Source organism: Thamnophis elegans, chromosome 6 (assembly GCF_009769535.1).
Source record: "Thamnophis elegans isolate rThaEle1 chromosome 6, rThaEle1.pri, whole genome shotgun sequence".
Lineage (NCBI taxonomy): Eukaryota > Metazoa > Chordata > Lepidosauria > Squamata > Colubridae > Thamnophis > Thamnophis elegans.
In genome coordinates this window covers 45,796,348-45,940,526 of record NC_045546.1, presented here as the reverse complement: position 1 = coordinate 45,940,526, position 144,179 = coordinate 45,796,348, and the positions used below count along the sequence as shown (strand labels likewise).

Genomic DNA, 144,179 nt, shown 5'->3' with positions numbered 1-144,179 from the left:
CATTTTTATTTTGCAAGATTGGCATGATCATTAAATAATTAAAATCTGAATACAAATACAACATTTAAAACATGCATATTCAAAAATTCAAATTGATTATGAGCCTTGTGTATGTGTTGTATTTACAATATTTTGTTGAAAGCTAATATATTGTTGTAGTTAAGGTGTTTAAGCAGAACTAGTGAGATCCAAGTTCTAGACCAGACTCAACTGCAGAAATTCATTGGGTGATTTTGGCCCAGGTCATTCTCTCTCAATTTTGTAAGTTTATTACTATGGGGTAAAATAAGAGGAAATTGCACCTTGAGCTTCTGAATGAAAGGCAAGATAATAAATAAAGCTAATAATGGAGACCAAATGTGAATAAAATAGTCTAGTTAGCAGAGTCAAGACCTTGCTATTATACTAACATTTCAGCCAATGTTATTCTATGCTTCTAAAATTTCACTGATTTAGAGAAATAGGTGCTTTAGTATTCCAGAGTGTACAATAGTAAATCAAACCCCTAAACAGTGAAAAAGAAGATAACTGATTGTGTTGCACCATTTTATATGTCCTGGGGAAAAGAGTACATTAAGCTATATTTCCATTAATTATTATAAAATGATGTGTACCTTTTCCAATAGTCTAAGACATTTTCAACAGAAATGAGCCACTAAATGGGTATTGCCTGGAAGATAACACTATTTTCAGTTTACCTATAGCATCTCCAAAAAGTTTATAAAAACTTTAATTAAAATAATGCAAGTTAAAGAGGGTAGAGTACCATCTATAAATTACTTTCATAATCAATGCTTAATGCTTGCCAAAATAGATTTCAAAGGAATATTCTATTATAAAGAGTTTCAAATTCAAAACTGAAGCCTTTTTCCTATACTTTTTAATGTTCAAGAAAACCAGGTAAATTTAATTTAATTTAATTTAATTTTTTTGTTTTTAAATGAAATACGCATACACTTTCAAATATTGCTTAGGTTTTTAATTGATGAAATCTCAAGGATATTTTTCCTTCCTTCCTTCCTTCCTTCCTTCCTTCCTTCCTTCCTTCCTTCCTTCCTTCCTTCCTTCCTTCCTTATTCTTCCTTCCCCTCTTTAGCTATTTTTCATTCCTTGCTCTCTTCCCATCTTGGCCATCGAAAGTACACGGTTATGGATGAAACATGTAACACTGATACCCACTGTCATCGGGGCAATTGGTACCATGTCCAAGAATTTTACAAAACATATCAAGAAATTGCAGTTTCTTGCAAACACCAGCAGAACTACAAAATGCGCTGCTCGGAACATCATATATTTTAAGAAGGTACTTGGTTTATACCTAGGACATGGCAGCAACCCGTATCAACCATTATCATCAGTCAATGGTATTTGTGACACATTTTTAAATGTTCAGTTGACTGAGTTTCATGTTTAATGAATAAAAGAGATGCTGCTGCTGCTGCTGCTACTACTACTACTACTACAACTACTCATCATCATCATCATCATCATCATCATCATCATCATCATCATCATCTGGAGGTACTGTTACTACATAATCCTATACTCTAATAGGACTATATCTTCTTAATATGCGAGTGTTGTTGAGAGTCAGAGTTTTTCTATACTTTATAATTTCCATTCTAGTGATCACCTAGACTTTTGCAATTCAGATCTAGCAGTCTTTATTTTTATGATGGGAGCTTGTATCTTTCATGTTTCTTATTCAACCTGTCCAATGGTGAAAAATGTGAAAGTTGGATTACAGCAAGGTCTAGTTTACAAATATATTAAAGAAAAAATATGTAGACTTATGTAGAACTTAAAACAGTTCTGGTGTTAAGGTCTCTAGTTTTTAAGTATTTAGATCATATTTTATTCAATAGTAATTATTATGAGTATATTTTCATGCACTGTATATATTCTCCAGTATAGGATGAAGGACTGCAAATGGCAAGTTATAACAGGAAAAGCAAACTTAGAGCTAGTAGTATAAAAGTAATGAAGTATTAAAGGACAAGTCCAAATTATTAAAAACTACCCCATGCCCTAACTACCTGGCAACTGAGAGCCTGTTAGCAATAAATAACAACAATGACAATCACAAGATGAGTCAATTGCCTGATCCACCATCTATCATGTCTTGGTCAGTTGGGATATTGAGCAATTTACCATTTTAGAAGATAAATTTCAGTTGGAGATACAGAACATGTTACAACATGAACTAGAAAATTCAGTCAGATTCCTAACTCAGATATAGATTTTGGAAGTAAGAACTGTCTCTTGACTATTCAAACAGTAATATGTTGACTAGTATACAGGTAATGCCCAAGTCATTCCATTTTCATATCTAATAAATATTCTACCAAAGTGCATACATTTAATTAACAACAGATGTTGTTAATATTAGCATAAGTAATGCCTTTCTGATTCTTTTACTTCTCTCTTTGACACTACCTACTTGTCAGAGCTTTATCCCATTTATTGTATTTATACCTGGTAATAAATATTTTCTTAGAGATTCAAAGCTGCATTTAGGAGCTAACTAGAGAGGCTTTGAATCATGTTTCTTTCTCCCATCCTTACATAGATTTCTTCTCAACATTTCATATAGAGGATACTCGCATCATGTTTTCATAACAATTCTGTTTGGTCTCAGACTCTTAGTCTTCGTGGCAGACTGGAAGAAGTTTTATTTCTTTATGTGCCTGGTGGCCTTTATATGCCTTTATAAATAGCTATATATGGTATTTCACTTTTTAAAAAAATATACTACACAAGAAGCTGGATGATCAGAAATTAATGAAATATAGATTGAAAAAGGATATGCTATAAATGAACTATCAAATAGAGAAAGCAATAATTGCACCTCAGAGTATAGCAGTCCATGGATTGAGTATATAGGTAGAACGCTGAATGTACTGAATATATAGGGTAGAACTGAGTGTGAAAGTGAAAATTGGTTTTCAAAGTTTGTGGGTTGCTTTTGGAACATTTCAACCAATCCAGAAGCTTGGAGAATGAACTTTCACCTTCATCCTACACCCAAGCTACAGATATTCCTCACTATTACAAAGAACTGAGTATATAGGATAGAATATTGGAGGTCTCAAATCTCAGAATCCTTTTTATTTTCACACTATGATCTTGTTCTGGGAAGATTTTTTTTTCCTGCTGCTATCACTTGTCTTTCAGGGGGCACATCAGTTGACATCTTTCCCACTTTCTGGTATTAAAATGTAAATTTTTAAAAGAATAAATGGAACCAACTTTCATGAGAAAGAAATGGAGAACAATTATTTTCGTAATCATGTTAGGTATAAGTTGATATGATAAAATTGCTTCCATAAACTTTACTAACAATAGAGTTCATTCCAGAAATCCTGATAGGTCTTGTTTCCTTAATTTGACATATGTGCAATCTCATCAGAAATAAACAATATAAAACTTTGCTTCTGAAACAAAATATAAAACTCTGAAAATTACAGAAAAAATGCTGTTACAGGGAGACCACAAGTTGGTGCTGGTCTACTAGAAATGGTGATGCATTTTAACATACAGATTTTTAGATTATAACTAAAGTACTTTTCTGCTCAACCTGAAGAATGGGTTAAGGCCAAAACTACAGGGAATGTATTAGTAGGTATCAAGAATTAATATATATTAATGTATAAGTCTTTTTTCAAAAATAGCATTTTTTCTTAGAGCAAAGTTTCTGCTTTCTACTGCGTGAACTTTTCTTTAGTATGAGGGTCTTATGTCAATCTTGGTTAACCACATTCCATTTGCTCCAGTTCTACTTAAAGATATTAAACAATCATCTTTCCTTTTCTACTTTTTGGGTCATTCTTCTATAAAATTGACAGAAAGAGCCCCTCTGCCTTGCAAAGAGATGTAGTCTATTTCTGAAATTTGTGAATACCTGACATGAAGGGTTACTTTCACAGCAAGCAAATACAAGAATATAAAACAATATCCATAGGCTGTACAACACTATGTGATATGTCAAATAAAACAAATACTATGAAGTTAATCCCTAAAACTGTTTGCAGACAAAAAGGAGGATCAAAATTAATGAAGAAATCCAGATTTTTATTTGGTAGCTATTCAATCCAATTTGTTAATGAATTAACTACAGTTAAGAGTAGCAGATATTGCAATCTTAATTTATATTGGTCTTAAAGTTCTTCCTAAAATGTTTACATGAAGGGGAAGGATTTCAAACAACCCAGACTTATCTATTTGAAAGACACAATCCTTCCCACATTACATCATTACTTCATTTCTTGCTCTCTACAAAGACTAATAGTCCTTTTACCAGAATATTGCTCTTTGGAGTACATAAGGGCACTGACTGTTCAAATTAAAGGAAATCTGGAATGATTTAAATGATTCGTTTAATATCAGCTATTGCTCAAAAAATGTACCCAGACAGCAAAGGGAAGGGTTTTCCCTCTATAACAGCTCTAATGCATGTTTCCAGTGATATATTAGTAATATTTCTGTTTATTATTAATTTATTAGCGTGGTTTCGGAGCCAACATACACAGACTTCATCTCTCAAATTAGGCTATCACACACTCAATGGGGATGTCTTCCCATGCTTCATACAAATGTATGATTCAGAAAATTAGAGCTGGGTTTTGGCAGAGAACAAAGCACAGTAAAAGAAAAAGAACAGAAAGAGAAAGATACCAAGAAAGAGACTCAGAGGGTTTTTCTTGATGTGGAAGATTTTCACCAAATTGTAATGAGATGACTTTAAAACACAAATTTAGAAACCAGATAAATAAATGTATCCATAGTCAGCTATCTGGCTATATTTCTATCAAACCACAAATTCGAACTAAAATTGTTTATATGTTTTCATACATTTGTTTTATTATTATTTCTAATTTTGTTATTTTCATATCTCTATAGCTATTAATATTTCTTTTGTTAGTTCATGGCTAATAGCCCAAACCCAACTTGGCAAAACATAGGCTTTTATATAAAATCCTCCTCAATTCTTTTGTTAAGAAAACTTGCTGACATCCCATTTGTGGTACAGATATAAAAAGATTAAAGTTTATTACTGTGTCACCTTTCTTAAGTTAATAAGAGCTTCTCCTCAAATTATTATGGTTATAATAAAGAGGGTAAAAGGGGTCTCTTAAAGTGCTATTTTTAATATGAAAGGAAGGGAAACCATTCAAAATATAGAGCAATCATGGTAATAGTACTTAACTGATGTACTTAATATTTCTAAAATCTAAATATAAATCTAAAATAATGTTTGTTTTTCTTTTACTGTAACCCAGTACCTGACGTGATAAATATACTTTAAGGCAAAATTCAGTCACTGTCCTTTCCCCCAGCCCGTTGGGCACATCTCAACTTGTATGATTAAATCAAGGCTTCTTTCCTTGATTTTTTTATTATTAAACCAGAATTCCCTGGATTAAGAATTAATGTAAACTTTGATTTGATGTAAGCCAGGATCTCAACACCACCACTTGTACCCAACTATTGAAAAATTAATAGTAATGCTGTCAGAGTGTGCACAGCATGAGTACCATTTTGAGACAACCCAGGAGCAAAATACAGTACACACAGATTTTATCTTTCAAACAGTGGTATATATACAAGACTTATATATACATACATACATACATACACATGTTAGGCAAATACCAAGCAAGCAAGTAATCTTCAACTCTACACGCAGAATTACAATGGAGAGACATACATGAGGAGAGAGATAGAAGAGGAGAGAATGATGCCCTCACATGGCCTCCCTTATATATACAGCTTCTTAAAGTGACAGTAACCTTGCTGACTCATCCTCATGTCATCATCTCGGCTTACAGCCTTACAGCAGCTGGTCAGCTATTAAATTGTCATTACCCTGACAAATGCAAAATACAATTCAGGAGCAAAATTTAGTCCATTTAGTCCAATTGTCTATATAACAATTGAATCTATAGATGGCTTTATAAATCACTGCAATAATTGACACGGAATTGAATCACTCTTTTCTAAATAAGAAAATGTATGTTCACATGTTTCATTCGTCAAATGAATATTCTGACCCCATTGAGCAATTTAACATTGCTGTTTCTACTGTATGATATTACATTGTCTCACGTTTTCCCCTTCTTTCCCTTTTCAGAGAATTCAGCCATTCTTACTAGAAAGTGCTTTCTTTTTTTATACATTTACTTCTCTCACACTAGACAGATTCAAAAGAACATTCCATCATCCTACACTAAATGAAATGAAAATGTTCATAGAAGAGAATATACCTAATTTATCAAGCAGCAGTTTGACTAATTATTGGGGAATATATCTAAGAAGGATCATTTGGCATACAGAATTTGTTTAGTATAGAACATAAAATACTTAGAACAGATTTAACTTCCATCACTGAAATAAGAGGACAAGCATACCTTTAAGAACTAATCTCTACCTGCTTTGAAAAGTAAATAAGCATAGTGTCTGTTTCTAGATAATATCTTTCAGCTGATGAAACATTGCAATTAATATGAGAGAGTCACAAATATATTCCGAAGATTCAAAAACACTTGATTGGAATCAGAAGAAATTGTCGGCTAAATCTAAAATTACTAAAATGATTATAAACATTGTGAATGAAAGAAATTTTTTATAGAATAAATTCTGCAAAAGTAAGTATGTGCCCAATGTAAGTAGGGGAAAATTGAATAAATGAATGAATGAATAAAGAAGCACTATGAGTACTTAGGGGGGGGGGAGTCCTGCCAAATAATATTTTATTCTTATTAACAGCCATTTGTAAGTATATTGCAGATATAATCAACTGTATCATGAAAACATTTATATTCAGTATTTGATGATGGCATGGCTGTTATATGCTACATAATAGTACTGACTCGGTGCCAATGAAAAAAATGAGATATATTTATTTCACATTTTAACATAAATTTGCAAACTAAAATTAAAACAAGAAGGAAATTTTTCTTCAATTGCTGCAATTATCTGAATTTTTAAATAGTTATTCTATTAAAATGTGCCAATTAGGAAAATCATATAAGAAAAAAATGTATACAAGAAGGCATCTATGTCAGGCATGAAAAATCAGGTTCATACATGAAGATTTAAATACCTGGTTAGAGTTAGATAAGGGTCAACAGCATTCAAGGGAATTGGACTTGGTTTGCGTGTCTATATAACAATTTTATATAATTCTTCCCCTTGGTTCCTCCAGTCTTTCTCCTATATCTATCAGGTGAAATTTCTTAAGAAAATATTCTGGACTGTAGGGTGGATTTAGTTTGAATTAGCTGCTTGGATGCTAAGGAGAAAGGATTAACACAAGTACGCATGATTGCCATTTTCTGGACAGTCTGCTGTCTCATACCAATTTATTTATTTGTAAAGAAAATTTAAAAAATGCTTTATATTGAAATGAGCTTTTCTTCAAAAAGGAAGCTAAAGCTGGATACCCACTGTTCCACATAAAATCTCTCATTTGTTTGGAACAAGTTTTCTGTGATCCAATGACATTGGTTGTGCTTGATAAATAGGCTGATTTATTTTTTGTTCAGCTGCAATGTATTTTTTGCAGAAAAACTAGGTTTTCTTTTAAATGCTCTGAGTCCATGAATGCTTACTTAATTAGAAGAACTCAAACTTTATGCCATTTCCACCTCCTGAGCTTTGGCTGCCCTAACAATCCTTTCAAGGGAAAAGGTGGCTTCAAGCTTCCAACAATTAAAAAAAAACTTTTTTATTCATTTATTTTGCATTAAGTAGACAATATTTACAACATGAAGTAAGGACAAGGCTGGTGTGCACATGTGCATGTTATATTTTATTTTATTTCCATTTTGCTGGAAGGAAGGGAATTTGTTCATTCTGGAACTGCAGTAGTTCAGGGCATGGAAATGATTCTTTGGTTCTCCTTCTCAGTGTTGTAAGGTTGGCAGAAAAGTTGATAATGGATTCAATTCCAACTGTTTTTAGTAGGAAATATAATAGGGAGAGGATGAGAAAGAGCCATAAATAGTTTGTAAATTAGATCTAATTGAATATCTAAAGTTGCAATTTTAAACATAGGTAATGTGAGTTTCATACTCTTTAAATGTCACACAAAAATGTTAAACCTTCATTTGCAAACAGAAAAGCAGTGCTTTACATTGAAATCAGATTTGATTTTCTAAGTAGCATTAATCAAGATATTAATGTATTTGCCACTATCAGTGTTCACTGTAAAGAAAAATCACATTTGCTACAGACAATCTCTAGAAAATTCTCAACACCACTACCTTATCTGAGTGCATATATGGGCATATGGTTCTACCTTCTTTGCTGCTAATTATGAATTATGAGCTACCAACACTATAGTTTATATATGCTTTCCAGCAGTCAAATTGCTTTTATAAATTGGTTGTTTTTATTGATTTAAAGGAAGGCATACCCCCTTTTCCCTGCTACCTTTTCTTCCCTTAATTTCCTATTATTTTTTCTCTTGTTTGTATTGTATATAATAAAATAAAACCTTAATAATTTTTTTTGGGGGGGGAATCTACTTCTCTTTTGCTATCTACCAGTTGTCCGTGTATTTGCAGTCCTGATCTAGTTCTGTAGCCTTAGCAGAATTTATATAGAATTTAAGCTTTGCAATGTTTGTAAAAGCTTTCTTGTATAAATTTTTATGTGTGGCTCGAAGTCCACAGCTTACCAATCAATTAGGTGAATATGAAAAAAAAACAGATATTGATATCAAGAAACATGTTACTTTATTGTTGCCATCAAAAATTTTAAAAAGTCTTTGTCAGTTCCAAAATACTGATCATTACATTAGCTTCTTTTCCAGATGTTTAGTTCATTTATTAAACTTTTTTGATGGACTGAATGTAGATAAATTATGTAGCATATAAATTATTGTATCTGTTTTATAATATATCTAGCCTATGTAAAATTTCATGAAAATCTATGTACTTGTCTTATGTTCTTGATAGTAGGTAAGTGCTCATCTTACAAGTACCTTCAAACCTGAAATGTAGAATCACTATGGGTTTATATTCTGACATAAATTATATTCTCTGCACTTTGCAATATTTTCAATCCATATAGTAACTTTACATTTATAGGAGCCCTCAAAAACTACTAAAATAAATGGGAATAATTTACTTGGCTCTGAAAAAAAGTGCCCTAGTGAAGTCTATTTATTTAACTAGATGGCGTATTGGAATGTCGCAGAGTTTGATAGATAGACTAGAGATGGAACAGCTTAGCTGAATTTGATTTTTATTAGCTAGCTTGTGACAAGTGTTAGAATAATATTTGCATTATTTCTGAAGGTAATCCAGAAACAAAATAAAACTGCTGAAACTAACAAATGTTAGGCATAGACATTGCCTTGAATGAAAACATGCTTGAGAAGTTATTTGAATTAAAGTAATCCATGAAAAGAAAGGTAAGATGTATTTATAGGTGTATTAATAGCAACAAGATATTGGTTTTGCTTTTCCATACCCAGATTAGGGCTGACTGTTGAAAGGATTGTCCACCTTGTTCTAATCTTACCCTTTTGAAGTTGCTTGCTCTTAACTATGTTACATATCAAGAACATGGGAAAACAATAAAACATCCTGTGTTGTTCCCAAACTTTATTTAGAGTTGTAATTGGCACCTGTTCTGTCTCCTTACATAAAGGCCACTATAAAATGGAGTGATTTTGTGTTTTGGGTCTCTAGGGCCAAATAATATTCCTTTATTGAATCTGGACTGAGCTGGTGCACAATTTGTGAGTCCCCCTAGACCAATGATGGCTAACCTTTTTGGTGCCAAGTGCCCAAAGCACGTGGGCACACACCCAAAATGCAACGCACCCCTCCCACACACCCCAGGCATGTACAACCCCCTGTGCATGTGCATGCAGCTCCTGCATGTGCCCCGCCCCCGCGCATGCAGGCAGAACTGAGCTGGGGCAATGGCTTGCATACCCGCATGCCTGCCGAGAGGGCTCTGCGTGCCACCTGTGGCACGTGTGCCATAGGTTCACCATCATGGCCCTAGACTCATGGTTCCTGTTCCAGTAATTGAGGGGTAATGAGTCTCTTGCACAGATTTGACTGGTGTGCCAATTGCACCTTCCAGAACTGGGAGGCCTTGCTCACAGTCAGTCATGCCTTGATTATTCCTCATTTGGATTACTGTAATATTTTCTAAGACGTTGCCTTTAAAGACCACCTGAAAGCTTCCATTTTGTTAGAATGTGGCGCTACATTCAGTGTCTCTAGGTTTAAACATATATCACCTCTTTTGCACAAGATGCACTAACTTCCCATTTCCTTCTGTGTCCAATTCAAAGTTAGCATCCTCTCTAGTTCTTCCTTCAGGCTCTGGTATAAATATTCCCTCTCATTCAGTGTCATGAAGAGAAGCAGGTTCTGACCAATCAACCAATCATCATAGTACTAGACAAGGGCCAGAAAACAGTGATAGTAATAGATTAGCAGTGTCAATTGACAGCAATATTAAGAAGGAGAATGAAAATCTGGAGAAATACAAAGTCCTGAAGAAGGATGTGAAAAGTAAAGGCAAAGGTGGTCCCTACTATGGTAGGAATAAGCTGGAGTATGGCTCCAATAGATCCTGAGGACAACATCAGTGCTCTTTGTCTAGAAAACTGCAGTGCTAGGAACAGCTAAGTCTCAAAGTCCAGGCCTTTCCCAATTCTGATCTCCCAATTTGTAAAGTTAGCAACAATATTTTTTAATATTGTGCCAAATATATTATTGCTGCTGTCACCATATATTTTAGCAATTGATGATGTTTTCCTTTATGGTATGTAGAATTATTTTTAATAAGAATATTATGATTTCTGTTCAAGTTTTATTTTTAAAACTTTCTAAATGTTTTGATGTATTTCCAGTATATTGAATTTTATTTTGCAAAACCACCCTGTGATAAAATATTCTTTGCTCTTTATTATGACATCTCCAACATGTATTATTATATTATTTATCCATACTAGTGATTATTTATTTACAGAGATATGTACTATCCATAAATCATTTTGTACCAGTTTTTAAATTGGAGATTTCTATGTCTCTGATTACTACAAATAATTTATTTCTTTATTACCCCATTTTAAATAATTTTAGCAAATTTTATTTTTTTAAAATATACATTGTTAATGGTTTATATTGCAATTATAATTTTATTATATGAATTGTAAGACAGAAGAGAATATTTAAAAATATGTGGCATTGATCTAGAAAGATAAATAAATGCCAAAGAGGTGGTTTGTGGTAGCTAAGAATGGAATATGCCTGCAAAAAAATAATTCCATAAAAGTTAGTTACACTGAATCTTCTAATTGCTAGTTGTTGCCAAAAGTTATATATGCATATTTTGTGCTTTCTAAAGAAAAGTGAAAGCTGATTACTACCAAATAAAATGACTGAGCTAAACAAATCTAGTAGCCTTTACTGTCAAGTTTTATACAGTAATTAGTAACCAGGAGGAGGTTATGCTAAACTTCTGTCAATTTCCACTGATCTGGAGAAACCATTAAATAGCAGCGAGAGGGGAATCTGAAGTACAGCACGTTGATAAAAGTCAGGTTCTGACTGTATGCTGTGTGGCTCAAACAGTTTTAATTGGACTAATCTGTGTAGTGCTAAGAGTCTGATTTAAGCAATTATGTGGCACAACTGCTCCATCTAAAGACTTAGAGATGAAAGAAAGGTGCCAGCTTTTTCACACCCACTCATATAATGTTAGATTAAGACTGTGTTATACTGCTTGTTTTAACATTGTAGGGCTACCTTAATGGTTTTACTGTGAATATTTCATTGTCTATTTATGTTTTGTTATTTACCATGGATGTTTTATGTCTGTTCAATCCTGTTAACTGCTGAAAATCCAATATCTAATTGCAATAAGCAGAATGAATGCATTTTTTAAGAACTATATCAGAGCTAATGAAACTGAAACTTTAAAAATATGAGTAATCCTATAATTTCAGTTCATATTCTGAAGCTAGGCTCATAGGCTGTGAGCCATTTTTTTTTCTAAGTCAACAATACATTTCATTAATTAGCAGTGATTGTAAACTACCTAATTTATTTGCAAGTGTTTATATACATGGAAATTTAAGGCAACATTAACATATCATGAAAAGGAAACATCGTGAAACTTTAAATACTTGTATTAAAAAATGTATTATGAGCCAAAAGTCTGGATGAAGACTTTTGATCACTTCATATTCCTGGACATCCTTCAAGCTGACAACATAAAGCACACTAAAGTCAGAAAGAAGATTAGAAGTGAATACATCATGAAACTGAAGAAGAACTTAAAAGTCCAAATTCAATGGATGAAATACCATGAAAGTGATTAGATTAAATTAGATACACAACCAGAATGATAGACTGGACTGACGAAGAACTGAAAGTCTAGATGGGAAGACCAGAAAAATAATGACAATGCATCATGTATTTCAACCATGCAACAGTGTTGACAGATTACATACCAAGAAAAAAAGTAGGTGTGGTATGTTGCAAGTATACCATATAACTGAAGATGAAAAAGGGCATTGGAAAAATATCTGAAGGAAAGTAACAGAAGAAGCACTGAAGTTAGTATACCCTGAAGACTTACTTAGTACCAGAGAGACCAAAGCAGACTACAATAAATATCTAATGAAGAACAGAAGAAACATGGCAAGACAAAGTATTAAATAGCCAGTACATTTTTAAAAAAAAGCAGATTAAGCAGATAACAACAACAACAACTGGCAATGACCTAGAGCAGGGGACCTCAAACTACGGCCTGTCTGCCAGATATGGCCCACTAAAACGATTAATCTGGCCCATGTGGGACCATAAGGCTGCCCTGCCCACATCACCCCACTTACCCGCCGGCCCCCACTCACCTTCTGGAGGCCAAGAAGGCCAAAAATGGGCCATGCAGAGGCCTCCAGAGGCCAAAAATGGCTCCATTTTTGGGTGGCAGAGTAGTTCTAGAGGCTGAAGAGGCCAAAAACAGGATGCACGGAGGCCTCGGGAAGTTTTTGGCCTCCCCAGCCTCCAGAGAGAGAGGGAGGAAGGGGGAGGGAGGGACACACACACACAAACACACACAGAAGTCCCTCCCACACACCCCAAGGCAGCCACATCCCTTCACTAACCTGTTTTCCACCCCCAGGAGCATAACAAATTAAAATTTAAATTGTGTGTATTGTTTAATGGACTGCTAAATTGGCCATGCCCACCCAGTCACATGACCACATTCCTATGCCCACCCAGTCACATGACCACTTAGCCACACCAACCCAGCCGGTCAGGCCCCCCAACAGTCTGAGGGACCGTGAATTGGACCCCTTTGAGGAGCCCTGGCCTGGAGCAGGAAAGTTGAAGAAAGAGACAAAGGGCCTATTTATGACCATATAAAACCAAGCTTTAGGAACAAAGAGCACACAAAGCCAGAATTAAAAAGACAGAAAATGCCACCTCTGCAAAGAAACTGAAAAAAAAACAGGCCACCTAGTTAATTTCTTCAAGAAGATCACATAGTCTGACTATAAGCAATAGCATGATGAAGTAGGAACAACGGTGCATTGCAAAATCTGCAAGAAATACCATCCCCCTGCAAACAAAAACTAGTGGAACCACAAAACAGACAAAACAACAGAAAATGAAGAAGTTAAAGTCTGGGACTTTTTTAAATGCATCTGACACACAACATCCAGAGTTAACAATTATTAATAAGAAAAAAATGAAGGGAAAAGAGAAGCTTTTTTATGACACAATGAAAATATTTTAAGGGATTGCATTTCAGCATATTAATACTTCAGCTGAGGTTTCTGTCCTAACTTTCACATTATTTTTGTTCTGGAGAATACATTGCATAACAAAAAGTAAAATGCAATCAGACTGAAACCAAAAATTAACTTACATCTTAGAAAACCTCCCTTTCAGAAGGTTGCACTTCTCATAAAAAGCAGATGAAGCTTGGGTCATGGTTGGTGATTCAGATAGAGATGTCTGTAGGATGACCAAATGACAGTTGGGCATATTGTGGTGTAGCAATGCAATTACCCCTTCTTTTCCTCATGGATTATAGCACAAACTTCCCAAATGAAAAGAGCTTCTGCTGTCATGTAATGAAATTGCTTTCATAATTCTAACAACACAAGTTTTATACAGCTATTATGTATTGTATGACATTATTTCTTATAGACATAATTACTCAATTAAGCCAATCTTTTTCAGGTAATTCCCCCCCCCCCAATAAATTTGGTTACGTTTGACTTTTCTCAATCACTGAAACCATAAATATATGTACTAAGTTTCTTCCCCCCCCCTTTATATGTTAACCAAAATGCCAAATAGGAAGATAAAAACCATGCTTAATATTCACTCAAGCTATACTAATTTTCTCGGTGGTCTGCTTTAACTGTAACATCAGAAGTGGTCCTTTCTCTGCTGTATACAAGTATTCAATACAAATAAAAAGAACAATACTCAGACATAACAGTGAAACATCATGTCCTATCCACAAATCTCAGTATGTGGAATGAGACAATCTACAGTCTTGCACATTCACATTGAATGGATCTAAAAATAGGTAAGCTACTAGAGTCAAAAGGCTCTTAAACTGAATTTTTCAGGAGTATATGAACTGGCTCAATGTTGACCACAACATATGCATGGATAACCATATCCAATAATTACAAAATAGCACTTTTAGCAGTAGTTGTAAGAATAATTGGATATATGTCCTTAAAGGCCAAGTATTGCAGAGCACTTCCCTATCTAAGAGCTTTGGAAAGAACCAAGCTGAAATTTTGCGGATACGTAGAACAAACTAAACTCTGGAGAATACATTGCATAACGAAAAGTAAAATGCAATCAGACTGAAACCAAAAATTAACTTACATCTTAGAAAACCTCCCTTTCAGAAGGTTGCACTTCTCATAAAAAGCAGATGAAGCTTGGGTCATGGTTGGTGATTCAGATAGAGATGTCTGTAGGATGACCAAATGACAGTTGGGCATATTGTGGTATAGCAATGCAATTACCCCTTCTTTTCCTCATGGATTATAGCACAAACTTCCCAAATGAAAAGAGCTTCTGCTGTCATGTAATGCTTCAGATTTAATTATAAAAAGGTTTCTGAAAACATGTGAAGGTATGAATCTGGCGTGGCACGACAAAACCGTGAAGCCCTTATCCGCGGAGACATAAGCGCGTCGCTAAAGCCACGATGTCATCACCGCGCGTCATAATCGCCGCAACAACAGCGCGGCAACAGAAGGGCACTTTAAAATGGCGCTGCGGCAGAAAGCCGATTTCAATTAAGGTAAGGGTTAGGATTAGGTTTAGGGGTTTGTTTTAGGGTTTGTTTTAGGGTTAGGTTTAGGGTTAGGTTTAGAGTTAGGTTTAGGTTTAGGGTTAGGTTTAGGGTTAGGTTTAGGGTACTGAGTGCTTGGGAATGCACGGATTTGCCCTCCGCGATTATGTCATCGCGGTAGGGTCGCGTTTTTCCTTAGCGCTTCGAACGGCGCGAATTAGTCTTCGTGCTTATGTCTCCGCGGATAAGGGCTTCGCAGATTTGTGGTGGAACCTGAATCTGGTATCATGTGGAACAAAGAGCAATCAGGTGACACAGCTGGTTAATTGTAGATAGAGAATATATTTTTATTCTCAAAGGGAAACACCTTTCCCAAATGACTTCTGAAGTACTGTACAATCCGGCATTATGGGCTTTATGATATCCTGGTACATCCAAACTGGCATTAAATTAGCCCTCATCCCTATTAAGCTTGAGAAAAGCCATAGAAACCTGAATTCTAAGAAAGATCTGGGAGGAATCTGATATAATTTGGGACCCTTCACCTTCTTGTTTTGGGCATTTTTGCAATGTTCTTGTTACTGCTTTTTAATGTACTGTTAAGTATACTTTTTGTTATATTGTTTTATATTTTAATCTTCTTACTGAAAAATCAAAGTTAGGGTTCTCGGAATCCTGGATAATTAAGAGTAACATATAAACTTTAATAAATAAAACTTTTTTTCTTTCTGCCTTTCAGTCAGTTTAAACTTACACTTTGCCTGGACTAGCCCTGCAGTTTTCTTGGCAAGATTTTCAGTAGTTTGGGATTGCCTTCTTCCTACAGCCATGAAAGTGTGACAGGCCCAAAGTCACTCTGTTGAGTTGACCCTTTATTGTTTAGCCAGAATAAGGTTATGGTTTTATTTTGAACTAATAAAGATTTCTTATTTTCAACATCGCTCCACTTCTCACTCAGCCTTCCCCCAGAGGCGATCTGAGACTTCCAGCGGCGGAGCTTGGAGAAGCAGTGGCCTCAGGCCGGGTCAGCGGGTGGGCGTCGGGGCACTTTGCATCGTGGGAGCTGCCAAGCGCCCAGGTCTGCAGTAAAGGCGCTTGGCAGCTCCTGTGATGCAAATGCCCGTCTCCACAAGAAAGAAGCGAGGGCTTCTCTCACCTGGCTCTTGTAAGGAAACCCCCGGCTAAGCATTTTGTGGCTGGCTGAAATGCGCGGACATTTCCAGCCACCCACAGGGGGACTAGGAGGGAAGGAGTTGCTCCTCAGGAGTCTATCTAGCTAGCAGCCCCAGGAGACACCCCCCGCCCCCCAGAGAAGAATTGGGGCCACCAAAGCTCCCACATCCACCCACCTTTGGGATGCAAGAGACAGCAAGGCTTGCAGCGAAGGGAATCTGGACCCTGGGAAGGTTGGGGAGGGGTGAAGAGCGAGCCTCCTCCTTCTCCCCCACTCCTCTCTCCTCTGAAGCGCTCCCTCCGAAATAACCCGCCCAACGTAAGCGTGCTCAAGAAGACATGATTGGCTGCTTCCAGATCAGGAGGCGGGAGAATTAGTGCCTCTTTTCCATCTGAACTTCTTTGCCTTTTAACTCTTTCTTAACTTTTAGAAGGCGAAAAATTCCTTATGGAAAAGAGGCCCCGAGTTCTCTTGCCTCCTGCTTTGGTTAACACTAAGCAGACACCAAGCCACTGTGACCTGGAATCTGGTAGCAACTATCTTGGCTTTAATTATTTTTAAAAAAATATTTAAATTTCTTTTCTTTTCCTGAGGAGAGTGGTGAGGCTCCGCCTCCCTTGCCTCTAGTGACTGCACGTCCCTGTGTACATGATAGCTTCTATGGTTGTGCTATATGATATGCTTTTGATCTTTATCTTCTACCTTAACTTTTTATATATATTCTCTTCAAATGGTTTTCATACACATTGGGCAAGCTTTAAGAATGCATTAATAAAGCAAAGGTTATTTGAGGATATATGCAAAAAGAAAAGGCTTATGTGCAAAAATTTTAGGTAATTTCCACAGGATCAGATTTCAATTTCAACAATTACAAGATCTAAGATCTGAGGAAGATAAACATCTAATCACACTGGAACTGGGGAGGAAACTACACTAGAAGGATTAGAGCTAGAAGGCCAGTTATAAAATACTAAGCTAGCATAAACTAACACAATTGCATTGTAATATGTGCTGACATAACAGTAATCCACTTCATCAGATTCATGACTGGCACTAGGCTGGAGGAAAATGTAGATAGTAAAATTACTGGCTGGAGAAGATCCAAGCACTGATAGTTGGAATGGCTGTGCACAAAGCAATTGTTGAATGTGTAACTGACTTGTATTACTAAAGGGTTTAAAACCTGTAGTAAACAAAAATGTCCTTTCTGTACCTTCTGCAATTCATTTCTTTTAATTTCTCTTCCATATGCAAGTTGAACAACCAGGATTTCTAACACCTATTTCAGTATAACACTTGATTGAGCACTTATTAAAAGTTGATATAGTCTAGTGCCATAATGAATCTGTTGTTTGCTGAAACCTGTAGTAATTACCAATTGATCAGTATGTGATAATATTATATATTTCAGTGGTGGGTTTCAAAAATTGTTTGAACCTACTCTGTGGGTATGGCCTCCTTTGTGGGAGTGGCTTGCCACCCATGTGACTGGATGGGAGTGGCTTGCTGCCCATGTGACTGGATATGAAGATGCTGACGACATTTGTCAGAACCACTTTAAATCACCTCACACACAGCACTGGCATGCATAAGAATATGATGTAAACTTGTTTTTTTTAAAAAGCATCTTTGGTTTGCATTAAAACAACTTCAACACATGCAATGTTCTGATTGCACCACAAACGCAGTAGTCATCCTTACCTTTCACAGAGGCACTGAGTTTTATAAATATGAGCATGAAAGTGTAGAATAATCATATTCAAGGACCAGTGGTGGGTTTCAAAAATTTTGGAACCTCTTCTGTAGGTGTAGCCTGCTTTCCAGGTCCACTGGTGGAACCTCTTCTAACCGGTTCGGTAGATTTGATGAACCGGTTCTACCAAATAGGTGCGAACTGGTAGGAATCCACCTCTGATATACTTGCAATTTATTTATGCTCATTATTCCTTCACTTCTTAATGAAAAGCAAAGAGTTCTCTAGGAAACCATATGCAAACAATTGTTTAGTCAACTACTATTTATTGAACAAACTAAGATTAAATATGGTTTATTATAATAGTTTCATTGAGTTATAATTTAAATATATAATAGTAAATTGTGTTTAATATAAAATCAAGAAATGGATACTTCCAACATGAGTGGAGTGGAGTGGAATGGAATGGAACAGAACAGAACAGAACAGAATAGAATGGCTTTTTTGACCAAATGTGATTAGACACAAAAGGAATTTGTCTCTGGTGCAGAACTGTCAGATTGTAAATTATCACATTGTGAATCTATCAGCATTATGTCAATGATGTGCCTAAATCAAATAATAGGTGAAAATTATAACTCTTTAATATGATAAATCAATGTATAAATCAAAGAACATAGACAAATTAATGCAGATTAAAGAGCTAAATTTTCTTTTAATGAAATAACATACATTATCTATTTCCTTATTAGACTATAAAGTCAGGTTGGAAATAAAGACCTTAAGGATTATAGATGTCAAATATAATTGGATTCAATAAGATCCTTTATAGAAGGGGCTAGACCACTGATTCAAGGCTACTGGCATCACCTCCTCATGCAAAGGGACAATGACTATCTCTTGGATTCAACACACCATGCCAACCCCTATACCTGAGATTAGACAAGCAATAGTTAGACTTATATACCGCTCCATAGGGCTTTCAGCCCTCTGAAAGACAATGGTTTAATATACAAACTCTCTTATCTACTTCATCGAAGTCCAAATGCTAAAGAGAATCCCAGATGATAATATATCAAGATGTTGTCTCTGCCACCCTTTACAACCCATCCATGAGAACTATGATAAACAAACTGCTGAGCAAAATGGTCCTAATGGTAGATGAAAGATCTCCATATTCAATTTCCTTAAGACAGAAAGATAGTACACTAAACAAAGTTGCTGGCTGATGGCCCAACAATAAAGGACAGATCCACTTTAATTTACTGCCACAGTGTATAACCATAGCTTTTTAAAATTGGATTTTCATTTTGTCCTCCCCTGACAGTGTGCTAGATAGCTCTTCTGTTTTATCTCTTATCCTGAAGAGCATCAACAAACCAAGGAACAACTGGAATAGGTGAAAGAAGACATGCTACTCAGCCACAGTTTCAACAAGAGTGTGAGTCTTCTCTCATTACTAGTGACAAAACAGAGAATCAATCAACCAAATTTCCAAGAAAAGTTTCAAGTGCCTGGTGGAAGACATCTGCAGAACTAAATTCTACACACCTATATTAAATTAAAACCCAAACTTTCTGCCTATTCACCGATACCCTGAGGTAAGGAAAAAAAAATCCAGAACAAATATACTCTGGAAACTATCACGACTAACAATACTAAAAACAAAATCTTCTTGGCTATTGTTTTTGTGTGAACCACAAACGTATTGTCAGAAGAAATGTTACAAATCAGAATACAATTAGAAAAGCAAGTGGATTTTTACTCAGGATCATTTGGGGTATTTCCTGTATTAATTTCATAACAGATAAAGTGCCAGGAGAATCATTTGGGATAATAGTACAAGGAAGGGCAGTTAATTTTTATCATGCATACTTTTTCCAAATTACACCTACCAGTCAGAAATATAGTTATTGGTTGGGTGAAAATATACAAATATTTCAACCCATAAATTGTAGTTTTGAGAATCTTAATTACTCTTTTGCAGTCTCTATAGAGTTTGCTGGCTTTCATAAGCAGAGCAACATGACACTAACTGGGGAAAATTGAAGACATTTCTAAACTCCCATTTTAGAATCAATATAAAAATATTAGACTATTTTATTGACTGATGCTGAATCCAGTTATTTAGGCAAGTTGGCAATTGGGAAATAAGTCTTTGCAATGAATCTGGGCAGTTCAATTATCTGCTTATTATTGGGTTATTTTATTTTCTGATGCTACAAATGCAAAACTGAATATAAATATTTACAGTGATTCTGCTCCTGAAAACAGTATTCTTCCTGCAGGATCAAGAAGTTTTTTTCTGCTCATAAAAATGGACTATTTTGACAGTTACACTTCTTCCAAACACTGGAATATTTACCATCTCGTATGATTTCTAATTAGCTTTTTTATTTAGTGCACCACCCAAATTAATCTGCAGCTTAGTTCCTGAAAAAATGTACACTTTTGTTTCCCTATTTTCGATGTGTTTTCTTTAGAGCTAGGGGCAGATACAGTAAGATTGGTTTTATATTTCTAAAAAATGTAAGATTGGACACTGCATCAATCCTCCATCAATCCTAGTTATAATATGAAAACTGTATAACATCTAGAAGGACCTAATCCAATTAAGCTTTCAGTCTTCTATTTTCCATTTTAATGATGTGGCTACATGCAGACTTTGTGACTACATTAAATCTGCTTTCTTGCTTTCCCCTTCCTTTCCTCCTCCAATTTTCTCCCTATCTGCTGCTATCTTTACCATCCAGGCTGGTAAAGAGATTTCCAGAGACCTCTAAAGCTTGATTATAATTTTGTAAGAAGTTTGGACTACATCAAGGTATTACCTACTGAAAATTGGTTGTTGTTTTTTACTTCATTAGTGATAACTTTATGCTGTCTTTCCATTACAAATGTATCAAATGGCTTACATTAATATTTATGTTGAATAAAAATGCAATAAAATGCACAAATATATTAATAGTGAAAATGGTGACACCTATAATGTAATAAACAAGTAATATAGCACTTCTTTATAACCAGAAGTTATTTTGCTTTTTTTGTATGTGCAAAAAGGAAAGTGTAAATGATTTGACAGGTGAGAATTATATTGACAGAACAATGATTTCATGTAATGGTCACTGCATTTGGAGCAAATCACCACATAAGAATTAACAGAAATAAAGATTGGAATATCTATTTTTTTTTTTGTTTTGGAATACCTAAATCCACAGATCTTTAGATTTAAAGATTGTTAGATCATGTCTAAAACAAAATTAGGGAATTTATGGCTAACATTTCAGCAAGGTGACATCATCATCTTCAGGCTGGTGCCTTTGGCTTCGTGCTTGTGAGAGCAAAGCGTGATCGGAGCTGCCGTTTTTCTAATATATATTATATATCGTATATGTGAATGAATGATGGATTTCCTATTTGAAAAATAACCCATGCTTTTTTTCCCAGGTATGTGTTTGTTGCCATAAATAAAATCATTACATGAAACTGGAACCATTTCCTTGGTTTCACTTCTACAAAACATACAACAAAATAAAAGAACTTGTATATTTATTTGATTTATTAACAACATTTGCGTGCTACATATGCTTATGATTCCATATGGCTTACATATATATAATAAAATATCAATAGAATGCTCCTAAAGTCAAACCATTAAAAGGAATAAATAATATGACCACTTCATAACAATATGAACAAAACGTTGCTTCTGTCCAGCAAATCAAAATATTGTCCTGAAGAGATATTTTTTTCACCATTGTGTGAAACACCATGAAAGAAGAAAAGGGAAAGGTTTCCAGGGAGAAGGTCCTACTTCTTAGAATGCTATTCTCTGGGTCCTATCTTCCTAGTATCTTTCAAGGCAAGCGCCCGAAAGATACTAGGAAGGAAACCCCTACATATGAAATATGAGTTGTGAAATAGCTATGCCTCAGTTAAAAAATAAATATCCTACAAGATTCTTAGAAACCGATATCCACCCATATGAGTGATGTGGAGCCACAATTTTGCACCTATTAGCTACTTTCAACTGGTCAATCAAGTTTCTTTTCATATTATTAATTACATAAAAGGTGGGTTTAGATGTTTTAATATCTAAAATATCTTATGTGTAAGAGTTTAAACTGATATGCTGGCTCAACTGATTTTATTTATTTGTTTATTGTTTGTTTATTATTTATTTATTTATTTATTTATTTATTTATTTATTTATTTATTTATTTATTTATTTATTTATTTATAGCCATGGTGGCTCAATGGTTAGAATGCAGTACTGCAGGCTAATTCACTGCTCATTCCAGGAGTCAATTCTGAGTGGATCAATGTTCTTTGTAAGGTCAGTAAAATGAGGATCCAGATTTCTGGGGCAATATGTTGACTCTGTAAACCACTTAGAGACTGCTGTAAAGCACCGTGAAGCAGTATATAAGTAAGTGCTATTGCTATTTTCATATTTATATGGCTGACCATTTCATAAAAAGTGATTGGTTGGCATACAACAATTTTAACAGCGACGAATCTATATAAATTATGTATGCTCATTCTCTCTTCCTCCATTTCTCTCTCTCTCTCTCTCTCTCTCTCTCTCTCTCTCTCTCTCTCTCCCTCTCTCTCCCTCCCTCCCTCCCTCCCTCTCTCAAATAAAGCTTAATTACCAAAAGAACTTCACTAGAAAAGGGAATGTTAATAAGTAATGAAACAAAGAGCTCTGTCACAGAGATTAAATGCCCCTGTATCCAGGAACAAAGTTCACATAGCAAAGTGCAGCTGTTACTCTGCTTACAGCCTTACAGCAGCCTTGTAACCTCTGTGCAAAAATCTGTCTGCTGGCTTTCCTGTTACTGTGCTGACTGGTTCAAGGTCCACCCAAGGTTCAAAGTTGACTATCTGAAGGCTTGCTGGCTGTGTCCTTTGTGCAGGCCTGACAATTTGCAGATAAGCCACCAACTGCTTATTTAGAGATTATTACTGTGAGCAACTGAACAGCTCACATCTGAGGTTCTCACATTTAACCTTTGAATACAGGAAGCAGAGTTAAATGAAACTGCTCTTTATTAATCCTTTGAGAAACATTCTTGAGATTATAAAATACTTTATTAAGGCCTATAAAATAATGATGGCTGGCCTAAGCAGTAGAAACCAGATATGTGCACCTTAAAGACACTCTTTATTAGAGCATGAAGAGATAAACTTAAATGGAAACAACTCTGTTGTATATAAATAATCAATATACAATGAAATCTTATATTTATTTTCTTTACCAATAGATACTGCTATTATGTTCAAAGATCTACACATGTAACAACTCTGGCCATCTGTCTTTTATTTCAGAGCGCCATAAAAATATAATAATAAATAAAAAAGCCATAAGGATTTTAAACAAAATAAAACAAAAAAGCTGCCTAAAGTCCTTTAAAAATTGAATAGACTCCTCTTGGAAATAAATGTTACAGCTACAAGTACTCCATAGCCAATGAAGAAGACTTAGAACTAGCCAATTATATTAAAGGTTAAATAATTCAGGATTCCTTAGAGATGTTTATTCTTTGTTTGTTCAAATTATAGGAAAAAAAACCTTGAGTTCCCCCGCCCCCACACACAAACTTTTTAATGTTAGAAAAGATGGAGTTAGTAATGTTATGCTGATCAAAAGCTTACAAGTCAGATGGTTTCGACGAATTTCATATACAGTCACATTTTGAACAAATTTAAAAAATACAAACTTCACAACACTATGTTTACCACATCTTCCTTCTTTGGACTACCATCCTACCTACTGGTTTTTAATAGGCTCATTCATACCACGTAGGGCAGCTGGAAGACATTGGTAGATTAAAAAACAGAAGAAGATGAAGAATGTGCTATAGCTTGGCAGTTGCCCACCTGCAGAAAAGTCTAGATGAAACAATATTACGAGCTGAAAGGCACATGAGTTTAAACCTACTCCACTCCAATTATAATATTATTAAGGCAGCCTTCCTCCACGTGATGGTCCAAGTTCCTTGATCCTCATCAGTAAAATCACAGTTTCTAATGGTTTTGCTGGGTGGCAGATAGGTTAAAGTTTGCATATTTGAAATAGCCACTTTTAAGAATTTAGAAAAAGAAAGATGGTACCTCTACTTTCGGTTATTTCTTGATGGAATAGTTGGCATGCTTTGCTTCAATAATGAACAATTCCAGCTACTTTTATTCTTCTCTGCAGATAATTGCAAAAAGCATCAATACAACATTACAAACTATATTTTTCTGCATAACCAGTGAGGTCTTCAATGGAAGTCATAACAGGCTTTGATCACAGTGACAGCATCATAACTGAAGCTCTGCCTATTTGTACATCAATATGTGTACAAAAAGGATAATGCTTTTACCACAAAACTACATCCTTTGGAGATGCTGGCACCCATGATGCCTTTCCTCTGCTTGTGAACTGAAATGGGGCTTTAATTTCCACGTTAACAAATGGCAGAATCAACAAGGATACATATTTACCAAACAATCAGTGATGATGGGGTTGCATGCAGTCACGGGACTAATTTCATGGAGCTTTCAACCTAATTTAAAAGGCATCTGCAAGGGATTATTTCAGATCTCTGTAAACCTGTTTTTCCCTTACCCATACTTTGTTGCATATAAAAGAGAGAGGAGATGTCATAAAGAGAATGAGAGACGAGAAAAAGTATCAGAAAGAAAACAGAACTGAGAAAGACTGGATGAGCCACACATTTGATTTTATTTGTCCCTTGCTTCAGACCCTCTTAGCAGGTAAAACTGAACAGAATTTTAGTTTTAAAGCGCCAGAATCATTTACAAAACAAATGGTAAATTCAGTTATTAAAAATATAAAAAATATATTTAATTTAAAATAAAGAACGCCAGATATTAAAATACAGACACCATCAGCCCATAATAAAACTATTAAAGTTATTCAAATGCTTTTAAAGTGATGTTTCACAACATATAGGAGTATGCACCAACTAGATTTCCTCAAACAATTAAAGCAAGCAGCATCTCCTCCCAGAAGTACACAACTGGTTTAGACGCTGCTTTTAACCATCTCCCCATGCAAATCATTTCTTTGAAAGCATTTGCATCTCTGTAAAGCTACAAAAGAATTTCAAAATATTTTTAACAATCAGGGTACACTTTAAATAAGCATATCAAGCTTTACAAACAATGGACTTTGATAGCTCCCAAAATTTGTTTACAGGAGGGGGTTGTCCCACATCTTAGAAGTAGGCATTTCTGTAATCCAAAATTAATGTAAATAATTGGTTATATTTTGGCATACATTTTTAAATATGAAATTAATATAAAACACCTGCAACTTCTGGAGGCAAGTCATTTGACTGATTAATTGGTCTCACTGTCAGTAAATTTCTCATTTGTTCGAAGTTGGATCTCTCCTTGATAAGTTTCCATCTGTTATTTCTTGTCCTGCCTTCAGATACTTTGGAGAATAGATTGACCACCCTCTTCTTTGTGACAGCCCCTTAGATATTGACAGATATTGGAAGACTGCTATCATGTCACTCCTAGTCCTTCTCTTTGGTAGACTAGACATACCTAGTTCTCTGATATGTTTTAGTCTCCAATCCCTTACTCACCTTTGTCGCTCTTCCTGCACACTTTCCAGAGTCTCAACATCTTTTTTGTATTGTGTTTACCAAAAATGGATGCAATATTCCAAGAGTGGTCTTACTGAAACATTAAAAAGTGGTAGTAACACTTCATGTGATCTTGGTTCTGTTCCTTTGTTGATGCAGCCTAAGATTGCATTGCCTTTTTTAACAGCTTCAGCACACTGCTGGCTAATTTTTAAATGGTTGCCCACTAGAATTCCTAGATCCCTCTCACAGGTACTGCTGTTGATCCAAGTACCATCTATTCTATACCTATGCATTTGTTTTTTCTTGCCTAAGTATAAAACCTTACTTTTCTCACCACTAAACTGCATTTAGGAAAGGGCCAGGTGTTCAAGTTTGTCACAATCCTTCTGGAGTTGAGTTCAAAATGTTAGTTACTCTCTCAAATTTGATATCATCTGCAAATTTTATGAGTTTTCCTTCTATTCCCTCATCTAAAACATTTATGAATATATGGAAGAGTACTGGACCTTAGACAGAAACTTGGGGTACCCAACTGCATACCCAACTCCATGTAGATATAGATCCATTAAGGACTACAGTTTTTTCTACTTCCTAATCTAGCTCTTGAGAGAACATATGAGATGTTCAGTAGAAAAATATATTCAGTGAAATACATTACTACAGTTGTCCCATTCACCTGGATAACTAAGAATCTCCATAAACATCAATATGATTTTAGTTCTATCTTTTAGTTGGCATCATAATTAGCATATGTACAAACATTTCATTAAATAATAATACTAATATTTGTATTATGGTTAAACACCAAAAACTGCTGGCAACTAATGGCATCCCTACATTTCTGTCAGGCACAAGTAACCAGAAGCAGAAGTTTGGTTCAAAACACATTGGGTTTATTACATGCTACCTATACATAAGAATCTGATCTACTAACAGTCAAGGCAAATTGGCACTAAATAAGAGTCAACAGAGTGCTAAATAATGAGGTGAGTAGAAGAGGACAGGTTGACCAAAGGAGGTGAATTGAAGCTTATATTATAGACTGGATTAATTAATTCGTTCCAACCCATGCATAGTTGCCAGTTGGTTGTAAAAGTATATTTTATAAATCTGGATGGGAAAAACAGTATAGTAGTTTCTGCACGCTAATTGAAAGCACAGCATTTTCTGAAGTTGTTCCTGTTATTTTCTGCAGATTCAGATCTCAGCTCCTGACAGGGGATTCAGTGCAGAACTAAATTATGATAACTGACTTGGCAGCAATGGAAAAAGGTCATTTACTCTAATGCAATAAAAATAAGCAATAAGTTCCAGTGATGCATATAGTATGTTCTATGCTATCTTGCTTTTTCATTCTTCTCTCAGCAAAAGCATGGGGATACAGTGCACAGATATATATATTTACACTAACCTACTATCTCACTTGTTACAAAAAAAAAAACCCTATCCTGTCATCTGCTGAGGCTTAACCTCAGAAGCTTAGTGTGGTCCTTTATTTTGTTATTCAAGCCTGTCTACTTTTTAATCATCTCTGAAGCAATGGGGAAAAGCCGCTGATCCTGCACTACTCTTGCATAAAAATATACATTTCTCTAAAGCTGGTGAATTCAATAGGCAGTTGGAATGCACAAAGAAAGGACCAAATCCAAAGAGTACAATTTGTGCAATGCACTGCAACAACCATGTTTAGCAGAATTTACTTGCTCAGCATTAAATTCAGATGAAAATGGAAAGGGTTTATACTCATTGACATTTACCGACTTTTTAAAAAACATAGTAAGGGAAAATATTAAAGGACCAAAATATATTTTTATTCTTGGTCTTTTTCTTTGACATTGATCAGTGTGGGTAGCTAATTTACATTTGCAGGAGATTGTCATTTACAAATTAAAATTAATCATTTTTTTAGCTTTGTTCACTTTTATCTGAGATTAACAATTACAGCTACATAATGCAATTAAACCGATGTTGATTGAGGAAAAAAATCTAAACATTGCTAATTGTCAAAATGGTCTGTATGGTTAACAATATTTCTATGCTGAGCCATTAATTGTAGTTGAATACACAATTTTAGTATTGTTCTTATGCCTCTTAACATATCACAATTTATTTGAATACTGCTTTTATTTCTTTGTTTTTCTAATATCTATCTTGATTTATCTGGAGCTATAAACATGCAGGTATTTTAATACAATAATAGATTAATCACTTCTGCTATCTACTTGATCTGTGACCTAACTCATATAATGCAAAATATCTGTTTAGACAATTGCTTTAAAAAGACAGCTTTAAAAAAAGACTACAAGAAAAAAATGTAATCATGTACAGTAAACATTATGAGACAAAAATGTAACTTAGTAATACAATGTTAGCTTGGTTTCAGTGGATTAAGTTATATTATTTTACATCCAATCCAGCGGTTGGTGATTAAGCAAAATTAAATTTCTGCAATTTTGGAAGTCCCAAAATGATCAACTAGGAAGTAGCAGTAGCAAACAAACATAGCACAATAATCACTAGATATACGCGAGGTCTTATATTTCTAACTGCAGCATCTGTTCAACTTTAAAAACATTTTATAGCCCTAAAGATACCAACCAAATTCATAGTTACAGATGTTCAGTTTATTATTTGAAATTTCTTTTAAAAAAGCAATTTCCTGAAACATTATAAGCACAAGTAAATGTATTTCACAAGCAGTTGCAAGGGATTATATATTTCTGTAGTTATCATGATACAATAATTTAACTTCTACAGTATATCAGAAATATGTACCAGTCTTACACTATGTACTACTCTGACTTCATATTATTATCCTTCTTCCAGCTAAACTGGTTTATTTTGGCTTAGTTGAAATATTACATGAACGTTTCTAAAGCTAGTTTTCACCTGGCAAGTCTGGAGCACTGTAGATACTGGGATAACATTTTGTCATCCAAAATGATTTGCCTCAAGTACTCCTGGCTCTGATTTTCTGCAGCAGGTCAAGGAAATGCTAACTTGATCATTCTGCATTTCTCCTCAATAACACCTGTGAAAAAAGCCGGGCACATGAGATTAGGGGAGACTGGCTACATGAAATGTATTTTCTTTTTTCCCTTTTTGTGTGGGATCACAGGTAAGGATGTCAGCCTCTGCTTTGCTGCTGCTTCGGCTGCCATTGAAACGGGGAGCGGGGGCATGGTATTTGGGAGGGGACTAACTGTTGTGCTGGAGGAAGATTCTGGAGTTTGAACTGTCCACCTTACTGCGCATGCGGAGGAGGGTTCCCGCCAAGGCCAATGGCACCGGCATTCCATCCTGGTGATGCCTTTCGAAGTTATCTCACACCTGACACTTGGGAGAATTATGATTGGACTGTACATGGGATGCCAAGGGGAGGGGAATGAATTATACAATATATTATTCGCTTTCGCGCCTAAATAATCAGATTTCGCTTTGCTTCGCTTCTGTTCATTTATAATTAGTAAAAGTACACTTGATTTCTATCAATGGAGTCTTGTGGTTTTCTTTCCTGATTATCCAATGAAGAAGTGCTGACAATTAAGCGAAGTCTCACACACCCCACCAGGAGCTACAACCTACTGAGGGGGGTGTACTCACAAGAAGAAAAAGAATGTCTTTGCATGTGAGCGATGAAGAGGAGACTGAAGGGGCAACTGCAGAACCATCTTTAACTGAAAGGCTGGCTGGCCTAAGAGTGGAAGAGCCTACGGTTCGCCCCCGATGGACTTTGGGTGTTGGGCAAAAAGAGGAATCTGAAGAGTTGGATGCAGGAGTCACCAGAAGGAGACCGAAAAAGAAACCAGATAAATGGGAGGAGGCTGGGGTCGAAGATTACAGATTGTCCCAGGCTAAACAGCTCCTTGAGGAAGCTATGTCCAAGCGCAAGACCCGTGGGGGAGCGATGGAAAGGGAGCAAGCGGAAGAATTTGAACAAAGGTACTCCATGCATAGATTAAGGGAGGGTGAAGAGGCCGAGGGAGGTTGGGAGCAAGGAAACCCAGAGCCAGCCTCCCCCCCACCAGCCAGGGCTGCTGCCAGAGTAGGGGGCCCCCCAGGTGACGCCGAATGGCAAAAGTCCCTCCCTTAACAGTGAAATATAACGGTGATCCCAAGAGGTTGGGGCTGTTTGTCATTCAGATTTGGAATTATATCGAAATTTATGGCCCAGAGGAATTCTTTTGCTTCAGGACCTACAACAGCTAAAAGTAGGGGACTGGTTTTTGTTCCTTCTTAGCACTCCACTATTATAGCAATTGTAAATATTTTTCAAACTGGTTTTGAAGGATTGAAGAATGAAATGCAAAAGATAGTGAGAACCTTTGTTTTTAATACAGGTCTTTGGTTATTATTCTTTGCTCTATAATATCAACAATGCACCTGCAATTTTAAAAGATAAATTAAAGGGAGGGAGAAAAAAATGATATGAATTATGTACATAACTGAGATAAGACATAGCTATCTAATCACTGCCCTCCATTAAACCCAGAATTTAGCATAGTTGCATTACCTAGGTGTAAATATAAATGGAGGCTGTAAATCACTATGGGTTGAAACCAGAACATTAATTTGAATATGGAAGCACATTGGTGTATGCAGTACATTGCTGAAATAATAGTTAAAAATATTGATCATTTGATAATATCAGAAAACAATATGCAGCTTTTTGCACTAATTCAAGGCTCTGTACATTTTTACATAATGTGATTACTACAATTAAAGTTTTTTGACTGTATGGCAAGGCAAAGAGGATACACTCATCTGTTTACTGAAAAGCAAGGAAAGATACAATCAGCACTGAAGTTTAGAAATTACTCCCGCCTATGTTTTACTTATTCCAGGATGCTCATATATAATTAAATGCACTACTGTAAAAAAATGTATATAGAGTTTTAATCTAATCTTGTTCCAGTATATGAACTGCTGTTGTTTTAAACATGGGAGCAATTTTTTTGCTTGGTAGAATGTTAAATCACACAAAATCCACCTATGCTTATTCTGAAAAGATAAAGACAACATACAAACTTATTATCTCATCTGCTCTGAGTGAGAACTGGAACTATTTATTTGAACATTATCTAAATTCATGTTTTTCCAGAATGCTGAAATATGAAACCAGGTTGAAGGTTAGAATAATAAATATCATTAATTTAAAAATAATGTAGATGCAATGAAATTCAACAGAAGATAGGAATAAGGAGAAAGGAAAATTAGAATTAAGGGTGAAATGAATGTCTCTGAAACAGATTAGGTTGTCTTGGCAGAAGATAATTAGCAGGCTAAAGGGTGTGAGGCCAAGTTCTAAAATGAACATGTGATAATTATTCACATATTGAGACACTTGTTCAAAGTCAGCCATAGAAGTTGCAAATGAAAACAACAGTAAAATGCTGAGAAAAAAAGTGGCAAAATGAAATATGCTGAAATTACAACAAAACATGTTATAATATGTTGGGTTTAAACACTTCATTTAAAGACATTTCTGCAGCTGAAATGCTAAGTTTAAAACCATATATGCTTTTTAGGCCATCTACTCTTATAATTTTTTTTTGGGGGGGGGGGAATTAGGGACTCATTTCCAATTGTTCAACCTACCAAGTGCTTTCTGCAACTTAAATAAAAACAGCTGCCCATCATGAACTCATATTTTAAAAGAACATACAGTTCTGCCCATACGAGCTGCATATGTACAACAAGATATAGAAACTTTATATATGCACAAGCACTCTAATTCTTTACAGGAATACTACATTAAAATACAGGAAAGCTTCTGTCAGGATCCTTGTGAAAGGAAGGATAGAAATTAACAGGAATCCATAGTAGTGGTGAGGGAAGTAAATGTGAAAGAAATTAATCTTCTAAAATCAAGGCCAAAGAGAGACAACAGAATTCACTTCTCTATTGTTGTTGATAATCTATGAGTATTATTATATAATATAGACGGGTGGGTACAAAATAATTTCTTGAGTCCAAATGCACTCTAGTTATTTGGGAATAATACATTTAAAGGTGTGGCATGTTCAGACCATAGCAGTAAGCAATTTTAATCACTGATGGCCTAATGCAAAAAATAGTTCTTTGTTTTACAAAGACACATATCATCGGAACATAAAATGTGACATGCATAAAACAAGCAAACCTAAAAGCATCAACGCATAAATGGATCAAATTAAATAGATGCTTTAGAAATAAAGTAGTTTAGATGGACTGGAATGTGTCACCCAAGTTAGATAACTATATTCATAATATGATCTCATGATGGAATGGACTGACAATGGTAATTCAAATATGGTAATATTTACTTGTAAATGAACTGAAAACTTTAGGTGCCAAAATGCATCCCCAACATTGTGGCTAATCTATAACTCTATATAGTAATCCTCTTTAAAAGTGTCCATATAGCCATTTTATATTCACATATAAACCCATCCGCAGATAAACTGAACCTCAAAGCTTTTAACCAAAATACCATGAAATGGATAATCCATTGTTTGCCTAAATTAGTAGTTCTTTAATTAGGGTATTGCTTACTGTTCAATTGCTTCTCTGATGTTAATCCTGGGATTAATCTCTGCTTATCTGGGTGTTGATTGCTGACAGGGAGTGTTCTAGTCTTTTTATTTTCTTCCTTTTATTTACTCTTTTTAATGATGTGCAAATATTGTTTTTGATGGGTGATTTTGTCTGAATGTCAAACTTCCAGGAATTCCCTAGCATTTTTTAATGTAACTTGGTCTAGGCTGCTTAGTTTCACACCTGAAACTATGTCTAAGTCTGCCCATGTGTTGTGAAATTAAGGAGTGTTCATATTTTCATCTGACTACAAGTTGATGTTTATGAATGTGTTCTGCTGGTTTTCTACTTGTCTGTCCTACATAATGTCTGTTAGTCTTCCCTAATACCCTAATACCCTAATCAAGGACTATTAACTCAAACAAGTTTTAAGCAACATAAAGAGTACATTGGATGCAAACTTCAATAATAAATGAGAAAGGACTGCATGCAAACTTCAGCAACTAAATACAAACTTGGAAATATTCAAAAGTATTCACATCAGTGATGATAGAGAAAACAAAAATCAGGAAAAGTATTCTAAACACTTTTTTGTCATATTTCATCCATGATTTTATCTCTTAATGTTTTTATTAGCTATGTTTTTTACAATGGATGCTTTAGTGTTTTTCAGTGTTTTTATGTTCTAAGTTGGACATGACATGGGCAGCAAATAAATTTTATGAGCAAGCAAGCAAAGTTTCATGATCAGGACTGTGACAGAAACTATTATACGGGAATTTAGGCATGACAGGCAATATACCAACTTTCTGATAGGTAAGTACCAAGTAGGGATAAAACTCTCAAGCTGCAGAGAAATGAGTAGTTTAAGTAGTAACAACTTTTTGTTAAATATAGAAAAAAAAATGTGCAGTCTAGAGCATATGTGTGTACATGCGTGTTCATGCACATGTGTGTGTGTGTGTGTGTGTGTGTGTGACATCAGAATAGCTGAAGAAAAGAGTTATGTACTAATTCCTTGCAAATGAGTTGCTTAAAAGCTGGCAAGGAATAATAGAGCCATACATGAAGAGAGTAGAATTTAAAATGAATAGGCAGGTTTCAAAAAAGGCAATGGGATACAAGATCAGTGAGCTAATATAAGATGTATAATAGAGAGATAAGAGAGTACAAGAAAGAGGAAGATTATCTTTGCTTCATTGACCACAATAAGGTCTTTACCTTATGTAGATCATACAAAAATGTGGAATGTATTAATGGATAATGGTGTGTCAGGAACCTGAATATGTTTCTGAGGAATTTTTTCAATGAACAAAAAACTGTTCTAAGAATTGAATTGGTTCTGAATAAGGAAAAAAGTGAAATATATCTTTAACTTACATAGAAAATACATGAATGTTAAGATTGGAAGGAAAGATAGCTCAAATAAAATTGAAGCAAGAGAGTAACAATTTGAGATATGTATTTTTCCATGTAGAATTGATTCGTTCTTGATCATCAGATTCTACTTGAAGAAATGGCAGTTGGGGCAAGGAAAGTTTTTTTCACAATTCTATCTGGTATGGCAATTATAAACTTACCTGGAATGGGATACCCTTTTCACCTGTATTCATCTCATATTCACAGAATAGGAAGAAAATGAAGGAAGGAAGGAAGTTTCAATGATGCATTAGTGTATAATTTGGGAATTAGTGCATAAGTGGGAAATTGGATATGACAGAAAAAGAAAAATACAGATAGTCCTCAACTTACAACAGTTCATTTAGGGACTATTCAAGGTTACATGGTACTGAAAAAAGTAGCACAGATACACTGGAAAAGTCCCATGGGCCGAATGAAAAACCAATCATTTCGTTCTTGGTGAAATAAAACTAATTGTTCCCTTGAAGCAACAAGTTCAATTCACATTCTCTGAGTAAATGTCTATTGGAGTGGATAACCATAACAAATTTAATTAATAATAATAGGCAATAGACTTGAAAAAAGTTATTATGTTTGGCAAAGTTGTAACAGAATAAGAGAATGGAAAGGGCATGTAGACATAATTAGAGCTCTGGAATATCTCATTGTTATGAACTATAACTAGAGGCAGCTCAAAAACAAAGCTTTCTATACATTGTCCTGGAGTCAAATCTCGCTAATTACTTAAGCATAGTAGTTGTAAGTGCAGGATGAGGAATGTTCCTGCATGCTTAAGTAATTTTCCATTTCCATGTGGTTCCAGTCTGAAACATTTATAGTATAATGGAGAATAATGTTTACAGTTTATTATATTTTCTGCTTTTAAAATAACATGCCTCATGTTTAAAATTATATTCAGCAGGTTTTTTTCTGAAATATTCTGAAATATTTCTGAAATTATTTCCAAATTTCTCTTATTTGAAATTTAGTCAATAACTAAATTAAATGAGAGATCATTACTTCAACAAGGAGATTTTTATCAGTTTGTTGGATGTTGGAAAAATAATTGTGAAAAAAGCACATTTCTTCTAAACAAAAATAGCAACTAAAACAGTCTATTGTAGTTTTATAAAGAAAAAATAACTACATTTTCATAATTATATAAAATAATTTCATAATCAGTATACAATATACAGTATTCATCCACATAAATATATGCTAAAATGACAGCAGACAATATGGAATATGATGAATTTCATGCATGCAAAATATGTGAAAATAAGATTGTATGAATAAATTATGTGATACTCTATTGATTTTGTTTATGAATGTTTGGATAGTATTGCATTTCTATGTTGCTATGTGCATAATGTGATGATGAACTTTTTACCTAAGACTAGTTTGCCTACATATATAGATAGAAATAGATCTATGTATATTTTGATTCTTTTGTGGAATCATAAAAGTCTGGATGATTTTATTTTATTTTGTGACAACCACCACAATTTATTATATAATATGCTGCTTAATTTAAAATATGAAACTGCTAAATCCCAAAATACAACTTGTTCTGTAAGTTTCTCTCTATTGGAGCTGGAAAGAAAGCAAATGTCTATTACCTTTGATTTCTAGGTGTTTTGCAGGAAAGTAACAAGGCCTTTGGCCTATAATATTTTATAAAAATCACTAAAATTTCTGGATTAAATATTTCACATCATATATGATTTCATATGTTTCTTATTGAAATATTTAATTAAAAAGGAAATCTTGCAGTACAAAGAGAACAATTCTGGTCTGGAAGGATGGTATGTTTTAGTCTCCGTGCTCCGATAGTCAAAAAACATTATTGGGCTTTAATTGTTTTGTGTCTGTGTGACACACATACTACACTCCAATGTTGTTGATTTCAGTATTCTAGTGACTGCATTCTCCCATCCTCCAATAATATTGCTGTATCAATTTTCAAAACAACTATAGCAACAACAACAATTCAAAAATAGTACTTTGAGAATGTGAATCAAAAAATAAAAATAAAGAGAAAAGGAAAAAAGAGTACAAGTGGAAACCATTGCAGTAGTAAAAATAGAGGAAAGCTGACAAAGGATAGGGACAGAGAAAGGCAATGGCGGATAGGAATGTGAAAACTGGGAGAAAAGTAAAAGGGGAAAGAACAAAGTATAGAGACAGAAAAGGAAAAGAAACGGGTCAAGCTGATTCTACAGTAAAAAAGCAAATAAGAACAAATCATGAAATCAAACAAAATATTTTTCCCTTCTGAACAAGTACAATGGACAGAGCAGCTAGAATCCATCTGTCAAAGGAAGTGCCTGCTGCTGTCACTGCCTGTCTTTTCCTGACAGCCATATCATTTTGGGCATGATGATGATGATGCAGCAAGCAAGCTTCTTGGGCTTGGAGGAATAAGAAGATGACTGGAGCAGAGGCCAAGGCTGTGTTGGCTGAGCACAAAATTTTATACTACTTTGTGGCATTTTTCCTTCCAAATCTATGTTTATAGCAATTGTGTCTTGTGTATAAAATACCTTAAGTTACATCCTTGGAAAATTATTATATTTCATTGATAGACTTTGAATCTAAAATAATATGAAGAATTGATGCTAAGGACAGAAAAAGATAAGTTTCCCACCACCTTCCCCATAATACAGTATACTATCAGCCTTCAAGATAGGCCAGGTAAGAAAACTGAATCCACAAATACTATTGAATTTTATTTTATTGTTGGACAGTATGACAGTTTTCCTCTGATTCCCCCTTCTACCAAAGAGAAACAAAAAGGAGTAACCATTCCTTCTCACCCTCTTCTCTTTCTCAGATGTAAGCTAATATTCCTTCATACCATCTCTATATGTTAGATTCAGTGTCGCCTTCCACCTGTGAAGGAGACATTGGCAAGGTGTTTTGGGAATCAACTACACATTTTGACAGCTCCTGAAGACCACCTGTGGAAAGTCAGAGGAAACTAGAAAGTTTTCCTGGCCTTTTTTCTGGCCTTCATAGTCCAATGCCTATCAATTAGCATACAAATTAGAACAGTTCTTCCAAATTCTCCAGTATGCCTTGTATCACTAATTCATCTTACTAGTTCATGAACAAGCACTTTGAGAAATTGGTCCATCGGAACCAAATCATTTTACTCCACACTCTGCATATAAATGAAAAATGCATTCATGTACTCTGTGATTGCTTTGCTTTAGTTTGTGAACCTCTTCATTTGCAGTTGCCCTCCCAGCAAAATTATCAGATACACTGTAAATTTTATATGAAGTTTTGGTAATTGTACAGCAACAGAGCAGTGTACTCAAAGAGGGGCAGAACTGTCCCTTCATTTAGCAAATTCAGAACAAAAGTCATCCCGGAGTAATGTGCAGAAAATTCTGCTGGCCAGTCTATAAACAATGTTCACCGCATTGTGAAAGTCAGAATTGATCCTGGGCTGCTCAAACCTCTCTGGCAAACTTCCATGACAGCAAAGAAATATTGATTGGGCTGCAGGCTGCTGAGCTGCTCCTGGCTGAGGCAAACTTTCTACCAACTGCTCTGTTTGCTCTAGCATGGCATTATGTAGGTTTCTTATTTGTATATCCATTTGTTGTTGATGTTAGAAGAATGCAACTGCTATTTATTCTGAGGGCAGCAGGGTGCTCCGAAGATGTGATGCTATCTCCATGATCAAAGACACAGTTCAATGCCTCTCTGATAGAAAGTAGTGAAGGTTTCAAGATTAATGTCAGACCTTTCAGGTACTGTATGCCATGTCAGGAAACAGATATTGCAAAGACTACTGGAATTCTATTTTATTGTTGTAGGATAATAAGAGTATCTTGTTTGTCTGATAGACTTTCTCACTGTTCCTATTACACCCAAGAGAACCAAGATGGACTTCCTCCGTCCTCAGAACTGAGCTGATGTTTAATTAGTTGCTCTTGCATTCCTTTTCCAAGATTTCCTCTGTAAGTTTCTACACATACAATACATAAATAAATATATACTTCTATTACAATCTTCTTGTTTATATTAAAATGGAAGCCAAAGATAGATTATACACCAAATTAAAAAGAACAATAACATTAAAATAACACCAATGTTAATTATTTGGTCTTTTTGTAAGAAACTTTTCAAAATCAATTGTAGCACAATATTCTTCTTAAGTTAACATAAAGATCACACAATATTGAAGCATTTTATGATTCTCCTCATCACAACTATTACATTCATGAAAATATTAATACAAATTACTAATTGTATATAGAACTTATTTTTCAAGACAGATTCTACATGACCATCATGAAGAATATTCCAGACAAGACATAAGAATATTCCAGTCTGGACATAAGAATCAAAAAAGAGACTTACAACTTGAAAGCTTTTGAAGATGAGTTGGTATTGGTGCTGGAAGAGCCTTTAAAAGGAACTGAAATATTAATGAGAAAATGAAAAAAAATAGTGCATCAGTTGGTTTTAAGATTAATAAACAGAAGACAAAAATATTAGCAAAAATATGAAGGTACTAGAGAAAATTGTAAGTCATTTCTTTGTATTCTTTTTTCTTTCTGCACTTTTGGCTTTTCTTCCTTTTCATTCTTTAGATCTCTTACTTTTATTTTAATTATTAGTTTGTGTTAGTTTTTATTATTTTATTTGAAAATCTAATAAACTTATTTTTTTAAAAAAATCTGGTATTTTAATTAACGAGCTTAGTCTTCATTTATTTTATTATTCAAACAGTAATAGCACTTTTATCCCACTGCTTCAGATTTACAAATATTCTAAAAGAGTTCACATATGTATTTGGACACAGATCTTAAGCAAAGCTTTTGATTATCCAAAACAACCAGAGATTGAGATGCAACTTCTTAGGATCAAGGTTACTACACAAATATTTGCTATAGCCCCATATATGCTTACATCTTGCTTAGATCAGAAGCATGTTTAATATTCAACTATAATTATTGCAGCCTTTTTAAGTATGTGCACATTGTGATTTTATCCAGTAGAATAAAAAGTCTTCATGCAGTTTCATGAATTAGGAATATAATAATAAACGTAAGCTTCAACTAAGCTTACATTTTAGGATATGTAAAATGACAATTTATTTCTGCATTTGATGCATGCTTGATATAAAAGCAGGTATAACATTTTCACAATTCACAAAAAAGCTACTTTGGTCTCAATTTTTTATAGTTTGCCTAATAACTTAGAATACCCATTAAAAAGCCCAGCTATGATAATCCCGTAATGAAGTTTTTAATTATTGCACCTGGCTCAATGAAGAACAGGTTTAGTGTGCTTTTTTCCAAGGATCTCTCTCTAAAATAGAAAATTTGTTCTTATGGCATTGTGATGTTCACATGAATAGACCATATTGACACATTCTTCAAAAGAGATACAAAATAGCTGAGAAAAAAACCAAAAAGACAAGAACATATCATCTACAGTAGGGCTTCTATTGTAAATATGTCTGTTTGGCAAAATATTTTTACTATCAATTTCAGAAATGTCTGTGTGGTGTGTCTGCAAGTCTCTAGGTCTGTATGTAAAAAAAAGGTCAAAGTAGAGTTTTATTTTTCTACAGTAAAATGAAATAAATGATATTTAACTATGTACACTAAAGTAATTAAAATTAGTATGTTTTAAGCAATGTAAGACTAAATGTGAAACAGAACTATGTACTAATGAAGACTTCCTCCCTCCCTCCATTCCTCCCTCCCTTCCACATGATTGTAATATTACAGAGTAGTGTTCATTCATTATAGAATCTTTTTTTTAAAAAAAAGCTAATATGTAACAAGACAAAATTTGTGACTTGATGTCACCTACAAAGCTATATTAGATAAAGAAGGGAGATTAAGATCGAGGCGAGAGCTAAAAGAACAAGGGATAGATCTGGAATGGTGGTCTTACCTCCAAATCTAATCATATTACTCAAAATATATGAAAGAATGGGGCATTAATGGAGAGTTGATGGCAATAGAAAAGATCCTTTTGAGGACAAAAGATAAATTTATAAAGATTTACAAATTTGTATTGGAATATAAGATGGAAGAACAGCAGGTTAAGGAGACAATGCTTGCATGGGCAAAAATCTTTGGTTATAATATACACCTGGATAAATGGCAAGAACATTGGGAAAGGAATAGGAAAATAACATTGTCAATACTGTATAATGAAAACCTATATAAGATGTTTTATAGGTGGCATCTTCCACCCACAAGAATTGCCAAAATGTTTAGAAACTCAGTGCCAAATTGTTGGAAATGTGATCATGAATCAGGCATGTACTACCACATGTGGTGGCTGTGCCAAAAAACAAAAGAATATTGGCAGAAAATCCAAAAGTGGCTGATAGAGATGACTGAAGAGGAAATAGAATTCATTCTGGAACTATTTCTTTTGGGAATTATCAACTATAAATATAACAAGGGGCTAATTTACTTAACAATACATATTATTACAGCAGCAAGACTGGTCTTTCCCCAAAACTGGAAAAAAAGGAAATTCCACAAGAAGGGGAAATAATTAGGAAAATCCTGACTTGCACTGAACTGGATAAATTGAGGTGGGAATTGAAGAATAAAGATGAATCAGAATATTATAAGTTCTGGGATAAATTTTATCGATCGTTGGAACAAAAAAGGAAGACCCAAAATAAGCAATGATTAAGATTCATAGAATGGAGACTAGATTCATACATAAGTCTAGTCTCCATTCTATGAATCTTAGTCATAGAACTATAATAGTGAAAATGTATAAGATAAAAACAAAGCAACATGGTTGGAAATATGATAGTTCTATATTTGTAAATATGGAATATGAAATGTTAAAAAACAGGGTGGTTATAATGTATAACTTTGTATTTAAGCATGTATGACATAGATTTTGCCAGGACAGTTATATTGTGTCCATTTTTTATTTTTGTTCAATTTTGTTAAATTAATTTTTAAAAAAACTTTGAAAAAAAATTGTAACCTGATCAACAGGCTAATTTTGCCATTGTTTTTAATATAAGTAGGAAAGATAGATGACCTGGAAGAAAGCCATGTATTACAGATGCATTTCTGGCTAATTACAATAATTTTTGGTTTCCTTAAAATTAGACTAGGATAGAATAGGATAGGATAGGATAGGATAGGGCAGGGTAGGATGGGTTCTGTTGGGTTGGGTAGGGTAGGGTAGGGTAGGGTAGGATGGGCTAGACTAGACACAACTAGAATAGAATAGAATAGCTTTTTTTTTTTGGCCAAATATGATTGGACACAGAAATTAATTGTCTCCAGTGCATAATCTCTCAAGATAATATTTAGTGTGCATGCTAAAATGCAAACAATATGTACATACATATAAGTGTACATACAAACAACAAGGTAATATAATCATAAGATACATAATAACATAATAATATAGGAAGACAGTACATTTAACACATTTCTAAAACCTACATACAATATGGGTTTTATAATATAAACCTAGATTCATGAGTCACTTAAGAGCTCTGTAATAGTAAGAAAAGCCATTTATATACAATTCATTACCTATTTTTAACTGCAGATATATTATTATTATCTAGATCTTCATAGTTTCCGATAAGCCAATTTAATAGGCCCTCTACTGGAAATAGTTGATTGAACGGATAAATGTGAGAGCTGACACATAAATAAAAAAACAATCTCACAACAAGGAATATTTTGCCTAATTCAGGATGGCTATATGTCAATCTAACCAAAGTATAACCTTATTGAAATACAGGCATAAATGAATTAATGGAAGGTTGGATATTTTTAATTGGAAATATATTGCAATTAATTCTTGAATAAATAAGTAGAAATAGAATAAGTACATTACATTTAAAATAAATCTATTTCTCATTTATATTTCACTAGCTGATGACCCGGCATTGCCCAGGTATTTTATAAACATCAAAGTGTTTTTCTGACAGTGAGCCATTGAGAAGGGCCTTTCTTTCCGCTACTCCCATGCCCATCATCCCTTCCCCTCCCATATTTATTGGCCTGTCTACGATCCTGGCACGTTTCCCCCGAAGCATTTGTATTTGTATTTGTATTTATTAATTTGTCAAACATGTATAAGATAGCAGGTATAAATATAAACATGGATGTGAACAAAAGAAATGAATACAAATAAATGAGGACAGTAGGACAGAAATGATAGGCATGCTGGTGCGCTTATGCATGTCCCATTTATGGACCTCTTAGGAATGGGTGAGGTCCACAGTAGACAGTTTAAGGTTGAAGCTGTGAGGGTTAGAGGATGTAACAATGGAGTCAGGTAGAGCATTCCAGGTGTTGACCACTCTGTTGCTGAAGTCATATTTTCGCTTCTCTTTCCCGCCCTGTCTACAATCCTGGCACATTGCCCCAATCCATCAGGCACTTTCCCATTGGTCCACTGAAGGGTGAACATCATGGCTGGCTTTCCAGAAGAAATTGCAAAGGAACTGACATCACAAACAATTGCCGCTCTAGGATGCTATATTCACTCTGCTTAACGGCCCAGGCTCCTTCCCATGACATCACAAACACTTGCTGCTCTAGGATGCTGCACTCTCTCTCCTTAATGGGCCAGGCATTCCAGAGTTATGCTGGAACACACACACACACACACACACACACACACACACACACACACACAGAGACACACCCACAGACAGACATACACACCCCAGGGGTGTCTTAACCCCCACCCCACCCCAGTATTTGTTTCCAAAGGATAAGTCATACGTGTACCAAGTTTGATTGAAATTGCCCAAGGCAATCCAGAGTTATGTTGGAATGCACACACACACAAACACACACACACACACACACACCAGGGATGTCTTATGCCCACCCCACCCCCCCGGTATTTGTTTTCAGAAGTAAGTTATCTGTACCAAGTTTGGTTGAAATTGCTCCAGGCTCTCCAGAGTTATGCTGGAATACACACACATAAACATACACACACAAACACACATGCACACACCTCAGGGGTGTCTTACCACACCAGTATTGGTTTCCAGAAGGTAAGTCATCTGTGTACCAAGTTTGGTTTAAATTGCTCGAGACGTTCCAGAGTTATGCTGGAACAAACATATATATATGCCCAAAGTGGGATTAGATATAGATTATATATATATTCTTTTTATATAGTAAAAATAAATAAATAAATATAATAATAAATATAATTATATATTTCTTCATATATATGAAGATTAAATAGTTTTTAATTAACTTAAAGGAGCTTAAAGGAGCTTATATTAGATTATATATATATTCTTTTTATATAGTAAAAATAAATAAATAAATATAATAATAAATATAATTATATATTTCTTCATATATATGAAGATTAAATAGTTTTTAATTAACTTAAAGGAGCTTAGGTTTTCTGATCTTCTCAGGAAAATTTTATTCTATGATACATAATACATGTATAAGACTGACTAAATAATTACATAATATAGCATTTGAAATAGTTAGCATATTCCTATCCATATCTGTGAACCAGTCGGTATAGTGGTTAAATCATCAGGCTAGACACTGGGTGACTGTGAGTTCTAATCCCACTTTGGGCATAAAACTAACTGGGTAGAGTTGGGCTAGCCACTTTCATTCAGCCCTAACAAGGAGGTAATGGCAAACCACTTCTGAAAACTTTCCAAGAAAGCATCAGAAAACATATCCATCCCCTAAATTTATGAACTTTTTTTCTAAACTGAAGCCTGTATGATACAATAGTAATTTTATGTCTGTATCAAACATTATTTAAGAATGGAATTATGTTATGTAAAGAAGTTCCAGAAACAAAAGCTATAGTACAGAGCTGTATTTTGGTTATTCAATGCAAATAGCTCTAAATTAACCTAGCTAAATGATGAAAAAGAGATTCCCATCACTATTCATTTCTGAGTTCCTGATATGAATTAATACCTATATATTCTACCAAGTACTGAACACTGTATCAGTGACCACAGAGTAGAAAAATACTACTCACAAAAGAATAAAGATGTGAGATGGTTGCTATGAATTTCAATAGCACTAGCCAAACTGTATCTGGGATGAAGTGTGTTTTTCAAAGGGCAAGTCTGAATCCTTTCTGAAGGGATTCCGTGTACTATAATCTTTTAAACCTTAAACCTTAGTGAATGTTACTGTTATTTGTGGATCCCCCCCCCCTTAAGTGCAATATGATTTACTAGATTGTACCTCAGAAGACTGTTCCAATCTCCTCCTATCCCCCTCTGCAAAAAATGGAACCTAAAGATAAATTTTGTAACAACTGCTCTTTGGATGTCATGTATTATCGAAGAGTTTTTCAAGAACAAATCACTTGAAGGCAGCTGCTTTCTGGAATAGGTTTGCACACCTAGGAGGAATAAATGTCTTCTGATATCTGTCTTTAGCTGGGGTTGGATGAGTCAGGCTGATATGTAGGTCTTTCACCCTTTAATCATTTTTATAATGAGTGCAACAAAGCTTTAGGTACTATGTAACAATGTTATACTTAAGAAAAATCCACTGGTCAGATCAACCTGGATAACTACTTAACTTGCTGATTATTGGAATGGATTTCATTAAAGTATTCCCATGCAAACCCCAATGACTGTGACTGAAATGTGTACATTGTGGATCCTCTTGCTGATTACATGAGCATATTAAACAGACTTCTCCAAACTGTATCCCTCTAAACACATTTGATTACAAACCCTAGAATTCTTACCCATTATGGCTATTGAAGATACTTGCTAGGAATTCTGGGTGGTTCTAGCATACCTGAAGGCTTTAAATTGGGAAAGATAATATAAAGAAATATCTTTTCAATTCAATAAATTATTATTATTGCATACATTCATAACTACACATTTATACAATTATTAAAGATAATATTTTTCTTCTAGGTAATTCAGTTTAGGAGATAATACACACATGAAATAATAAACATGGAATATGATGCAAATTAATTGTACATTGTCATCAAGTAAATGCTAGAAAAAGTTAGAAGCAAGAGCAAGAGCTATCTTGTTTCCTTCATAAAGAAACCGATGCTTCAAATGTAAAATGGTAACCCTTATATATGGTCTAAAGATTATATGAACAAATATACTTTTTGTATAAAGTGATATCCATGCGATTTGGCATTATATTAATATCATCAATACCAAAGATATCAATCTTGGTGAAGCTGGGTCACTGTGCATATTTTAATTTGACTGTACAAATTATAATTATAATTATAATTTATAAAGCTTTATTCTATCATACAATATTGGTTTGCTTCTTGCTTTTATGGATGGATACTTATTTTAATCAGTTGCAATTTCTATGTGTAAAACCTGTAAAGTACTCTCATATAACTATAGAAAGTTTGTGAAGGGGGCAAATTAGTATCGTAGAAAAAGGGTTCATATAATGCACAAAAGTACATCAATAGCATAGATCACTGCTAGATGCACTGGATATGCAGTATGAAGTATTATTTACAATTTGTAAAGGTATTATAGTAGCATGCAAACACATATTTTACAGATTAAGCATTCAATAAGTTTTGCCTATTGCTCTTAGACTTTAGAGACTTTAGTTGACTGATCTGAGTTAATAATGCAGAACCCTCTGGTCCTGAATAGTGAGAAGTATATTTTTAGCACAGTTATCCAGTTAAAAGAGGATGCTGACTTTTATAAGCATACAGGTTCTGCAAGGAAAAAAGTAGAGATAGATAGATGATATAGATAGATAGATAGATAGATAGATAGATAGATAGATAGATAGATAGATAGATAGATAGATAGATGATAGATACTGTAAATATATAGAATATAAATATAGATATACAGTATAGATACAGATATAGATATATTGTAGATATAGATACAGTTATAGATATAATACGATAGAATGGTTTTCTGAGTAATACACGTTTGAAATCAGAATTGCAGAGTATGTGAATTAGCAAATGGTATAAGTAGCACTGATCAATTCCATATAGTTATAGTTTCATCAACAAAAACTATTGATGAAATGGACACACAGATAACTTTGCAGAATTTCTAAAGCATTGGAGAAGGACAAAGATGCAAACCTAAACAATACCAAAAATAAATCCAAAATTTCTCAGTAAGACACTAAGAATATTCACTGTTCATACAATCATGATTACCATATTTTTGGAGTATAAGATGCACCGGAGTATAAGACGCACCAAGATTTTGAAGAGGCAAATTTTAAAAAAAGTTTTTGCACTCTGCAAACCTCCCCAAAACGGTTCATTTTTTGCAAAAACGGGCCCATTTCCCCCCCCACAAAAAGTGCATGAGTAGCCTTTAGGAGGCTTATAGAGTGCTCCTGAGCACTGGGCCCCTTTTTTTACTTATTTCTTCCCTCCCCAGCCCCCAGGAGCACTCTGAAAGCCTCCAAAAGGCTATTTTGGTGAAGCGGGCAGAGTTTCAGGAGGCAAAAAATTGCTGTATTCAGTGTATAAGAAGCACCCAGATTTTCATCCCTTTTTTTTTAAGGAAAAAAGTGTGTATTATACTCCAAAAAATACAGTATTTGTTTGAGAGAGAGACAAGTTTGAATAGAATAGACTGTTTTGTAAAATGACTTGGATGACAAATGAAAACACTGGGAAAAAAAACAGTTCTGCAATATTTTGATGAAGGCCTTACTTGCATCTGGAATTTGTCTAATGGCTAAATGCTTATCAAATTATATCCAATTCAGACTCTAAAATGGTTTTATTTTATTGTTTCCATTTCAAATTCAAGTAAGCTGCGCATGTGTAAGATGCGGATGGCCGCTGGCTTCCCTTTCTCCATCCGGTGGAGCAGAAAAACGCTGGGAATAAACCGGCGGTTCACTCGGAGCCTTAGAAAAAAGGGGTCCCCTCAGCTGAGCGAGATCCATGGGACCAGAATAAATGACTTCTTAGAGGGTCGGCACTCTTGGGCGTCCCCTGGCCTGCGTGACAGCCAGAGTGTTCCTCAGGATGCTTGCAAGGCTGGAGGGAAATGGCGGCACTGCACTGAGGGCTCCATTTCGGCGTTCTAGCCTTCTGGCGTTCAACCACCCACAGACAGCCTCGAATTGACTTTCTGCAGCGTTAGCCCTATTTTCTCGCTGACTGGGAGGAGCCCTGGTGTCTGCCTGTCCTTTGGAGACCTGTTACCATCAAAGGAGGTGGGTGATTCGAACGACGCTGGATGAGGCAAGGCAGCTGGTTTATTCCTCGGCTGCCATAGTCTCTCTAGACCCCCCCCCCGCCTCCATTCCGGTCAGAGCATGCTACTGGCCGCTCTTAGCGTTTTCTTGACATCTGTGCTCCTGTTCCATCTGGATTTTTTGGGGGGGGACTCCATTTGGCTGGCTTTATAGCGGGGTAGTCGGTGGATATGGGGCGTTATAAGATCTGGCAGTTGGCCTTGCGGCCATTGCCACAGCCTCCTAGCCTACCCCCTAAGCCTTCTTCACGGTGCGGCCTTTCCTCTCCTCCCTGGCCCTTGGTTTGCTCACGGCTCATGGCTGCTGGATATTGGACTTTGGACATTGGACTTGCGACCTGGTCCCGGCTGGTACGACCATCACCACCCGTCATTATCAAGGGGTTCCATCTCACCCCCCTTGGGACTTTTTGGACCCCACTATCCCAGCTCCATCGATACCATCTATTGCGTAAGGAAGAGAGAAGACAAAATCTTGCTCCCCCCCTTTACACCTTCGTGAACCCCACCGGACTAAACTTTTTACGAACCACCTGCAAACTTTACTTGAACTTGCACATTTCTTAACAGCTGCGCAATCTTCCTCTTCTTCTTTTCTTCTTCTTTTCTTTCTTTTCTTTTGTATGGGATATGTATGTGGTATGTATGTGATGTATGTTTGATGTTTGTGCCCACTTTTATCTTTTATTGTCATTGTATTTTATAATTTTTAACTGACTTGTGGGGACTGGATGAGTGAGTGACTGTATATGCATGAGGGGACTAGGAGAGCAGCCGGGTGCCTCCTCCACTGAGTGCCATTGCAGAAGTGGTAGGGGGCCCAGGCCTATCTCCCATCCTAGAATGTTTGAGATTAATGGCCTGCTGGAGAGTGCGGAGGCTACAGGCAGGGAAACAGGGTCTACGGGTGCGGGAGTGGGCCGGAACATTACGGTCACGATGGGGAGGGGCAGGTACAGCGGGAACTTCAGGGCTAGCCATTACCGGGGAAGGAGGGTCTGCTACGTCGCAGCGATCCTTCCTTCTGGCCCTGTTTGTTCCACTCCAAGGCCAGATGGCGAGAGTGGTCAGGGCCCTGGTCTCAGGCTGTTGTTGCTAAATGCCAGGTCTGTGGTTCACAAAGCTCCCCTCGTCCGGGACCTAATATTAGACGAGGGGGCAGACCTGGCATGTATTACTGAAACCTGGTTGGGTCCGGAGGGAGGAGTCCCCCTCTCTGAAATGTGCCCAGAAGGTTTTCAGGTGCTTCATCAGCTGTGACCCCAAGGGACGGGGGAGTGGCTATCATCATCCGAGGGTCTTTAGTTCCTCGTAGGATCCCTGCTCCGGAGCTTGTTGGGTGTGAGTCCTTGTTGGTGAAGTTGGACCTTGCGGGTCAAGTGGACTTGTTGTTAACATACCTTCCTCCCAACTGCGTTGCAACAGCCCTCGCCTCACTCCTCGAGTGAGTAGCCGAGCTGGCGATCGAGTTCCCCAGGCTTATCGTTCTGGGGGATTTCAATCTGCCCTCGCTTGGTGAACACTCTGATGGGGCACAGGAGTTCATGGCTTCCATGACAGCCATGGACTTGACCCAAGTAATCCGGGGTTCGACTCACTCAGCAGGTCACACACTTGACCTCGTATTCCTCTCGGAGCAGTGGAGATGTGATCTAGAATTGAGGGCTATTAAGATCTTGCCCTTGTCATGGTCTGATCACTTCCTACTAAGGCTTGCCTTTTGGAGACCAATCCCCCACTGTAGGGAGGAGGAACCGATTAGGTGGTTCCGCCCCAGGCGCCTGATGGACCCTATGGGATTTCAGACGGCGCTTGGAGAAATACCTGACGCTCTCGTCCACAGTCCGGTGGAGTCCTTAGTCGCTGCTTGGAATACAGTGGCGGCGAGGGCTCTAAACCAAATTGTGCCTTTATGGCCTCTCCGAGGCAGCGGATCCAGGAGGGCCCCTTGGTTTACCGAGGAACTCCGGGAGAAGAAGTGCCAAAAGAGACGTCTAGAGCGCCGCTGGAAGGCCAGTAAATCTGAGTCAGACTGAGCACTGATGAGAGCCTATATCAGAGCCTATCTCGTGGCAATACGGGCGGTGAAATGTGCGCATTTTGCCGCTCTTATTGCATCCGCTGAATCGCGCCCAGCTGCCTTGTTTAGAATAACCTGCTCCCCCTTGAAAGGGAGGGACGCGGATGACCCTTTGCAAGGTAGAGCTGAGGAATTTGTTCAGTTTCTAATGGATAAAGTTGCTCGGATTCGGACAGACCTGGACTCTAATTGCACAGTGCCAGCTGAGGTACCGGGGGAAGGTCTCGAGCGGAGTTTATGGAGTGAGTTTCAACTTGTCGCCCCTGAGGAAGTGGACAAGGCCATGGGAGCGGTGAGTGCCTCCACTTGTATACTGGACTGGTGCCCCTCCTGGCTGGTCTCGACCAGCAGGGAGGTGAAACGTGGCTGGATCCAGACGATAGTTAACACCTCTCTCCAGGAGGGATCATTTCCGCTCCTCCTAAAGGATGCAGTGGTGAGACCCCTCCTGAAGAAACCTTCTCTGGATCCAGCCATCTTGAGTAACAGTCTCCAACCTCCCCTTTGTAGGGAAGGTTGTCGAGAAAGTGGTGGCCTTTCAACTCCTTGGATGAAACCAATTATCTGGATCCCTTTCAGTCTGGTTTCAGGCCTGGCTACAGCACGGAAACTGCTTTGGTTGCGCTGATTGATGATCTCTGGCGAGCCAGGGATAGGGGTCACTTCTCTATCCTGGTGCTTCTTGACCTCTCAGTGGCCTTTGATACCATCGACCATGGTATCCTTCTGCGACGATTGCAGGAGGTGGGAGTGGGAGGCACCGTCCTTCGGTGGTTCTCCTCCTACCTCTCGGACAGGTCACAGTCGGTGTTGGTTGCAGGGCAGAGATCGACCCCTAGGCCCCTCAAGTATGGGGTGCTGCAGGGTTCGGTCCTGTCCCCCCTCCTACTTAACATCTACATGAAGCCGCTGGGTGAGATCATACGTCGGCATGGGACTAAATACCACCAATATGCAGACGATACACAGTTGTATCTGTCCGCCCCGTGCCAACTCAGTGAAGCAGTTGAAGTGATGTGCCAGTGCCTGGAGGCTGTCAGGGTCTCGATGGGAGCGAACAAGCTTGCACTCAATCCCGACAAGACAGAGTGGCTATTGATGCTCCCTCCCAAAGATTGGCTACCTACTCCATCTCTCAGGCTGGGGGGTGAAATTATATGCCCCTCAGACAGGGTTCGCAATTTGGGAGTCCTCCTGGACCCACAGCTGACTTTAGAACACCAGTTGTCGGCTGTGACCAGAGGGACCTTTGCCCAGGTCTGCCTGGTGCACCAATTGCGACCCTACCTGGACCGGGAGGACCTCCGAATAGTCACTCACGCCCTCGTGACCTCAAGACTGGACTACTGTAACGCGCTCTACATGGGGCTGCCCTTGAAGAGTATTCGGAGACTTCAGCTTGTGCAGAATGCAGCCGCGTGAGCGATTGTGGGTGCATCTCGGTACACCCACGTTACACCTATCCTCCGCGAGCTGCACTGGCTGCCTATTGGTCTCCAGACACGCTTCAAGGTGCTAGTCGTTACTTTTAAAGCCCTACATGGTATCGGACCTGGGTACTTGAGAGACCGCCTCCTGTCAGTTACCTCCCAAAGACCTATCAGATCCCACAGACTAGGCCTCCTCCGAATTCCATCTGCCAGCCAATGTCGGCTGGCGACTCCTCGGGGGAGGGCCTTCTTTGTGGCTGCTCCGGCCCTCTGGAATGATCTCCCCGTGGAGATCCGGATCCTTACTACCCTTCCGGCCTTCCGCAAAGCGGTTAAGACCTAGCTGTTCCGGCAGGCCTGGGGTTGTTGAACTATCCAGCCCCATTTGAGGTTATGGCTGTTGCAGAGTTTTAAATTGTTGTTTTTATTTTATTTTTTTGTATCCCCTCCCTTTTTATTGTGAGCCGCCCTGAGTCTCTCGGGAATATGGCGGCATACAAATTCAATAAAACTAAATTCAATAAAATTAAAACTAAGTAAAGCAACATTATTGCAAGAACCAATATAGTGGCTTGCAAAACAAGTGCATGTAAGAAATGGTAGATGGAGCATGTATGTGATTAGGTTAGACTTTCTGCTTTTATTTTCATCAGTAGCACACCCACAACTTACTGGGTGCAGGAATGGATAACATCATCCCCTACCCACTCATACCACTCACAACTCATTGCAAATGCACTATACCTACCTCAAAGCAGTACTTCAACACTGCTATTTTTTATCCTAAGCTGTTTTAAGCCTTTATGAGCAGATGGTCTGCAGTGCTTCCTCCCAATATAATGACAGCCCATCTCTATGATGGGTGGGGAGGGGAGAAGGGGTTGTTCGCAAGGCTCGTCTTCCCTGTGTGAAAGGAAAGGACAAAAAGCAGGGGAAGAAACAATAAAGGCCTCCATAGTTCATACTTAGTACAGTTTGTTGTTTGAACAAAAACCTATGCAAAACCATTGTAATCTGGACTTGAATTTTACTGATGGTTTCAAGAACAGCAGCACAGAAGACAAGCATCTTAGGCAACTATGTTGGATTACCCTAAGGCTTGTAGCCTAATCTGTATTTTTTCACATAACATTCAGCATTAACAGGTGAAATGTATGTTAGAAAGTTCAAATTGGCATGTTTTTATTTTTTTGCTCCCCAAAATAGATTTTTGCTTAGAACAGGTAGTCCTTGGCTTATAACCCTTTTGTTTAGTAATCGTTTAAATGTACAATAGCACTGAAAAAAGTGACTTATGACCATTTTCACATGACTGTCACATAATCAAAATTTGGATGCTTGCCAAGAAAGTTTGTAAAGTGCGGCAAAACTCTTTCAAAAACTGTCTTCCTTAGCAACAGAAATTTCAGATTAAATGTGGTTGTAAATCAAAGACTATCTACATGTAAAAGTAATGGAATTAATATTATTGCAAATAGTGTTAAGTAAACAATGAAAAATTTGACATAAATGTTACATTAATGTTGAAGAATGGAAGGTATGCAGTTGTAGATTAGAAAAATGATTTAAAAGGAATGCAGTGCCCTTGTGGAATACTGTGTGATTTGTTTAAGATATATGTAAAGTCTATATGAGTATCTGTAGGCACAGGGACTACCTACATCTGGCAATGTTCCATCTTTAACCTTGGATAGACAACACTTCTCCAATCAAGACTGATATGCAATTGCAGTCTTTCAAGAGACATTGGTCCTGCTTCATGAGCAGATGGCAGCAGTGACTAAGAAGGCCTTCATATGGAATTTTCTAAATTGGGAGACATTTTAGACAGTCATATGCTGATCACATAGGGATTCCCTTAAAAAACACTTAGAAAACTTCAGCTGGTCCAGGATGCAGCAGCACAGACATTGATGGTGATATCTGGGTGTGGCTATATAACATTTTATATATATAGTACAATGTTTGCAGCTTTGTTTCCCTGTGCAGTTCAATGTGAAGGTCATTACCTATATAGTCCTACATGGCATAGGGTCTAATAACTTGAGGGATGGACTACAACTTGCAGGTATTTTGGAGAATCTTGAAGCTTAGCTCCTTGGCCAGGTTGATTAAACTCCCCTCTAAGTAATAGGACTTGCTGTGATTGCTCTCTGGTTTGTGCCATTTTTGTTGTTTGTTCTTATCATTACACTGTGATTCCCTGAAAATAAGACCCACCCTGAAAATAAGTCCTAGCTTGATTTTTGGGAGTGGGTCTAATATAAGCCCTATCCCAAAATCAAGCTTGGGGAATGAGCGTGGCCAGCATAAGAGGTGGTGAGTGTGCAGGGGCTGATGGTATCCAGCAACAGCCACAGCCTGCCGGCCCCTTGGCACAACACAGATAAATCTGAGCCCGGAGGCAAAGGCAAGGGGAGACAAGTGATCTAGACATGCTGCATGGTTGCTTGACTCACAGGAGGCTCACAGGAGGCTTGCATGGTGGCACCAGCAGCAGGCAAAGGCAGAGGCACAGGGGGAGGTAGGCAATTCTAATGCCTGGTGCAGGCGCCTACCCTGGCACAGCTGTAGGCAAGCCAAGAGATGGTGGGATAGAACAGGCAGTGCATTGGGATTGCTTGCCTCCCCCCTGTGCCTCTGCCTGCCTCTGCTGTGCACTTTTTCACCCAGAGATAGACTGGAAGCTTCATCTGCTTGCAAATTGAGCACTTTGAAACAGAGCTAATTACTCCATTTCAAAGCGCCCCATTCACTAATCACTCCGTTTCAAAGCGCCCCATTCACTAATCACTCCGTTTCAAAGCACCCCATTTGCAAGCAGACGAAGCTTCCAGTCTCCATCATTTCTTTGTCCAGTGAAAAGTGTGTCTGCCCTGTATACCATTGCAGCCGCAGGCAAGCAGATGGTGGGAGGGAGTGGGTAGCCGGCTGCAAAACAAGACATTTCCTGAAAATAAGACCTAATTGGTCTTTTGGTCCAAATATATATATATAAATAAGACCCAATCTTATTTTCAGGAAAACATAGTTATTATTTTATGGTTCCATGGGGCTTTATCTGTGAATTGTCCAGGGTTTCTGGGCAATTACTATTACTGGGTGTTTAATAATAATATTAATAATATTGATATGAACAATGTGTCTAGGCTCCAACGGATGCCCTAATTAAATCATGAGCCTCGAGCCAAGCTTCAAAAGAAATCCAGGCATTTATTAGGAGCTTCATGTTGGCACGTTCCCATGTGAGCCAGCTCTGACCCCAGGTCATTTATGGTCCGAATCATGACCCTGTTTGCCCCCTCCCCCCCAGGGTGTGTCATCAATCACAATCACCCATGGGGCAATTTTGTGGGTTGTAAAGATCACTCCACTTTGGTCTCTGTAAGTAACCCTGGGATACAACCTTGAGAAAGACAAGTCTGGAATGTCTTTTGCTGCTATGCTGTTTCATTGGTTTCCCATCTCCCCTTTCCTATGGCAACTTGAGAGCACGCCAGGGATACTTTGCGAGTTGACACAATGCTACAGTGAAATTAAGCTGTTAAGTGTATTTGTAAATTTATTTGGCAGAATTATGATTGAAAGGGGCTGATAAATTGGTTATTGAAAGTTTGTATGAATATAAAATTTAAGACTAGTTGTTTAATGGTATTATAAAAATATATGGGAATAAGACATGATTGAGAATAAATCAAATACTAAGTATATATTCTACACTGAGGAGGAAATAGAACAATGATGTTTGATGCCCTTTGTTTATTTATTGAATCAATTTGTATGTTTGCCCATATTACCAAATGACTCTGGATAGAAAACAATATTAAAACAAAATAAAAATAATTACAAGAGATTTCAAAAATTAAAATACACAGTAACCGAGGAATATAATAATCCACAAACATTAACACAGTCAGGAAACAGCTTCACACATTTGGGGCCTCTGACCCAGGAACAGAAACAGACCTTACAAAAGACTAGTAGAATTAAGGCCATTCTGATCTCTAGAGGAAGAATGTTCCATAAAATGTATTTATTTATAAAAGCAGACAGAATGTTTGTGGTAAATGCTAAAGGTAGGTTAATTTAGTATAAATGTGAGTATAGTTTTGAATTTAAATAATGCCAGGTTTTTTATTCAGAACCCAAATGATTTGCAATGAAAGTTGGTTTATGTAGGCTGAATGTATGGATCTGAAAAGTAATGTGTTAAAGGTCAGAGTATCTGAGCTTGACAAAGTAAAATGGTTATTATCAGTGCAAGTTCTATATGAATGATAGATAAAACAAAACAAAACAAAACAAAGAAATAACAAAAAAGCTGGAGAATTTGTATAACTTGGATAGAGAAATTTCAAGAAATTCAAGTGCTGGAAGGAAGATTGTAGGTAATACATAATCTGTTATAAGGAAAAAGTATTTGTCAAAAGAAGAAGAAAATCACTATGTATGAGACCCATTCTTCCCATATATGGAATTGAGATATGATTTGTATTAATTTGCTTAAGCAATTTTTTTATTTGCTTATTTACTCTTTATTTTTCTCTGATTGTATATATTTTACATGGGTTTTTATTTTTCCCTTTTATCACTTTGCATAAGTTTGGAAATGAATGGTGCGAGAAGTAGGTACATATAATTTCTATTTGTTTTTACTGTTGTCATTATTTAATTTCATGAAATATATATGATTAGTGACACTGAGTATATTCAGTGTTAGAATATTTTATACAAAGCCTTACTTTAAATAACGGATTTCTTTCAACTAATCAGTGCCTGGTCTTCACAACTTTTTACATATAGCAATAACATTAAAATTCAATTATGAATTAATTATTTTTTATCTTTCTTCTTCTGTTAATTTTTTCCTACTATTTTGCAGAGCTTGTTTGAATTTATATAGCTTAGTCTAACCAATGATTTAAATTAATTACTTAAACTGAAAATAATTTGCCCCACATGAAATAGTTATTTTCCCATTCTTAAATTATTAATGTTGAATCAAATGCTGACCTTACATTAAGTTAGAGTCATATTTTCTTTTTATTAGAGATATTTCCTACAAAACAGACTTCACTCACACTTTTTTTCCTAAAATGACTTTCAGTTTCAAGATGTGTCATGATAGATTCTCTGTAAAAGAATGCATCTTGAAAGTTGTAGGACCAACATTTTATGCCAAGCTATATAAAATGATATGTAAGACTATGTAAACATTAGTGACCCGCCCATTAATCATTGTTTCAATTAATAATATACAGGTAGTCCGTGGCTTACAACAGTTCATTTTGTGACCATTCAAAGTTACAATGGCACTGAAAAATGACTTATGACTATTTTTCATACTTACAACCTTTGCAGCATCCCATGATCATGTGATCAAAATTCAGATACTTGGCATCTGACATAAACAACATATTTATGATGGCTGCAGAGTCCCAGGGACATGTGTTCACTTTTTGTAACCTTCTGACAAGCCAAGTCAATCGGAAAGCCAGATTCACTTAACAATTGCTGTGATTCATTTAACAACTGCTGTAAGAAAGGTCATCAAATGGGGCAAAACTCACTTAACAACTATCTCATTTAGCAACATAAATTTTGAGCTCAATTGTGATCATAAGCCCAGGACTATCTGTATTAAACTTTTTAAGTACTTTGTTGTATCAAACAGAAACCAGCATTTATTGCAAATCAGTTGGGTTCTGAATCAACAACATGGCATCATCTAAATATTCAACTGCAAGAATATTAATATGGCGCCACTCTTGTTACATTTTGCTATAACACTTGACAACTGACCTGGAATTTGACAAATTAATGAAGTTTTTGTCCTGTTGTCTATAAAACCGTTACACTGGAAGAGAACAGGTCTGTTTGACCACCTGTCTTTTGTTCCAAGGCAAAATTCTTTACCTACTATCTAATTGTTCAATACAATTGTTACAGTAGTTTAAATTCTTGGTTCTTCTAACCCAGGCATGCAGGCAACATCCATTTGGCTGTCTCTGTCTAGCTTATGGTGGTGGTGGTAGGGGAAAAGTAGTGGCAATGAGAGAGCAGTGGTGGCTGGGCATGGTTGAGGGGCAGCAGGAGGCAGCAGCCCTCCACAACAGTCCCAGTTTCTCATGTGGCCCCTTGGGAAAATTAATTGCCTATTCCTCATCTAACCACACTTTGACTTAATGTCAAATATAATTTTTTGAAGAACTTTGGTAGACATGAAATAAAATCTGGTAGAAGAATTAAAACAACAACTGAAACATAATGCAGTATGATGAAATGCAAGTGCATCATAAAGGTATTTATTTCCTCTTTAGAAAGTTTTAAAGGAAAATATAATTAATTATTGTTTCTATTATCGAAAGACAATGTTATTTAGGTCACTTGCTCCTAAGTACTGGAATTTTTACAACACTTAAAAGATTTTTTAATTTTTTGGGCATCTGGCTATTGTATTTCCTTTTACCTTTAATCTTTTAAATAACATATAGTCATAGTTGTTTCATATACATTAAAAAGATTTCAATTTATTGATCATTCTTCTATCTCATTCATAAACTATGACTAAATTTGAATGTTTACTCTGTATCAATTCACTGTGACCCAACATGAAATCATTCATCTAAGGAAATTATTTGAACTTCCCTAATTACTTTCACCTGAAAAGTCTAAAGCAATTCATGTTAAATTGCACTTCTGCTAACACACACACAACCACACACCAGCCTTGGTTTGCCATGCCTGTTTGTTGACTGTATATTCAAATCAACTTTGAAATCAACTTTATTTGCAAGCCTTGTAGCCTTCCATGAGACGGTGCCAAATAATCAGCTGTGATCTGTGTCAAAATACAGCGGCCCTCTCCCTTTCTCCATCAGATTTTCCTAGCTGGTGGTGGGAAAGAAAAAGGTTAAACCCGCGAAACTTGGCCAAACGAATGAATGGCAAGAGAGAGAGAGAGAGCGAAATGAAGGGAGGGACTGACAGGCTGGAAAGAAGGGAGGGGAGGGAGGGAAGATCGTAGGCTGCGGGTGAGGCTTTGAAAGTCAGCCTCGCAGGCATTGCAGCAGAGCCCCGAATCAGGGAGAAAGGAGGGAGGACATTTACACACAGAGACGCAGATACCCTGTGGAGAGGGTGAGGGCAGCTTCCTGAAAGGGCATTGTGTAGTTGCGCGAGTGCAGATATGCTTCTGTGCGCTTTCGTCTCGGCGTCGGAGGCGGTGGCTTCATGAGTTGCTTCGTGGAGCGGCGGCCCCTTTCTCCTCCTCTTCCCTTCCATTAAGCCGCCACTCGTCGGAGCTCCCCACGCTAGAATTAACCGCCTTGAGTTCGCGTCCGCTTGTCACGGGTGGCCTTTGGAGCAAGGGAAGGTGCGCGCGGGTGCGCGCGCTCAGAGCCCTCTGACGGGCTGCGGACAGGCGGGCCGGCGCTTGCTCCAGACAGGGCTGCTGCCGCTGCTTCCCGAGGACGGCAATGGTAGTCGCGGAAACGGCCGGCGGGAACGCCACGAACCTCATTTTGGGAGGTAAGCGCGAGGGCCCCGGTTGGCTTTTCGCCGGAGGAGGGGTACGGGAGGGCGGGGAGAAGAGGGCGAGGACGACGAGGAAGAAAATGGAAATGGCCGCGGCTGAGATTAGGGACTCCGGGGGCAGAGCGAGCTGGAGAGGCGCCGCTTTGGCACCCTGACAAGAACCGGGATCAGGGAGAGACTCAAACGGACGGATGGGGCACAGGCGCTGGAGGAAGAACGGGGAAGGGGGTACTTCGGATCTCTCAGGATTATTTCCGGTGGAACCGGTCAGTTTTTTCCACCCTCTGGCTTTTCCTCCCCCCTCCCCCGCCACGGGGGCTAAATAAATAAAGTTTGGAAGCGAATTAGGAAAACAGAGCGAGCAAAGTTTGGGCTCCTGATGTATGGGGCGGCTTTTTTAAAAATTCTTTTCCCCTTTCGCATCCTCCATACTTTCCCCTCAACCTTTCTCTGAATCAGAGAGCCCACAAAGTCTTGTGCGCAGTAGCTGCAGTTCCACCAGCTGCTCCTCTGCGGATTTAGAGCCGAGGCAAACCTTGGCGAGCAAATCCTGAAGGCTCAGCCCTCTTCTTCCCACTCCCTTCCTTGCTCTAGAGCCTCCTTGTATCGCTCCGAAGCTCCCGTTTCTTCTTTAATTTGCATGCACAACCGCTCTAGACCAGGCCATGCCTCTTTTCTCCCTGTGCTCACCCCTCGTTATTTATTCACTTCTTTTCCATTGGCAAACAGGGAAATATACACGCATGCATGCATACACGCACACAGATGTTAAGATTTTTGTTCCCAGTCCAACCTTATCTTCAATAACAGTTATTTTCGAATCACTTCGTTCAATAATGTGTTCCCACTTTCTTTCGACTTATTCCATATCTTGTTGCACCATTTATCTCTAGTGATGATTTTCTTGGCTAAGGCTGCTTCAGAAATAACAGGGGGGGAAATAGTAAAATCTCTATAGGTTTTTGGATTGTACTTACTGAATTTAATGACAAACAGTTGTGATTGGAAGATCACTGGCAGTGGTATTAAGAAACTTTCTAAAAGTATAAAGTCTATAATGACTTGACAACACTGTCAAATCTTAGTACATACTGTATTAGTTATAAAGTTGTGACATTATTAAAAATGGAAGTGCAATATATGGATACTTAATGTATATTCTTTTGGTCAACTCTTTTTCTAAATATGTAGTTTATTTGACAAACCAATTATTTCTGCAATACCAAAAGGCATGTTTTTGGGTACAAAGCAGATGTAGTGTCATTCATAGTATAATCCACAAAGTTCATTTGGAACATAGGACAATTCAACTTTTAATTTCAGCTTGATTTTAGAGGTGAAGATTGTTCTTTACTCTCTGGAATAAAGCCTGTTATGAAAGTAAAGATGAATGAATCTGTATTTAACTTTTAATGGATTATAGCTCAGTGTGACATATGTCACATTCTCAGTAGACTAGTTAAGCATGTGTGATCTGAATAGGCAATGTGCTTAATAACACAGAAGTATTTTATGTTTCCAAGTGTTCTGCTTTTGCTTTCTGTTTGTCCCTGGTATTTTTTAATCTTTCTTTTAAAAAAGTTTTTGGCTTATTTTAATTCTTCAAGGAATTCTGGAAGGAATTTCTTTTTATATAAAAAAACCTCTAAAGCATTGGTTTAGAACAGATGATAATAAAAAATAGTGGTAGAGTAGTAGCTATTTTAATTATTGTAAAACAAATGCAGTGTTTAGCTGAAATATTTACATTATAGAAGTCCCTAAATTCAAAGTAAGGCATAGACAATTATTTGTGTTTGAGAAAATATGCTTTGGTTTTTAAGTAAATTCCCAGGCACAGACTGATCATATAGATATACACAAATACATTACCAATAAAGGTGTGGCACTGGGAATGTGACTTATTAACGGAATGTGTTCAAAGAGCTGCACTTACTCAGTAAATTCCAGATTCAGTTGCTTGTATTTGCTCAGTACTTAACAGTTATAGGATTTAGCATGATTAATTTGGGCAAAAGTCTTGTGCTACTGTTGCCCCTTATTTTTGGGCATACTTTAAATTTTTCTTCATAATTGGAATAGGATTAAAGTACATACAGTACCATCTTTATTATAACAATGGCAGTAGCATTTAGACTTATATACCACTCCACAGTGCACTACAGCATTCTTTGAGCGGTGCACAATGTCATTATATAACTTTACTAAACCAGGATTACTAATTTCTCTTCCTTTCCCCTTTGTTTTTTTGGGGGGAGGGGGGAGGTAAAAGTAAAATATAGATCTGGTCACAAGGCTGCCTTTCCATTTCTTTATCAGATTTGCATGGCATTATTTACCATTGTGTGGATGCTTTTTCACAAATTATCAATATTTATAAGTTCTTAAAATTGTATTTATATTAAATAACCCTGCATTATAATTTTCAGAAAAAAGTGCCAATCATTTTCAAACTACAGAGTTTAGTGTAGGATGGCACTGTAATCAACAGGAGATATTGAAATGTGAATTTGCTTGTTGAAATATCAAGGTTTTTATTCATATTGTTTTCCTAGTCATTTACACATTATTGTAATTTTTTGTGTGGGCTTGGATTCCTCAAATTCCTAAAAGACCTATGAATTCTTAAAAAAAAACCATGTCAAGTCAAGCTTGATTCTTGTGACTAACCAACACATCCATGTTGTCTTGGAAACAATACATAGATCTATAAAAGTCTTATTGCTTTCTTCCAGGAGGTCTTTTTTATTCAATTTCCCAATCTTCTCTATGGTCCTCAGATCACTTGGTGATCTCCCATCCAAGTATTAATTTGGTCTTTTTCTCATTATTATGATCTTAAAAAAATAAGATCACCAAGAAGTGTTAGATTCTACCACCAATGGTGGTATAGATTTTAAAACTGAATAGTAATTGAAAGAAATGTTTTCCTCAAGTTGCTTTTTTACAAGTATATAATACATGCCACAAAAAAATAAAACATTATTTTAAAAGCGTGGGATGTTTATATTTGGATATGTTGATGCTGGATAAGGATTCTTATTCTGTCTTTGTTTCTAGTGAAAACTTAATTTCAATATCTGACTGAAATGCATATTGCATAATTCTTTTGATTTTCTATTTAAACTTTCTATTAAATAATATGATTGCTCTGTATATTTTTTAAAATATAGATAAAATATGCATGTAGTGAAAATTGACAATTGATATAGATCACTTCCAGTAAGGATGGTAGTGGGGAGTGAAAGTATTTCCTCTGATTAAACTCTTAGGCAAATCCATTTAAATTACATTAATTTTAAAATTAATAATTACATTGGTATGAAATTTGCTATTGGTGCCAGTGTGAGATTTCCTTCCAAAACTAATACCAGCTTCAGTAGATTTTCCTCAGAACTGTGGGGAAAAAATGGAGAAAGAAGTTAGATTGTCAATATAGATATATAGATATAAATACAGATATAGATGTGCCAAACATGTAAATTATTGCTTTATCAAACTTTCATAATGTGCTGTTTAAAATCTACAAGTTAAATGCCAAAAAAATTGTACCAAATCTAGTTGGCTTTCAGGTTAGTGATCTCTTTTATCACTCTCTGCTCCAAAAGTGACATTTAAAACATTGATCAACAAAATGAGTGATGCATTTGCAGCAGGTGTGGAAAATACAAAAACTACTTGATTTTATATAAAATTTACTTGTATCTTGTTTGTTGAATATAACAGTACTGTTAATATTATGTTCCAATACAATAGGTTTTAAATCATCTAAGAATGCCAAGATACAAAAATCTAACTGCTATAGAAGTTACATAAAATTATGAAGGTCTGAAAGATGCTGCATAGTCTTGGGTTGAGATCCCGCTTCCAGTGAATCAGGGTTGATACAAATAATTTATGATCTGTGCTATTGCTTCTTTGTTAATTGCCACCAAAATAGATTTTGGCCATTTTAGAAAATCTGTTTCCAGTTTATAGAGATCAGTACTAAGACTTAAGAAAAAGTTAGTGCCTTGGAATATTTTTAGAATGTCAGTAATAATGTATTACAATTCATAAGAAAAAAGTTATTAGACACAACATTAAAATTTACCACATGGAATAATATTGCAGGCTTTCTACTATATTGATAAAGAGCCAGTTCATAAAAAGAGAACAAATACATATCAATACACAAGTATACATTCAGAATGAAATGTCTTTCTATCGTAACAAAGTATTCATTATCTATTGTAACATTGTATGCTTTTGTTATTTTCTTTTTCCTTTCCCCTCATTTGTTCTTTTTCCTTTTTATGTTTATATAAACATAATAAACAGTTCTATATAGCCCCACCCCGAAATACAAAGAACTTCAGTATGCAATTGCTGATCAACATCCATGATTCCCCCAGTAGCAAATGTGACAAGACTTCTTTAAACCTACAAAATTTAACAATTACTGCTTATAATCTGTTGGGTATTCTCATGTTCTAAAAGAAAAAAAAGAAAATAATATCCAACATTACGAAACAAATAATGAGCTCAGATTCTCTTAAGTGTATATTTATCTGACATGTTTCATACTGTAACCCTATACAGGTAGTCCTTGTCTTACAACAGTTCGCTTAATGACCATTTGAAGTCACAACGGCATTGAAAAAAGTGACTTATGACCATTTTTTTACCTTTATGACTGTAACAGCATCCCCATGGTCATGGGATTTACATTTGGATGCTTGACAACTGATTCAGATTTTTGATGGTTGCAATGTCCTAAGATAATACGATGAACTTTTGCAACCTTCTGACAAGACAAGTCAGCGGGGAAACCAGATTCAATTAACAATTAATTTAACAACTGCAGGGATCCACTTAACAAACATAGCAAGAAAAGTTGTAAAATGGGACAATTTTAGTTAACAAATTTCTAATTTAGCAACACAAACTTTGGGCTCAATTGTGTTCATAAGTTGAGGACTACCTGTACAGTGCTTAGTTTTCTAGATGTAAACTCCATTGAATTCAGTAGGGCTTAGATTTTGGATAGAACTGGTATTGCTTCAGAAAATTATTTATGCAATTAAGTGATTTAGACAAGTAATTGCTTCTCAGACAGTACAGAATTCTTGTATAAGTTACTCATGTCCTGCAGGAAAACATTTTGAAAGTAAGAGATCCTCCTTTCCCTTCCCCACTCCTCTTCCACCACCATCTCCATCTCCTCCATAAATACTAAGAATGGAATCAGAAATGTATCTGATTATTAAAATATAGAAAATATGTCCTAGTAAAAATACTAAAAAAAATATCACTGACTTTTTATTGCTTGTGTCTGTTGTAAATATATCTCTTCTATAAATTGAACCAATAGTTTTATTTTTTCATAGCAAAGTTTAAAAATAATTTAACAAGGACTTCTTTAGACATGAAAGCCATTTGGATGATTTTGGACTAGTCACTCTTATCCCAACTCAACTCATAGGTTATTATTGTTGGGAAAAAAGGAGACAGGTATGTTAACTCTCTCTCTCACACACACATGTACACACACGTACACACACACGCACACACACACACACACACATGTCAGGAACAAACATAATTAAAAACAAACATCGAATAACACAAATAAATGTTAGTAAATTTAATTCTGGTGATTATAAACTATTCTACTTATTCTATTTGTAAGAATTCTATCTTCGGTAATTTTAGAACAAAATGAAGGTAGCAAGCCTTAAATCTGAGACACTATTTCATTATTAGAGAGTAGCAACAGAAAAACAGTGAGTCCTGGCTTCCATTCAGTAGGCATTCCTAAATTCAACCACACTGAAACATTTTTTTCGCACTGAATGGAATTTATCACTTATCCCTTGCTGATTTCACACAAAGATTAGCTATTTGTAAACAAGGAGAAAAAACCAAGTTTTAGACAAAATATACAGAGAAAGGTAAAGGTTTCCCTTGACCAGTCATGCCTGACTCTAGGGGCTGTGCTCATCTCTGCTTCTTAGCTGAGGGAGCCAGCATTGTCTGAAGACACTTCTATAGTCATGTCGCTGGCATGACTATATGCCAAGTGCATAGAATGTTGTTACCTTCCCATCGAACTGGTACCTATTTATCCACTTGCATTTGCATACTATTGAACTGTTAGGTTGGCAGGAACTAGGTCAAGTAATGAGAACTCACCACTTCATGTGAGGACCATGCTTGGATCTTGAACCGGGGCTGAAGCTTTCCAGCTGACAAACTAAACGTCTTAATAGCTGAGCTATCACGCTCCTAAAATATATATATTTCAAATTAAAAATCAAGTTGTTTATTTATGTACTAATTATTTTCAACTGAATCCAATAAAATTGGATACTAATTCAATTTGATATATTGAAATTGAGAACAGAATCAAATTATATGAAAAAAATGTTGATGCCATTGGCATGTACATTAAAATTGAAAATGCTATCTTTTTTTGAGGGGAAGTAACCCCATATAACAGCTGTATCAAGAGATTATTAAATCTTTATTTTTCATATTATCAATTATATAGTTCATAAAAAAAAACTAAAGATGCTGGTTATTACACATGTACTTAGCTATTGCATCATGTCATCTTGTGAGAAAGATGTCATAGATGTGATTTAAAAAGATATTTATTCTTACAATTATGCAGTTGTTTATATACTATTATTTATATTGTTGGTAATATAAGGGTCATTTTGAGAATTTATTTTATTTAGTGTATAGCATGTTTTAGGAAAATAATTATTTTGGGGCTGCCACAAAAAAGAGGGGATCAACCTATTTTCCAAAGCACAAGAAGGCAAGACAGGATACAATGGTTGGAAACTAATTGAGAGAAGCAGTCTAAAACTAAGGAGAAACTTTCTAACAGTAAAAACAATTAACCAGTGAAAAAGCTTTCTTTCAGAAGTTGTGGGTGCTTCATCACTGGAGGCTTTTATAAAGAGACTGGACAACTAATTATCTGAAATGGTATAGGAGGTTGAACTAGAAAACCTCCAAAGTCCCTTCAAACTCAATTATTATGTATTCTGAAAATTGGAATATAAATAGAAGGAATAGATGAATACAATAAGTTGAATTTCATTCCAGTAGATTTATAAAACCAGTTTCTCCAATAGAAGATTTCTGGTAAACTCTTATGATGCATTGTGTAAAAGAAATATTTTTATTTTCTAAATACCGGTACAGTGACATTTTGATTCAATAGACTATTTGGAGCAAGAAGGATGTCTGTTATTCACAAATGTCTGATATATTAGTGAGTGTTTCACCATGGCAATATAATTTTGCTCCATTGCATTAATCTTAGAGTGGCCATAGAGGTGCAATGATTATAGCATATGTTTATTAATAAATATTTTTTAAAAAAATGAAATTTCACTTTACATATTTATAGTTTATGAATATAAAACATCAGAACCTAAATTTCTCAATTGATATTTGAAAAACCTATATTACAATCTTAAAATCCCCCTAAACCTGCATATAATTAATGAATAAAAATGACATTTTGTGTAGTTTAGAAGAAAAATAAATTGACTTTGAAGAAAATAAGAATCAACTTAGCCTTGAAAAGGAGAAAGAGGTTAAAAAGAAACTCAAGATTGCCCAAGTAAAGACATCAGCAAAATGATCTTAGAAAAGTGATTGTTGTTGCCCATTATTTGTCAAGCACAGGGAAAATCAGGCGATTAGGCAATTTGAATTAGTATAAAGATTTACTGAAGCTTAAGTTCTCTACAAGAATCTGGGTGAGTGACCAATAAGGGAAATGTGCAGGAGTTAAGAATAGAAATGAATTTAAGGTGGGCTTAGATCTCTTGCAGGTGCAAAGGTAGTTGTGAGTTATGACATGTTTGACCCCCACCCTTGGGTTTAGCCTGATCATCTCCTGCATCAATCTGGGAAGGGCTATAAAGCCATTTCCACACAATTTAAATTCCATTCTGCAATGAGAAAGGTTATTCACAAGTGGAAAACATTCAAGACAGTTGCCAATATTCCCAGGAGTAAATGCGCAATGCTCAGATAAATTGCAAAAAAATCCAGGGAGTACACCTCACATGCTATACAGGCCTCAGTTAGCATGTTAAATGTTAAAGTCCATGACAATAGCATTAGAAAAGACTGAACAAGTATGGTTTCTTTGGAAGGATTAACAGGAGAAAGGCTCTTCTCTTTAAAAAGAACATGACAGCACAGCTTAGGTTTGCAAAGGTTGCATTTTAGCATATCAAAGACTTCTGGAACACTAATCTTTGGATAGACAAGACTAAAGTGGAAATATTTGGCCATAATGCATAGGACCACATTTGGTGAAAACCAAATACAGCATATCAGCATAAACTTACTAACCATCAAGCATGGGGGTGGAGGGGTGATGATTTGGGCTTGTTTTTCATCCACAGGACCTGGGCACCTTGCAGTCATTGAATTGACCATGAACTCCTCTGTATACCAAAGTATTCTGTAGTCAAATGTGGGGCCATCTGTCCACAGCTAAAATTTGGCTGACATTGGGTCATGTGAGAGGACAATGATCCAACAGAATGGCTGAAAAAGAAAAGAATCAAGGTGTTGCAATGGTCTAATCAGTCCAGACCTCAGTCTTACTGAAATGCTGTGTAGGATCTCAATAGAGCTGTGAACAGAAGCAATCTTGTAAAGAAGAGAGTGACGAAATCTGTTTGCAAGAGAAACTAAGAAACCGATAAAGTCATACCTAAAACAATTACTTTGTTGCTAAAAGTGGTTCTAAAAACTACTGAATCATAAGGTGTGCTTATGTGTGTGGCTTCTCTATTTTGCCTTTCTTTTTGTAAAATAAACGATGGCATGATGTAATGTGTCATGTGTTGTTATTCATCTATGTATTCATCTGCTTTTAAGAACTGCTAAGAACCAGATAATTTTTACTACATCCTGATACATAAAACCATAGAGCTCAAAGAGAGTGTACTTTCTTTTTTACATGGCTATATATACTACCCATTTCACTGTTGAAACTACTCTTGGTGCCATACAAAATGAACATAGAAAGATATTCATGCTAGCAAAGTTTAATGCTCTACTTTTAAACCTTGCAAAAGGGCAGTTTAGTAACATTCTCTATTTATAGCACCATTGCATATGCTTGAAAATAGCTATTAAACCAACATAGTATAAAATATATCAGGGTTAGAAGTTTATATACTTCTCACCAAGAGCATGTGTTGACCTGAGCCTGAATTACATTTTGATCAGTAGACACCATTGTTTTTTTTATATATTATGAAATTACATCAGTAGATACCTCTAATTTTAATACATTATAACAACCAATGTATTTGTCCAACCAAATATGTATTTGTCCTTTGATTATTTATTCCATAAAATAATAAATCTATTTTTTTCAAGGGGCTTCTAAGATTGGAATATGAATCTTCTAACTTTATTTGAGAGTTATAGGCAATACTTCTGTTTTTACCTTTTTGAAATCAAACTAATTTTTTTAAGGTGCTGCATTTTGTTCCTTTAATAACAATATGAAAACTTCCAAGACCATGTAGGCCTTGTGTCTATTTTCTTGTTTTTCTTTTCATCAACTTATATTTATATTATGTAAAGCTGTTGTACTTTGGATTTATTGATATTTCATATAGGAAGAATTATTATAGCATTAATTGATTATGTGCCATCAAGTCAGTGTCCACTCTTAGTGAATATATAGATTTTCTATATGAGATCTGCTCCTAACATGGTTGTCAGGCAGTGGTGGGTTGCTAACCGGTTTACTACCGTTTCGCTCATGCTCACATGCGCATGCGCAATGCTTTTGCGCATGCACAGTAGTGTCCAGGGGGTGGGTGGGCGGAGCCTCCAGCTGCCAGCACTACTGGTTCGGCCAAACCGGGCTGAACCAGCAGCACCCATCTCTGTTGTCAGGTCTTCCAACAGTACACATAACACCAGTAATGCTGGTGGTCGTCATTTTCTCTCTTTCCAGCTTCCACAGCATCAGAACCTTCTTCAGAGACACAGGTTTTTGTATAATGTCTAAATTGAAATAGCATATTGTAATATTAATTGATAAAGTGAGCTCTGTATTTTGTATGTAGATGAGTTGAAGTTAATCTGTCAGGAACCACTAATTTCCAGGCTAGAGAAAACCATGACACCATATAATGTGTTTACCTAAGACCATCACAAGAATGACCAAGTATCTATTCATTCAGTAGAGTCAGAGGGAAAAGCCTAGACTTTAAACTTTAGAGTATTGACCTCTGTAAAAGCATTGACTCCTTTGCACTGCAGAGAGCAAATCATTTGTGTGTCGTGCTGTCATTTTTGTCAGCAAGAAAAAACCTAAAATAGGCAAGTCATATTTTAAAGTCTTCCACCAGTTAGCCTATTCCTCAGTAAGGAATTAAATGTCTGTGCAGCTGAGATTTATTGCTGAGTTCTTGTATGAAGGCTAACTATAGTCCTAACTTATATCAATGCTTGTTTGAAATTTTCTTGGCAGTATTTCTTTTTGAGGATAGGATCAAAATTGTTGGATACCTTTCATTTTTGAATAGAGGAAAGTAACACTTACATTTTCAGCAGTTTAAATTGCATTTACAGCAACTTTTTAGTTTATCATATTTGAACTTGTACTAGATAAGGTTAATAGGTTAGCAACAGAAGGTCAAATTACAAGGCATTAAGCTTAATGAAAGCAGAGCAGGAGTGGCAGGAATTTGTGACAGCTAAATAGGTTCCCTGCAGACTAATGCCAGTTATGGTGGAACCATGACTCAATTTAAGTGATGATTAACAGTTTGACATGCTAGACATTTCTAGCCAATCCCATCTGTTCTAGAGGTTAAGAAAGTACACCTTTGTAAACTGATGGGTTGATTTTGGTGCCTTTCTGGTAAAGTTTAGATGTCGAAGGCCAGTGCAGTAAGTGTAAGTTAAAGTTACATTGTTTAGTAATCTTTAACTGTAACTCTTTTATATTGTGGCTACCTGTAAACTATAACATTGCTATAGAATACAAATAACTTGTCAACCAAGTTATGAGAATTGGAAGAGATATACCAGTGATGGCAAACCTTTTCAGCACCAAGTGCCCAAACTGGAACGTATGTGCACGGACACATTTTTGGGCTGTTTTAACACCATTTTGGGGGGCATTTCTCAGACCAGAAAAGGCCAGGAAAAGGGCCATTTTTCAAGCTGTTTTCCAGAACTCCAGCACCTGCACTATAGTCCTAACTTATGCATGCCAGAAACCAGAAGAACAGCTGGTGACTGCATGCATGCCCACAGAGAGGGCTCTGTGTATCACTTCTGGCATGCGTGCCATAGGTTCACCATCACAGAAATATATTCACTTTGAAACAGAATTGATTGTAATTAATTTTCTAAAGTCATATAAAAATAGTTTACATTAGCATGGACTTCTCTGATAATCATCACATTTTCTGTTTGAAATTGAACACTGAATTCTGAAAGTGACTCACTTGTTCCATTTTTTTTTTTTTTTTACTTTGGACAAATAGTTAATCACAAAGGAACACGTAGAGAAAAAAATGACTTAATTCACAACATATAAAAAGGGGTTATACAATGTGTAGCAGAATGGGAAAGTGGGATATAACGATCGTAGAATAGATACAGGAACATGAATGCAAAAGTAGTTGTAAGATTTCTAAAAGTGCAAAGTACAGAGTTGGGAATTCAAAGTAATATGTGAAAAAGGTCACTGTATATAACTGTTAACATATGATTGAATAATTGAATATTCAGGTTACACACACACACACACACACACACACACACACACACACACATAGTATGTATGTATGTATGTATGTATGTATGTATGTATGTATGTATGTATGTGTATATATATATATATATATATATATATATATATATATATATATCCATGAAAGTATATGTGCATGCATTGATCTATGTATGAATCGATTTTTAAACAAATATGCATATATGCCAAATAAGTATAATATATCTATATACAGCAGAGGTATACAGTATGTACCTATATCTGTGTGCTAGATCAGTGTAATATACCTATGTATAAGTAGATATATCTATTTAGTTCAATAGTTGTACTTTGCTGTATTTTAATGCTGACTGCTCCTAATCTCATTTGTTTGTTGTATTATATTTGGTTATTTATTTGGAATTGTATCTAATTGGACATAAATAGAATTTGATGAGTGGAGATGACTTTAAATAGTATCTAGCTTGTTTTCCCCACTTTCTTCATATATTGTTTCAAATACTTAAGGTTTAGTGACTCACCTTATTATTCTTATTGTTTGTCTAAGGTAGTTAGATTTTATAAAAGATGGTGTGTAGCTTGCACTAAAGTGTATGCTGTGTTTATTGTAGTAGCTTTCAGAGTTTTCAGTAGGTAGAATAATTTAATTGGCATGAGAATTATGAAGTGGGAGAATATGTAGCTATTTTTTTGAAATAAAAGCATATCAAAATGTTATTTTAAAAGTAGGATATTATACTACTTTGCCAGAAAGTTAATTACTGTATCAGAATGCTTCACATGAGTTAAAATAAACAAGATAACAAATCAAATAGCACATTAAAACAATTATGCATTTATAAACCAATAACAACAACAACATATATTCTACTGAAACATCATCAATGTATTATAGCAATAGCAATAGCAGTTATATACCGCTTCATAGGGCTTTCAGCCCTCTCTAAGCGGTTTACAGAGTCAGCATATCGCCCCCACAGTCTGGATCCTCATTTCACCCACCTCGGAAGGATGGAAGGCTGAGTCAACCTTGAGCCGGTAAGATTAGAACTGCTGAACTGCAGATAACAGTCAGCTGAAGTGGCCTGCAGTACTGCACCCTAACCACTGCACCACCTCGGCTCTATTATTGGTAGTAAAAAGATTTTTAATAATGTTCAAGGTTCCCTCACAATTAAGCAGAATTAATTTTAGGTACAAGTGAAATTGTATCGCTGTGCACAGTTTGGTTTAAGCTAAATTGTTTATCAAAGCTTTAGGGTCTCCAAATATCCCTGTGTATAGACAAATCAAATACCTTGGTTGGAAGGTAACAGCATTCCGTGCACCTTCAGCATTTAGTCATGCTGGCCACGTGATCACAGAGACATCTTCTGACAGCGCTGGCTCTTTGGCTTAGAAACAGAGATGAGCACTGCCCTCTAGAGTTAGGAATGACTAGCATGTATGTGCAAGGGAACCTTTACCTTTATAGACAAATCACTTGTCTGAATTTATAATGGAGAAAGCAGTAGAGTTCTATCTCTGAGAACTACTTACAGTCTGCCATGAAATTGCATTTATGGAAAGACATATGCTAATGACACTTAGTTATAATTCTCCTTTCTGCAAATTTAAGGTTGGACTACTACAGAGCCTCTGATTGTCTCCAGGCTGTATAAGGGTCTGACTATGGGAGAACAAACTAAAGCCGAATTCATGAAAGATTAAGTAGCTATTGAATACAGAGGATGGACTTTGGGGTGTGAGTAACATGCCTATTTGATTGGATCATATTTCTCTTCTGGAGTAGGTTCACAGTCTTGAATTTTCAAGTGGATTAATTTTTTGCTGATAGAGGAGAGATGTAGTGTTTGTCACATACCCTATTAGAACATTGCAGTTTGCTATTTTTGCTATAGACCTTTAAAATTTTCTGGAAACTTCTGACCAGAATGTGGTAGTATAGGTGAAAATGGCATCTTTCAGAAGTGCTACAACATCTATAAGTTGAAATATATACATTGCTTGCTCCTTGCATTTTGAATTCATTTTGAGAGAGTGTAATGTACGCAGAGCATAACATGCTAAGAAAGTGTAATATACAAAGACATAAAAATAAATGTTTATGTGTTTTGGTTTTAACTCTGAGGAAATTTTCTTTGCTGAACAAATTGCTAGTTTTGAGGAAGTCTCCTATTTATTACAGCCTAGATGGGTGTTTGAACCCTATTTTGTATGTAGATCTCCATTTTTAAATATTTTGTAAATGGATTGGCAGAATAGTTGTTTGTTCTTATAGCATTGTATCCAGACAATGCTGGAATAGGAAATAATGACATTCTGGATGTGAGATTTCATATTTGAAATGCATTGATTGTTCTTACTCCAAGGAAAAAATGGAATATATCTGGGAATCCAAGAACATTTTGGAAAAGAATCACACTGTACTGTACATAATTGTGTGATAAGACTATAGCTGACTGCTAGGCTATGTGGGGTAATTCTAGAGATCTGGAAATGTAGAAGGGGAATAACAGAGTATTTTGGTGATGATAGGTTAGGAAAGTTATGATAGGTTAGGAAAGTTATGGTAGGCAGGTGTTCCAACATAAAAGTGTCAAGCAATTTTGTGTAAACCTTTAGTTCTAGCCAAAGTGCTTCATTCCTTCATTTTCATAGCAGTATTTATTTGTTTATTTAAATTTAATGGCTACTATACTTCAAAGGACTCTGGATGGCTTATACTTTTAAAAAAGTGTAATACAGTGAGAAATAACCATCCTATATCTAAGCCTGGGAAAACAGCCAGGTTTTCAAGGACTTTCAGAACATTATCAAGAGCTATACCAATCTGTGGGAGGTGATAATGTTCCAAAGGGTAGGCACTGTGACAGAGAAGGTGTGCTTCCTAGGTCCCAAAAGATACTGTTAATTGGAGGGATTTGGAGCTCATCCATTCTGCCTACTCTTCATGACTGGATAGAAACTATTGGAAATAGCATTCTCTCAAATATCGTATTTTGTATTGTTGGAGATATTGAGTTTTTGTTGGAAAATGTCAATTTTGTTTGAAAATATAGTCTGCATTTGTCCATAACCTGGTAATAGATGAACAAAGGAAATTATCATGTTTCATTAAAATCTGGTGGGTGAGGAGAAGGATGATAACTTTTAAATAATTTGCTTTCCAGATTTCATTTTCTGCATTTTCCACAATCCAAGGATAAGACACAGAGTGTAGGTTATGTTTTCGAAAAGCTTGATTATCTCTGTCATGATTCTATATATTTTAATTTCTTGCATCATTTTGTATACTATGTTAGGTGATTCTTATGCTGAGCACTGAGCCTGACACAACATAGGTGCCAACTAGAGTCCTCACCTGCATACAACTTTGACTAAGGTACTGACAGGACTGGGAGTGTGGGAGCCTTTTAGGTACTGACTTTGCTGGGGAACGGTTGTGCCCTTTGTGGTTTTTACCTTTTGGGCTTTCCTCCTGGACTCTGAATCCCTATAGTTGGCTAGGGTTTCCTGCAACAAGTACTCCAGAACATTGGGCTTTCAGTTGAAGGGTGCTGATTGGAGATGAGACAGCTATATGTTTGATGCTTGCTGTGATGATACCATAATCTAGTCTTAAGCCAATGACACTAAGACTGTTGGCTACATTGATTGAATTCCTGTTGGAGGCACTGAGACTTTTTCTATTTTTCCAGCTTGCAGGTGCTGTGATGATGCATGGCCTTGTTGGCTGCTGCTGGAAGCTGTTGTCACTGTAGCATGGTGTTTTCTGCAGTTTCAAAGAGAAAGGCTATTGACTACAGCAACTGGGGTGTCATGGATTATACAGAGGGGTGGTGACAGCTGACAGGTTTAATAGAGTGCTGTGGACTCCCTTCCCTCCTCTATGGGGTTATCTTGCCCCTTTATTGCTGACTCAACTGGGTCGGCACTTTGGCATCATCATGGTTCGCTGTTTCATATAGGTAGTCCAGGATTTAAGGTCATGATTTGAACCAGAAATCTTATTGCTAAGCAAAGTGGATATTAAGTCATGCCTGATTTTATTATGTTTTTTATCACAATTATTAAATGAATCTCTGCATTTGTTAAATGAATCATGCAATCGTTAAGTAAAGGCAACTTGCCCCATTGACTTTGCTTGTTGGAAGCCAGTTGGGAAGGTCACATATTGCAATCACATGACTCTGGGATATTGCAGGCATTGTAAATATATGCTGCTTGTCAAGCACCAGATTCTGATCACATGACTCGGGATGCTGCAGTGGTCATATGTGCAAGGAATGGTGTAAGTCCATTTTTTCAGTGCAAATATCTTTGAATGGTTGCTAAACAAATGATCAAAACAAGCTGTCTTATTCAGTATATTCTTTCTACATAATACTGTTGAATGTCTTTTTCGCCTTCCATGTAAGATACAAGAAGCTATAGAGCAATTCTTTTCAGTTTGTGCCTCTCCCTTTGAAGAGGCTACAATTGTAAATTCAGGAAACATAATCCCTAATGCCTTTTAGAAAGGCAGTGAGAAAAATGTTGCAAAGAGAATTTGAACTGTGATGTTGATAAGGGTGGACTGCCAACCAATAATATTTGTTCTGATTTAGAGGAATGTTTTCATTTAGATTTTAGTTCTAATAAATCTGTATTTATAGAAGTTGTAGGAGGCAAATTGGAATCTACAAATACTGTAAACAAAACAGTTGGATTTTCTGGTTGTTCAAAATGTGTGTGTGTGTGTGCAAACACACACACACACACACGCACACACGCACACACAATGTTTATATATTTCTGTGTAGGCCCATCCGGAACTAGTTGGGAGTAGACCTGAAATGTATCTCTCTTGCCAGATTCTAGTGGATACGACAACATAATTGGGAAGAGGCAATTGCTCAAATGTTCCCTTACTTGTTTAATGTATTTATGAATATATGTATAAGAAATATTTGTAATGAAATATGTTGGCTAGGGGTGTTAACTTACATTTACTTTTGTATGTAAGTGATGGTATGTTATTGCTCCAGACCCTAAATAATTTGTGCTAGTTCTGGCTGTATTGAAGATACAAAAAGTATAGATCTGAAAATGATCATATCAAAATATACAGTATATATGTTAATGAAATGTAAAAAATACAAATTATGAATAAATGCATGAAACAAAATAAAATCTACTCCAAGAAGTTCAGTTTAATTGGTGAACTGTTCATAAGCTTATTTCACAAACTACATCTGAGCTTGTTTCACAACTTTGTTTTGTTTTTTGTTAATTTTGGAGTTTTGAAGACAGAATGCAGTAATTCTGAACTCACGTTCTGTATTTCAGACATATTTCTAAGAACAATTAAGTAGCAGACAGTTACTCTAGACTATGCCACAGAAGGAAGCTTCTATAGATAGATTTGAAGAGACATATAAACATCAATTATATACAATATCAGTGTCATGAAAATCTATTAAAATTCTTTCATAATTTGCAAATGTGTAGCAATAGTAGGGTTGATAGGAATAAGAATATATGTAATATGAAAATTATTTGAATACTTAAGGAACTGTGCAACTTGCAACCAGAATGACCAATCATCTAGCTATCCTGTCCATAAATGTAATTAAGCAAGAGTTTTCTCTCAGTGAAAATTAAAACATCTTCCTAAGAAATTAACTCATTGAATGTAAGAGTTTTATTGGATGAAACAAAAGTTTAATATTATAAAATAAAAATATTTTTTGCTTATACTATGTCTCCTAATACAATTTACAAAGCATATTAACTAATATGTATAACAAATAACAAGTAATTTGTCCTCATTATATAATATTCTAATATAAAACCTGTAATATAAGATTTTCTTAGTGTGGTAGAGCACTTAAAGTATGGAAGTAGGACTCCAGGTTACAATTTATCTCTGTCTCTCTCCAAACTACTACCAAAAACTGTTGTAAGGTTAAGATAACATCCTTATATAACTCAACATAGGCAGGTTATGATTCAAACAAACAATGCTAGAGGTACTTCATAATTTTCCTTGCTTATTTTATATTTGTTCTAATTTTGTAATTTCCAAGATTGAATAAGAATTATACACAATATTCTAAACATAGTTACTATATTTATAAAATAAAAAATCCCCTCCCACCCTTTATGAGTGATTTGTATCTGTCTGTCTGTCTATATATACATATATTTATGTGAGTGTGCATGTATGCATGCACATGTACTTAGTATGAATTAGATCTTTTTAATAATATCTAAACTTGGGTGCTAAAGAATATTCCTCAGAATACCATGGATAGTGAGGAAAACAATGAAATTGACTCTCAAACAATCTACCCAGAATTCTAAGTTGAAGCACAAACGATCAGATTCAAATTATTTTACATTGGGCATATTGTGTAAATACCTATTTCTCTGCAGAAGGTTCTAATGCTGGAAAAAATAACAGGGAATAAGAGGAAAAGGACTGCCATTACACACACAGACATTCATATATTTAACTTGATGGGTTTGTGGTTGAGTCAGCCAGTTCTCATCTGATACCTTAACTAGTTGATAACTTAACTATTACCCTACACTGGACTTTAAAGTGTATGAAAGGAAAAATAAATCCTTAGTACACAACCTTTCAGAATCTAACTTTTAACTTCTGTAAGCCTATTTTTTGCTTCCTGGTCATTAATTACATATGTTTATACAATATTTTAAAGCTTTCATTGAAAGCAAAGGTGCCTGATATCTTCTAGCAGATGAATTTGCAGATTTTGAATTAAATGCATTAGTATGCTGATGATATTCAGTCTGCAGGCTCAGAGTTGGAGCGTCTGTATGATTTTAGATAGTAGAATTGAGCTTAAAAAAATGAACTGAAATTTAACTGAAGACATTTGATTGATTCCAGGAGCTGTATATCAGGATATAATTGGGATATAATTTTGGATTGGGTTTTATTATGCTTTAGTAGATTGGTTTTAGTTATGAGTCTTCATGGATCCTGGAGAAATAGCAATTATGTAAGTTATTTGGCAAAAAGTATTTTTTAAACTTTGGTTATTAAAGATGAATCAGGACACATCTGATATATCTTTCTAAGCTACCCAAAGTCATGAAAGAAATGGTCAACATATGAAGATTTTAAATAAAAAGTAAATATTGTGTAAATGTTCATCATTCAGGTATTTTATCCCAAACACACAAAAAAGGAATACAAACTTATGAAATAAGCCTTTTTTGAGATTTTTTTCCAGTCATGTCAGAAGCAGTGAGGTGCTTCCAAGTTGAAAAGATTAGCCAGTGACATCACCATTGTTAATAGCATGTACTTCTAGGCAAATCTGAGATTACAACTCCAGATTGTTGCTAGTTAATTTGTTGAGTCTTATTGGATGATCAGTAAAACAAGTTTGAAGTAATTACAGTGTATTCAGAAAGTATTCAGACCCCTTCACTTTGTCATTTTTTTATGCTGCAGCCTGATTCTACAGTTGCTGAAATTCATTTGTTTTCTTGTTAATCTACCCAGTACCTCATAATGACAAAGTGAAAACAGAATTTTAGAAATGTCTGTAAATTTATTAAATATAAAAAACTGAAATATCACATTGGCATAAATATTCAGAGCCTTCAAAGTACAATAAGTACTTTGTTGAACAATTATAGCCTCAAGTCTTTTGGATATGACATGACAAGCTTTGTACACCTGAATTTCTGCCATTCTTCCTTGTAAATCCTCTCAAACTCAGGTTGGATGATGACCGTCGGTGGACAGCCATTTCCAGGTCCCTCAAGAGATGTTCAATAGAGTTCAACTCGGCTCTAGCTGGGTTACTGTAGGACATTCACAGAGTTGTCCCTAAGCCACCCCTGTGTTGTCTTGGCTGTGTGCTTAGGATCATTGCCATATTGGAAAGTGAGCCTTCGGCTCATTCTGAGTTCCTAAGTGCTGTGGAACAGGTTTTCATTGAGGATATCCCTGTAATTTGCTTCATTCTTCTCTTCCTCAACTCTGACCAGGCTCCCAGTCCCTGCTGCTGAAAAACACCCCCATAGCATGATGCTGCCACCACCATGCATCACTGTTGGAATGATATTGGGCAGTTGATGAGTTGTGTCTAGTTTCCTCCAGATATATATTTATAATTGAGGCCAAACAGTTCAATCTTGATTTTATCAGACCAGATAATCTTGTTCCTCACAGTCTGAGAGTCCTTCCGGTGCTTTTTTGCAAACTGCAAGTGGGGCCTTCATGTGTTTGGCACTGAGAGAGGCTTCTGTCTAGCCACTCTGCCATAAAGTCCAGATTGGTGGAGAGCTGCAGTGATAGTTGTCCTTCTGGAACTCTGACATCTCCACACAGGATCTCTGGAGCTCAGTCAAAGTAACCATTGGGTTCTTGGTCACTTCTCTTACCTGATTGCTCTGTTTGATGGGGCAATCAGCTCTTGGAAGAATCCTGATTGTGCCAAACTTCTTCCATTTGTGAATTATGGAAGCCGCTGAGCTCTTAGGAACCTTCACTGCAGCGTAAATTTTATTGCAGTCTTCCCCAGATCTGTGCATTGCAATAATCCTGTCTCTGACTTCTTCAAGGCAGTTTGCTCTGTTACAGTATGCATTGTCAGCTGTGAGACCTTGTATGGAGAGGTGTATACCTTTCAAAATCATGTCCAATCAATTTAATTGACCACAGGTGGACTCCAATCAAGGTATAGAAACATGTCAGTAACAATCAAGAGAAATGGGAGGCATCTGCCTAATTTCAAATGTTGTTGCAAAGGGTCTGAATACCTTATGCCAATATGATATTTAGGGTTTTTTTATAGACATTTCTAAATTCTGTTTTCATTAATGGGTAGATTAATGAGAAAAAATGAGTTTCAACAAATGTAGAATCAGGCTGCAGCATAATAAAATTGACAAGTCATTTTGACATCATTCAATGTTACATGAGAGAGATCTTACTAATTAATGATACTACCTTTCCATATCCATTCCCCATGTTCAAAGAAGCTGACTTAGGCTGCAGATCTTCTTGAACAGATTTAGGACATAGATAAGGGAGGAAAAGGATTTGCTCTGTTGTATTCCTTTAGTCAAATATAATCATTGAGTTCAGTCTAGATCTGTTTCAAAGTCATGTAGGGAAACATTGAATTGTTGCTTATCATTTGCAAATTTCAGAAGGAAGCTTATTGAATAGAAAGACTTATTTATGTAATATGGAAATCTGCTGTAGGTTGAATTTGTCAATATATTTATTTGATATTCACAGTTGAAAATGTTAAAATACGAAGAATATACTTATTTTACCTCATAATGCTATACCTTTTTAAATACATATGAATGTATTAAGAGACCCTTTTAAAAACACATTTCCTTATCTAATATACAGTTTTTAACTATTAATGATTAATTAAGTTGTTTTGGATTTTTAAAAAAAATGATTTTGTCCTGCTTTGATGCAATGTAGACAGCAGTGCTTGAAAAAAAATACAATAAGGTTTCAAGATTCTATATATGTTTCATTATCAATGCAATATAGGACATCAGAGCAATAAACTCTATGTTGTATATCAGAATTTCTATAAACACCTCTGCACTCACTGTGTGTATTGCTACTCTTAATGGAGGGTCAAATCGCTGTAATGTAAATTTAAAATAATTTATAAAATTTTATATTTTATCAGATTCATATATCTCAGTATTTAATGCTGCTGAGTTTATACTAACAGGTATCACAACTCAAAACTCAAGAAAGCTAGATAGGTGTTATTGATTTTTGTAATATTGGTAAGTAGTATTTAACTGCAACTGCAATCAGATTAACTTCCTCCTACATTACAAGAAAATTCGCACCAAAAGCCTATTTTTAATTGTTTTTTTAACTATAACTATTAGTTTTAGAGTAAGACCAAGATGTTCTTTTTTTCTTCTATATTTTATGACTTTATTTACTAGACTTCCTAAGTGGTTCTCAACCTTCTCATCAATTGATATTAGAGTTAGGTGTGGCATCCATTTTTTGTTACTACTTGGCAAAAGAGAGACAAATCTCTCTCTTGCTTTCTGTCACATTAAAAAAGTTTAACAGTTTTCCTTAAGGTTGAAAGCCAGGGATCCTTTTTAACCAAAACAAAGGATTGTTTTTTCCTCTCAGCTTTGTCTAGACTGAGCTAAATCTAGAAGAAGATCAAAGAATTTTACACATTTTTATAGCAGCTTGCCAGATTCATCCTTGTAATGTTTACACTCCCATCCCTTTTCCCTGAGTTCTATAATATCTGGGTGTGGCTGTTCTTCAGGTGAAAGAATTTCATCTTTGTGGGTAGCTATGCTGCCACTACACATTTCCTTTCCCCAGGAATAAGTTTTAAATTAATGGTTCCAGTTTCCATTTTTTTTAACCAGTCACTAAGGCCATTTAGACAGTTTTAGAATGTGTGAAGTTGGATTGCAAACTCAACATGAATAATTAATCAAACCTACTTGTATTGAACTTTTCCCCTGACAGAATCAAGCCCATATATAGCATTTTGTTGTAACTTTTAAAAGCTTCTTTAAAATAATATATATGTTGAAAATTAAGCAGTACATACAGTGTTATTGTCATCCTCAAGGTTCCACCATTTTAATATACAGTAAAACATTTTCATTTCATATTACTAGTTGTAGTATTGCTAAATTATACCAAAATTATTTTTAGATTGAACAGAAGATATCTATTGTAAAACCAATTATAAAACCAATGCCATCCTTATGTTTATTGAAAATTAACTAATTTAAAGCAGAACTGTTATTGAGTAATATTGGTGCAGTATGTAACTAGAGGAGATGCTTGTGTACATTTCTCATACTAGTTTCTGTAACTATTATGAGAAGATTTTGAAATTATTTTTAGAAATGATTTATTAGTATTATTAATATTATTTAAAATTGATTTTATTGATATATCACTCTATAATTATCAATATTTTAAAGTAGTATATGAAAATGAATTTTATATTAGCTAACATTCTTTCTGCAACATTTGCTTTGAAACACCAGTGCAAATTCTTTGTCAGTTTGTTTGAAAGGAACTTGATTTTTCTCCAGTGTGCTGAGTAGAGAATCCAAGGAATGGGTTAACTCTGTCCTTCCTGCTTGAAGACTGAGTCAATCAATCTTTTGGTCATGCCTCCCTTGCCTGTGCATTCCCCTGTTTGACTCAGTGTTTGCTCAGAAGAGACGTGTAGAAGAGCACTCTTAGAACGACAGACTATTCCTTGGGTTACTTTGGAGCTGGTGGCAGCTATGGAATTCTCAGCTGATGCCACCTTGAATGCCACCAAATTCGCTTCTGCGGCCATTGCCTCCTTGGTGGTGGTCTGTCACCTACTGTGGCTTCACTATTGGCAGGTGGACATGAAGTATAAGTGGAAGCTAACCTCTGCCCCCTTCAAAGAGAACAAGGTGTTTGGATAGATCCTAGAGCCCAATCTGGTGGAGACTAAGGACAGGAGAAAGGTCCTGCCTTCCTTATACAGAAGAGTGGACCGCTGTTGCTCGCCTTATTTTCGTAGGCCTTCCTTTTGGTCCACAGATGGATAATCTGGGTTCTAAATACAATGAGACTAGGTCTCACCCTCAAGTTTCTCTCCACATGCCAAAGTTTCTTCATAGTTGCCCTATATCAAACACTAGGGATTTTGCAATATCCTTTCCCTGGAGTGGGGTGGAAATGGAGATTTTACAGTATCCTTGCCCTGGAATGAGTGGAAATGGAGATTTTACAATATCCTTGCCTGGAGTGGGGTGGGAAGGGAATGGAGATTTTACAGTATCCTTCCCCAGGAGTGGGGGAGGGAATGGAGATTTTGCAGTATCTTTCCCCTGCCACGCCCACCAAGCCACACCCACAGAACTGGTAGTAAAAAATTTGGAATCCCACCACTGATACACCAATTTATATAAGATATTTTTCTATCTACATGGAAACTTTTCATTAGAAAATGGAATAAATTATATACGAAGCTAATTAAATTATAACTAGAAATAGAATTTAACTTGGTAGCAGTGAAATTGTTTTTGCTGACCTAAAAGTATGCTTTAAATACGTGGCTCACTTTTTCTTCTCTCCTAGTTACTATTTGTCCAATTCTTGTTGTTCATTTTGAAACCCATATTGTTCTAAAATACTTTTTGTATCTTGTTTGAATCTATATATATATATGGCCACCTGTCTATTTCAATTCCCTGCAATATTAGCTAGTGTAATTGTGATTTTAATGTTAAAAAAGTGTTGAATAAAATTTATTAAAAAATAAATATGTGGCTCACTTTCAACCACAAATAAATTTCAAAACAGAATGTCCCATTTAGAGATAGAATAGTTTATTTCTTTGAGTTCTTACATTTTGACTCTGCGCTAACAGATTTTTTATCAAAGGTTATCTGATTTTTAAAATATTTTGAAGATACATATCTTTAGGTGTCTGTGTGTGTGTGCATGTATGTGTAAAACGTGCACATGCACATGCATGAATATAACATAGACAATATTTGGCATCATTTCCAATTTTATGCTTTATAGCATCATCCCATGATACTGATTAATGTAATAGGTTATCAGGCATGGTTTTTATTTCATTAGATTAAAACAAAGGTTTGACAATGGAAATCAACAAATTACCAGCAACAAAACTGCTAAGTGGTCATTAAATAATCATGTTTTTCTTGTTACCTGAAGCAGCATGTAATCAGGATTGAGGTAAAATAATGTTGCAAGTATGTCCAGTGTAAATCCTACCATCACAAATAGTTAAAAATATAGTTCTAGGCAATACTGCTTTATAGATGATACATGATGGTACTGAAGAAGGCAGCTGAGACATTTATTCTAAGATTTGTCTAGTTTCGGAGTGCTGTTGCTGAAATTAATGGAGAGTATGATTTATCTTCCCAGGAAGTGTTTAATCAGAGGCATATTGGGAATGTTATGGAATTCCTGAACTGGGCAGGAACAGATTAGCATCAGAGTCTATTCAAACTCTTATATTCTCTGATCTTGTAAAGTTTTTTTGGGTATTGAAGATAATAAAATGATAACCAACCTTTCTATTACCTAAATACTAATTAGACCTGTGAATGTCAGTCTTCAGCATTCCATCCAATACAAATGATGTTGAGAATTGGGAATAAAAGTCCTCTTAAATGGAATTTATCAAGATTGGAGAAGTCTGGGGAAGATTTCCAAAAAGAACAATTTTCTAATGTTTACTGTAGTTAACTTAGGTCTTTCTATTCTAATTTATAAATGTCTCATTCTTGAAGTAGATTTATAGCTAAATTATTCTTAGATCTTCTTGAATGGATAGCATGTTTGAAATCTCTCTACAGATTTTCTATAATATTAAAATCTGTGAATGCCTTTGTAACATCTCCATCTTTATTGTAAATACTGCATGGATGAGTTGGAACAAATTTTGGACAGTTATCTCGATGCTATACGCCCCTTTTTATTTCCAATTCCTTTACTGACTATGAGACATTGGCAGATAGGATATGTTGATTTTGTTTAATTTGCTCTTCAACCCACTAGTCACTGACTGCCACATAACCTCAAGAATGAAAAAAGACATATGTATGCCTAATAATTGGCAAGGCATTCTTTTTTCAAATATTATTCCTCCTCCCCCTCAAATATTTCTTCTTTGGTGGTGGCCAAGCAATTCAATTTTGTTTTGTTATTGCAAAACAGTACATTCAAAAATATTTCAGGGACATCAGAGTTATTTTACATGTAATTTAGATAATTACATTTGTGATGAATCAAAACATTTCCTTCTGACAACTTTCACAAAGCATATCATCATTGTTTACTATATTGTGGGCAATTACATTAGTATAAGCTAAACTTTCAAGAGGTTGTTGCAATGATCTGTGGGTTTTGTTTTACACTATTTGGGCAGACCTTAATCTTCCAAAACTTGCCTTAATTCAACCATTGTATGTAACTTGTGTTTCTTAACAGGATTTTTTAAAAAGAGGAAATTGGTTGTTGAAAGCATTTAGATATTTTATAATCTTCTGCTTTGTAAGAATGAATTACCTTCATTTTCAAATGCTCAGGCTTTGCTTAAATGAACTCATGATGATTGATTATATATCTATCATAGTGTGAATGGTTAGAAGGCTCAGAATGTTTGTTCACGTGTGGGATTTTCTTCATGTGACTAATTGTACGTCGCTTTAATTCATTTGCCTTATTAATAACTATTGTGCGATTTAAAAAAAAATACTGAATCAACTGGAAGAGTGTTTAGAATTCTGTCCCTACTATATTCACTAATTTCAAATCTATAATAAACTTCAATAAATTGCAGTCATGCATTTAAATCTGCAAATAGTTATGTATTTATGTACATACAATTTGACTAAGTATGCCTAAAGATTTGCAGGCAATGTTACAGGAAAAATGTTCATCTACAAATAAGCAGTTTGGAAATTATTCTTGATTTGGCTGACTAGTTCTGGTAATGGTAATATGCAAAATTAGTTTTAAATGATTTTGTAGCTGAAATTAGCATTGTAATAATATAGTGGGGTTTTTTATACAAATATTTTTGTATTGAAAATAATCATGTTTTTGTTTCCTAACTTTTTATACATTTGAAAAAAGCTTGCCACAAGAGGTGCATAGCATATAGAATTATAAACTGTTATAAATTATAAATTATTTATTTTTATGCTTAATGTTTTGCCACTGTCATGGGCTTCATAAAATTGAAATTTGCCTGAGACAAGGACATTTTATTCATTCCTTTATGTATTTCTGGATTTTATTGATATATATATTTCTTAGAAAGTATTATTTAAACGTACAATTAGCGCAATCTTTTTTTTCCTATTATATCGATTTTGGAGGGAAGGAGAATCAGGCAAATAGTACTCTTAAAAAATAACTTATTTTCGAATGCTTGCCATTATTTTCCCAAAGCTTTCACACTTTATTCCAAACTGAAGTTATTACTTCCATATGCTAATTCAATTATTTCCATGCTAGGCTATATCTCGGAACTAGGGCAGTGTCTGGTGAATATTATCTAGGAATTGATTGTATGAACTCTGAGGAAGTGCAGGTGTTAACGTAACATGATTTCATGGATGAAGCAGATTATGCTATTCCCTTCTAAAGATTTTCAAAGCTGTGTATAAGACAAAAACTGCATTAATCAGTCTTATGGATTATTGTTTTTTGAAGTTTAGATAAGAAATATACCCCTCCCTTAATAGCAGGATTTGAGATTGTAGATAGTGGTAGATGCCTTGGAATTTGGGTCTCGTATTCTGTAGTAGTTATACTCTTTCCTGAATGGGCAGTTTTACTTGGTGATGAGTAAATTTTCAAGTTCTTGGCAGCTTTTGTATGGAGTGCCATAGATGTTGGTTTTCTTCTCATTATGGTTTAACTTCTGTATGAAACTTCATTATTAGAGAAGTTATTTATTGGTTGATAGTGAGTTACCAGTAGCATGCTGAAAATACATCTCCATAGTGAGTTGAACAGAAGAAGCTATTAACAAGGCAGCATTTGCCAGGCAAGGTAGAGAGAGACAGAAATATAGAAAGAATACAATAGCTCACTATCATAAATACACTTCATATTGTTATTTAAGTTTAAATTATGTATTTAACTTACTACATGAGCTTGCAAAAGCAAAATTAAATGATAGGTAAACATCAATTTCCAAATGTAGTTTAATTGATTACTTAAAAGTTTACATTATTTGGAAAATGGACAGACTGTGTCATTTCAAAAGTGCTACTTGGATATAATTACATTAACTTTATTGTTATTATAGGCAATTCACATTATGTGGCTATTGTACATGCTTCTGTGCCTCTTATGCCTGTTAATAGAACAGTATGTGTTACGTTTAAAATAGAACAGGATTACTACAACAGAACTTAGTTTAAATGTGACAAAACAGCTTTTAAACATAAACCACATGAATTAGGACAAGAAGACTTGTATCTGGGAAAAACAATAAACATATTTTATATTTATATGTGTACAGAATAAAGTAAGCCATGAACATAGAGTTGAACATAATTGTCAGCAGGAAGGCCCAAATGCCTCAAGAGAAGAGTTATTTAGAGATAAATTCCATATATAGAGTTATATATTACAATGCTAGAAATTTCTGAGTTAAATAAGGGTGAAAGTACATAGAGATAGACCAGAAAATTTGAGAACTAGATAAATGCGGTGAATAAAGTAATTCACAGATACAACTTTAGAAATATATAAGAAAGGGCATATTCAGAATATGTATGCTTTGAATGTTAAAGTCTAAATTCTTAAAAGACTCATCTGTGGAATCACAGAATATTAGCTACAAAAATAATTTACTGTTTCAGTAGTTGTTATATCCCTAAAACAAATACTAAGTATAATTTCAAATAGAACATTTATCAGAAACACTGAGCTTATCAGCTGGCAAGCTGACAGCCTGGGTTCAAACCCAAGCATTGCGTGACAGGGTTTGTTTCCATTACTTGCTCCAGCTCCTGCCCACTTAGCAGTTCTAAAGCAAATGAAAGTAGATAAAAAGGTACCACTTTAAATGGGAAGGTAGCAGTGTTCTGTGTGCCTTGGCGTTTAGTCATGCTGATTACATGACCATGGAAATATCTTAGAACAAGGCTGTCTCTCTTGACTAAGAAACGGAGTCTAGCACTGTCCCCTAGAATCAGAAATGACAGGGCAGAAGAAACTTTATTCTCCTGTTACTTTGCAGTTCGGTTCCCGCAGCTGAGTAACAGGCCACAGATTGGGGGTTGGGGAGAGCAGTGCTAGATAGAGAGCAAACCCCACTCCATCTAGCACTGATGAAAGTACCTAGTTTGGTAATAAAACATCTGCAAGAAAATCACCAAGGACCCAGTCATTTTGAGCCACAAATATTCTCATCTATTTGTACTCTGTTTACTATTTTCCAACCAGCTACCTGCCCAGAGCCTGTCCTTCTTTCTGATTTCATGGCAAAATTCTGATGATCACTTTTTATTTTTCAAGAAATAGAAATGAGAGTGCAATGCATTTTATACCGGGATATGAACCACAAATTTTTGTTCTTAAGCCAGTCAATGAGAAAGAAATGTATGAATTTTGTCAGAAAAATTGTCTTTATTTAAAGAATATCATAAACTGAAAATCCTTGAATTGTAGAATATTTCTAATTAATACAGAATTGAAAATTAACCTATGAATTCATTACCAGTAATCATAGTAATAGCCACTAAAGTGCTATTTTTCTGAATAGCAGAGTCCTGGTTGCACAGTGGCTAAAAGGCAGTATTGCAGGCAAACTCTGCCACAGCCTGGAGTTCAATCCTGACAGGACTCAAAATTGACTCAGGCTTCCATACTTCCAAGGTCAGTAAAATGAGGACTCTGGTAGTTGGAGACAAAATGCTGACATTGTAAACCATCCAGCGAGTGCTGTAAAGCACTATGGGCCAGTATATAAGTCTAAGTGCTATTGCTATAGCAGTTGCCTAACAATAGTAGCATAATTCAGCTGTGGCAATAGTGTTCTGTTAATTGTTTTCCATAGGAGAAAAGTAATTAAGCAGTGCAAACTATGGAAAAACTTCTGATTATTCATGATTGATATAGTAGGTTTTCTAGTTTACTGAGCGTGACAATTTCTGGCTAACTGAATCACCACCATCAGTTTAAGGAATCTTGCTTATTTCTTTGTAGAAGGTCTCTGATATCAAATGCTGAAATTAAGCAAGTTCTTGCCATTACTGGAAACAGAATAATTGGACTCTGGTGGTTTATAAGGCATTTCCTGGGATCCAGTGATCTGTGAATACGCTTAGTTTATTGTATATATAAGAAGGTTTTTAATTCACAAATTGATGCACTGCAAAGTTGTACATCTTTGATCTCTTCTAATCAATTTCTTAAGGCAGCTAGTCTTTGACCATAGTTAGTCTAATATAATTTCCAGGAAACTGGAAATCAGATTTGACTTCTTGTTTTTTCTGCTCCCTGTATTATTCATAAACTTAATGATGGCTTTAGTTCAAGTAGAGTTATAAGGGCTTTAATGTAAACTTAGAGGTTGATTTGACAACCGGGAATTGCTGCAGTGCAGTGGCATTTCAGCTGTGACCTCCTTTGCTGGTTATATCTCAATATACTCTTTGCGTAGTAGCTTTCCAGGGCTATAAGCTGTCTTGTCTATCCCAGCAAATCACTGCTATTCTTGTTAATCAGTTCAAATCTTCGCATTACTCAGGTTGTGTGTAAAAATATAATGGAAACAAGGACTATTGTTCTTTATATCTTATATTAGCAAACTAGCTATTTGTATTTAAAAATGTTAGATACATTTGGTTAATCAAAATCAAATCTTCCAATATAAATGCTTTCTTAATTGTATAGGCAGAAGGTGTTTGATATAAAAAAAGAGAAGGTTTGATATTATTTCTTATGTAAAACAATTGCTTGACTGATTTTATAAACATTATGTAAATAGGTTAAGGTGATTACATAGTATTTAGTCTAAAATATAGATCCTAAAATATTTCAAATCATTGTTGGAATTGACAAGTTTTTGTGACCATTTTTGGTATCCATGCAGCTTTTTCTTGCTGGGATATCCTTGTGAAATCCAGCATCCAGAATATGTAAACTGTTTCATGTTGCCTAGGCTGTCCCACGAGGAGGCTAGTCTATATTGTACCCCAAATGAAATATTGTATTCAGGTATGATTCCAAGTTTTGAATATATTTTGCCTATTCCTATGCACAACAATTGAGTGTGTTAGAACTATTCTACATTAGAGGGCTATAAACAAATGCTTCTCTGCAAATTTGCTTCAAGCTTCACTTCCTGATATCAGCAGGAATCAAATTACATCTCATTATGCCATTATTTTAACATAATGAGAGTGAAAATCTGTTTTTAACTATAAATGTTCCTTTGCTATTTATAACTTTCCATAACTGCTATATTATGTGTCAGAAAGAGTAAAACTTTCATTGTATAGTGTAATTGTCCTGAACTGGGCATCCTCAAAATATGGGGGTTTCAATTCCTATAATTCTAATAGTGGCCATGCAGGTTGGGAAATTTAGGAGCTGACTCCATATTTCTAAAATTCCTAGATTGGGAAGGCTATAACTTTACATACTTAGTATCAGGAAGATAACTCATGGTTGATACTCATGTACCAGCACCATGTTGCTCTTGTTAGTTTCAATTAGTCTCCAGTCAGCTCCTTATTTATGTTTCTTGGAGGAATTTTGATGATACATTAGAGTACAATGTGTTGAAGGGTTTGGACTCAGTGTATTTGAACTCAGCTTCCAGTTTAGTTAATGAGTAGTATGGAATGAACCAGGATGCTGCTTAATTAATATATTAATCCTTGATTTATGAGCAGTTGATAACCAATATGACCAGACTTATTTTTAAACCATTTTATAGTGGTCATTAAGAGAATCACATTGTTCTTAAGCAAATCCATCCTCCCAAATATTTTTTTGCTGAAAATTAGCAAAAGAAAACAGAAACCAGCAAAAATGTCACAAATTGCAGTCACACGATCACAAGGAATTGCAAAAGTTGTAAATGTGAGTCCATTTCTAGCACTTGAAATTTGGTCATGTGATTGTGGGGGTGGTGCAATGGTGGCCGTAACAGCTTCAGCAGTTGTAAAGCATCTTTCCAAGGTCATTGTAACTTGCATTGTTATTAAATATTCAGTTGTAAATCAAGGACTACTTATAAGCCCAATTTCGTCAAGCTATGGGAACATAGCTACCAGATCGCGTTTAATATTAACATAACTAAGCATAAGATTTGCTCTTCCAGATGTATCAAGGAAGACACATTATCTTTAAAATAAAATCACTCGTTCATTAAGAATATTAAATCTTTATATAATTAAAAAGAAAGTTGTAAAGAAAAAGAAGGAATAAACAATTTATTTATGAAGATCAAATATACATGTGCATACACACAGAGTTTACACAGCATGGATCTATATCCATGAACTTAAAACAATTTCTAGACTAACCAGCTAACTGATTCTAGCCTTGCTGTCCAGATTTTCAATATCCAACCATGTTATTGTTAGTGGGGTTAGACAAGTTTTTTTCCTTATCTTGCTTCCAGCTAGAAACAAAATCCTTTAGAAGTCCATCTGATAGAAAAGGCCATGCCAAATCTTTTAATTTTGGAAATTTTTGTAATTTCCAACATTCAGGGTATGAGATCTAACTCATTAGACAGAGTATACATTGAACAATGTGTAGGATCACCCTTAATTTATAGAATTTGAAAGGCCTCTACTCTTAGCAGTCCTAAAACAACCATGGATGTTCATATTCAAATTCAAATAATTTATTACAAGTACAATGCCAGAAAATTGATGCATAAATTGTTTTGCATTTACCTTAATGTTGATTCTGATATCGTAGTCTTTAAGGGTACCACAGAATACAAATAAGTTATTACAGCATATCATATTTACACAAAGAAAAATACAAATTTTCTGAAGAACTATGTTCTTCTTCTCTTGTCACTCTTCATGTGCAGAAGGCGAATGCTTGCTTGCAATGAACTTCTTTCTTCATCTACGGAGACTGCTTATTCCTGGAAAATCATGATCTGCAATCAGTTGACAGGGACATTCTTTATTCATTTAGACAAAATATGCTGAACAAAGTATAGAAGTTTTAAGACTATTTTCCAGTGAGGAAAAATCAATTTAGTTGGAATTAGATGGGAGAAACATATGGGAAGAGGAGGAGGAGGGAGAGGGAAAGAGACAGAAAGAGAGAGAGGATAGAGAGAGAAAGAGAGAAAATGGTTTTGCCTTTATCTTCATTTTAGGAAGGTGTTATATTCAGAATATAACGTTGTTATATTCTGATTTCCCCAGATAATATATTACATTTTACAAACACTTTGAAAATATCCTGTTTTTATATTATATAAGTAACTGATACTGTTGTTTATTGTATCATTGAAATTATCAAAGCAAAATCAGTAAAAGGGTACTGATTTAGTTAAAACTAGTAGCAAAAAGCAGAGCACAGATATTATGCTTCCTGAAAATGATCCCTAGTTATGTCAAGCATTTTTAAAATTCAATGTTCAGTGTAATTGTGGTATTTCAGGGAAACTGATTTACAAATAAAATGCTGAACTGTAATTTTACTTGACCTGAAAACTGCCTTTGTGGCGCTCTGTAGGAAAAAAATCAAAGTAGAATGACACAAATTTTGTTCAAGAATAAGAAACAAAATGTGCAATGAAGCTGCTTCCTATCTGATGTCAATAGCAATAGTCTTCTTTCCCAAAGATTCGCTTATATAATCTTTTATGAAGACATTGCATCAGTGTTTCAGGTATGTGCTTTACAGTTAGTTATTAAATTGTTTGTTTTAAATGCCCAAGATATGTTTCCTTTTGCATTACAAGGGTTAAAAGGAAATAGCATCTTGTCAAAGACCTTGTTTTTAATTTTACCTCTCACACTAGCACAGATCCGGCTATGAACAGCCCAGATTAGTTCATAAACCCTTTGAAGAGATTTAAGATGTCCTTCAGCCAATTTGAAGGTTTTTGTCTTGCAAATCCAGTACAAGGGCGCCTGCAGGCATCTCGACCCTTGCTGTGCTGCTGATGCAGCTCAAGGTCACACTAACCCGCCCTGTGACATTCTACAACAACCAGGGAAAAAAACACACGATGCAGTGGAATTACTTCAACATTCAACCAACCAAAACTTGCTCGATTCCTTGCTGGAAACAAATACAGGGTGTGCTTCCCCACTTCTATTTCTTTCTTCTCTCCTCCCCCACTTGATAGATATTGCTGTAGGAAATAATCCAGGATTTCTCTGTGTGTGATGTCAAGGTCATTTCTTAATTAGAACACATGTAAAGAACAAAGCTAAATGGCTTCAAAACAGCTTTGTAGTTGATGGAGAGGATTTAAATTATTTAAAGAGATAGTTACCCACATATGATGAGAATGAATTCTGAAGACATTAACTAATTCACTGTAGTTACATATGCTTCCCAAAGAAATATCAAATCTTAATGAATAGTATTCCAATTTGTATTAATGCATTATGCATATTTTCAGCAAAGTCTTCACTTTTATAACCTCCCATTTTATAAGCATATCTAAACAGTGAAAATCCAAATAACATTTTATTTGCTTTTTCCAACTGATTACTATTAGAATCCTTAAGAATAAGGCAACATTTTGTGTTATATAGTTGCATTTATGTTGTATAAAATAGAAGTGCATTTTGTTGTAAATAACAATATGAGATTCTGATCTTTCAATATACATATAGGAATTTTGCATTTTATTTGGTTCAGTGAGAAAAAATAAAACAGAAATTTAGAGAGTAGCGGGACAAATGACCAGGAATTTCAAGAAATGTTTTGCTTTATATAGTGTTAAGTTAAAAAAGATGTCAAAGCAAAGTTTCACAACCCTGATAAAAGATCAGTCCATGACCAAAATAAGAGGAGACAAAAGCTGTTTTCTATATATTTCTGCATAACAAAGACCAGAGAAATGAATTTGAATAGTTCAGTATAAATAGATCCTACCTTTGTTACTCAGAGCAACTATTGAAATTCTTACTGTGGAATGTTTGGCTCTTTTTGGCATGGCAAGTGAAATGATATTTAAAAGTTTTAGTATCCACACACAGATGATAACAGGTATGCTGTGTATAGATATTGCTTAGTGGAAAATAGAAAATAAAATAGAACTTACAGATAACAATTTCTGAATTTAAGAAGGAAAAAGGCAGAAAGAAAAAGTATTTTATTTGGGTTGGTGGTTTTGTTTTTTTGTTTATTTTATGCTGGGTAGTCTTAGTATGCAGTTCTGGTCCTCAAAGTTTGATTACAGAAACACAAGATTGGAAGCAACTTAGGAGGTTTTCTCTCCAATTCCTCCACCAGGGCAAGGATGCTAATGCCATACCAATAAATACCTGTCTAGTCTTCTCTAAACTTCTCTAAAAGTGATAGAGCACTCATAACATCAGGAGGTAGTCTGTCTCATAACTTAATAACTCTCACTGTCAGGAATTCTGTCTATAAAGCTTCTAATATTCATTTTTGTCCTATGGTGCTAATGAAAATAAATTCGCATCCTCTTTCACATTCCTTCGTGTATTGGAAGGCTGCTATCATGTTATACTGGCAATGTGAAATACCATTGTTATTTTAAGAAGTTTAGTGACATACTTTGATTTAACCTTCATATTAAGAAAAGTCTAGAAGTTTAGAGTTCATTCTGAGCTAACTTTCTTTTAAAAGTCTTGTTTACTGAATAAAGAAGAGGTGTGTAATTGCAAGGCTTTTCTTACTGCAAAAGTCTTAGATGTTCAATTTCCAGTCCAGTCATGTGCCACTCAGTCAAGGTCAGGTCTTGCATTCTTATGACCATAGCAGGGGCATGAAGTCATTGTGCAAGATTTTGATAAAAAAAACTTCGGGGTTGTTTGTGGGGAGCTTTTGGACAGAACCCAGTGCTGGGTACTATAAAATTTGGCCACCTTGGGGTATCTCTGCTGTCATATCAATGGCTCCTGACAGCTTGTTATTTGGGTATCATCTTGTTTGCTCTCTCTCTCTCTCTCTCCCTCTCTCTCCCTCTCTCTCCCTCTCTCTCCCCTCTCTCCCCCTCCCTCCCTCCCCCCTCCACATACATACTACATACATACATACATACATACATACATACATTGTTATGCTTTTACATCTGTTTACTTGAATTAATTATAAAGCTTAAAATCTCTGTATTCACTGTTGTGATCATTATCCCTACAACCAAAAGACCCAATTTCCCTAAGCACTTAATTACTGCCCTAACACTTGGTAAAATACTTACCTCCCCTTAATCTTTTCTTCTTTAGCATGAACATACCAGATTCCTTCAGTTACTTACGTAGGATTTGGCTTCCAAGCCCATTTATTTTCATTCATTCATTCATTCATTCATCACACTTATAAACCTTCCCCCATCTCATCTAAGAGCTCACGTATTGCTATTCTGTGCACTCTTTTCAGTTCTAAAGTATCATTTTTATATTGTGACCAGAAGTGGACACAATATTCCAGGTACAGTCTGAGCAGAGCAATAGAACAGGAAGTGGTATTATGATTTCCTGTGATCTTGACCCCAAACTGAGTTTGCTGATTGAAGTACATTGCTAGTTTATGATTAATCTGAGGGTCTAACAAGACATCCAGATCTTTCTCACAACTATTGCCAAGCTATGTACTTCTTAATTTACCTCTGTATCTGGTTTTTCTTGCCAAGTGCAGAATCTTACAGTTTTCAACAATAAACAACAGTTTCATTGTTCACTGTTAGAGTCTATCAAAATGTCCTCATTTATCTGTATTTACTTCCTTTGTTCATGTTTATGTTCATACCTATTCTTGTTATCTTATACATGTTTGACAAACAAACAAACAAAAGAATAAATAAAATCTTGAATCTTGCCTCTGTCTTCTGCCGTGTTAGCAGTCTTCCCCCCCACTCAGTCTTTGTGCCATTTACAAATTTTGTTCCTTCTATTCCTCATATAGATTATGGTACCCTACTGCATACCTTCGCCCATCTCAACATATAGATCTGTTAACAACTACATGTTTGTTACAGCACAAATCCATCTGGTAGTAGGGCCATGAGCTTATAAATGGGGTTTCTGAGAACATATCATTGACTACAGAAACTTTAATTCAATATGATTCTCATGTTAATTGAAAAGAATGAAAAGGGGATTTTTAAAAAGTTTCAGCCATGTGCTATCTACTTAGAAAGAAATCCTGTTTGTCATAAGAATTCTCAACTTGTTTTTGTTTCTTTTATTAGTTTCCATCCATTGCTCCTTGTTCTGCTTTGAGGTGCTTTAGAGAATAGGTTGACTCCCTGTTTTTGTAGTAGTCCCTTAGATATTGGAAGACTGCTATCATACACCCCTAGTCCTTTTTTCATTAAATTAGACATACCCAGTTTCTCCAACTGTTTTTCATATGTTTTAGCCTTCAGTCCAATCCTTATTGGTTCTAAATCAGTGTTTCTCAACCTTGGCCACTTGAAGATGTCCGGACTTCGCTGGCTGGGGAATTCTGGAGTTGAAGTCCAGACATCTTCAAGTGGCCAAGGTTGAGAAACACTGTTCTAAATGCTCCCTTGAATAGTCTTCAATGCACTTCAGAGGCAGAAAGAGTTTGAATTATCAGGTGTTTCACAGAAGGTGAATATTTCTGTGAGGTCTTGACTATGAAGTCTCTATAGATGCCATTCTGTCAGAGAAGTGTACCTTAATAAGTCAGGTTGCTGCCGGCGTTGCTGCCGGTTTGTGACAATGTATAACACCTCCCAATACAACAATGGTCACAGTTGGCATACCAGATATATTTATGCAAACTTTCCTACCCACACTTTTTCCCAATAGCTTTTTTTTCATGATTGAGGGCTACAGCCCCTTCTTAATTTTTAAAAAGATTAATATGATTAAAAATTAAAAAGGTGACATAGGTCAAAATAATGTTCAACTTTGATATTGCATACAGCAAGTCTATCAAACTGGTGGCCCAATGGACCGGATGCGTCACATGCATGCCACACCCATCCTGGCTCCACAAAGGCAAAAATTGTCATGGTATATCATGTTATGTCACATAACACAATGGAGTTTGACCCCCATGGTATACAGTAATGTATTTGTGAGTTGGGGAGAGGCTTAGAGGATTGGTTATGTCAATCATGGCATATAATTTATCAATAGATAAATTTTCTGAGTACACTTATCACATGTTCTCAAATGTGCCCTCAATGCAAAAACTTGTTTAACCTAGGTATATAATATCCAATCTAAAATACAGTTCACTTAATATAGTTATAAGTAATTAGTACAAAAAGCTAGAATTGAGATGATGCAGTTGCAACTTTGAAAGTTTGACATTTCCGCTACCCACTTTCGTAATTATATGTTTGGGGAAGAAATTTCATAATCCACAAGCTTTTTAAAAAAAACTTATGCTACTCAGATGTGATAGTAAACTAGCAAATATATTGTTTTCTTGATGATTTTTAGTAGTGTTAAACTGCAGTGTTAATTTTAATTAGGCTTAGAACTAGAAAACCCTTTTAATCTAAAAGATCCAAGATGGGTTATATGCCAAAATTCCATCTTCAGCACTCCATCATAGGAGCACTTTTACAGTATGTCTACTACAATACTTTGCAGTAGAAAAAGTTGTAATTAAAGAAAACATTCCAGGTATGCACAAATGGTGCTATCCTATGCCTTCCCACAACAGCTTTTATTTATTTATTTATTTATTTATTAGGATTTATAGGCCGCCCTTTTCCCTGAGGGGACTCAGGGCGGCTTACAATCATTAGGGAGGGGGTGCAATTCAAAAATAAACAGTATGTGAACAAAGTAAAATAATAAAAACACAACTTGCATTCAACACTCAACACTCGGGTGGGGCAAATTAGAAGCTTATCCCCAGGCCTGTTGGGATAGCCAGGTCTTGAGGGCTGTGCGGAAGGCCTGGACGGTGGTGAGGGTGCGTATCTCGACGGGGAGGTCGTTCCACAGGGTCGGAGCTGCAACAGAAAAGGCTCTCCTCCGTGTAGTCGCCAGTCGACATTGACTGGCGGATGGGATTCGGAGGAGGCCCAGTCTGTGCGATCTTATCGGTCGGAGGGAGGTAATCGGCAGAAGGCGGTCTCTCAAGTACTCAGATCCACTACCATGAAGGGCTTTAAAGGTGGTCAACAACACCCTGAAGCGCACCCGGAGATCAACAGGTAGCCAGTGCAGCTCGTGGAGGATGGGTGTTAAGTGGGCGAACTGCGGTGCGCCCACTATCACTCGCGCGGCCGCATTCTGAACTAACTGCAGTCGCCTGATGCACCTCAAGGGCAGCCCCATGTAGAGCACATTGCAGTATTCCAGCCTAGAGATCACAAGGGCTCGAGTGACTGTTGCGAGAGCCTCCCGGTTCAGGTAGGGTCGTAACTGGCGGACCAGGCGAACCTGGGCAAATGCCCCCCTGGTCACAGCCGACAAATGATGGTTGAGAGTCAGCTGTGGGTCCAGGAGGACTCCTAAGTTACGAACCCTATCTGAGGGGTATAAAATTTGACCCCCCAGCCTGATAGATGGAACATTGGCCAAATTGTTGGGAGGGAAACACAACAGCCACTCGGTCTTGTCCGGGTTGAGTACCAGTTTGTTAGCACTCATCCAGTTCTTAACGGCCTCAAGACCCCGGTTCATCACGTCCACCGCTTCATTGAGTTGGCACGGGTCGGACAGATACAATTGCGTATCGTCCGCATATTGATGGTATTTTATCCCGTGCCTCCGAATGATCTCGCCCAGCGGTTTCATGTATATGTTAAATAGTAGGGGGGATAAGACCGAACCCTGCGGCACCCCATATTTTAGGGGCCTCAGGGACGATCTCTGCCCCCGACCAATACCAACTGCAACCTGTCCGAGAGATAGGAGGAGAACCACTGCAAAACAGTGCCTCCCACCCCCACCTCCCGCAGTCGCGCAGAAGGATACCATGGTCGATGGTATCGAAAGCCGCCGAGAGGTCAAGGAGAACCAGGATGGACACATGGCCTCCATCTCTGGCCCTCCAGAGATCATCGGTCAATGCGACCAAAGCGGTTTCTGTGCTGTAACCGGGTCTGAAGCTGGACTGGAAGGGGTCAAGGTAACTAGCTTCCTCCAAGGCCCGTTGAAGCTGGAAGGCCACCACCTTCTCAACAACCTTCCCAACAAAGGGAAGGTTGGAGACAGGACGGTAGTTATTTAAAATGGCTGGGTCCAAGGATGGTTTCTTCAGGAGGGGTCTCACCACCGCCGTTTTAAGTGCAGCGGGGAAGTGCCCCTCCCAAGGGAGGCGGTTATGACCGCCTGGATCCAGCCACGTGTCACCTCACTGCTGTTTGCAACCAGCCAGGAGGGACACGGGTCCAGAATACAGGTGGAGGCACTCACAGCTCGAATGGCCTTGTCCACATCCCCAGAGGCAACATCCTGAAACTCAACCCAGAGATGGTTTGCCAAGTAATCCTCTTGTGTCCCGGCTGGATCTGCAGCGGTGGAGTCCAAGTCCGACCGAAACCGAGCAACTTTGTCCGCTAAGAACTGGGCGTAGTCCTCAGCCTTACCCTGTAGGGGGTCTGCCACATCCCTCCTATTTAGGAGGGAGCAGGTGATCCTAAACAGGGTGGCTAGGCGAGACTCAGAGGACGCAACCAAGGTGGCTATATGTGTTCTTTTGGCAGCCCTCAATGTCCTGATGTAATCCTTGGTGCAAGTTGTCAACATTGCTCGGTTCGATTCGGACTTATCGGACCTCCACAAGTGCTCTAGGCGTCTCCTCCGGCGCTTCTTCTCCCGGAGCTCCTCGGTGAACCAAGGAGGTCTCCGGGATCCGCTGACCCGGAGGGGCCGTAGTGGCGCAATCCGGTCAAGAGATTCCGATGCCGCCGAGTACCAGGCAGCAACCAGAGTCTCCGCCGAACTGTGGGCGAGAGTATCAGGAATAACCCCAAGCTCCGTCTGGAACCTCGAAGGGACCATAAGTCGCCTGGGGCAGAACCACCTGGTCGGTTTCTCCTCCATACGGTGGGGGTTTGGCCTCCGGAAGTCAAGCCTCAGTAGGCAGTGGTCTGACCACGACAGGGGTATGGTCTCATTACCCCTCAGACCAAGATCACACATCCACTGCTCCGAGAGAAATACGAGGTCGAGCATGTGACCCGCTGAGTGGGTTGGGCCCCGAATTACCTGGGTCAAGCCCATGGCTGTCATGGAAGCCATGAACTCCTGCGCCCCATCAGAGTGTTCACCGAGCGATGGCAAATGAAGTCCCCCAGAACCATGAGCCTGGGGAACTCAATTGCCAGCTCGGCTACTGACTCGAGGAGCGAGGGGAGGGCTGCTGCAACGCAGTTGGGAGGCAGGTACGTTAGCAGCAGACCCACTTGACCCTTGAGGTCCAACTTCACCAGCAGAGTCTCACACCCGACAAGCTCCGGAGCAGGGATCCTACGAGGTACTAGAGACTCCCGGATAACAATAGCCACACCGCCACCCCTTCCCTGGGCTCTCGGCTGATGAAGCACCTGAAATCCTTCTGGGCACATCTCTACAAGGGGGACTCCTCCTTCTGTGCCCAGCCAGGTTTCAGTAATACATGCCAGGTCTGCCCTCTCGTCAGAAATTAAGTCCCGGACGAGGGGAGCCTTGAACAACAGACCTGGCATTTAGCAACAGCAGCCTGAGGCTTTTGAAAATCCATTTTTTTAAAATTGTCAGACAGCATTTAGACCAGTGTTTCTCAACCTTGGCGACTTTCAGTCCTTTGGACTTGAACTCCCAGAATCCCCCAGCCAGCATAGCATAGCTGGCTGGGGGAATTCTGGGAGTTGAAGTCCACAGGACTGAAAGTCGCCAAGGTTGAGAAACACTGATTTAGACTGTCCAAGAAGTTTAAGTCATATGCTGTAATTCTTTGAATTCCAACCATGATACTTCGTACCAGGGGTGGGTTGCTGCCAGTATTGCTTCCAGTTTGCTTTGCGCACATGCCAGATGTGCGCTGCACACGCGTGCGTAGTTGACTATGTTCTGCACATACGTAGAACATGAAAAAAATTACTAAAAACACCTGGGAACCTGTTCAGGTGGGTGGCCAGCCTGGGTCGCTCACGGTTCTGTTACCCAGGCCAAAATACCACTACTGGTTCGTTCAAAGCGGGCCGAACTGGGAGCAACCCACTTCTGCTTTGTACACAGAACATTCTAACTTTTTTATTCAGTGGAAATAATTAATTTGCCTGTTAATGGGTATCATGTGATTGAGTTAGAGCAAAGTGTTTGATGGTTAAACTGAAATAAACACAACTTCCTTATCTTTGTTTTAAGAAATTTATATAGAAAATGCTAGGTATGCTGAAAAGATCAGTGTATAAATTAAAACTGATAGGCAGTGTGAAATCTACTTTTTTGTCCTTGCCTAGGATGTATGTCCTTAGTAGTAATAAGGTTTATACTTTCCTAATATTAAATATATTTATTATCCTAATTTATTGATTTGTTACTACTAATTATACTTCATTTACCTCTGTGTAGTTTCCAGTACCTAAGGGGTTGAAAGGTTGCTGTAATTGGCACTTGCAGCTGCTCTTTCTTTTGACAGGGGATAATTTTGCAGCCTATGCTTTGTGACAGCTGCCTAATTGGGCATTCCCCCCTTGTAGTAAGCCTGCCTCCTCCAGCCTCCCTGCTGACAAATGGTGGTGGATTATAGATGAGGGCATGCTGACCCATTCGACCTTGCTGAGGCAGTGGGGAGGGGCCTCCTGCTACTTCAGGAAAGCTTTAGGTCATTTAAAGGACAAGGTCATGAGCCAGGTGGGAAAATAAAATGATATCACATGACAATAGCCCGATGACACGGTCAGTATGTCAAGGACAAACTGATTGGTATTGATTATACTTCCCTTTATGCTGACAGTTAAAATACTTATTTCAAAAGCATTTTCCCAATTTACAGGAGATGAAATGCCAATAGATATTATTTTTCCCTGCTCCTTTAAATGTAGGTCACATGTATAATAAAGCTTTGCCAATAATGATTCAAATTCTCAATCTCATTACCTAGGAAATACTGCAGTTTCTGAAAAATGAGATTTGGCTGACAAATTGCAAATAACCAGTTGCTGTAGAATATTTTAAGAACTCACATCCTTGTGAAAGTTTTATAAGTCCCAAAGCTTTCAGTATTTTAGAGACACATTACTCTGAAAAAAAATATAAGATCCAACTTCTGTTTAACATGAAAGCAAATCTAAATGGTTATAATAAAAATATGCTTTCGTAAAAAGTGACAGATATTTTACAAATATTTGTAACCTATTTTCCTATGTTGACATGTTTCCTTTTTTCTATTTCCTATGGTGTGAATGGTACCATATTTGTTTAATTTTAGGTGTTTTAAAAATATGTTAATGTAACTTGACTTTGAACATTGGGATTTGTTACTTCCTCAAATAATTTTCAACATTTTTAAAAGGAAAAAGAAATAGATTAGCAATCTCAGGTGTTCACATATTTCTTATTTTGAACCATACTATATACTATTTGTTATTAATAAAGCCAGAATGTGCATTTATATCTAAATCCTAGCTCTCACTAGGCAGTAATTTTAGTTCCCTTAGATAAAGAGCCAGCAGTAGTAAAGTATGATGAATTTGTTCACTCAAATAGATTTGTATGTATATGTGTATTCTGACCTTGTCATGCATGTTTAGCTATTCCCTCTACCTAAGTCAAGCTTGGTAGAGGCTTAATTTTCTGTCCTTGTACACATATGCTTGATTAACAGTAGGGGGGTATCTCAGCGGAAGGCAGGCTACCCTTCTCCTGGTATTGGTTGGGACCTAGGCATTGGGGAGTAAAGTCGAAGGAGAAAGAAAAGAGATTTTGCATTAGTATTCTGTGAAAGCATTACTGTCTGCAGAACAAATTGATTGCTACAGTGTACCTGTGCTTGGCACCACTGCTGTGAAAGAAAGGTATGCTTGAAATCTCTTTTATATATTACACACTTCAGGAATACTTAATATGAAGTTCTTTCTTGGCATGTGCTGTAGGTTGTAAAAAAATGAAATAAAATGACTAAAAAGTATGAGGGAGCATAATAGGATTTCTATTTGTTTACTACAGTAAAGTATATAACCAGTTCTAACTAGTCATATTTTCCCTTGTATTTTCCATTGATATCATAAATAGAATACTAATAATAAGCCATATGAACTGCTCAGTTACAGAAATGTATAGTAGTGTTTTGTATGGAGGTCAGACGGGAGAAATTACTTTTTTTAACAAAATAATCTTAACATTCAGTGTTGGAAAACATTTTAGAAGGCTCATATAGTTTTGGTAGATCAACTTATTTCCCCTTTCATGCTATTACTTCAATTTCAAAAATAAAATTAATAGAAGGGACAGTAATTGCAATTTTTAACATACTAAAGATTTCTTTTGAAAATAGGATAAAATATAAATGCCAAGATTTAAATTTAACTTTCAGTTGCTATAACGTTTTTGAGTAAACCAAGGTAATTTTCATTAGAAAAGCTTGTATAAATGGATGTGTTTAGTTGCTAATTTCCATTATGCATGTTTTATTTCCATTTTATTTTTCTGTGCGTAATTGATGTTACTTTAGTTTATGATGGAAAGTATATTGGACTCTGTTACTGTAGATTCAGGCTTTTTCAGTGTATGATGTTTTGTTTCTGACACTGTTGATAATTCTTTAGAATTCTGCTTTTAAATACATTAAAACATTTATCTTCTGATTTTGTAATGTAGAAAATAGATCTAATTAAGCTGCAGAATGAGTGTTCAGTTTATGTGATGCATCGTAATGTTAGAGAAAATCAAAATGTGAAACCAGAGCTTTTGGAACTAACAGTTGGGGGGGGGGGAAGTTACCAATTCATTTTTGTCTATAATAATTGCAGCAAGATTATTGTATGCATAATGATGGAAAAATTCATAGAGAAATGGTTGGTGAAAATGAGGGAATTGTGTGAGATGGCCAAATTGAATTCTTTAATCGTAAAAAAAAAAGGCAATATCTATAATTATTGCTGTCCGGAAACCTGTTATAGACTTTTTGAGTGAAAAATGAACTTATGATTTATGGCTTTGATAAGAAAAAGTGGAAATAAAACCATAGAGTAAAAGATAAACTTATAATTGTGTTCATAAGAAAATCAGAAATTACTTCTTATATCTTTTTTCATTCTTTCCCTTTCTTTGTTTTTACTACATATTAGTTTTTCATTTTCTTTTAAAAGTATCTTTAATAAACTTATTTTGAAACAAAGAACCCAAACTAACAGCTGTTATTATTACTATTATTATTATTCCTTGGTTAGGACATAAACTTTTGTTTTTACCAGTCCCAGATTGTGAATAGAACTGAAGATTAAAATAATAATAACAACAACAACTTGGAACTGCTTCCATCCTGCGATGATCTCTGTAATACCTTCAAACATCCAGATTTGCCTATCCCAAGTCCTTGGTAAGGAATGCCAAAAATGCCAAACCTAGTCTGAACAGCTGGCTGCCTGGGTGATGAATAATAATGATGATGATGATGTAAAGTTTTTATCAATCCCAGACTATAAATCAAATTGAAGATTAAATCTATAGTATAGCACTAATAACAATAAAATATAGATGTGTTAAAATTGTTGTAGACTTATTCCATACTTGACAATTCAGAAGATTAAAAACCCATTTTGTTGTACATTTCCTTCCAAATAAATATCTGTAGACTGCGTCTTTAATTTGGCAGAAATATATTGTAAAACCGATATGCATATTTAAACAGCTTGACTTAAAAGGAATCTTGAAAACGTATTATCAAATATTGAAACTCTGGACAAATAATTGCAGTACTTCAGTGTATAATAACACTTTAGTCAGTCCAATTAATATTTACAGATACTCAATCCTATTTGTAATAAGGGTATCTTTGAATTTATATTAAAGTGTGTTTGATTATGACCATAGGAGTAGTGAGACCTGCTGAGCATAAAAAGTATTGATGTCAAAATGAGATCTATGAAGTTCTCTAATAATATGTTCTTTTATAATAACAACTATAATAAAGCTTCAATCTTTTAGAGATTTACATATTCTATGCGCTCTTAATGTATTTCTCTTATATGTTGTTCTTATAACAACCAATTTCGTTGTATTTAAATATAATGACAATAAAGATTATACTTACTTATAAATTAAAAGCAGTGTAAACAATAACAAAAATTAGTCATTGTTAAAAAGGTTAGTCTAATGAAAATTAAATCAACAACAAAATCTTATTAATGTTAGAAAAGCTTCATGATATTTTCAGATATTTCTTTTTAACCCTTTAAGATAAAGGTTGTGCCCTAAATTATTAATTTTATTCTATTATTTGCTTATTATTGTGTGATAATAATTAGACACATTTGTTGTGTGAACTGTTCGATAGTTATCAACAAGGTACAGTAGTTTAAACCAAGGTAAAAAATAATGATATACTTTTGACTAATGTAAATAAATAAATCAGAAAAGTACACATTGACCACTTACCTTCAAAATATTTTCCACATTGCTCATCAGTGCCAATCCATATTAACAATAGCAATAGCAATAGCAGTTAGACTTATATACCGCTTCATAGGGCTTTCAGCCTTCTCTAAGCGGTTTACAGAGTCAGCTTATTGCCCCCACAGTCTGGGTCCTCATTTCACCCACCTTGGAAGGATGGAAGGCTGAGTCAACCTTGAGCCGGTGAGATTTGAACCGCTGAACTGCAGATAGCAGTCAGCTGAAGTGGCCTGCAGTACTGCACTCTAACCACTGTGCCACCTTGGCCAACAGTTTTGGTAGAAATAAATATTTGTAAAACTCACACATCAGAATCAGCAATTATCTGTTGATGATTTTGTATATGCTTGTACTTCATGACTTTGAATGAAATATATAGCAATGTCTGAAAATATTCTAGATCAAAAATAGGAAATTATTAATATTCTTAAAGATATACATGAAATCATTAATATTTAAAATACAAACAATAGCATTTAATATCACTTTGCTCTGTATCTTTATCATCAGGCATGAATATATCCATTTAATTTTAGATGCAAAACCTATGTCCTACTACTGACTGATAGTACTGTATATACTCGAGTATAAGGCTAGTTTTTCAGCCCACTTTTTGGGCTGAAAAAAGCCGCCTCGGCTTATACTCGAGTCAGTGAAAAATTTGCCCAAAATGGAGGAGAAAAAGGGGCGGGGCCATGCCGCTGGGTGACACTCGTGAATGGCCCAGTGCCCCTGTGAGTTTCCCCTCCCTCTGTGTCAGTTTGCCGCGCAGCGCGCACCGCACCATCCCCCCTCCTCACGTTCTAATGTAATGCAGGGCTGTCTTACGATTCCCCTTCCTCCCCCTCCTGCCGCTCTGCAACGATGTCCCACCCCTCCTTGTTATGGCAAGCAGCCACATAGTGATGTCCCACCTCCTCTGGTACAGTGATCCAATGATAGGAATCACTGTGCCGTGTGTCATAGGAGGCGGGACATCGCTCCCGCGGCTGCACGGGACATCATCATCACAGCGGGACATCAGCATCATGAGGTGAGTGAAGTATTTCATTGAATACACCGCTAGTTTACTGTTTTTCTTTGAAATAAATATTCAAAAACATTATTGGTATCTATTTTTATTTTGAAATTTACCGGTAGCTGCTGCATTTCCCACCCTAGGCTTATACTCGAGTCAATAACTTTTCCAGTTTTTTGTGGTAGAATTAGGTGCCTCGGCTTATTTCGGGTCGGCCTATACTCGAGTATATACGGTATTTCACAAAGTTCAGAAATGCTTAGAATCAAGATAGTGTGTCACATTGCATTCACTATAGGAAGCCCCCATTTTGTTTATTGCTTGTTATATAAACTGTAGTTTTACTAAATTGTAGATCATGTTTTAGAAACCCTATTGATTAAGATCACAAAGTACATTAAGCATGATATGTAAACCCAGTTAGTCTCCGTGACCTTCAAAAGAATCCATATTTACATTTAGATCACTGAACCTTAATCTTAAGGAATAGTGAATACTAGTAGCAAGACCTGTATTTTCTAGGAAGAAATAGTTAGTAAAGAAGATAAAGATAAGTCTGACCACATATTGATCAATTAACCTTGCTTTCTAATTCTGTTTGATGCTAATCAGAAACAGCATCTGCTAACTGTGCATTTATTAAATTTGCAACCATAGAGCAAAAAAAGATTAAGAGACTAGAAAAACAAAACAGATAAAGCAAATAGCAGTAGACTTAAGAAGCAAAGAGGAAGAAAGTAAAAGAATAAAAAGATAACAGAGACTTCAGTTACATAAGAAAATTGGGCCCCAACTAGTGAGGCATGGAATCATCTAATTATGATTGCTATAGAATAAAATTCTAAAACCTTCAGGTAATTTCTACTAAACTGATTGTTCAGAAAATAGTTGTGGTTTAGACCTTTGCTAGAAAAGTCAGTATTAGGACTGTTTAGATAACAGTACTTATCTTCCTGATAATTCTGATACTTTTCCAAATCTTGCAGTCCTAATCTATGATTCTAAATAAATTAAATTGCTCAGATTACAAGAAGTAGCCAAAACATGATTGATTAATATAAGGTCCATTTCATATTATGTGAATTATTCAGTATATAAGCTATTATATATATATATATAGCTAATATATAATATATATATATATATTAATATAGATATATAATTATATAGTATAAATATAGATATATTATTGTGATTTGTAGCAGAAGTACTTGGTGCTTATTTTGTATATCAAGCACATACACGAGAGAGAGAGAGTTGCTATTTTGGACCCACTAAATTACATTTAATGTACTGTTTTATAAACACCTTGCCACCATTATACAAAGTAGTTCTGTAATTTTATTTTTATATTTTTTAAATTATTAATTAAATTTACATGCTGTCAATCTCACTATCAAAGTGACTCTAGAAATTATATGCAAATTATATGAAGGTGTATGTAACAGTAGGTTTCAAATAAATTTGGTTTCAGTAACAATGTTTTTTAAAACCACAAATGAAAAATAAATTATTTCGTGGAATTATTTCCAATTCTTTAATATTAGCTTTGTTGTAGCCCTATCTGAACATTAAGTATCCTTGATATATAGCACTCAAATAAAGTCGGTTGGAGATATAGTTATGATCAATGTGTCACCCTTTCTACTACAAAGGTGGCATTTACTATTGTTTGCTACATGTTGAATTTTCACTTTCATGCAATTAGTTGCCAAAGCTTGTTCTTGAGGTGCAAAATAAAACCTGCAATTTCTTTCTTTCACACTTCTACTCTTAACCAGCTCCATGTAGGTTCTTTTATCAGTTTTCTTTTTACTGTATAGCCTTCAAGTATTGGGCATGCATTGTCTTCTTCTCTCAATTAACAAATCAGTTTTCAATTGTTTCTTTTCTACATTCAGCCTTCTTTTTGCCCAAGAGCTTCCCTTGATTGATTTCCTGTAGCTAACATTCTCAGCTTTTCTTAATATAGTTATTCATATAATACTTTTCTTCCACCAGTTTGTTTCACCCATAGAAATCATCTATTCCTTTCAGCTCTTGGCAAATAGCTTCCAAGCCAAGTTGTGGAACTACTGGAGAAGCTGAACCTTCCACCAGCTTTTTTGGAAAATACTTTATACTTCAGGCCAATTTTATGTCAAAGAAGTGATTAAATACTATTTTACTGAGAAGAAAGCAAAAGGAGTGTCTTAACCCTGACTTTAAAATATCTAATCTTTACTACAACAAATATTAAGGAACAAGAAGATCTGGCTATGAAATTAAGCTATTTGCAAGGATATTTTGCAAATTACCACCAAGGAAAGAAGCAACTAAGAAATAGACCAGACAGCACTCAACCATGTAAAAGAAAACTGGGGAAGTTACAAAACAAAGCTGGAAAACAACACAAATTATATTCTTTCAATCATATAATTCTCACAGAGTCATAGGTATTCCCTTGCTTAAGAACAAGTCTGCAACATTAAAAAAGGACAATTCTACTTCCTTCCCATAAGCATTGACAAAAGACAAGGTTCCCTTCGGAAGCTTGCGAACAAGGTTTCTTACAGCCATATCTCCCATCGATTAAAAGACACAGATAGAAATAGAAAGGAAAACCTACTTGATAAACATGCTGTAGAGACTATTCCACAGGCACTAGGAGAACTCTGCCTATAGAGCCAAGGTGGCGCAGTGGTTAGGATGCAGTACTGCAGGCCACTTCAGCTGACTGTTATCTGCAGTTCAGCGGTTCAAATCTTACCGGCTCAAGGTTGACTCAGCCTTCCATCCTTCCAAGATGGTGAGGACCCAGACTGTGGGGGCGATATGCTGACTCTGTAAACCGCTTAGAGAGGGCTGAAAGCCCTATGAAGCGGTATAAGTCTAACTGCTATTGCTATTGCTACTCACAAATTATATAGTTCTAGGTATTTTTACTTCTCTGAATGATATTCAATATAAACTCAATAAACTTATAAAACTCTGATAATATCTGGTGATGTTTATTGTAACAACCGGTAATGTCAGGACAATTATAATAACCAATCCAAAGGTATAGGTAGAGTGCTTCAAAACAACCCGGATCTGCTATCTATCTCTTTAAATTGCTTGCTTGCTGGGGACCTAAACACTGGGAGGTAGTTAAAAAAAAACTTAACATTTTTTACCTATTTCTTTGGGGCTTAAAGGGACACAGTGGATCAGTGGCTAAGATGCTGACCTTGTTGATCAAAAAGGTCACCAGTTCGGCGGTTTGAATACCTAGCACTGCCTAACGGAGTGAGCTCCTGTTACTTGTCCCAGCTTCTGCCAACCTAATAGTTTGAAAGCATGTAAAAATGCAAGTAGAAAAAATAGGAATCAGCTTTGGTGTGAAGGTAACAGCGATCTGTGCACCTTTGGCTTTAAGTCATGCCAGCAACATGACCACAGAGATGTCTTCGGACTCTTTGGCTTTAAAACGGACATAAGCACCGTCCCCTAGAGTCAAGAATGACTAGCACATATGTGCGAGAGGAACCTTTACCTTTACCTTGGGGCTTAAAAGGCTGTCTTCTTTTTAGTAAACTCATCATTACAAATATAGTGTTTTCCTTTCCAGAATTTTTAAAGACACCTCAATCCAACTCTTGATTCAGCTACATTATCCACATTTGCTTATGGTTAGAGCCTCCTGCCAAGAACAAATGAAAATTATCACAGAAACCACCACTCCACCACTGAGAGAGTGCAGTTTTCTCTCTCATAGTGACTCATTCCATGCTCAACTAATAGATCTCCAGAACAGATTCCAGATTTTAAATCAACAAGCCTTGCCGTTTCCATTTCTCATTGATCTGAAAGAAATGGCTATTTGGTATCTAGTAAAACCCAGGGAGATTATAGACTTTCCCTTAAATCTGGGAAGACACCAGGTGCAGATGCTATTACACCTGAGTTAATTAAAAATAATGCATTGCAGTGGGCATTATTGATACCTGGCATCGCTTTATAGAGCAATTGATAAATGTGTCACCTCTTTATGTCACTAATATTGTTTATCATCTACATTAACAATATAGGCAAAGAAACCAATCCCAAGAATGCAAATAATAACAAACTATTCTTGACAGATGATCAAGCATTGATAGCAACGACAGCTAAGAAACAACAACAACTTCTTATGGTCATGAATCAAGAATGCTAGATAAATAATACGAGAATCAGTAAAGAGAAACAGAAGTAGTGACAATCAGAAGAAAAGAGTATACCCTAAACCCCAAAGGTTTATCCCAAAGCAGGTATCAAGGTCACATACCTAGGAACCACATTCACAAAGATGGTAAAATGGACGAAGAGATTGAAATACTATACAGTTAGGCAAACCAAGAATTAGGACAGCTTTCTCTATTCCTACAACATAAGGCAGTACCAGTCAGCACAAAGACCCATCTCATGAAAGCATATTCATCTCTCCTATGCTACCATTGCCGAACATGTACACTCCAAGAACAGATAAGCAAAAGGTCACCACAGAAATGAGATGTTGGAAGGTAGCTGTTAGAATGACCAGAAAAGACAAAATCAGACCATAAGTGAAAAAATTGGCATAAAACTAATCTTAAATTACAAAGAAAAACAGCAAATAAAGTAGTTTACTCACCTGGAGAGGAGGATATAGGATTCTATACCATACAAGGCATATACAAAAAGAGGAGAAAGTCAAAGAACATGAGGCCAACCCAGAAGATGGAGAGACAAGATCAAAGACATACTACAGCAACATCAATTAACAAAGGTTGAGGCCGTCAGAAGAGCAAGAGCCAGAACTTTGTATCTCCTTCAACACCCAAAGTGGTAAAAGAGGAAGTAAAGAAGATGTAGAAGAAGATAAATCTGTCCCTATGCTTAAGGATTGGGACCTAGCAATTATTGCACTCATCTATAAGAAAGGGAAAAGACTGTTCCTGCCAACTATCAACCTGTACTTTTCCTTAATATTATAAGCTAAATTTGTGCAAGACATCTTCAGTGGAAGTAGACTGGATGGAACAGGAAGGATTCAGGGAAGGCCACTCAACAAATGATTAATGTGTTATACTTCATCATCTCATTGCAAAATACATTTCTCAGACTATTATTTCACTCTATGTAGCGTTTGTTGATATTAAGGCAGCATTTGACTCTGTGTCTTGAATCAAGCTAATATCACCATTGATAGCCAACTACTGCTGCATAATACCACCACTGATTGCCATCTACTACTTCTATTTGTGCATTACAGTTCAGAGTAAATTTACCTCTCAAGGACATCTGACAACACCTATTCCAACTACTAAGGACGTAAAACAAGTGAAAATAGCTGGCGAGATTGAATTTTCATCCACACAAACTAGCAGAGAAAGAGATTGCTATGGTGCTGTATACAGATGATTCAGTAATTCTTTAAAGGATTCAAGAAAGGTTTGAACACTGTGTACACTATTGTAAAGAGAACTAGTTGAAAATCAACTACTCTAAAACTAAAATAATGGCATTTGCAAATCACCCTAAAAAGCATACCTGGATTATTAACATTCCATCAAATAGGTGTAATGATTGCAATATCTAGGGTAATTTTTCAGGCTAATGGACTTAAAAGGGCTTATGTCAACTGTTCTTCACAAAATGCACCCAGGAGTGTGGCAGCTTTTTAAATATTTTATTATACCGGTACTAGGGGAGGTTAATACATACCTGCAGCCATCAAGCTTTTCGAGGCTAAGTCTCTAGCCCAGTTGTTATATGGTGTACAACTGGATCCATCTTCCAATCTTGCATAATTAGAACTTGTCCAGTCTAAATTCTTAAGAGCATGCTTTCAAGTTTCACATTGCATCTCTATTGCCTCATTATCTATGGTGAGAGTGAAGACCAAAATTTGGCAAACTAAGCTATTCAAATAAGGACTGCTTATTGCTTTAATGTTTCACCATTTAACTTTGATTTCTGAACTTGTTTCATGTATTTGATAAAAGCATTTCTTTTATTTGATTCTGTAATAAATCAGAAGCTTCCACATTTCCGAAATATTTTTAACTTCTTCTGGTGCTACTGCCTTATATCAAATCTTCATTGTTAACCTGTATTCCATAATCTTCAATAGTTTTTCCTGCCTTTATGTTTATGGTTACATTTGTCAATGCCAAATCACATCCCAATATATTTACAGGGGTATTTTGTTCTTTTTAATAAGGAAACTAGTTCAGCCTTTGTTTTTCTAAATAATTTTAAATCATCCATATAGCAATAGCAGTTAGACTTATATACAGCTTCATAGGGCTTTCAGCCCTCTCTAAGCGGTTTACAGAGTCAGCATATCGCCCCCACAGTCTGGGTCCTCATTTCACCCACCTCGGAAGGATGGAAGGCTGAGTCAACCTTGAGCCAGTGAAATTAGAACCGCTGAACTGCAGATAACAGTCAGCTGAAGTGGCCTGCAGTACTGCACCCTAATCACTGCGCCACCTCGGCTCTATAAAGTTTTTTTTTTGACCAATTTATATCCACAGTTTGCCTTGTTCAAAATTGTTGTCAATGGGTCTGCTGATAGTATAAAGAACATTAGTGATAATTATTGCTCTTATTATTGTTGTTGTTGTGGATCATCCAATTAGCGTTGTTCTCTGCTTCATTCTTAAATAAGCCCACATTACTTAGTTCTTGTTGTAGTGTTTAAATTGAAACCTCTGTCATAACAAAGTACATAGTAGCACAAGGGGTCATTAAAAAAACCCAAAAGTGTGCTTGAAACAAACAGGTCAATTCAATTTTGAAATGAAACCACAAATATTTCTATTAGGTACAATTCCAGAAAAATATCACAATTAGTATGATTCATGCTGACAGTTACAAGACACATTTGGCACAACATTAAAAAGAGAAACTGCCAGTGATACAAGAGTAGGTAACCACAATCGGAGAGAATACAGCAATGAAAAATATATTAGTTTATAATATAAAATACAAAGAATTGCTTTCATATTTTTGTATTAATTAATACAAACTGTAAACTATGAGAAAATGACAACATATATTCAAAATAGAAGTCTAACCAAATTTAAGCAGGAATAGCTGCCTTGTGTTACATAGCAAGACAAAGGTAGACGTTTGAAATATGGTTCCTTCTCTTTCCTTATCTTCTGATGTTTCTTCCTCTTGACTTCTACTTTCTAGGTCCTCTTTACTTCCTTGTTCTTCTTCCCATGTGCAGTATTTTTCATAGAATTTCTGCGCTTCTTCTATATTCTCTATCTTATATCTTTTTCCTTGCCAACATACCAGTACCCCTTCTGGTACCAACCACCTGTACATTCTGGTTTTTTTAACTGATTTGTTAAAAACTGGTATTGTCTACATTGTTCACAAATTCTCCGTGAAATCTGTTTAAGCGTGATCAACTCTTTTCCTGGAATGTAATCTTCCCTTCTCTGGTTTTTTTGTACACTTCGTCTCTAGTTATTTTTTGGCAAATCTTATGTGTGCTTCTCTCAGGAGCCTATGTCTTCTGACATAATTAGCACATGGTAAGCTTCATCAATGTCCCCTCTCAACTCTTGTTTTTCTCTGTAGAATTTTGGTGAAGATTTTGATCATTTTTCCTTTCAGGTCTTCCTCCTTCTCTTCCGGTATGTTTTGGAATCTTAGATAAAATGAAGCTCTTTCATTTTCAAGTTGGATTATTAATAACTCTAATTCTTTATTAACTTGCTATATTTCAGCTCCATTTTTCCATCTTCTGATCTGTTTGTTTATTTTTGTTTCAATGTTCTGGATTTTCTGTTCGTTGATTGCTAAGGCATTCTGTATCTTTTCAATTTGTCATCCACGTTTTGATATTTCCTTTCAATTCTCTCATTTCATTTTCATTTCTTAATGATTACTCCTTGTCTCTTCAGGATTTGTAACCGTCACTTTTGGTTTTTCGTCAATGTCTCTTGTATCATCTGGAGCATCAATTGCATACCCTGCATTGTTGGTGCTGGTCCCATTGTTCCTGCCATCGTTCGGTCTTTCTCCAGTCCCAATGTGCTCTCAATTGATCTTTGATTTGAGGGGGAGGATGTTGCTGAAGCAGGATTTGATGGTTTTTTTTCATTAACTTTACTAAAGTTGCCATTTTTATCTCTCTATTTATCCTTGACCACAATTGCATACTGATTCTATTTTACTTCTACTTTATCAGCAATATCAGTGGTATCAATAATTATATATCTCAATATTTAACAATAAGCAACTTTCCTTAATATCACCTTTCAATATCTAAACATTCCTATGTAGTATTCTATTCTGTTTTGATCCTTAATTAGAGTTATATATCACACTGTTATCTTATACAAATAGATGGCTCTCAATTGTATCAGTTATACAGGTACTCAATTTTAGTAATTAGTCTCTCTCTCTCTCCTCTCTCTCTCTCTTTCCTCTCTCTCTCTCCTCTCTGTATGTGTGTATGTGTGTGTGTGTGTGTGGTGTGTGTGTGTGTGTTATATATATATATATATATATATATTATATATATATATTAATTATATATATTATTATTTTCTGAGGTTTCGCGGGTGTTAGTATGTAGGTCTCTAGTTGTTCGGGTTTTCTCCCGCGTAGAATTGGAGATGTCTTGGCGACGTTTCGACGAAGTCACATTCGTCATCTTCAGGCTGCTGCTGACTGCTTCAGTTTGGTGTTTCCGGAGTAGGGACTACTCCTGGAAACCCAAACCTGAAGCAGTCAGCAGCAGCCTGAAGATGACGAAGTTTGACTTCGTCGAAACGTCGCCAAGACATCTCCAATTCTACGCGGGAGAAAACCCGACAACTAGAGACCTACATATATATAATATATATATATATATATATATATTATAGATATATATATATATATCTATCTATATGTGTGTATGTATGTGTGTGTGTGTGTGTGTGTATATATATATATATAATATATAATATATATAGTGTCACAAATGTGTGTTGTATGTATGTATGTGTTGTCTGTGTGTTGCATTTGTGCTGATAAATAATGAGCATACCAGGGGTTGTGACACAATACTAATACATAAATACACACACACCACACACATATATATGTGTGTTGTGTGTGTGTGTGTTTTTATTTGTGCTGATAAATAATAAGGGAGACTAGTATAGATCTATTTTCAAGCTATTTAGCTCTCATCACTACCACCACCCTTACTGGGATTCGAACCTGTGCTGTATTGCATCTTAGGCAGACGTCTTAGCGATCAAGCCACAGTCTCCTCCTTATCAGCTGAATATATATATTCTTTTTGGAGGGGACTTTATATATATAAAGTCACAACCCCTGGTATGCCCAATATGGGAGGAAGGTCACACTTCCATTCTCTGTCCTTCGGCTTGTCACAAGAGACCATCCAGACAGAAACCCAATATTTTTTACTGTTGCCTTTTTGTTACATTTGTTATGTTTGTGCTGATAGCTTGAAATAGATCTATACTATCCTCCCTTTATTTATTTATCAGCACAAACTACATAATTATAACACGACACGACACACATATATGTATATACTTATATATGTATATATGTCCCCTCCAAAAGAAAAATAAAGGCAAGAAAGAGAGAGAGCAGAAAGGGAAGGTGCAAGAGGGAAAGTCAGATACAAACCAGAAGCAACAAAAAACACCCCATCAGGACCAGGAAAATAACAATTATTTTGATAAACGTGAATGGACTGAACGCACCAAAAAAAAGAGCACAGATGTTTAATAAACTTAAGAAACTGAAGGCAGATGTAACCTGTATACAGGAAGTGATATTAAAAGGGAACATAGGAATTTATTGGAAAACAAAAAATTAGGGAAATTATATACAGCACTGGCAGATTAAAAAAAGGGATAGCAACCTATATAAAGGAAAAAAATCTAAAGCAGTCTACTCTGATGAAGAAGGTAGGATGCTAATGATTGAATTAGAGACAACAGAAAAATCAATATTATTAATAGAGGAATTATTAGGAAATTATACAACACAATAATGAATTAGAATACGAAATATTTGCTTCATTGGGGATTATAATACAATAGTGGATAAAAAAATGGACTATGAAAGCAAAAAGAAAAATAAAACAAAAAAATACATTATCCAAATCCTTTTTTGAGATGGCAAAGGATATAAACTACATGATATTTGGAGAGAAAGGCACAAAACAAGAAAGCAATACCTTTTATTCAAACCCCCACCAGTCCCATCAAACTGACATGGCCTGGATTTCATCTAGTCTATGTAATCAATTAGACGAAATTGAAATAGAAGCAAATGACTAGGCAGATTATAATCCAATAAATTAAGATGGAAAGGTCAAGAAGAAGAAAAGATGGATAATGAATTCAAATACTGTAAATGAAATAGAATACACTCAAATGCTGGAGAAAGAATTAAAATTATTTTTTAGAATAAATAAAAAAGAAGACACCTCAATTCAAAATCTCTGGGACACTATGAAAGCATACACAAGAGGCCCCACAATTGCCTACATGGAGAGAAAAACTAGAAAACAAAAAGAGCAACAAGAATGTATGCAAAAAGAACTTATGGAAGCCAAAGCTGAACTATAAAAACCTAAAGAATAACATTAAAAAAGAAAAAAGAGAGATGATAAACATAAGATCAACTTAATAACTCAAAAGGAATTAGCACAGAAATGCACGGCCAGACAAAATTACTTTGAACAAGCCAACAACCTGGACAATGGCTGGCATACAGATTGAAGAATGAAAGAGAAAAAAGGATGATATACCAATTAAAAAATTATGAGGGAAGAATTCCATACAAAGCGGAAGAAAAGAAGCATATTATTCCTAAATACTTCGCAAAACTATATGCGCAAGATAGTATGGAGGAAATCATGATAAAACATTATTTAAACACAGAAAAAATAACATCAATTTCAAAAGAACAAAGGGAGGCAATAAACAGGCCAATAACGTTAGCCGAAGTGGAATTAGTCCTGAAAAACCAGAAAATAATAAAACCCCAGGACCAGATGGAATACTGGTGGAGCTATACAAATATAATAAAATAATATTGGAAGAACTAGGAGTGGAAATGCTTAACGAAGTTTTAGGAAAAGCCAAGATACCTGAATCATGGATGAAGCAATAATACTCTAATCCCGAAAGAAGAAACCAATCTACAAGAAATCCAAAATTTCACTATGAAATTTCGATTATAAAATATTTGCAGCAATTATGGCAGGAAGAATTAAATAGGTTTTAAATGAATGAATACACCCGGACCAAAACTGATTTTTACCTGACAGACAGATTAAAAATAATACGAGAGTCATCCTAGACATAATGGTACTGGTTTTCCTTAATGCACAAAAAGCATTCGACAACGTAATTTGGAAATTTATAATAACACTATTAGACAGGATGAAATTCAGAGGAAAATTTACAAAAATGATAGAAAAACTTTATAACAGTCAGACAGCCAAAGTTCTGATGAACAGAGAACTAACAGAGAAGATCAAAATAAAAAAGGGAGTCAGACAGGGATGCCTCCTCTCTCCTTTGCTGTTTATATTAACCCTGGAAATTTTATTAAATGAAATTTAATAAAACCAGGGAATAAAAGATTTGAGACGCAAAAGTGAAGAATATAAGGCCCAAGCTCATGCCGATGACTTAGTATTTGTTCTAGAAGATCCATTAGAATCCAATCTGAAATTAATTAAAAAATTAGAAGATATGGAGAAGTGGCAGAATTAAAAATCAATAAAGGCAAAAAAAAATAACCAAGAATATGACAAAAAAGCAAGAAGAGGAACTGGAGTTAGCAACTAGAATGCAAATAACTAAAAGTGAAATACTTGGGGATCTGAGTGTCTGCAAAGTAGGTTTAGGTTTATTCGATTTATATGCCGCCCTTCTCCTAAGGACTCAGGGTGGCGTACAACATTAAAAGAAACATATAATACAAAAGTTAAGAAGAAATTAAACAGGATATCCCAAACCCAATTAAAATGACAATGACACATTTTTTTAAAAAAGAATTAAAATTAACAGTAATCAATAATTTGATTTGTTTTGTTCAGGCCAAGCTGGCTTGCTGGAAAAGCCAACTTTTTAGGGCGCGTCGGAAGGACCGGAGGTCAGGGATTATACGAAGCTCCGGGGCAGCTCATTCCAGAGGGAAGGTGCTCCCAGAGAAGGCTCTCCCCCTGGGGGTCACTAGCCAACACTGTCTGGCCGACGGCACCCTGAGAAGGCCAACTCTGTGGGATCACACTGGACGATGGGAGGCTACCGGTGGCAGTAGGTGGTCTCACAGGTACCCTGGGCCTAAGCCATGGAGCGCTTTAAAGGTCATAATTAGTACCTTGAATCGCACCCGGAAGACAACCGGCAACCAGTGCAGGCTGCCTAAAAGGGGTGTAACATGGGAGTACCTGGGTGCCCCCATGACAACCCGCGAGCCGCATTCTGAACCAGTTGAAGCTTCCGGGTGCTCTTCAATGGCAGCCCCATGTAGAGAGCATTACAGTAGTCCAGGTGAGAAACGAGGGCATGAGTGAGTGTGCACAGAGCATCCCGATCCAGAAAGGGGCGCAACTGACGTACCAGGCGAACCTGGTAAAAGGCCCCCCTGGTCACAGCCGTCAGGTGTTCTTCTAAACTAAGCCGCGTATCCAGGAGGACGCCCAGACTGTGGGCCCTCTCTGTGGGGGCTAAAATTTCTCCCCCTATCATCAAAGATGGAAAAGTGTTCCACAATTAAGGATGGTAATTATAATAAACTAGTGATACAAATAAAGAAAGATTTAGAAAGCTGGAAAAATATTCAGCTATCACTAATGGGACGTATAGCCACAGTCAAAATGAATATTTTAGCAAGAATCTTATTCTTGTTGCAAGCTGCACCTATTAACCTGGGTAAAACTTACTTTCAAGTATTTAACAAAATAACTGTTAGGTTCATTTGGCAAGGACAAAAAGCGAGGATTAAACTAAAGTTAATGCAAGATAGCAAGGAGAGGAGAGGTTTAGCATTACCAAATTGGGAATTATACACATTAGCAGTAACAATAACATGGGTGAAAGATTGGATAGAGCTAAAGAATAAAAGAATTTTGACCTTAGAAGGCCATGATTTGCAAGCAGGTTGGCATACATTCCAATGGAATGATAAAAATCAAATGCACAAATACTTTCAAAAACATTAATTAGAAGAGCATTATTGCAAAACTGGCTCAAAATAAAAAAAAGCCACTATGTGAAAATCCCGAATTAGCTATCACCGACAGAAAGGACGATCCATCCAAATTTTATAGATATGAATAAAATGCTAAGGTACAGAGACATAATTGACGGACAGGGAAATTTAAAAACAATTGAAGAATTGGCAGAACAAAACATGAAAGTTGATTGGCTAACCTACTTGCAAATCAAAACTAAACAATAATGATACTAAAATATACATCGAAACAAAACCACATGAATTGGATAAAATAATTCATAGCTCGGATAGAAAGATGATAGACGATATATAAATTTCTCCTGAAGCACAAAATGGAAGAGGAAATTGTGAAAGAACAAATGATAAAATGGGCACAGAACTTTGGCTATAATATTTAATTGGATAAATGGGAAAAATTTTGGGAACAAACTTAAAAATGACACTATCAGTTGCATACAAGGAAAATCAGTACAAAATGTTTTACAGATGGCACCTGGCACCAACAAGGTTAGCTAAAATCTCACAAATACCTCCCCCAAATGCTGGAAATGTGAATCAATACATGGAACATAGTACCACTGTTGTGACTCAGCAGTTCTGCTGAGAGTCTTTTCGGGATACAAAATTCAGTATGCAGCTGGGGCTTGTGGGAGGCAGGTTTGGAGATAAAAGGACGGATGCTGCCACACCCTAGTTGCTGGAGTCAACGTCGTTCCTTCGTGTGTTCCTTGTTTGGTACAACATTGCTTTGATTAATCGTGATTTATGCCTGTTACACTTGGATAAGTGCTTTGGTGTTTCATGTAAACCTGATCTGTGAAGACTGTGGAAGAACTGCAGTGCTTGTAAGAGTCTTTTGTTTTGCATTCTTATCAGAGACTTGTATTTATGTTATGTTTGGGCTCGAAGCCAGTTTGAACTGAAAACTGATAAAGAAAGACTTCCTTTTAAGTTTTGTCTGCCTGCATTTGTTAACGAGCCGTGAAGGGGGGGACAGAACAACCACTTATGGTGGACCTGTGAGGAGGCTAAATTTTTTGGGAAAGGATCAAAAAGTGGCTAGAGGTAATAACAGGTGTTAAATGGAATGGAAACCTGAAGTTTTTTTATTAGGAATAATGATTGTGAAATATAAAAAAATAATTCAGTATTTAATATTACATATAATTACGGTGGCAAGGATTGCCTTTACCCAGAAATGGAAAAACAAATTAATTCCAAGCGAAGAGGAAATAATAAGAAAGGTTATGGACTGTGCTGAAATGGACAAATTAACAAAAGAAATCCAGGGAAAAGAAAAAACTACCAGATATGGGATAAATGGTATAGGTGGATGGAGGAAAGAAAGGAAGACAACAAAATCCAAAATAGGAAATTAACTAACACACACACACACACACACACACACACACACCAAGTGGTTTAAACTTATCAGAGGTAATCAGCCAATATCAGACAGAGGAGTAAGATAAGAGGGTTAAGAATGGTGAAATACAAATGAAATACAATAGAAAGGGAAAGAATATAAGGTGAGCGATATCGATTGGCAATTGCTATTAGAAAGAACAGGAAGCTCATGTTCGTATTTATTGTGTAAATGTGGGGTAAGTCTAGTTTTGTGTGTGTGTATTTTACATGTTTGTAAATAAAATTTAAAAATATTTTTTTAAAAAAAGAAATATGGTTCCTTGCTGATACCGGTCCAAAAATAATAGATGAAAGATTTTATGTTGTTTACTGTAATCACAAATATTTATATTCGCATTTGGGATGTAAATGTAAGAGCAGGAAGAAACATCTTTCTGTGGAGTTTACCCCCTTCCCCTGTGTAGCTTGCTTTCTTTTTACTTTGTACTCTACACATTTGATTAATTGGTTGATTATGTGCATCAAATCAATGTTGTCTCTTAGAATATTCAGATTTTCTGCATAACAAAGTGAACTGGACTTTAGTTCTTTCAATAGTGCACTTATGGTTACTATAACTGAGTCTATTCACCTTTCTTCTGGTCATCCTCTTTTCTTTCATTCTACCTTTCCCATCATTAGCGTCTTCTCCATAAAGATATTTCTTTATATAATGTGGACAATTTGAGTCTTTTATTGTGCCTTAAGTGAGAACAAGTGAGACTGATTTATTGATGAGTCATTTGTTTGTTTTCTTGACTTTCCATAGTATTTTTAGGAGTGTTCTCCAACACCAAAATTCAAAGGCACCAATAGTGTTCCTATCCTGCTTTTGTAAAGTCCAATATTTGTATGGTTAATCTTCTAAAAATCTAAACATGTATGGGAAAGCCCCTGCCTGCAAAAAATTGAAAATCATTATGCTTTCAGATTTCGAACAATGAAAAAAATTGATGTATTTGTCTGGTATATAAAGAGAGCATGTGAGGATTTCCTTTAAATTGGAATTTTCACAGCTTCTTTAATAATTAGGAAAAGAAAAGTGGAGTGTTGAGTAATCAATTATAAAATTGGGAAACTGTTAAAAGGTTTTCATTATCATATAATTGTTACTGTGATTATTGCTGTAGATTTATTATATGTTAAACAGTCAATTTTGGTGCAGCAAGAAAATAAATATATAAATAAATAATTAGTTTTATGGTTACCAAATTATTTTCATAGTTACTAAATTGATTTCGTACTGTATAAGCAGTTTTCACTAGTTTATACATTTGTTCTAAGTGCACTTGTTGTTCCAGTAGTATAGAACATTGTGAAAGAAAATGTATTTTTCACATTTCATTCAGTTTTGTTTTATTATAAGTATTAGTGATTAACCTTTAGTATGCATTATGTAAATTTACAGATTATTAATATAGCACTTATAGATCAAATAAGGAGTAATGTTCATTAGTCTTTCCACTATATTAATAAGAAACTATTCATAGTCATTTTTGCTATTCCCATATTTGATAATGCAACCAGTGATTGATCCCAGGTTGTTGAATTACAATTATATCACATCTTTAAATCACTTTCTAGAGGCAAAGCCAATGTGATGTTACATCTTCCTCTGGTCATTTCATTAGGTAACATCAGTGCTTGTCAGTGTAATTTTAATCCATATTTATGTACATTAGCTTGGGTACTGCACCTTTTAGGGGCGTTGCTTCCTGCTTTATTGTCTTGTGTTATTCTCTGTTTATCTGCTGTGTGGTTGTAAAACGAGAGATTTTTTATATATAGTCATGTTCTCATTTTCATAGTTTATGTTGCTTGTGATGTAATGCATATCCATTTTGTTGGAAAATGATATATGGGCAGTTTGTTTCCCTTTTCTGGTTTCCAAGTTGCTGCAGTGTGTTTGTGCTCAATCAAAATATTATCTGATGCATTCCAATAAGATCTTGAAATAAGAATCTTCTTAAGAGAAAAATTAGATTTAATATTCTTTGAAACGTGATGAGAACTCATTCCAAATTAATAATGCCCCTAAATATATATTTTAATTTTTAAAAATGATACATTTGTAATAATGTGTAATATCTAGGACAAATTTCTGTTCCAGTTAGAAACTTACAAGCTAAAGAATCTCAATAAGATTGTTTTATTTGTATACACTTTCATTTGGTTTTGGATTTTCCAAATTGCTCTTGTGATAAATAAAAATCTCAAACTTGGTTGCACATTAGCTGATCTAAAGTATTTCATTCCTACTAGGTCATGAATTTTGCCATAAACATCCTCCTGTGAGGATTCAAATTTCTTATACTGTAAGATTATCATGTAAATAAAAGTCAGAATTACACTTCCTTCCAAATATTCCGTACAGCTATAATGCTATAAATACAAGACATTATGATTAAACAACTAAAAAAGAGAAATGGAATTCAAAATGGTAAAACTAAAATCAGGAATGTTGTAATGATTAATTTAGTAATAATAAGATAAAATTAAGATGTTTATCTTTCCCATAAAAACCTTTTTAATGTTGAAGTTTCTAGAATATAAATTATGCTATGTCTAGGTGTTAAAGAGATCAAAACAGGCTGACAGTTGAGAACAAAAAATATAGTATAAAAATAATCTTCTAATTAATGTACTTTAGGTGCAGAATATCTACTCATAAATGACTTTCAAGGAAGCCAAGTAAAATTGATAACACATCTTTATTGAGCTATCCAGCTGAATACTAAGCACTTGGCTTTTTTTTTGTAAGGAAACAAAGATAATTCAAAATCTAAATAGATAAAAGGGTTCTTTCAGATTTAGACCACTTAAAATCACAATGCTACCATTAAACTCTAATAAATTGATACATTTAAAAAACCCAGTATAATAATTAAAAATCTTTCACAATTGTAGCCTCTTTTGCTCTCTTTTAAGTTAGGTATTGCTTAAAAGTGTTGTTTCAGTTGTATCCAACTCTTCACAACTCCATGGTTTATAGCAGAGTTCCCCAAGCTTTCTGGATTCATGGACTGGCTGAGGGTGGAAGTATGATTCCATGAGAGTGACGGGCAAATGCACTGGCAGCAATGGAGCATGTGTGCAGGTGCTTGCCTATTGCTCATGCAAATGGGAATGTGCACATGCTTGCCAATTCCATGGCCCGATTCTAAACATCTCAAGGCCCAGTAGTGGCTGTGGCCTGGTTGTTGGGACCCCTAGTATATAGTATGCCAGGCTCTCCTGTTGTCCACTGTCTGACCACAAGTGCTTAAATGTTTATAAAGGATCATTCTAATTATATATTCTTTCAATTCTGATTACTTGCTAAATTTATATCTATTTTGTACTAGAAAACACAGTTTTTAAGTGGAAGTCAGCTAAATGTGTTTGGTTATTATTGTGTTCCACATAAATATAATTTATCTGGTATTGTTTGAACCATTTATTATGCTATTACATTTATTATATGTATAGTAGCATAATAACATGCTATTATATTTAAGAATCAACTTTATTGTAGCTAATAGTGATGCGATTATATGTTTCATCTATTATGAATTAGATATATCTTCTGTTGGCATTACATATCTGTATACAATTGTAATTATAATTTTAACACAATAATTAATGAATAGAACATTTGTTCATGACAGATCTAAAGTTCTATTTGTAGTCATTTAGGTTAAGGTTAGGATTTTACTATTTTTTTCTATTTTTTGAACCTGTTTTTTTTTTAGTAAAGTTTGAGGATCTGTGATGAGAGTATAGTTTTTTTTTCTTCCTGTGGAAAGAAAATTCTTAATATTGAGAACATTTCAAAAATCTCTTTACTAGCATTTCCACTGATTTCTTGCAGTTGGGTATCTTTTTTTTCTTTCTAATATCATTTTTTAAAAATTAGGCACATTGATGATTTTCCCTAAAGTGCCTAGAGTTTGGAATTCCAATTAATGCTTCATCCAACTATCTAATTTATTTCCACATGGGAGAGTAAATAGTAGTTAATTTTCTTCAAGTACCTTAAAAAGCCTACATGTCTTTCATTTCTCATGCATTCCTCACCCCCATCTACAGGTTGTCCTTGACTTATGACCACAATTGTGATTTGATTTTCAGGTGTAAGTTGTTAAGTTGTAAATCAAGGCCAGACCTGATTTTACATCTTTTGTGGTGATCATTAAACAAATCACTGCAATAGTGAAACAAATCCATGGTCATTAAATGAATATCACAGTTGTAATTGCAAACGTATTTTTACAAATGGCTTTTTTTTTGCTGGAAACTGGCAAAAAATGTCAGAAACAACAAATAAAAAGTTTCAAATTGCAGAATCCTGCAACTAGTCAAAAAGGCAAGTTGCTTGCCAAACACCCAAATATGGTCATATTACCGGGGGTGGTGGTGGTGGTGGTGGTGTTACACAGCATAGTAACCAGAAGTGCTTTACAAGCCATAAAGAACTGCAGAAGCATCATACTGGAGGTGGTTGATAAATTAATAACAGATCCCATCTCCCTACACCCAATCATCTTACTCTCTCCTTCCCCATATTTTAGTTACAGTTGATCATTTGTATTTTTGTAATGTTTTATTGTTATTATACATGCTTTTCTATTGTTTGATTCTTTTTAACATTGTAAGCTGTCCAGAGTCACAATGTGGTGAAATGGGTGGCAAATTAATAAACAATAACTTGTTCTGAGGCCATCATAATTTTGAATGGTCATTAAGCAGCCAGCTATAAATTGATACTACTTGCATTGTGACTATTAAGCATGCTACTTCATATGTTATTTCTCTTTCCCCAAATGTGAAAGTTTACTTTGCATGTACTACTGTTATGTCTACTTCTACTATGTCTTATTTATTACTTATTTATGGTGTTAATTGTGGAATAATGATCCATTAAAAAAAGAAACCCATATGTTTCTTTGAACTTCACAGAATTATTATTATATACCTCTACAAAACCTATTAATCCAAAAACTAGAAGTATTACCATTTCCAAACTTGTATAAGTGGTCAGTCTACAACTTTTCTAAATTTCTCATCAATCTAATAGAAATCCTTAAGAAGATTTTTTAAAAGGAGTATTACTCAATTTATTAGGACTGTGGAACCTCTGATCAATTGCCCACACAACTGCATTCCAGAGCTATTGCAGCTTTCAGTGCTCTTCAAAATCAAGTGAAGGGTAATAAAATTATATAGGAAAGTTTACCTTAAATTATAGACAGAATCTTGAAATGCACCTGTTTGTATGAAACATAATTTATTTTCTGATTTGCTTGATATTTTATTTCTTTTTATTTACAGGAATCAAGTGTTTGTAATATGATGAAAGAAGATGGAAAACTATATTGTCGACCCCTAAAAATATTTCTAACCTGACACCATATTTAAATAGTCCCTTGGCATCATAAATGGTGTATATCAAAACAGAGGAAAATGGAACGCTGTGTCTTCTACAAATACTTAATGGAAAGACCTGCAAAAGATTATTGCATCTGTTTTGCATCAAATTTGGAAAAAATGTATACATTTTTGTTGAACTAAATTTCAGTTCACATATAATACCCTAGATCCTAAGTAGAATAAAAAAGAGTTTTTTTGGATACTTGTATTGAACATGACTCATGGAGAAGATCTTGTCTCTGAGATGCACCAGGATTCCATTGTTCTAACTTACTTAGAGGGATTACTAATGCATCAGACAGCCGGAGGTTCGGGTTCTGTGGTTGACAAAAAGCCTACTAGTAATGCTGAAGATCAAAATTTCAGCGTTTCTGGAAATGCATCTCCCAGCTGTCAGAGAGATGGTGTTCCTAACACACATACATATAGAAGTTCTGGCATGTTGCATCATAAAAAGGCCAGATTGCTACAGTCTTCTGAAGACTGGAATGCTGAAAACAAAGGGCGATTATCTGATTCTCTTGTAGATATAAATGAGAAAAAAGAAGTGTTGTTGGCTGGCATGGTAGAAAATGTGCCTAAAAGCAAGCAAGATAGCACATTGCTGGCTTCCTTACTACAGTCATTTAGCTCTAGGTTGCAGAGTGTTGCTTTGTCACAACAAATTAGGCAGAGCCTTAAAGAGCAAGGATATTCGCTCAGCAATGATTCCTCACAGGTAGAGAAAGACTTGAAGTGCTACGGTGTTGCATCCAGTCACTTGAAGACTTTGCTGAAGAAAAACAAATTGAAAGATGAAAAACTGGAGACTGGTCTGCCAGAGCTGACAACAAACCTAGTTCAAGATCGGTTTAAAGAATCTACACATTCAGGACAGAGTGGTTCAAAAGTGATGAATGAATCACTTTCTTGTGCTGCAAGATTACAAGCTGTTGCAAGCATGGTGGAAAAAAGATCTAGTCCTGCTGCATCCCCTAAGCCAAGTGTTGCCTGCAGCCAACTTGCTTTGCTTCTTTCAAGTGAAGCACACTTGCAGCAGTATTCCAGGGAGCATGCTCTAAAAGCACAAAATGCCAATCAAATTGCAAGTGAGAGACTTTCTGCTATGGCAAGATTAAAAGAAACTGTTCCTCCAAAAGATGTTGGTCATTTTAAACTATCAAAAGGAATGGAAAGCCATTTGAATGGTCAGGCAAGATGTTCAAACAAAACAATAGCCAATAAAAGCAATATCACAAATTTTCAAAGTCATATGGGCATAACTCATTCATCTCCAAAAATTATAAACTACAAAACATCAGAAAAAAGTCATATGAAGCCACCTACCAACAGTAGTTTACTTTTGCACCTCCTGAAAAATCATAGTACTACAAAGCAGACCAAACGGTATGAACAAAATGACAGGTCCAGTATTTTTGAGGAAAGCAGTACACCAACTACTGTTGATGAATACTCTGACAACAACCCAAGTTTTACAGAAGATGATAGTAGTGATGATGAGAGTTCCCATTCAAATTGTCTTCCTATAGATTTGTCTTTCAAACAAAAAACAATACTCAAGATTCAGGGGAGACAGCTTCTCTAGACAATTTAACTCAATCCTTGTTTCATAGTTGGGAATCAAAAGTCCCATGTCTGGAAAACATAGAAGAAAAGGATGCTTCTAAAAATACAAAATTGAATCCACATCAAAAAGTAACTTTACTGCAATTGCTACTTGGTCATAAGGAAGAAGAAAAATCACCCAAAGTTAGAGAAACTGAAGGAACATTAGTTCCAGCTGATGTGGCGAAATTTAATTTTTCAGTGAGTAACAGAACTCCTATTACTGAGTCCTCTAATACTAATCGAATAATTCCAGTACATACTCCTCCTTTGCAAACTTCTACAAAAGCAGATTCACCTATCAACCTTTCACACAATTCTCCTTTAATGATAAATGTAATTCACCACCATATACTTGCATCATACAGCCCGAGAGACTAACTAATCCAGCTTCTAAACAATTGATAGATCTTACTATTCATAAAGAACTTCATGGAAGTAAACAGAATAAAAAAGAAACTTTACAGACACCTTCATCTTTCAGTGCAAGTAAACTATTGCAAAACTTAGCTCAATGTGGGATGCAGTCTTCCATGTCAGTGGATAACCAAAGACAAGCAGGCAAACAAGTGATGACTCTTAAAACTGAGAAACCAGTAGGATTGATAGGTGGACTAAATACTTCCCTGCTTCATAACACATCATGTACACTTGAAAAAAACAGAATGCTCACTAATCAGTTTCTCCCAGGAGAACAAAAACTTCCCAGTTCAGAAATCCAAAATCTGCTAGAACGGCGCACTGTGCTCCAGTTACTTCTGGGAACCTCCAACAAAAATGAATGAAACAAAGGAAAAAATATTTTTAAAAGAAGAGAGTTTAAAAGATCCAACAGAAAAAGTTTTGAATGAACAAATACTGACTGTAAAAATAAAAGCTGAGCCTTCTGAGGAAGAATCCAGTGCCCTTCAGAATTCAAATGCTCAACAAATAATGGAAAATGTTAATAAGAAATTTCCAGAAATGACTCATTCTTTAGAGAGAAATATGGCTATTTCTCCAGCATCAGAAGAATTTCAGTCCCAGTCTCTTACATCTCAAGACTTTTCCTTTTCGAAGAATGGACTTCTAAGTCGATTGCTGAGACAGAGTCAAGATGGCTGCTCTGCAGATATTCTGGACAGGAGAAACCATGAACAGAGTTTTGTGGAATCAAAAAGTCACAATATGCTGCCCAAAAAGAGAAAATTGCATTCTGATTCTTTAGAAGGTCCTTTAAAAATATTAAAAAGTAATAAATGTAGAATATCTGATGTCACAAACAATCACAAGTCTACTGCAGATTCTTTGTATGGTAATTGTCTTAACCAAAAAGAATCTCAGTTCATCAAAAGTGATTTTGAAATAAAATTCTTCAGGTTATGGGTCAATAAACGAAAGTGAAAACAGAAGTTGGTCTAGAGAAAGTAAAGGATTTAATGTGTTAAAACAACTGCTTCTGTCAGAAAATTGTGAAAAAGATATATCTCAGCATAGAAATAATTTATTAGTAACAGATGGCAAAAAGAAAGGAAGCAAACATAACCTAACAAATAATGAGAAGGCTGAATTCAATGTTTCTCCTGTGCATACTCTCATAGGGAACCCTGGGCAACCAAGCAATTGCTTGGACTACCAGACATTTCAATATTCAGTTGCTATGAAGAGTCCTGCCAGTTCTCCCTTCACTGAACATTTGGGAGGCACAGTATCATCAAAGCCAGAATGTGACCAGTTTAGCATTTGTCATATACCTGAAAGAGGACCTCTAAAATGGGTCATCACTGATTCTGACAAAAATGATCTTGAGAGAGACTCCCCAAGATTGACCCAAACTAATCCAATATGTATTATATGTTACAAAAGGGTGGAAACCCTATTATTCAGGAAACCCATAGCAAAGATGCTTGGAGAGATAAATCATTTATAGAAAATTCATCTGTCACAATGAAGAAAGAGTTGTCTCCTGTCACAGAATGTAAAACATTTCCTAATAGAAGAAATGCATACAGCAGCCATTCAAATAATAGGGTGTCCATTCAACACAACGGAGAAGTATATGGACTCTTAGAAAAGGTATTAACAATAAAAAAAGAACCTGAGTAGGTTAAAATCTTACAAAGTGTTTACAATCAGGTTTGAATCTTTTCTTTGAATAAAATAATGTAAATCTAGCATGATTTGAGAAGAGCATGGTATAGCTATGGTTTTATTTGATGAATTTTTTTTGCTGATATTTAAATGCATACAGCTTTTGTTCTTTATTTTTGCTTTACTGGAAATTTATCACAATACATGTCAACAGACTTGTTAATTATATAAATGTCCATGAGTAATTTGCAGCTGGATTGTACTCAGTGAGTAACTGCTATTACTGTCCTTGCACATAACTATGTGCTTATGTAAACCCATAATATTTTCCTTACATGTTTCAAAACCATGAAGGTGATAAATCACAGACATTGATTATCACAAAAATCAAAAAGCTTTATGTGATTTGTACACATGGCAAACAAAAGAAATAGTGAGCAGATTTATTTACATATACCTGGACGAGTGTAGGAATAACTATAGAGACAAAAACAACTGTAGTAAGATGTAAAACAGGATCATTTGGAGATACTGGTGTTACTCATGTAATGCAGTGCAAAATTATATATTTTCTCTTCTCTCACAACTGGGCTACTACCATCCTGTATTGTCTGCTCATTTATAAAATGTGAAGAATATTTTTTTATATATAAATGGATCATCATCCAGGCCAAGTCATTTATTTGTTGTTTTTAATACTTATCAGTGTTAACTAGAGAATTGTACACAATGAAATTTCTAGTGCTTCCAAATGGCTTGTAATTTGTTTTTGCATAATTGGACAGAACCACAAGAAACACTGTCTTTTGTTTAGTTGCCTTTCCTAGACACTCAGCTGAAATAAATTAAAATCTAGGTTGTGACTTTAAAAAAATAATGAAGCTGAATCATAAATTACTGGAAGTAAAAGATACATTTCTTTCACTACTTTTAATTGTTTATTTATTTACATTTATTCAAATTTTCCAGGGAAATTAACATATGAATAACGTTGAAAGATTCCAGACTCATGCTTTAAAAAAAAAAAAATTGTGTTAGTCAATCTATCATTGTGATCTATTTTTCATGAATTCATATACATAAAAGATTTATATAGCTAAGATGAAAGATGTATAAATTACCAAATGATCAAAACCAGTTCATGATCATTTTTAAACTTTTTCTATCCTAGCAGTAAGAAAGGAATTGTAAATTGGAAGAGCTGAATTATTTTAATATTTAAATATCTTAAAATAAATAAACTCTAAATTTAAATGTAGAACTGGAAAATATTGTAAAGTAAATAAACTAAGCATCTACTAGTGTGAAAGATGTTATTTTATTGATTCATGGAATTCCAGATACCTAAAGGGGAAAGTGGCAAGAAACATCATTAATAAATGTATTATCTTCAAATTGTTGGTTTAATTTATTCTACTAGACCTGAAATACATGTTAAACAGATTACAATGCTAAATGAAATAACTTTTAAATTTAGATTAGTTTCAATAAATTGGTGGATTGTTTAAAATTCTACTGTGTTTTCCTGAAAATAAGACAGGGTCTTATTTCTTTCCACCCTGAAATAAGTGCTTGGCCTTATTTTTGGGGAGGTCTTATTATTTTTGAGGTGCAGGAGGAGGTGAACATGGTCACCTCATGGCTGCTGCTGCATTGAAATATTTTTGGGGAGGGCTTATTGGGTGAGGGCTTATTTTAGCGCATGCACTAAAAGCCCAATTGGGCTTATTATCCGGGGAGGTTATTTTCAGGGAAACTGGGTATATAATTATAATTTTGAAGTATCAAGGTTACTGGTACTTTTATATATAATTTTTTACATTTATTTTCAACACATTATTTGGTAACATCTTTTTTATGATTAAATCCAGATCAATTCAAGTCTTCCACGGATTTGGGTAAAATTGCATTTGACAAAAAGCCAAGTCTAGTGCAGTTCAGCTCAGCAAGTTTAGTTATGTTGAAAATATGTCTGTATTATTGGCAGACTAAACTTTTTATATAATGCATATATATAGTTACATATCATTGGATATATAACATTTTAATCCTGTAAGGTTATGCTGAGAGTAAATGAGAAGGCTACTCTAATTGAAAATCCAGAAATTTATTTCCACAATAACCAGTATGCCATCAAATGAATTACAAATAAAATGTAAATAGCAACATCCTTCAATTGTTTCCCAGAAATGCCATTATTCCTTGAGAAGTTAGCATAATATTCAGGTGCCATCAGTATTTTTTTCCGTAAGTTCACCTAACCTTCATTACAGTTATTACATGACCTATAGGCAGCAAATTATGAGTCTTGCTTCAATTCTTAAGTGTAATATTAAAGTTCAAGTCCTGTGCTCATTATAGGTGAAAAACTCCCCAATCAAATTAAATTGAACTTTTTGTTAAGTTGTGTGTGTAAAACATGAACAATGTGTTTTGTTTTTAAATGGAACAAACACACTGTGCCTTGGAAGTTCTGATGAATTTTTCCAGGTGGCTATGATTCAGCAGAACTGAAACCCAGGATATTTTGGTTATTGTAGATTTCATCAAAACTGAAGTCTGGAAGTCTCTTACAAGAGGAATAATGCAAACCCTACTGTCCCTTGCTCTTTTCTCCTTTATCTTTTACATGCCCTATACACGGGGTCATTTACCAATCTTCCCTATACCATCTTTTCTCTACTTCTCATTATGCTATGCTTGAAGGCAAGTACATTGGTAGCAGTTAAAGATAGCTAGTGAAAGGATGATCTGGGAAGATTCAGAGGGTGGGCATATGAATAGGCAGAGTTGAACTCAAGGATATTGATCTATGAAGATGCTCAGTCATTATGGTTGTCCCAAAGGTGTTTTTTTTTCAAAAGGCAATTGGACTTTGTTTTTTCTTGAAGATGTTTTATTAAGAGTAAAGAAGTTTCTTGGATGAGAAGCAAAACTTCAAGAAAAACAAAGTCCAGTTGCCTTTTGAAAAGGTACCTTTGGGCCAAAGATATTGGCAACGGCTGTGCCCCTGCCTACATACCTACTCTGTATTCCCAAACACTTCCTTTATATTTTCTAGCTATTCTCAATTTAATGTCTTTTGCTTTTGCCCATTGGCACTTCCCTCCCACTTTCAACAACACATACTTTGCTCTAGATGGAACATAAAGAACCAAAAGGGATTTTCTATGCATGGAATTGTTCATGAATAGAATGATTTTCAAGTTTCAATAGACATATATTAATGCACTATTATAGTGCAATCTTATATGTATTCTCAAATATAACTTCTTTTGAGTTCAGAAGATTTTATTCAAATACAATCAAGAAGCAGTTTTTTTAATGTGTTATTTTGCCTTACAGCATTTAGAATCAGCCATTTTAATACAGAATGTCACTTTTCAACTATTAAGTTATATTGGAGATCATGTTTAATGGGTTAGACTGGTTTATTGTGTCTCAAGCATGACAATATGGCTAAAACCTTTTTGCATCATTTTTAATAATACTTTAGTTGCTTTACTCTTCTTGCCACTTCAGTACCTCACACATGTATTATTTTGATAATAACCATTAGTTAGCATTGCATTATTAGTATTTTATATTAGACATTTCTAAATATTTCTATTTCTATTTCAAAATACCACCTTTAATGTCTCAACTCAAACATTTACTTCCTTGACAGAGCAAGACTTAGAATTGCAGTTAAAATTAAATTATGTAAATCACATGCCTGAACTTGATTCATGTAATGCAGTTGAGTGTAAATTTAATATTTAGATGGTAAGTGAAGAGAAAGGTTTGATTTGAAGAAAAAGCACATATTCCTGCAAGTGCTTTATTCAGCTTGACCTCAGGGCTGAGAACTAGAAAACAAGAAGCAGTCAATTGACTTTAAAAGTTATTTTAGGAACTAGGGTTATCCTACTACTCCTGTTTCCCTCTTTATTTTTATTTCTTCTTTGGATCCTATCTGGATCTCTAATCCTGCATAAATTCAGTTACAAAAGGATAAATATATACAAAAATAATAAGTAATATTTATCTCATTCTTCCATCATTTAAAAGCAAACATAAATTGAGATATCCCCAATATTTGGCATTTCCTATTTCTATCTAGGAAAAATGTTTTATTTTCCACATGGCTGTGACCCCGAATAAAGGGCTTACTTCCAAGTGACTATTCATAAACTTGGTTTGCACAACTGAATCACATACATGCTTACCTGCAAATAAATACTACTCAGATTTTGCACAAGTGCAACACCTCCATTTATTCACTAAATCTTTTTTCAGGGTTTCCAAGTGAATCTGAAAAGAGATATACTTCTTTAAGAAATCTCAGTTTCAATGCAATACCACCTTTTTTCAGGGTCAGGCTGGTCTAATAAATAGCAGAAACCTACTGTAATTTCTCAAGATCAGAAATACTTGATTTTTGATGTGAGTTCAGCCACCTTTATGTTTTTTAATAACAAATAAGTATTTAATTTTTTGTTAATATTTCATTTTCTGGACTGTCACTAATGAGAGCAAAATATTACCAGTTAATTCTCTGCTGCATCTTAGTTGAGTAAACTGGCAAGTTATATTTTATATCTATATCTATATGTATACATATGTAAATATGTAGACTTCTTAACATGTTTAATTTTTTTTCTAAAAACTATGATGTAAATAGTGGTTTCTTTAAAATGCATATTTTGTATTATATCAAATGCAAAGAAATTAACATTTTAATCATTTTGTTCTGTATATTCCATGTATTAATAAATGTAAATATTATTGCATAGGTTTAACATTTTGCATGTATGTATACAGTGCAAGTCTGGAGGAATGTATAGAAATGTTTTATTTAAAATTGTAATTATTGCTGCATGATAAATGCATGGGGGACCCTGTGCATCTCTGCAATGGCAAAAATTGTCAAAACCAGATTATCCAACATCACTGTATTCTGTTTCTGAACATGACTTCTGCTATGGTATTTCAGCTTTGTAAAAGAATGTGCTTCAAAGGAAAGAGCCTGGGGAAAAAGAACTACTTTCTTTAAAACAAAAATATCCTCTCTTGCTCCCAATCACAAATATTGTTTATGTTTTTAATTCCATTTAAAGCCACTGAAATTCTATTGCAGTATTTTCAGATAATGTAACCTTGTTTTGCATTGACATACATACAAATTATGGAATTTATACAGGCTTTTTTGTTGTGAAGTTTTCACTGATTAAAAAATAAAAATTATCATTTTATTAAGACATGACTTATTCATGTAATGTCGCAAAACTGTACATATGGCAGTGTGAAGTTTTTTAAATTCTTTCAGTGTTTACTTCCTGCAGAAAATTTGAATAAATGAAAAAATGCATTGAATTTGTAGTCCTAATCTATTGATTGCACTGTTTTATTTGCAACCAAATTTTCTAACCATTTTTTTTCTGCAGATATTAGCTACTTGCTGATAAAGCTCCTAATCCTTGCAAATTACCTCCATCATATTTCTCTCTCACACACACACACACACACCACGCCACACACAACCTCAACCCCAAACTCCTTATACATCTACAATAATTTTCTTTTTCTTTTTCTTTTTTAATGGTATATATTGTACTTTTAGTATCTTTGTTTTCAGAATTTTCTAACTCTTCTAATTTTACTTAGATCTGATTATTTGGCAGTGGGATCCTAGATAGTAGCTTTCTAAAGGTTTGGAAATTAGGTCTTCTAAAATCCAGTGTGCCTATATCACAATGCTTTGGTGCTATCTCTGCACTGCACATTTATCTAAGGACACAGAAATCATTGAGGTATAGTTATCTCCTGTAGTTATCTCCTGTTCAGATTACTACAACTTGATCTATATGGGGCTGTCCTTGAAGACCAATTAGAAGCAGTGGCTGGGTCAGAATAGAATGGAATTTACAGTTTTGTCTACCCTGTAGTTCACCCAAGCAGTAATGCTACATGAGCTGCACTGGCTTTTAGTTAATTTTGGGTATAATTCAGGGAATCGGTTATCATCTTTAAAGCCCTACATGGCACAGGACCAGTTTACTTGGGGAACCATGACACCTTGAAAGTATCTCCCTGTCACTCTTAGTTTACATTAGGTGGGCACACTCCAGGTTCTCATGCTTAAAGGTTGCCACCTAATAGTACCTTGGGCATGCACCTTTTCAGTGGCCACTCCAGCAATTTGGAACAGCTTCCTGCCTAAGAAGGATCCCTTGCCAAATTTTACTTATTGTTCTGTCTCAGATTATTGATGAGAATTCGGCCAAAAACTGAATGCCAAAGTCACTAAATATTTCTTTGTAATTTAATTCTTTGTAAAAAAAATATATTCCCTCTTGCTACTTTTTCCTTTGTATAGGAAATAATGATCTTCCATTATAAGGCCTTAAATCTACCCTCACATGCATTAAACAAATTATACAACTGGTTGCATTTGCTTATTTTGCCATTGGGACCTTTGTGAACCTCATTTTGTGGGCAAATTTGCTACCAATGCTAGCAAATCAACATTACTGTTAATGTTGTTATTGGGACTGGTGCTGCTGCTAAAAACTACTGCACTCCAAACTTTCAACTCTGCCAGTGCTCTGGCTTAACTATTCTGCTTTAATCTTTTTTCTGGTTGTTTCTTCCTATATCAGATCAGCTCAGTTCAGTTCTCTTTCTCTTCTAAGTCTTATTACACTGTTTAGGTTTTCCTTTGACTTCTATCTGTCTCTATAATGTATGAGTTTACTGTCTCTTAGCTGTAGGTCAATTTATGTAATGTGGGCATTCTCACCATCATGTTATTTCTGAAAACACCTATCATTTTCCTTCTTGAAAGCACAAGTTTAAGAATTCTTTCTTACAAAAATAATATTATTAATTGTAGTGTTTTCTTTAAATTCATTCTTTCTGTTAAGCAAAATTACCAGCAAACCAACAATCATCAATCTGTTGCAAGCTAATTCATAAGTCACTATGGGATAAATATATATATTTATTTCTGGTTTGAACTATGCAGTGGTCTTGACCAATCAGAGATGGTAAAATGGAACTTATCATCTTGTTTATGTCTAATTAGAAAATCAACATTGCCCCCTCACAAGAATTGAGCTCTCTTATAAAATCCAATTTGATTTAAAAAATCTCTTTATATTGAATACACAGAATAAATGTATAGCTTGCAAACTTCGTCTGTACAGGGCAAATTCAATGTGACCAAATTCAATCTAATTTTATTAATCAAAATTGATACATTTGCTGTTGTCTATTAGAAGCAGCTCTCTGCAGATATTGTCTGCTAAAACCATATTTTCTATATTTTGTCTGTATTTTACTAAGGCAAAATTGTTTTTCAAGAGGAAACAAGACTCATCTTTTGAATTATGCATTATTGGAGAAAGAAACCCCATTTGCAAGAGACTTTAAGATCAAATCAAGGCATTCAATTACACAAACCTCAAATACATACTATACAACTTGAGCTGTTAATCTTCCCTGATACTATAAAAAACCCTGCATAATCTTTCATATCAAATTTCCAGCGAATATTTACATTAATGTGTAAAGAAGTCAATGTAAAAATGTAATTTCACCCTGATGACTTTTTCTAGGTTAGCTGTGCCAGTGACATAAAGCTAGGTGGCAGTTGACACACTAAACCACTCTAAGCAGGTCACCATCTACTCCAATGTCAATCATCTGCCTAGAGTCACAAAGTAAAACTAGGCCATTAGCTTTTTTCCAAAAATATCAGGCTTGCTTTTTCTTCATCGTCTTCTTACAGTACTTTGATTCAGCTATCACAATAATAGTAACATTGGCTATATATCATCAGCTGTAACCATAAACTATATGAGAACAGTTTGAGAAGGAAAAAAATGTACAAAACCAGTAATTTGTAGGTGATCTGGTAAAGCACCTTCCTGCCCATTTGTTGACAATGTTGCTGAAAACATTAGCAATTGCTTATTAACACTGCTTTTCTTTGTTTCCAGAAATATCACTTCAAAATTCACAATATAAATCCTGATATTAAGTGAATCAATACTGAAATATCTTTGTCATGGGTTCTTTTAAATTATACCCAATTTAATGGGCCCAAGATACAAAAGAGCTAATAACACAAGCCCCTAGACAACACGCACAAGTAATCTCATACTATTTACTCACTCTTTCTCACACTCCTATTAGTGCTCCTTGTGAATAGTGCTATTTTTTATGAGTACTGCTAATATAGGTGGTGGGGATGATGGGGGTGTCTCATGCAGAGGAAGCAAGCCCATATAACCAAGTTTTGACTCCTTTGCAGAAGGCCAAAAGATTGGGGCTTTCCTCACATCTGATGGCAAGATGTTGGGGCAGCTGCAGGCCCTCTTTCTGGACTTTGCCTGTCAAAACTATTTGACTAATGGGGTCTGCATCATATCTTTCCTACCTGAACAACTGCGACAGGCTGATATAGTGGGGCAAAGCTGGTTCTATAGATAACCTGACTATATCATGTAGGGCTTTATAGATGTTGATCAACACCTTGAATTGGACCCAGACAAACAACTGGCCCCCAGTGCAGTTCAAGAGCAAAAGTGTTATATGTGCCCTTTCTTGGACACCCAGTATGACTTATGCAACTGCATTCTGTACAGTCTGATGCTTCCAGATATTTTTTGAAGGTAGTCCCATGTAAAGCATGTAGCAATAGTCCAGGGGTGTCAAACTCGTGACCCATGGACCAGTTGCTTCACGTGCTGGCCAAGCACATCCCAAGTTTAGCAAAGGGGGGGTCACAATACGTCATGTGACAACATGATGCTGCAAGTTTGGACTTTTGGACTCTCAAACTTAGATACCAGGTCTATCTGGGGTAATGCAACCCCATTCAGGAACAAAGAAGATAAACTCCTGGATACAGAGGGGCACACCCACAGCCATTTCATCTTATCAGGATTCAGTTGAAGTCATTATCTCCATCCAGACCCACACAGAGCCTTAAGTGTCACAAAAGGAGATCCGCTGCAATACCCACGTCACCTGGCATTGAGATTTATAGGTGGGTATCATCAGCATATTGTTGATACCTGGTCCCATGATGACATATGCTCTCGCCCAATGTTTCACGTAGTTGAATGAAAATATTGATCCCTGTGGTACCCCACACAGGAAGGGCTGTGGGCTGGACCTCTCACTCCCTATTAACACCAACAGGGACTGTAGCCTTAGACGAAGGAGGTGAACCAGCACAAAACTGCCACCCATGACTAATCCCCTAGGTCACTTCAAAAGAATACTATGGTTGATGGTATAAAAAGCTGCTGAAAGATCAAGAAGAGCAAGGATGGTTGCACCACCTCTATCCCGCTCCTTCCAGAGATACCAGAGATAGTATGCAAGATGTAATGCTTTTTAACATCTAGAAGAAAACCATGGGAGAGGTCATTTCTCAATTTGTTGCAAAGTAAACAAGTTTCTTAAATTGGCTTAAAATCATTTAAGTTGCTTGGAATGAAGACAAGCAACTTAAATGGTAAATGCAGATGTGTCATCTCACCTGATAGATTTGTGGTCAAATATAGCAATGTCCATTTAAGAGTTAGCATAGACTGATTGCTAAACCCATTAAAAAATCCGAAGTTTAAAGTCACTGTAACCATCTCCCCACTTTCAATATTAATTCTTTATTCTCTCTAAATTCTTTCTGTAAAATGAGCATTAGAAAATGGATTGGTTGAAACCACTGTCCTCTAAGCAAGCTTTGCCAGAGGTTTAAAGCCTGTTGTCATTCTTAGGCTCCCAGTGTTGGATGTTGGATAACCATTTGTCTGAAGTGGTATAGGGTTTCCTGCCTAAGCAGGGGGTTGGACTAGAAGACCTCCAAGGTCCCTTCCAACTCTGTTATTCTATTCTATGCCTGTCTGTTGGTATTTGCTTGACATTATCTCCAGTTTTGCAAAGACATGTCAGTCCACCATGTTTTTCACCTAAAAGCCCCGAGCAATGGCTAAAATTGTTTAGAGTAATTTTCAAATTATTCTGTGCACTATTTTGAATTCTAATATCTCTGATTATATGTGCTTTACCCAATGTAAAATATTTGTAGGTGTCCTTTATAGCCTCATATTTCAACTGAAACATTTTTTCCAGCTTCAGGCAAACATCTTTCCTGATTCTTTAGCCTGAAATACAGTCCTAAATCTGAGAAATGAAAAATTATTAAGCTGTCACCTGCTCAAAAATTAGATGTACTGTATTAATACATTTTGATTTGTAATATTTTTAGAGGTAATGTTAACTGCTGGCTTTGTGATCTTTTTCCAACCAAACTTTTGATTTGTTTTCTCTTTTAGTTCATGTTTCTGTGACAAATAGGAATGATCTGGGTTTTCTATGGGAGTTGTACATTAAAAAACAAATCATCACTCCAAAGTCATTGCTGATTAATTTCTTCACTTCCATGGGAGAAACACTTCTGCACTATACAAGGTTTGTACTGTGGGATCATAGAATAATTGTACCTTCAAAGCATATCAGTTCAAACTACATAAAGCATATTGTGGCATATGTGATATGAATTCCCTGGTCAAATGCTGTCCAGTGATGACCTGAGCTATTTCAAGTTTCTATTCTGAAATAAAAAAAATATTAACTATGAGTGTTATAAGATTTATAATTATTGGGTGCAAAGAATTTCCATTTGCAATCTTTCACAAGCTTTACAGCAATAATTGTTCAACTTCAATGAACTTTTAAAGAATTATCCTATGTTACATTAGAAAATCCATTTAAATTAAAGTTACTGTACTTTCTCATAGTTCATGGAACCACTGCTTGTGCTGCAAAGATATTTTAATTTGTCACTGTACTTCAGTTCTGTTGTCATTAAAAAATAAGAGAAATTTCAACAAACACTTAGTAAACTTAACTCACTTATCAAATTATTTGCATACATTTTATATTCCTTGTGAACTTTGTACTGCAATGTCAAAAGTTATTTTTACTTTTTTAAATACAGAAAATGTGTGTGTGCGCGCATATACGCATATTTGCAACATAACTATGCACAGTTTGAACAAATAAGTGAATGGAAAAGGACCAAAATTTCACAAGATGTAAACTTGTGTGTATGTGTGTGCAAATACGCAGACACATGCAGATGCGCGTGCACATGCACGCACACACACACAAGATGGATTCCCATAATAATTTTGGGTGGAAGCACAACAGAAGAGTTTACACCTTGAGAAATACAATCAAGGAAGGAGAGAAACATATTTCTTGTGAGAACATGTTCCAGATTATGGAGTCTACCATAGAAAAAGCATCTTCTTCCAAAAATGATTCTGTATCCTATTCCTTTACTTTCTCAGAGTGTTCCACAAAGATTCTATCCAATTCTGGTTTTCTGCCATCATCATATTGGGTATCTTCTGTTACTTGATTTCTTTTAATTTCTCAGTAAACACAAGAGCCCCCTGAGATTTATTACTTGGATCTCTCTATATTCTGCATATAGCGCCATTCCAAAGGGCCAGATTTCCAGGCAGAGGTCCATAGCAATAGCAATAGCAGTTAGACTTATACCGCTTCGTAGGGCTTTCAGCCCTCTCTAAGCGGTTTACAGAGTCAGCATATTGCCCCCAACAACAATCTGGGTCCTCGGAAGGATGGAAGGCTGAGTCAACCCTGAAGTCCATGGGGGAAAAGAATGGGGAAACATTCTGAGAAACAGAGAAAGTTAAAAGGAACAAATATTAAGAGGAAGGTATGAAACATCAAGCATGCCATTTATCTCAAGGAAAATGTGACTACAATTTATATTTTGAACTAGAAAGTGTTGCCAACAATGCTTACGAAAAATACTATTTTTCCCATCCATATGGAGAACATATACATTCTAGGAATATAGATTTTATGTTTTCCAAAAAAAACCCTCCCTCAACTCTCAACATCTAGAGAGACAATCCCAAATTATAAGTGTTTGAGTGTATGTGTAGAACCAGAGTAGGCATAACAGTAATCTCTAATTAGTGATTTGAAAAGACCAACAGGATTGTTTCTGAGAGATGAAGGAATTTCCTTGATCAGATTATGCAAGCATAATAGATGTGGTTCAAGGTCTGTGTACATCTGTGTGTGAGTGTGTGATTGAGTGAGTAAATGTGTGAGTGAATGTTTAGCATTTTCTTACAGGAGCAGTCATCTGCTAGTCATCTAGTCATCTGCTTGGTTGGTATCTTCAATAAGTGATTGAAGCTGTCCAAGCTGATATTACAAACTATCTGTTAGGCAGGTGAAAAATCTTCGTGTGCACAGTCCATTATGAAGATATCAGCTTCATTAGTTCAGCTCTAAGGTAGTATATTTGGCAATCCAATATCTCCTTCCATTTCCCAATAAGCAATCAAGAAAAGAACTGCTAATAAAAGATAGATGGTAAAGATAGCCGAGAGTTTTGAAAGCCAAGAAGAAAATAGATCCCCATGTCTTTAAAGAATGAAACTAAATGCTATATAGACAAATACAATTTCATTTTATGGGCTTTGGGAAAGCCATAAAAACTGCATCAGCAATTTGTAGTGTTCAATACAGAGAGTGTAGTGTCTCAATTTAGAGAGCCAACAATTTGTTTAAATATGCCTGGCACAGATGATAGAGTGCTTAAAGGCCAAGAGAGAGACTTATATTTAGTGAAAGACCTAAAATGTAAGTCAAGTGATATTTTGTTATCATCTCTGTTAGTGGCAGTGATGAATCAGAAATTCCCAAACTGTAAATCTCAAATTATATCAAATGATAAAAAAGGAAAAGAAAGTCTGCAACAATATTATCTACATTGCTGAAAGCCTAACTGAAAAAATTAATAATCAACCTTCCATATAAAATCACATTTGTATATATTCAAATATGGAGATTGTATTTCTAACCCATATTGTATTAAAATATCCACTCTATTAGCAGTGGCAATTAAAAAATATATAACCCCAGTAATTACAAAGTTAAATTTCATGTCATGATCAATGCTTTCTTTTTAAGTGACCAAATTATAAACTTATTAAGAGGAGAAGCAAAATTTTATTCTTTAGTGTTAGCCCAAAGAAATCAGCTTGAGTTCTCTTCAAACATGGCTTATCCTATTTCTTCCTTATGTTCCTCTTTATGTTCAACAGCTCAGAGATGAGAGTCCTTTTAAAAAAAGTTGAAGCCTAAAACATATGAATTTGTGTTCTAGCATCCATTTTTCTCCAGCTGTGCTAGAGAATAGAGTTATCATGACTGAAATGGAAGCATAAAATATGTAAAACCCATAACACTGAAAAAGGGTACTCCTGGATCTATTTCCTGAAGGAAATTCGGGCAAAATGAGAATTATCATATAGATAACTTTTCCTAACTTGATCTAGAAAGCTTCTGAATCACAATTATCTCTATTAACTTGATCTGCCTGCTTTCTATTTCCTTCAAGTATGGAGAATCAGCATAGAGTGTCCATAGAGGGAAGACACAGCATTGAGATCCATAACCCTGGATCCATGATTTACAGCGGTTGATCTAGCAACTGTTTAAAATTACAATGACACTGAAAAATTGACTTACAACTGTTTCTTGAACTGATGACTGTTGTAACATCCCCAGGGTTACATGGTTAAAATTCACTTGGCAACCAGGATGTATTTTCAATGGTTGCAATGTCCCAGGGTGATGTGATTGCTACTTGTGATCTTTCCCACCAGCTTCCAACAAGCAAAGTCAATGGAGGAAGCTGGATTCAGGACTAGACAGTGGACCAAGCCTATCCTTAAACTAAATATGAAGGTAAAGGTAAATGATTTTGCTTCAATAAGTAACAAACTTATCCTTAATATTATTTTCTTAAGAAATGAAAAATTTCAAAAAATACAGATACTTATTCTGATTCTAACTTTTGAATAATTATCTATTCAGTAATTGTATTCATATCATTGCAGGTATTTACAAATGTCTCTCAATAAGCATTTATGCTAGGAGAAATATGCAGTCCTAAACTTCTCTACATTTTCTCACCGGTTCTTATTTATTACAGATAGATATTTTCCACAAAGACAGACTAGCCTGAAGGGCAAGTTAACTGAACCTAAACATATTGACCATTTTTAAAATATTAATATTGATTTTATTTATCTAAAAAGTATCACAATTTTGAAATTATAAATAGATGACTTGTGGCCTAATTCTCAGTTCATTATGAATTATGTTATGGGGGTAGGTTTCTTTTGACTTATAGGAAAATAATGAGACATCAGGATAAATCTAAAATAAAAAGAATCATTTTCAATTGTTTTCTTGTCCAACAATTTTTCTCATCCTTCTACATACTACAACTAGAAGTGGGTCTGAATATATTCAAATCAGTATTGTAGAAAGTCTAAAACAAGTTGTAAGCAGGGCACATGGTGAATGAGTTATTGGACTAAATTTCTTTGCATACCTCTGTTTACAACTTTACACGAACCTTTTCAATTTTTTAGGCTTGGTTAATTACTATAGTAGTTTGAGAACTTTTATAGTGATTTTCTTCCCCGAGGTTAGAGAGAAATAAGCAATATTATTCTTTGGATAGAGTAATCTTGAATTAAATAGGCTTATTTCTTACTAGACATGAAGAGATTTGCAGCCTAAGCCTATTATTTTGAACATATATACGAGACAGTAAGCATCACTAAATAAAACAAAGCTTGCTTCTGATGAAAAGTACATGGAATTGCTTTCATGAAAAGGTAAAGTATGCCTTTGTGTAAATTTGTTACTCTTTGTGCAAGAAATGAACAATGTTTTGATTTTTGTATTTTTCAAATTTCTTATTTTTATTAGATTCTATTTAAATAAATACTTTTAAATAAACAATAAAGGCTTTAATAATGTTTTTATTATGTTTGAATATTCTTTCTGTTTGCATTTTTGCTTTAGTATAATGTATGTTTCTGCAAGCTTATTTTTTCTATAGGAAAATGTATGTAAAATATATATTTCCCCATTTTTCCAAATAAACATATTCATCTCCCACATTTTAGGGCAAAATTCTATTTAAAAATGAACATCAAAACAGATTGTTGGTTTAATATGTATTTGGCTAGTATAGATTTACATTAGTATGTATTTACATTAGATGAACAAAAGTTTTCATCTCTCTCTAGTATTAGTCATATAATATGAATAGAACTGCATGTAGAACACACAAACTGTGCTTTCATGTTGATACTCACTTGTTTGGTCTGTGAAGAAATTTTTTAAAAAAGATTTCCTAGCTTAATTCAAAAGATTTAGGCCACAACTGAGTATTTAGTAAAAGCAGTATATCAGATTGTTATGAAATAATGTTTCTTATATTCCTGTCACTGTCTTTTCAAGAGTCCTTTATGTGTTCCCTTTTAATCTTTCATGTTTTCACAAATATTCAGTG

At 35.7% G+C, this 144,179-nt stretch overlaps 1 protein-coding gene across 1 annotated transcript; it reads left to right on the top strand.

The window, feature by feature from the left end:
• Nucleotides 1–56,057: 56,057 nt before the first annotated feature.
• NRIP1 (nuclear receptor interacting protein 1) lies at nt 56,058–130,033 on the top strand. Its single transcript, XM_032219817.1, is given in 7 exon segments — nt 56,058–57,971; nt 124,988–126,636; nt 126,639–127,021; nt 127,024–127,469; nt 127,471–128,043; nt 128,045–128,514; nt 128,517–130,033. Coding segments are annotated over 6 exon segments (3,468 nt in total). The 5' UTR covers nt 56,058–57,971; nt 124,988–125,300; the 3' UTR covers nt 128,777–130,033.
• The last annotated feature ends 14,146 nt before the right edge of the window (nt 130,034–144,179 follow it).